General features: G+C 42.7%; 1 protein-coding gene and 1 long non-coding RNA gene across 10 annotated transcripts; both read left to right on the top strand.

Moving 5' to 3' along the window:
- The first annotated feature begins 36,793 nt into the window (after window positions 1-36,793).
- Window positions 36,794-109,926, top strand: LOC147883836 (uncharacterized). Of its 8 annotated transcripts, none has more exons than XM_087398352.1 (23): window positions 36,794-37,052; window positions 37,707-37,863; window positions 38,091-38,181; window positions 47,441-47,537; window positions 50,565-50,673; window positions 50,839-50,877; window positions 51,020-51,103; window positions 51,210-51,271; window positions 51,430-51,532; window positions 51,648-51,815; window positions 52,851-52,919; window positions 53,240-53,296; window positions 53,443-53,730; window positions 62,740-62,829; window positions 63,732-63,776; window positions 63,914-63,985; window positions 90,756-90,866; window positions 91,046-91,141; window positions 108,315-108,425; window positions 108,529-108,608; window positions 108,702-108,959; window positions 109,039-109,136; window positions 109,251-109,926. In XM_087398352.1, exons 2-23 carry the CDS (start codon window positions 37,729-37,731, stop codon window positions 109,541-109,543), a joined length of 2,556 nt encoding a protein of 851 aa, XP_087254478.1. In that variant the 5' UTR covers window positions 36,794-37,052; window positions 37,707-37,728; the 3' UTR covers window positions 109,544-109,926. The 8 variants fall into 8 exon arrangements, with proteins under 8 accessions (XP_087254478.1, XP_087254477.1, XP_087254476.1 ...); XM_087398351.1 differs by having other exon boundaries at window positions 36,796-37,052; window positions 37,727-37,863; window positions 90,756-90,881; XM_087398350.1 differs by having other exon boundaries at window positions 36,796-37,052; window positions 37,722-37,863; window positions 90,756-90,881.
- A 2,059-nt stretch (window positions 109,927-111,985) lies between these two features.
- LOC147883835 (uncharacterized) lies at window positions 111,986-113,619 on the top strand. 2 transcript variants are annotated; one of them, XR_015543684.1, is made up of 2 exons: window positions 111,986-112,625; window positions 113,133-113,619. It is a non-coding gene; the product is annotated as an uncharacterized LOC147883835 (long non-coding RNA). The 2 variants fall into 2 exon arrangements; XR_015543685.1 differs by lacking the exon at window positions 111,986-112,625 and adding an exon at window positions 112,634-112,785.
- The last annotated feature ends 30,560 nt before the right edge of the window (window positions 113,620-144,179 follow it).

Below are 144,179 nucleotides of genomic sequence, written 5' to 3'. Positions count from 1 at the left end.
GGACAAACTTCTGATTTCAGTAACAGCAAAATCAATTGAGAGCAGCAAATTGAGGATCGAATCATGAATATTACGCCCCGGGCCGGGACAAAAGCCATATTGCTGATGATGTAGGTGTTTTCCCAGTAGGAACTTGATATGTAATGCCAGGGCCTTCGCTAAATTCTTGTAAGGGGGATTTAACATCGTCAGAGGCCTCCAGTCTCACTGGGATTGAGGCGATTCACAGATTTTCGTATTAACTTTATCAGCCCCTGATTCACCGAAGGCGGAAGACTCCTTGTGGCAATCGAATAATTGAGAAGCTGTACCATATCATGCCCACAGAGTTGCCAGTAATGTTGGAAGAAGTCTATTGGTACCCCATCTAAGATCAGGCACCTTCTCCCTCGCGATGGACTTGACTACGAGCTTCAAAAGAGAAAGGTCATTGCAACACCTAGGCTTCATGAATGGAAATAACCTCCTCCATTGGTTCAAGAAACTGTTCTACTTTCGTTTCATAATCGGTCCCATGCACTGGTTTGTTGCCCAATACACCAGACAAGTGCTTCACAAAGACATCAGCAATCTCAGTCGAAGAAGAAACCACCCGCCCCTGGTCTTCCAAAATCATTGTAGTCTGCTCCTTCAACTTATTCTCCCTCACCGAGCGAAAGAATTGCTCAGAATGTCTGTCACCTATAACCACCCAATGGAAATAACACCTAACACCTTTGCAAGATCCATGGCTCTTATGTGAAGCTCGAGAGAGCTGAGTAAAGGCGGGAGAAACAAATCCTCCAGTGACTCTTGAAGCGCAAGCAATAGCGATGCTTGAAGGGAGGAGTGAGCATAATGCTGCCTACGAGCTTGGCGACGGCCAAAGTATTTGGTTGCTTGCACCACCCATGCAATGCATGCCTCCCACTACTCTACTGGGTGTAAACTCGATTCTTTACCGGACTGCCAAGGTTTGCTTAAGGATAGATTTAGGGGGCTCGGGTTTGTCGCTTGTACGCATGGAGACACGGGCCCGCCAGCCCCCGCACGCAAGACGCCCTTTGGCCGTTGCCCAAATCCCGGGTCGTGCCCGAAAGCTGAAGACAACCTTTCCGGCGTGGAGCAGCTTTCTGTCCATGCACGGCCATGCAGCGTCCATGCATATTCATGGGTCCAACGCCCATGCCTCCTGTCACGTGGTCCAATGCAGAACTGGCACCACTGCTACCGCATTAAACACCACGCCGCACCCCTCGCTCCGCTTAAAACTTCTCTGCTACTCAACGTCCGTCCTCCACTCGAAATCCGCCCTCACGCTCCCTTCCGCAGTACCAGAACCGTCATCGCGTACCGTCAAAGTTGGAGCCTAGCACCTAAGTTGCGTGTGGACAACGACGTCTTGGCGCCGTCTCGTCAGCCTCGAAGTCTCCAGGCCCTCTCGTGCGTCCAGGTTGGCTTCTCCTCCATGCGAAGACCCGTTTTCGCTGTCAGGACCATATTAGTAGCTTCGTTCTTTTGTTTTTGCTGTGTGTGTGTGCACTGTGTGTGGGGGGGGGGGGGGGGGGCGAGAGAGCCGGGTAGACGTTCATTAGCGATCTGTGTACAGTAAGGACTACAAAACAACAAAGGGACTTGTGAGTTGCTTGCGTTCTGCCTTCATGAGTACTCCCCTCGCCCATTTCCCGTTTTCGCTGTCAGGACCATATTAGTAGCTTCGTTCTTTTGTTTTTGCTGTGTGTGTGTGCACTGTGTGTGGGGGGGGGGGGGGGGGGGGCGAGAGAGCCGGGTAGACGTTCATTAGCGATCTGTGTACAGTAAGGACTACAAAACAACAAAGGGACTTGTGAGTTGCTTGCGTTCTGCCTTCATGAGTACTCCCCTCGCCCATTTCCATCGCCCCTCTTCCATAGCTCTTAATTACAGCTCCATCCTTCCATTTCCCAGCTCCTAGATGCTCACTTCCCGTGTACATTGCGCCCTTCAATCCTTCGTCCTTGCTGCTTGGAACTGTAGACGAGTGATAATGTTAGGCCGAGAGCGAGATTACGAAAGGCCAAGAGCGGGATTACGTCTGGAGATGTGAGAGCTCCGGCTTGAACCAATAGAGCCCACCTGTGCATGCACGAGATTACACCTGGCCGAGAGCCGTCGGGATTACGTCTGGGGATTATGACAACCTGTCTGCGCAGGGGGATTACGTCCACCCGAGAGCGAGATTACGACCAGAGATTACGTCCATAGTACCTTGAGTTTTCTTTTCATTGTGCATCCAGGGGTTTGACCCTGAACAAAATTATTACTAAGTCACTTTTGTAAATTCTCATAAAATAGGAAATTTTGCAAAAAGGATACAAGAAAAACTTTCTACCTCAAACCCTTTACAAGTGACGTGAAACGTACAAGAAAGGGATATTTATAAACCCTTTAGGCTTCTAAGAACTTTGTAATCTGCTTTATACTTTCCTTTTTGAAGCTATTTACTCTTCTTGGTCAAATATATAGCAATGGTCTTGTGAATCCCATGAAGCATCTAATCATCTAGACATGCACTCTCCACACTCTACGTAAGCCCCATCTCTAGTTGGATTCCTTTACAATAACTACTTTGCATTCCTTCTTTTCACATGATTCCCATATTCTACTTCTAATGCAAAGGTTTGCATCCCCAATCTTGTGGATTATAGGTGGCCGATATGACCACTATTCGCACAGTACTATCGATGGCTACTCATAAAAAGTGGCCAGTTTATCAAATTCATGTTAAATCAGCATTCTTGAATGGTGACCTCAAGGAGGAGGTGTACATGGCTCAGCCACCAGGGTTTGAGGCCCCCTATTCTGAGAACAAGGTATGCAAACTGAAGAAGGCTCTATACGGGCTGAAACAGGGCCCAAGAGCATGGTACCAACGGATAGACAAATTCTTTCATAAATTAAACTTCAAAAGATGTGCCTCAAATGCTAACTTGTATGTGTACAGGAAAGGTGGAAAATCTGCTATTATTGTTCTATATGTGGATGATCTCCTTATTACAGGTGACTATGAAGACATGATCCAACAGACTAGAAAGACATTGAGAGGAAAAGAGAGGAAAGGAGAGAAGGAACGAGAGGAGGAAAAGAGAGAAGAAAAGAGAGGAAAAAAGAGGAAGAAGAGGATGAAAGAGAGGAAAAGAGAGGAAAAAGAGAGGGGAAAAGAGGGAAGGAAAGAGAGGAGGAAAGAGAGGAAAAAGAGAGAGAGAGAGAAGGAAAGAGAGGAAAAGAGAGAAGGAAAAGAGAGGGGAAAAGAGAGAAAGCATATGATTATGCTGGTGGGATAAAATTTAACATGCCACATATGATTTTGGTCAGGCTTAGTGGATTTATTAAACAAGATAATCAAGAAACAATGGAGATGAGGAATTTGTAGAATGGGCCTATCCTTTAGTTACCTCATACCTTTAGTTACTTCATAACCATTGACTTGACTATCTCCTTCCCGTTTAACACATTGGCAGTGGTGGATTTTTCATTTACTAATTCTTGGATGCACTTTTAAACTCTAAAGATGTAGGACATGAGGTTAGTAATGCCGATTTTTGAAGTACATTCTATTTTTGCTATGGAAACCAATCATGTTTATCAAAGTTGGTAACCATTTCAGTGCTTAGAGGTCCTTTTTGAATAATCATGGACGATGTCATAAAGATATGAACAAAGAGAAAGACACTTACATGGGAGTTACTTTGAAATTTTCTTCATCATAAATCTTCATGGATGGGTCAGTGCATGCGTGCGTGCGTGTGTGTGTGTGTGTGTGCGTGCGTGCAACAGGAAGCTCTAATTTGCTAGGGAATCAGATGTTGTTGTGTAAGGATTATGTTTGCATTGAATTTTATAATTTCAGTTGTACTACCAAAGATTTACATTTGCTTGAGGGAGAGTATATTATTGGAGAAGTAGTTGGTATTATTGTGGGAAAAGCCAGGCTTCAAAGTTTGGTCCATGCTCAAATGTTATCCTCTACATCATCAATGGGCATGAGATAGTACTTTTGGTCTCTATATACAGAAGTTTGTTTTTTTGCAGAGTATACTACTAGATTTTTGTCATGGCTTCCCGAGCTGTAGCCACGAGTCTCAAAAATTCAGACAAGGAAAAATCAAAGGGAAAGCGAGGGGCTAAGAAGGCCATCGCCATTAAGGACAACCAACCACTTTCTGCGCTACTTGCCAAATCAAAACGCGCACAAAAAAATCCCGAGAAGGTACTTTCAGTACTTGTGTGTGGCCTGAAAACGTTTCAATTTTATGTGTGTGAACTAATTTGGTCCTTCTGGTGCTTGAACAGATTCTTCTTAAAACAAAGGAGTTCAAGGTACGGCATGATGACATATTGGCCAAGAATTGGTACACCTACCTCGTTCCAAAATGTGTAGAGAACCTCAAGGAGGTTTGTGGTAGGTGTGCCTTCAATAGGCACAGGGAACAGAAGCATGGCTTGCAAGCCATGCCGCCTCTTCCGAGGGGACCAATCCCTAAGGGTGGCCAACCTAAGGAGCATGTGGTTGATCCACGTCACTAGGATCACTCTATCAAATGCTTGCTCGACACGAGCAAGCATTATGACAATGTTCGTAACATAGCGTGAGCTAGGACTAGGGCAGGCACAAGAGAGGCATGGGAAGGTCTACCTGAGAAGAGAGGACTAGACAAAGATACTTGGATAGAGGCAAGAGTCATGGATAAGATGTTGAAATGGGAGGGTGGTAGGGAGGATAGAATTAGGGGTCAAGCAAAGCATGTGGAGGAGAAGAAGGACAAGATATTTCATTTTTTCAAACCAGGCGACATCTCCATATATGATGAGGACACATCCAAGGAGGAGTGAATGGTTTGTTTTGTGATTGTGTGTCTTTTGGAAAAACTACTTGTTCAGTGGATTTCACATATACATCCACTTTTGGTAGTTACAAAACTAATATTTTCTGATCTTTTCACAACAAGACAAAGCACCCATAGACGCGCACACAGACACGTTTACTGAACTAAATAAAAAACTTACGGGTGCGTCTATTTATGCATCTATTTTTACGTCTGGAGACCCGCGTCTACCAGCACGTCTATATATCAGACACACGCGTGTATAGACGCGCACGTAGACGCTTAAATAGATGCGCTTATAAATGTGTTTATAGACGCAAAAATAAACGCTTGTCGAATAGACAGACGCGTATATAGACGCGTTTATAGACGCACTGATAGACGCGCTTTAATTTTTTTTTTTAATTTTACAGAATGCTGTGTATGTTGTGTATGCTATATAGTTACAAGAATCCCATATCCACATTGTGTAATTCAATTCTTACAGCCAACCGTATTTTAATTACAATTCCAAATAAAACATTACAACTCCAAAACGCAATATAATTGAAAGCTCAAAAAGTGCTTGTATATACATATAGCACGAAGCTAAGCCACGTCATGTGGCTTCAAGTACAAAAAATAAGGAAGCTAAGCCACGTCATGTGGCTTCAAGTATAAAAAATAAGAGGAGTGTATATACAAGAGGCACGAAGCCAAGCCAGTGGCTTTAAGTACAAAAAAGAGTAGCTAGCACTACTTCTACGACTAATCTATGTTCTCCAGGTTCTCGCTCCCTTCCACGCTCTCTTCTGCGCTCCTTTCTGTGCCTCCTTCCTCGTCTTCCTCGTCGTCTTGTGCACGGGCCTGTAAACAAGGGACAACATATATATCAATGTATGAAAAATCAAATCTTTACTTATAATTTTGGCATTAATTAATTACTTTCAAATACCTCGGGGGCCGCTCTAGTAGCCCGGGTATATTACTCCTCAGTAATTAACCCGTCATCATAGAAGTGCCTCCATGTATCTCCTCTGCGATGGTGGCGGTGGTAGGCTGTCTCCACAGGTGTAGGGTATCTGCCCACGATCTCAAGCTGCAAGACGACACACTTTGCGGAGGGATTAGTATAAAGAAAAAACCTCCTAATAAACTATATAAGTAATATAATTTGAGATCGATACTTACAAATTGGGCCTCCCATGATTCAACACCCCCTGCTCCAAAATGCGCGCTTCCATATTCCTCCATCTGGATCCTTCGTGCCTCCACGTGCTGCAGACTGGGGTCCTCCCTCGCTGACTTCATTGCTTTCTTCTAGTCACGCTTGTGAACGCGGGCCCCTTGGTGGTTGACCTCTCTCAAGCCTGGCAAGCTCCGCTAGTGCCGGCCTCTTAAGCGAAGATCTTTTATTGCCAAGTATCGTAACAATCTTTGACTTGGCCCATTTATCTGTGAACTGGCGATTGGGGGGGTTAGGATACCTAGAGCGAACAGCAGCGAGGGTCTCATCAGCCAACCTCTTTGGCTGGTCTTTGAAGTGGATAAAGCAATCTCTGTAATTGTTAGCAATTACAGAGCGCATGAAGGCCATGATGTCCTTCCCCCGCGCATCCATCAAGATGCCTCCTGTCTGAGTGATGTCATAGAATATTGTACCATCACCCTAAGGCACGTCTAAATCATCTGAATCATCGTCCCCACCACCCCCCCCCCAAAGCACTATGCCATGCATCCCCCACCACCGCTCTCCCTGCTACTACGCCTGCTACTGTGTCGTGTTGAGCTCGTACGCTGGGCCACTCGTAGCTGGAGACTGCACGGGACTACGCTGACCACTCGTAGCTGAGAACCGAGTCTCGACGGCACAGGAGTACGTCGACGGCTCTGCGAGACAGAAGGACCTCCTGACGGCATGGGGGAAGGGACATAAGACGGGATGGTAGATGGGGCATAAGACAGCATGGGGGAAGGGACATAAGACGGCATGGGGGAAGGGGCATAAGAAGGGGCATAAGACGGCTGTGCTGACTCCGCTAAGGTGATCTCAGGCGGTGTGGGGTGGTTTGGAGTCTGTAGTGCCGACTCCTGGGGAGTGTTTAAAGTACCCGTCATATACCCGTATAACTCCGCAGGACTAGGAGGGTGCCCTAAAAGGTTATATAAGTCCTTCCAAATAGAATTCCGGGGATCAGGTGAGCTGGAAGCGCTTCCTGGCCACATGTTGAACTGAAAAAAAGGAAAAAAATCTATTACTGATGAGCTGAGAAGAGAGGGGAAGGGAAGAGAGGCTTACTGTCGGAGCGCGTCTATAGGCGCGTCTGATTAGCGCATCTATTTTCGCATCTAACAGTGCGTCTATAGACGCGTTTATCTGTGTCTGCAAATAGGCTAGACGCGCTTGTAGACGCGCTCTGAGACGCGCCTATAGACGCGCTCCAACAGACGAAATTTCTAAAAAGTAGAAAAGGACATTGCGCCCGACACACAAACATGACACTGATACCCAGATCATGCGTTTCTTAGATACGAGAAAGTACAAACCTAAAGAGAGCAAACTTTCAAAAAAGATCAACTGCATAAAGACTTACCTTGGATAGAGGTATGGAAGGTTCTTCTTCTTTTTGAAAGTTGCTTCTCCTCCTTGTTCGTCCTCCTCTCCTTTAAGCTTGGAAGTAAGTGTGGGTGCCTTCCTCTTAAGTGTAAGCTTGGAAGTAAGTATGGGAGCCTTCCTCTTAAGCGTCAAAACTGTGGATCTGCTAATAAGGAAGGAAGCAAGCCGCGCAAAGTATAAGTAATGTGAAGAAAAGCAAAGCGAGCGCGCTAAAAGCAGGTTTAAAAGTCACGTCTATAATCGCGTCTAATAGCGCGTCTATAGGCGCGTCTAAATACACAGAGTAGACGCGCTTTTAGACACGACTGTAGACGCGCTTTTAGATGCGCCTTTAGATGCACCACAGAGTTTAAAATTAAACATTTAAAGAAGAGCAAATTTAGTGGGTTGTTTGTTTGTAGGATGTCTTTATCTTCAACAAGTAGCTCCAGTGAGGATGAATCCCTCCGTATCCACCATCGCAAAATGTGGTTGGAGCAAAAAATCAAATGTCTGTATGATCGATGTCGAGGAAACATGTATCGTGCACACAGGATTACACTCAATCATATCTCAAAGTATGAAGAATGGGATGTGACCGTAAACAGGGTAAGGGTTTGTAAGTTAAGGTTGATTGAGATACCTATGGGTGTTCATATGTTTGAGTTATGATCCCGTTTTAATTTAATACAGGATGCAGTGCCACACCCGCATATGTTGCCCTATGCTCGCCGTGAGGAGGCGAAGCATCGGCGATATGAGGTGGGATCTTCAGGAGGAACCGTTATGGATGCATGGAGTGATGGTGATAGTAGCCCTCCGCCATTACCTCATGAAGCCGTGGAGGAGGAGGTGTTTGATGATATGGTGCGAGATTTATATGTCCATCAAGGGAGGGATGATAGCATGGAGCAGGATGATCTTTTTACTGCAGCATCGACTCCACTGTTTGAGGGGTGCACATTCTCTGTTCTACGTGCCTCCCTTGAGTTACTAAACTTGCAAACCATCTATGGATGGAGCAATGCAAGTTTGAATGCATTACTCAAGTAAGCTTTAAAGTCTATTTTGCAAACTTGGTGAATTATGCTAGTGGGTCAATTACTCGAATGCTTTTCCTCATTTATGGTCTTCACGTGCAGGCTATTGTGTAAAATGCTTCTAAGGGAAAATAAACTACCGACCTCAAGAGATATGGCAAGGCAACATGTGACCTCTCTTGGAGGATTAGATTACAAGCGCATCCATGCATGTGTCAACGATTGCGTTTTGTTTCGTGGACTACATAAGGATGCAAGAGAGTGTCCTACTTGTGGAGAGGCAAGATATAGAGCAGATCTCAAAATCTTGGATGTGCCTCGTAAGGTTCTGTGACATTTTCTCATAATCCCTCGCATCCAACATATGTTCAAGTGCAAATCTATTGCAGAGCTCATGTCATGGCATTCCTCCCATCGATCAACCGATGGCAAGTGGAGAACTCCCGCGGACTCTCCTGCATGGAAGCATATTGAAGACACATGGCCAAGCTTCAAGGAAGAACCTAGGAGCTTGAGACTTGGATTGGGTATGGACGGTGTGAACCCATTTGGTCTCAAAAGCACGTCTTACAGTGTATGGCTAGTGATATTGGTGAATTACAATCTTCCACCCTCTATGGCTATTAAGAAAGGACACGTTATGCTGTCCCTTCTAATTCCAGGGAAACATAAAGTCAAAAACCCTGATGTTTAATTGGAGCCTTTGATTGACGAGCTAGAGATACTTTGGAGAGGTATCGAGGTGCATGATGTGAGCAGGCCTCTCTCGTCACGAGACTTCAACTGCAAAGCAGTCTTGATGTGGATGATGCATGACTTCCCAGGCTATGGCGAGTGTTTAGGTAAGCATTGCACTTCTATTTATGAATAGGCAAAGGATGTGGCACCCTAAACCCACCTTCAACTCTTAATTGCGTCTATTGTTCAGGTCTCACTACATCGGGTTACCATGCATGTCCTGTTTGTGATCCTTCACTAGTTGCCTCACGGGCAGACGCATTGAATAAGGTCATCTATGAGAATCACCATCGATTTCTCCCACCTGATCATCCTAGATATGTTGCCCCTTGGAATGAAGTCCTCCCACAATCACTCACCACGGGAGATTGGATGAGAATTTGGGACGGTTCCACGACTCCTCCACCACTTGGCATGAGCCGGTAAGGTTTGTAACTATTGGCTGGAAGTAAAGATTGGCTATATTGGCTGGAAGTAAAGATTGCCCGCTAATACTTTATTTTGTTTAGATACTCCATCTTTTATCGTTTACCATATTGGTCCCACCTCAAGTTCAATCACATGCTTGATCCCATGCATATCTTCAAGAATGTGGCATCTACCATTTGGGAGCATTTGAATGGGACACGAGATTCCGCAGGCATAAGGGAGGATCTACGTACCACAGGGAGGATGCGTGAAGCTTGGTCTCAAGAGAGACCAAATGGGCGTGTTTTTTTACCTCGTGCACCGTGGATGTTATCAAAGCTAGAGATGGCGACGGTGAAGCGCGCTATTATTACAATTCGTACTCCCACTGGATGCATGAGGTGTTTGAAGGAAGCCTTTACAAAGAGCAAGAAAAGAGGTGTAGAGCAATTATATGGCTTGAAATCTCATGATTGGCACAAGATGCTCCAAGTAAGTATTTTATGTGCATAATATCTTTTTCCTTTCAAATTTGTGAGTGAATAGTTATAAGCAATTAATCAACCACCTCCTCGTGTGTTCAGTTCATACTACCTACTAGTATTTCACGTAGTGCATCGAAGGACGTGAAAGATTGTATTTACAAGATGGGCGAGCTTGTGAGGTACTTTACATGATACAAAATATGATGCGTATCAATGCTCCATGCAAGTTTGAATGCATATTGCTAATATGCTGTACTTTTTCATTTCTAGGTATGTGAGCTCGAAGGAAATAGATCCCACCACGCTTGAGAATGCTCGACTTATGTCAGTGGAGGTGGTTTGTTTATTGGAGGAGACATTTCCACGTTCTATTCTCACAAGCCAACTACATCTTATAGTGCATTTGGTGGATGAGATTGCTATATGCGGTACTATACATGCACGATGGTTGTTCTTCCTCGAGCGCTTCATAAAGACCTTGAAGGGCTTCGTGAGATAAAATGCAAGACCCGAAGGTAGCATGGCCGAGGGTTGGTTGGTACAAGAGTCACTTGTATATATTTCTGAGTTTCTTGTTGATGTGGATAGCTCTCTCCCACGACTATGGAGAGATGATGAAGACCTAAGGATGACCTCTATTGTGCCTCAAGGAAAAGGACGCAACAAAGTAATAGACACGGAGTTGCATAATAGTATCAACCTCTTTTGCGTGCTTAATAGTGATGTGATGAAAAGATGGGTGACAAGATACGAGGATGCAAAGGCAAGAAGACAAGAAGAAAGCGCCCTCTTTCGTACACACCACGGATCTCGTGTGCCATACCCTTAGTATCTAAGAGCACTTCCAAAGGATATTCATGTAGATTGGCTACTTGATGAAATGGAGAAAGCAGAGAAAGACGAGGGGATACATATCACAATGGAAGAATGGGAGTATGCTAGGGGATGCATGAGCAAGGTCAGTATATAGAATCTTATGCATAAGTTAGGAGCTTTCAATAATTTAGATTGCTTATTTAATTGATTTTTTCTTAGTGTAGTGCACTATGTTCAATGCTATATGGTGTGAGGGCAAGCATTTTCGAACACAACGGATTGATGATAAGAGAAACACACAAGACTGCGGCGTCATTGTTAGCTTTGAGGGAGCCAATGGAGCCATGGATGATTATTGTGGCATAATCCAAGATATTATTATGCTTGACTTTCGACGCTTCTTTGTGTATGTTTTGGATGTAAACTGGTTTAAGGACGTGGTGGAAAGAGGCCCTAATGCAATAATCAAACGCCATGCAAGTGGCTTTGTAACTATTGACTCCACAAAGTTTTGGCAAAGTAGGAAGGACACACTAGTACTACCGCAACAATGTGAACAGGTACTGTGCACACATATAAAAATACTCTCTTTTAAATATTTGATGCAAGAAAAATAACATGATTGTACTTGTGTTTGAATTAGGTTGTCTATCAACCAATGGTGGATAATAATAGATGGTGGCATGTCATACCTATTATGCCACGTTCCAAAGTGATGTATAGTACATTTACTAATATGGAGCGTATGGAGGATGATCATGGCCATGGACGTGATGATGACCGTGATACGAGAGAGGAGGATGATCATGAGATAGGAGATACAGATATTGAGGCCATTACCCGTGAGGACGAGCCTACCATTCGAGATGCTGATTTCAATGAGCACATGAGTGGCACAAGTAGTAGTGGGTTGAATGTATTTGTAGATCTAAACACTTGTTTGGATTTTGAAGTAGATAGTTTGGCAAGGGTTGATCTCATTGAGGATGAGATTGAACCGTAGCCCCATAATTGATATTGGCAAAACTATTTTACATATTGTCTCATTCTCCTCATCTCACTTAATTCTTGTATATGTGGTCTTGCAAAAAATTATGTGCTTTGGTAATCATGGGCAATGTTTGGAAAGCAATGATGTACACCAAAATCTCACTTTCTGTATTCTCTAGTTTGCGTCTATCTACGCATCTAAATGCGTGTCTGATTCTCAGTGTACACGCGCAAATAGACGCGCTAATACACGCGCAAATAGACGCGCTGATAAACGCGATGTTAGACGGGCCCGTATTTTCTCAGTTTAGACGCGCAAGTAGACGTGTTAATACACGCGCAAATAGACGAGTTGTTAGATGCGCTTTTAGACGCGCCCGTAATTCCTCTACTAAAGCAACGCCTATAGATGCGCCCGCTATTTTGCACGTCTACCAAGCGCGTCTATAGTTGCTTTGTGTTGTTGTGTTTGTATTCCCTTTACTTTCATTGGGCAAGTGTATCATTCCCTATTTGCTTATAATATGGTTGTGTATACGATTATGGCTTATGATTTTGAGGACATGGTTTCAATCATGTTGAATTTATCCATGGTAAGAGTCCATCTCTGAATAAGTAATCGTTGTAATGTCTTATATGCACATCTTCTATCTTTTTCTCTCATCTTCATATCGATGGAACGGCTAGATCCTCGGATATCTTCACTCAACCCATCCCCCATCTCCCCTGTTCCCATCATACGCCATGTGGACACGCTTACTGACCACATGGCTGAGAAACTGAACCATGATAAAGAGTGGACATAGGAGTGCGTGCACGTGGATGGGATCGAGACCGAGCACGGTTGGACTAGCGTGCTTTGAATTTGGCTTGGGTTTATCCTAAGGACCTGCAAAAGCTTTGGCAAGACAAGTACACGTGTGATTTTCCCAAAGAAGAGTATGTCAAAGATATCATGCAGTGCGTGGACGTTTTCTTCAGTCATGGCTACATCACCTGTGCAGAGTGCCTATGCTTGCAAGAAGACACTAAAGAGGAGGTGCCGAGTGACCCGCCTAGTGATGACGATGACAACAGCGGGAGTACAAGCGATAGCAACGCTGAGCATCTAAAAACATGCCCATGCCTTTTTGGGATTAATAAAATACATTTACCTAATGGCCTCGGCCCAGTTTTAGCAAATGGTTTCCTCCACTACTCTTGAATGCTACATTGGTGAAATGCTTAATTGAAGGTTGGAGTTTATACACTTGTTTCAATATTGAGCATAATGTTAATGATTATTTTTATACTTATGAAACCATAGCGGTGTTTCTCAGTGGTTTATATGCATTTTTGTAATGGTGAGGACCTTAGCCCAAACTTAACGCCGATATGAACATAAAAAAACATCTGCGGGTTTGGTGACACCCCCTAACATTAACCCTCTAATACTGTGTCATACTGGAATGTTAGCAAAATGTTTTATGATTTGAGAGCAATTGTCCTTCTTCGCTCTATGTCACGAACCTAGTTGATAACATTATCGATCGACAAAATCCTTGTATGCATACGTTCAATTATTAGGATGGCTTCTCGAGGGACATAATCTTTACACATAATTATTATCTTGTTTGGTAGATGGCTTCTCATACACCGTGTGTCCCAACCACTATGGTAGTTGCACCCGAGGAATCCCAACTGAAAGGCAACTGACGTATTGCAGACATCCTTGAGGATGATAAAAAATCCAGCGTCCTCTCTGAACACGGGGCTCAACCCCGCCAAGGTGTACCTATCCATGATTATGTTGGTCATGACCATCTTGTCGTGCAAAACCCACTGGATGGCCCCTTTGTCGTGACAGCCTTCAGTGGTTCCCGTTGTTGGACCCACATGGACAAGGAATTTTGAGACGGGCACATGTGCCTTTTGCGAGGGTCCAAGACTTCATCGTGGGAGAAAGCAATAGGGAAGGCTTCCCCACGATGTTCAAAAGGTTATCTCATCACAAGAGGGCTCTTGGTAGCATGACAATGCCGAATGAATGAAGTTGGATGGAGGAGACAAAGTAATTCTTTCTACAACCAACCTCTCCTAGTGCAAGTGTTCATTGCATTATGCAATCCATCGAGCGAAGGAAATTCTAGACGATCATGTGACCTTCCTTGAAGGTGACCATCTTACTGCCACAGTGCGAAGCATGTCCAGAGTAGGGGCAATATATACCGTGTACAATGCCGATTGCGAGTGGGCTTGTTGTGACTGTGATCTTGCAAAGGCAACTTTTGCAAAAACCAAGCAAAGGTTTTGATCAGCTTGGGCATCCCCTTAGAGATGGTGGTACATGGGGCTATCCGCTTGCATGGTGGCCAGTTCATGGAGTTCTGTACGAAAGGTTTTTTGGGTGTAACAAGAGCACATGAAGTTGGTGGTGGGGGCAAGGTTGTTGGAGAAGAAGACATTGATTTCTCCACATTGCAAGAACATTCAAGCATTTCAAAGGTAGAGAGACTTTGTCGGTGTGTGTGTCCCTACTGGGAAACATTGCAGGTACATATGAGAGGGTTTTGTGGGTGTTCTTTGGATTTCCTGCATTTGAAGAACTGAAGCTTGAATTTGGTTTGTTATAGGGGGGTATGAGTTCTTATTGTCTCGAGCAGTAGCCATGGTGTCCCATGCCGTAATTGATTTACAGGTGCTCAAGGATAGGATGGCCGACCAAACACTACACCCCTCCACCATGCTACAGGCTATAGATGATGGTTTTGGAAACTCAATACAAAGGGCTAAGCCTTTTATAGAGAAACATCACCAACGTCAAACTAGCTCTACGATGGCCTCACGTATAATAGCTCCTCCAACACTGGTGCCTATAGGCAAGCTGAGACATGACAAGAAAACCATGCAACAGTTCTTGAATGACAAGTCAATGGGCACCCAATTGTAACGATACTATGATGTCGAAATTTGATTGTTGTCCTCGTGACTTTTTCTCATTAATTAAATTAATGCCTATACATTACGCTCTTGTGCTAAATTTGGTTTTTCGGAGATTCCTATATGGTTATGATGTTCATGTGATATTATATGGTTGTGCATAAATGGTTGGATGCTTATGCTCTTATGTTTCGATCTTATGCTCGCATGGTTAGATGAACACATGCAATGAAACAGACGTCCTGTTTAAGCACTTATGGTGATATGCTCTTATGCTTGTGCTCTAATGGTTATATGCGTATGCTCCTATGCTCATGCTTGTCCAGGCATGCTCATATGCTACCATACTTATACGGTTATTTATGCTCTTTTGCTTATGGGCATCTCGTGACCTTATATGGATATGCTTATACAGTTATTTGGTTACGCTCTTATATGATTATATGCATATGCTCGTACATTTTAATGCATTGGTTTTGCTCTTTTGCTTATGATATTGCAGAAATTGCCATATGTGCGGAAATTGTTATTTGCTTATGCTCCTACACTTATTACTGAATGGTTATGCTCTTTTGCTTATGGGTGTATCGTGATATGGTTATGTGTGTGGAAATGGTTATATGCTTATGCTCCTATGCTTATACGGTCTAAATGCTCTTATGGTTATTTGGTTATGATCTTGCATGGTGCTATGGTTATGCGCAAATGGTTATATGCTTATGCTCTTATGCTTATATGATCATATGCTTGTATGATTATGCTCTTTTGCTTAGGGGCGCATCATGTAGGAATATGGATATGCTTATACGGCTATATTGGTTATGCTCTTGTATGGTTATATGGATATGCTTGTACATTTAGTGGGTTTTGATCTTTTGCTTATGATCTTGCGAAAATGGCCATATGTGATTTGGTTATGCTCCTACGCTTATTACTGTAATGGTTTTTCTCTTTTGCTTATGGGCATGTTGTGATATGGTTATAATTGTGGAAATGGTTATATACTTATGCTCCTATGCTTATGCTTGTATAGTTATGCTCCTATGCTTGTACCGTTATGCTCTTTTGCTTATGGGCACGTTGTGTATGAATATGGATATGCTTATATGGTTATTTGGTTATGCTCTTGTATGGAGCTTGTATGGTTATATGGATATGCTTGTACGTTTAGTGGGTTTTGCTCTTTTGCTTATGATCTTGCGAAAATGGCCATATGTGGGGAAATTGTAATCTGGTTAAGCTCCTACACCTATTACTAAATGGTTTTTCTCTTTTGTATGATCTTGCATGGTGCTATGGTTATGCACAAATGTTTATATGCCCCTGCTCTTATGCTCATGCTCTTATGCTTATATGGTCATATGCTTGTACGGTTATGCTCTTTTGCACATGATCTTGCGAAGATGGCCATATGTGCAGAAATTGTTGTATGCTTATGCTCCTATGCTTACGCTTGTATGGTTATCAACTTTTGCTTATGTGCTTGTCGTGATATGCTTGTATGCTATTTTGCTTATGTGCTTGTCGTCATATGGTTATATGCTTATATGCTTATGCCAATATATTCAAGATTATAAGGTCATATGTTACCTATATTAAATGCTCTTGTGGTTATTTGGTTATGATATTGCATGGTGTTATGGTTATGCGCAAATGGTTATATGCTTATGCTCTTATGCTTACATGGTCATATGCTTATGCTATGACATGTTCTTATGCATGTATGCTTATATGGTTATATGGTTATGCTCTGATGCTTATGCTCTTATGATGCAGTTACATGTTTATGGTCATATGACCGACGATGATTGTGTTCAGATGCAGGCTGATGCTTAAGTTCATAACAATCGTTTCATGTACAAGGTCCATTGATCCATTCGCGTAGTCAATGTTCAACAAATCAACATACGAACATTCAATCTTAACATTCAATGAAACTCTGAGGATATGTTTGTTATGATAATAAGCTTACATGATCTTATGCTTATATGCTTGCATGGTTATATGGTTATGCTCTTTTGATGCGGTCATATGTTTGTGGTCATATGACCGACTTTGGTTTTGCTCCAATGCCGGGCTGATGCTTAAGTCCATAACAATTATGTCTGTTGTCCATGATCCATCCACGTTGTCGATGTTCATCAAATCAGCATACGAACATTCATTCCTAACATTCAAAATTTTTTTGAGGATATGTTTGTTATGTTATTATGCTTCTATGGTTATATGGTTATGCTCTTATGCTTGTGCTCTTATATGTTTATGGTCGTATAATATTGTTTCATGTACAACAACCATTGATGCATCCCATAGTCGATGTTCAGCAAATCAACATACAAACATTCATTCTTAACATTCAATAAAATTTTGAGGAATGCAAAGACCATGGGGACAGCACTCGTTTACATCGTACCCCAAAAGATCATTTGCTACAAGTGATAATCTACTCTTACGCTATGATGCTTAAGCACTCATAAGCTTAAGCCCATTCACATACACAACAACCACAACCATAAGATGGAAGGGCTTAAGATTACGCTTGGAGATCTCAGAACATATGAATTAGCAAGATGTAAGGACGTAAACGGCATTTGGAAAAATGTATGGGAAACCAAAAACGAGGAAATGGACCCAAAACAATAAACATAACCATTTCATGTTCATCAATGCAAAACTTCATTGTTAGAAAGCTACCAAGATATTGCATAACAATGAGCATAAGGTCAACTTCCAAGTGTAGTAGCCATAGATATAGTCCTCCATATCAACTTAGAGTACTTCAAATTCCAATATGGCTTCTCAACTCATTGGGCATGCATGAAAATTTATCAATGAATCAAAATGAATTGTGTGTTTGAAGAACCAACAACTTCATTTCCAAAACAATGGTCACTTCTTAGAGCTAACAATTATCTGTGAAGCATGGCCATGTCCTTACATAAGTGGCCGCAAACGAGCATAGATCCCCTCCTCTCGTGGGAAATGGGATTGAGGCTCCACGTCTGGCAACTCTCCCACCACGCGCAAACCCACGTGCTCCTCCTGGGCAGATGTCTACATACCAATCACATCAATGGGTACTTCCACATCATCTTTAGCATGATCAACTATACATTTGTCACCCATGCTCTCATCATCACCAAGCAAATCACCATTGTCTTCGTCATCATCATCATCTAGATGAGGGGTCATCTTTCAAAGAGAGAAGGAGATATTGGTGCATCATAACTCTCACATGCAGTTCGAGACGTGGCTGAATAGATCCTAAAATGGATTGCAAGATAAAAGTTATCATATATAACAACACCAATGGAAGGTGGAAATGCACAAAAATGTAGAAACTCCATAGCAGACGTACAAGCGGCCATACCGAGTGCCTCATGCTTTCAGCCATCTTCATGGCTGTTGCTGACTTGAGGTCAATGGCCACGGAGCCCTAAGATCAAACATAGCATTAGTCAAAAGTTAATGCAAAGGCATCAGATGTGGCATTTGAAAATTTTAAAGTCACGAACTTGCGGTGTGTCGAGGAAAGGCCTCTTGCCCTTCAAGTCAAATGGAGTGGGGCAAGTTAGGTCCACATGCATGGATCTATGTCCCTTGCACTCCAGGGGGGTCTCCAAGTCAAAGTGGACAGGGGGCCAACCTAGTGCCACAACATGACATAAGAACAAGATATAAGACCATTAACGTATAGGCCATGTTGACATAAACCTAAACCCAAGTTCCAATTAGGGAGGAGTGGTTCGCACATACCATGACCCGCAATAGCATGTGGATGAGAAGATGGGGTAGGGGTGCAGTGCTCCTGCTTTACCTCCGCCTTCATCACGGCAAGTAGTGGTGGAGTCCGGGGTGGAGGTGGAGGTGGAGGTGGAGGTGGAGGTGGAGTTGGGGTTGGAGGTGGAGGAGGAGGTGGAGGTAGTGGTGTTGGAGGAGCTACAGGACCCCTTCTAACTTGAGGGGCCTAGAGATAGGGAGTTGGGGGGAGGCCATGGTCACGCACGCGATGGTCGTCTCATCAATTCTTTGCTTGCTGCCAAAGACCCTGGGGATCTCGGGAGCTTTGTGACAATCTGGTCTAAGATAGATCCAAATCGTACTAGTAGATACGAGCTTGCGCTCCTCAAACTACACAAACATATCATCAGGAATAGATAAGATTGACTATTTGGAAACTTATAATAAATTGCGTCCAACCATTATTGGAAAATAATTATTAAAAAAAAGGTCTTAGCAAATTCTAATTTCAAAAGGAAGTGATTACTCACATCCTCCCCTTGCCGATAGACTCTATAATTTGGTTGTTCTGCCATGTTGCACTTTCCTAGAGAGAAAACGACAAATGGTAAGCGTTCGACATAAACCCATATACAAACAAATATTTTTCTTGGACGATACATAAGAATATCATTGCCAACATCATGTGGGCATTCATACAGTAGACCGTATTAAAGGACGCCAGCAAAAAAATTAGAAGGCCTTGAATGGTTCACAATGCCTATGCATAGTAAATAGCAAGGATGCATAGCTCAATCCATAGATTAATAAGCTTGCTAAACAAACACATGTATTCAATAAATCTTCCAAAAGGGGGTCCCAAATCGATGCGCTATGTCTACAAATGCAACTACATTCTCCTTTAAAGGCTCAGTGTGTGCTTCTTACTTTTTAAAATCCTTTACTATATGATATCAATATCATGGTGCAACCTACTAATAGGTCCTCTTTTATGAGGGACTCAAGCTTTCTTTCTTTGTCTACTTTTTCCACCCACACATCGAAGTTCAATAGGTCCCCCAACTGAAAAGAATCTTAAAATGTATTAATTAATAAAAAGAAAGGGGAGGGAGGGGAGGTTTTGTCATAGATGGCAAACAATCAGGGCATCTCTTAATTTGATGAGGGAAGGGGTCTTCTCCCCTCTTATTTATGAGGGTGAAAACCTTACATAACCAACATTTCACAGCATCTCATGCAACTTAGTGAAAGGCTCTATAGTGGGTAAAGGATGTCTTGACCTTAAAGGCCCCCTTTCCATGAAATTTGGAAATTATCCCTTTGATCTTAGCTTACTTGGGCTATCTCCAACCTTTTGCCTAAGAATTCAATTGAATTAAAAATAAAATGCCATTTCGAATAGGTTCATCCTTAGACCGGAATAAGTAGATCTTATGGAATAAAGTTATCATATGGAATAATTTATTGGGACTAAGGGGGGATTAAGAGCCTTTAGAATAAGTAGATGGAAATCTCCTCTCGATAAACTAATGGAAGTAAGTATACATCAACAAACTTGGGTGAGAGCCATTAAGGGGTATGACCCTAATGGAATACCTGCTAGAGCATACATGATCATTTGTTATATAAGACCAATCCTAGCTTAAGCCGACAAAAATAATAGTAAGATTTGGTCTTTTATTCGATGTGGACTTCCCCAATTCTCACTTATTAACATTCACATTGCTAATGAATTTTCTAGTCATATACATTTATAGTTTAAGCAAAAATATATTTGAGGTCTTCTTTTTTGTAAAGACCTCATACGATTACCAAATGGAATAAAATAGAGGAGGGGAGGGGCATGGTATAAATGAGAGTCAATAAAGAGGAAATCCCTTAATTTATGGCTGAAGCATTGGACAAATACATGTGAATCAATTAGGTTGGGAGGGGTGTCAAAATTCGCCAAGAAATTGCTTTTATAAATATATGGAGCAATGAACGTAATCCCCCTCCCTCGTAATACCCATCTCTATTCGTTCGTAATCTCTTGCTAGGAATAGCCTACCGGCATACCAGGCCAATCCTATTAGTCATCTCATAATCCCCATATCGGGCAGAGCCATAGATGTAAACGGCTTTAGGGTCCACGCACACAAATGCCCATCAGTGTTGCTAGGCTGTAATTCTGACATGAACAAAAAAGACCATGTTCCCCCAGCGGTACATCATGTTTTCACAGTGAGAGAAGTTGAAACAGGAATCCATGGTGCAAAAGGGAAGGTATTGGGCGAGTGCCAATTTTTTTGTGCATGCTAGAGGGCCTAACACCGGGATGGAACCATACATCAAAAGGCAAAACTAACCTGGAGCTTGGAGGCATAGCAATCCCGACTCCCACATGTGCAAGTACACCGATTTCGAGTCAACGGAGCGTGGGGCATATGAAGAAGATGGATGTTTGCAAAGAAGACGGACTCTAGAGCGTGGAGTGTGGAGCATGAGAGGGGAGGATGGCTTCTTTTTTGAAATCAGAGCGAGGTAGGCGGCTTGTTAATGTGGTGGTAGGCCAACTCATCTAGCTACCACGTCGTGAGAGGCTCGCTTGAGCCATGCATGCCGCATGCATGTCCATGGATGTTGCATCCCCTGTGCATGGCTGAAAAGTATGCCGATGGAAGGGGGGAGGGTGGGATTATGAACTAGTCAAAGGGCATCTTGCACGTGAGGGCTAGCGGGCCTGTGTCTCCACGTGTACAAGCGACAAACCCGAGCCCCCAAAATCTATCCTTAGGCCCAAGGTTTAGCTATCGAGTTATCAACCTTCAGTAAACCCCCATGTGACTAACGTTCATCTTAAAAGGAACCAGGACCTAGTCAGTGCAAGGCTAAAGAGGGGTCTCAAAGGTAACCAAGAGAGGTAGATCGTTAGACTCTGTACAAGCATCAAAAACCTATCCATGAGCTTGAGGTAACTAGGAGAGGTAGATGATCAAACAATGTACAAGCATCAAAGACTTGTCCATGAGCTTGAGGAGAGATCCACCATGCATAATCCGATATGTATATGCGGTTAAGGCAAGATACTCTCCACGACGAGTTTGAGTGTTTGTTATGCCATGTGAAGTGCCGCATTCTACTCAATGATTGCATGTCACAACTATCAACCAGGCCGCAAACATACACCATGCTCCCAGTTCTAGAGCTGGAATATCATCGGAAACATGTGATTTGTCTTGATGAAGCAGTACCATATTCCAATCCCCCATAAAGATGGCCTTCTTCCTCAAAATTTTTTGTTGTAGAGTTTCCCATAACAAAATGCATTCCTTAGAGACATTAGGAGCATGTACTGATACAATGTAGATTTTACATTGTTGCATCAAGCTCTCAACCGATATATAAAACCCCTTGTCAGAGCAAGTATGAAGCACTGGTTGCAAGCTATATTTAATAAAGAGTGTAGAGCTGCCCTTTCCTCAAAATGGACAACTCAAGAATGAAACATAATTACAGAGTTGAATGTCTTGCAAGTCATTGTTACCCTTTTGAGTTCTTGTAAGGCACATACAGGTGGATGAACTCTATGAATAAACTACATCACTTTCATCTTCTTTTACTATGACCACAAACCTCGCACATTCTAGCTAGACATGACAAAATATTCATTATGAAAATTCTACTCCTCCTCCATGATATTAAGAAGCGATGTTGTCTCTGTGCCAACATGGACTTAGGTAGTACAGAATGTGTGTGTAGAGTAGCGTGGCAAAGCTCCGCTTGTACTTGCATAAGGCTAAGAATAATCTCTCTTAGCAATCCTCAACATGCAAGTTCTACTTGCAATTCCTACATGCGAGTTCTACATGCAACTCCTACATGCAACTCCTACTTGCGACTCCTACATGCAACTCCTACTTGCGATTTGTACATGCAACTCCTACATGCAAGTCCTACATGCAATTCCTACATGCATGTTCTACTTGCAACTTCTACATGCAATTCCTACATGCATGCTCTACTTGCAACTCCTACTTGCAAGTCCTACATGTAAGTCCTACATGTTTGAGATTGTCATTGAAGATGTGTCACCCAACGCTCTAGGCACAATTGGTTTTATAGCTCCTGTCCCCACATTCACCCTGACTACGGTGTCGTGATTCCTCCGCGATTCTGGATTGTTAGTCTATCAATTCCCCATTTATGGACTGATGCTTCCCGTAACCAAGGACGTCCCAGTAAGATTTGATAGGATTTTTTGGGAAGATCCAAGATTGTGAATTGAAGGGAAAAGCAGACTCTTGCGACCTTTGTAGACATGCCATTCACTATTCCCAAGGGTTTAGCCCATGAATCATCGGCAAGGCGTATATTGAAATTAGCCTTTGCATTGGTGGGAGATCCCATTCATCGTAGAGCTCCTTTGATAAGACATTTACACCTGCTTCACCATCCACTATGGCTTGGACTTCACTATATGCCTTGTGGATCAAAGACATAATAAGTTTGCATATGTCATCTCTCTCACCCATCTGCACAAGGATATCTTCGATGTCATTCATAGGTGGAGGGGGATTTGCGAGTTCAATCCATCCTTTGAAACTCTCCCAGAGATTGGGACAATTCCATAGGAGGATTCCGATGGGATTTGACACAGGGCAACTCAAGATGCTAGAGACTATGGCTCCTTCAAGTTGACGTGGCGGTACATTATGTTGTGGAGTCTATTGTTGGAATAGAGGCTCGAGTACAATATCAATACTTTGTGGGGCCAAGTCATGGATTGGGTCTTGAGCTTGTTTCTCAGCCTCAAATTGAGCTTGTTTCTCAGCCTTAAATTGAGCTTATTCCTTTTGTACCCATTGTTGAAGTGCCTGAAAACGAGCTTCTCCACTTTTGCATTTGGGTATGGAGCTTCTTTTATTTGAGGCTCGGAAGCTGATGTGGATGAGCTTGTTGCTCTTGGCGGAGGTGGAGGCACTTGTGCTTTCTTTTTAAGAAGTTGCTTTGGTTGGATTGGAATGTTAGGGTCCTTGATGGCCTCTTTATGCTAGCGTGTAATTACATTCATAGGTTGTGATATTATGCTTGTCAGCCCCAGACTTTGATGGTCCACCCCTTGATGCTCGATATGTATTGGGACATACTTGATTTGCATAGACTAGTAGTAGTCCCTCTGTGCCTTCTACATAGTACACTAGGTACTCTGCTTCATACTCAAATGATGAGTCTACTTCCTCGGCTTGTAATTGATGTATTGGAACTACTTGAGGAGCTGGATTTGGCGCTCTTGGATATGGTTGTGGATTCGTATTCCTGAGTAATTGTGGGACTTGTGTCCGAACAGGAACAAGATTTAGCCTTGGAGTTGGGCGCGCTTGTGCAAGTGCCCATTGCATGTACATTGGCATGGGTGCCACTTGGTATTGTTGAGGTTGAGGCGGGTTGTTGCGCTAGAGTGTGACCAAGCCTTTGAGCGTTTAAAGTGGCACCTAATCACAACACCCATCCTTGTATCTCCCAATTGGGATATTGATTTTCATGTTCATACTGATGGATCCTAGTATGCAATTGGGAGTGTGCTTTGTCAACCTGGTGAACATAAGAAAGACTACCCATTCTACTTCGCCAGTCGATAACTCAATGATGCAGAGATCAACTATACCACCACAGAAAGAGAAGCCCTAGCAATGGTGTATAGTGTTAAGAAATTTCGGCACTATCTACTGGTGGCAGATGATTTTGTCTTCTACACTGACCATCAAGCATTGCTTTATCTTGTGAACCGTCCGTGTACAACAGGAAGAATAATTAGATAGCTCCTCTTGCTTCAAGAATTCAACTTCAAAATAGTGGTCCACAAAGGTGTCCAACACTACATTGCCGATCACATGTCTCATGTCAAGTCAGGAGAAGAAGCCACTGGAGTAGAAGATGACTTACCAGATGCCACACTATTTTAAATAGATTCTATTCCAGAGTGGTGTGGAGATATAATTGGGTACTTAATGGCAGGAAGACCACCCCCTAAAATGAAAGTAGTAGATGCTAGAAAACTAATTCTAAAGGCTGCACCCTATCAATTCATTGCAGGACAACTATACAAGATATGCAAGGACTAGGTATTAAGAAGATGTGTAATGCCTCATGAGATCATGCCAATCCTGAGTGAAGTCCATGAAGGCATTGCAGGATGACACTTCCAAGGGGAAGCCACAGCAAGAAAAGTCCTCCTCATAGGCTACTAGTGGCCAATACTGTGGGCAGATGCCTATGAATATGTAAAAGGCTATGATGTATGACAATGGACTACTAAACCACAACACAAAGACTTCAATCCTCTAACAATAGTTGTTGCACAAAAACCATTTGAAAAATGGGGGATTGACTATGTGGGTCCCATCCATCCAGTAGCAAAGGGAACACATGCACGCTACATCATTGTGGCCACTGATTACTTTACAAAATGGGCTGAAGCTAAAGCAGTTAGAAAGGCAGATGCCAGAAGCACAGCAAGATTCTTATACGAGAATGTGATCACCTGATTCGGATGCCCCATTGAAATTGTGTCGGATAGAGGTACACATTTTGTCAATGAGGTAATCCAAGAACTCTTGTCTGGCTTTATGGTAATCCATAGAAAAGCACTACCCCCAAGGGAATGAACTAGCTAAATCCACCAACAAAATATTATGCATTATCCTCACTAAGGTAGTAGAACCACAACATTCTGATTGGGCAGAGAAACTGATGGGCATACAGAACCACACTCAAGGTCAGTACAAGGAACACCTTTTCAATTGGTGTACGGCCTTGAAGCTATGGTCCACTAGAATTTGTAATACCAAGCCTACGCATAGCAGTATAGGAACGCATGGGAGATCATGAATCCTTGAAAGAAAGACTCTATCAGTTGGAGAAGCATACAGAGACAAGACTAGTCGTCGCCTAACATGCCATGACAATAGAAAAATGTAGAAGAAAGGCATGGTTTGACATAAATCTTCAAGCTAAAGACATCAAGGAAGGTGACTTGGTCTTGTTATACAATGACACAAAGGGAAACTGAAGTATCTAGGTCAAGGACCCTACCGAGTAAGAAAGATGAATCCCATCAGAGCTGTGCTGCTAGAAACATTGGATGGAGTCTAATTTAACACAACAATAAATGGGAGTCGACTGAAGTGCTACTACTTCAACATGCAAGCCATCCCCGACAAAAATGAAGATTTGGGAAACCAAGTCTTCCTTAGTTAGGATTAGATTGTATCACAAATACTCACTTGCATATGTACATCTTCGTACATATAGGTAGCATCAATCGATTTTAACCTAGGGCTTAGAATTGATGCATGAGTTCTAGCTGCCCTATGAAATCCCAGCAAAAAAAAAAAGCATATAGTTACTCCCTACCTAGCTACTAGGTCACGTGCACTCACACGCTTTTGCTTAGACACATAGATGATTGCATGAATAATTGTGCCACACACTTTCATTCCACACTCTCAAAGCATGTATAAAAATAAGATCTCTCACAAACACATACAAAGGTCATACCTGCATGCCAACTAATCTAATGATCAATGGTACACCACATGCACATGGATGCAGGTGCAGAAAAAATGTCGCCACTAAAGAGGATGCATAGAAAGAGCCCACGGCCTCAACCTTTAGACCCCCTCCACAGTTCGCAACCATCTACATCCTCTCAACCATGGCAACCACAGGCATTTGTGGTCCAAAGTGATAGCTCCGAGGAGGAGTTAATGCATGACCAAGAAGAACAAATGCCACCCCAGTCACCACCGGCCTACACAACCATTGACGGCCCAGTCACTAGAACTTGTTTGGCCATCTACATCGACTTATGCTCTTTCCAAAGAAGCAACACTTACTTAGAGCAAAGGGGTCTAGGTAGTTTGCATGAGAGCCTAAAATTCTTGGAGGACAGTCCTACAATGACCACATACATCAGGGACTTTCTCCATTCTTACCACTCCAGCAATGCACAAGTTGGCAAGTACGGTACCATCATTGTACATCAGAGCCCACTCAGCATTATCCTCGACAGTCTAGTCATTCAAAGGGCTTTCTCACTCCTTGCATGGCCTGCCGATGCAAAATTTTTTGAAGTACAGCCTCTCCTTGCCAAGGGCACATTGATCCATAGGGACGGCATATTACTTTGCACTATCCTTAACCATCGCCTCAAGGAAGCAGCACAATTCCTATCCATAATTCTGGGGGTTAAGTGTGGCAAGAATCAATCCCTTCCACTCCACACATTTGTTTTACTAAGTAGGAAACTAAAGCAAGACTAGATCCAGCACTTAATCATCTTCTTCACAAAAAAAATAGATGGTTCATCAGGCCAAAAATGTAAAATTCCACACTTATTAGCTATAATCATCAAAAAAGAGCTACACGAATGAGAAATGACTCTGCCCCACCAGTTCTACATGCAACTCATGCAACATGCGAGTTCTACATGCAACTCCTACATGCAACTTCTATATGCAAGTTCTACATGTAGAGAGAGAATGTCTTACAATTCCTACATGGAGAGAGAGAAGCTCTCCAACTTGTATAAATACCCCATAATGAAATGAAGCCCACATTCTTTGGGGCATTGTGTCGAGTTCTACTTTGGTATTCCAAGCAATTGTCTCAAGTGTCCATGCTTCCTTGCACTCCACGTCCAAAAGCATGTCCTAACCTTGCAATTCCTCCTCCCCTCTCCTCCAACCTTGCAACCCATCCTCTCCCTCTCCTCCTCCCTTCTCCTCCTCCTCCTTCCTACTCCTCCTCCTCCTCCCTTCTCCTCCCTTATCCTCCTCCTCCTTCTCCCTCCTCCTCCTCTCTCCTCTCTCTTCTTTCCCCCATGCTCTTACACCTTCTTCCTCTCCCACTCCTATATTGCTCCCCCTAAACCCTTAGTTCCTCAACCCTTAACCTCCATGATCTATGAGGGAGACGAGTTCTCCACCATGTACTCTACCCTGAACCTTGGATCCTCCTTCTAACCCTTGAACCTCCTAAACTCTGGAACCTCCTTCTAAACCCTCAAACCTCCTCTAAACCCTGAACCTCCCTCTAACCCTTGAACTCCTCCTAAACCCTGCAACCTCCAATGAATGCAAAAGCCTTCATTACCTCAACCATGATGATACACGTTCCTTTTACACATGCATGCACTATGTTTGCTTACCACACTTAAGCCTACGTCTCTCACCGAAATACGACTCGAGGTCCAAACCTACACGTATACTGCAAATGACAACCCCGATATATCTGTAGGTGACAAAAAGCCTCAAAACCCTGCATACTGAGAAAACCCTGATCTTCCTACAGAAGCCGTGGGAAAGAGCCAACAAGTGGCATGAAGATATTATTAAATCCCTCCTTCTTGCACGTTGCTCCTTTAATTGCTCTGAATGCCTATTTTTCTTGAGGGGATTCAGCCTCCATTTGTTTAGGGGAATTTTTGGAAGTGGAAGCGATATTGGCAGCAAGTTTTTTATCAACATTCTGATTCTCATGCCATGCAACAATAGTTTGTTGACCTATATTCTCACCTACCACCTTCTAGATCTTTCAGCTATCTTCTCGTTGTATAGCAAAATCATTGCCTCTTATCCTTTTGATGAACAGCTTGATCAATATGTGAAGCTTGTCCTTCCTTTGCTCCTTTGTGCAATGGTTGAGCCAGAGACTTCTCCATCTGTATTTGATGATCACCTTTGAGTTCATTGTGCTTATTTAAGCTCATCAAATCCACTGCTAGGAGTTCATCCAATTAGAAGGATGACTCTTCCAAGCGGTCACATCACAATCCATGGTTTAGAGCTCATCCAATTCAAAGGATGACTCTTCTAAGAAATCAGCTCACAATCACAACAATAAGTTGGATACCATCAATAGGTGAAACTATAGATCAATGTAGATTATTTCGTAGATAATGTACCCATTGTCACAACTACTTGGTCATCTTGTGAGAAGGGATTTTGTGTGTTTGCATTAAAGGAACCTAACCCATTGATGAGTAGGTATAGCCAAATGTAAATGTGGGTGGTGGTACATAGCATGCATTATTAGAGGGAGTTGTACAAAAGGAAGTAGATAAAAGAGAGGCATGTTCCTATGTTTGATTAGTGGGTTTGTTGAGTTAGGCAAGTGAGCTAGTTGTACTAACTTTGTGTAGGATTATGGAACCTCATTAAGGCAGTTGTGATAGAGCAAATTTGGTTTTGCAAAAATAATCGGATCTTCCATCACTAGTGATTCCCCTCGGATCTTAGTATACTCTTACAAGCTAGATTCCTTAGTATTTTTTAAAATGTATTTTGCAAGTCAAGAGGTTCTTAAGATAGTAGCTACTATGCTCAAGTCTGGCACTTATCAGTAGGGCAATTGTAATTTCAGCTCCCACCTATTTGTTCTTAGGGCAGTTCCAAGCAGCATGGTCTTTGCCCAATGGCCCTTTCATAATCCTCTTTCTTCATGAGAGTATATTTTTGTGTTTGAGGTTTCTTACGTGGTGCATGAGAAGCCTCCTTCTTGAAGTTCCCCTTCCTTTTCAAATTGGAGAATTTTTTAAACAGTTTGTTTCAAAGTTCCAACTTTGGATTTCCCCATCGTTTCATCGTATATTTGGACATATTTAATTGCTTCTTCAAAGGTCTTGGGAGAATTTCTTCTCAGCTCAACCTTGTAGGTGTCTTTAGACGCCTCACAAAACCCCTTATCTTTTGAAATTCATCAATTCCTTTCCTCTTAAAGATTTTCTCCCTATAGCTCCCTATGTACTAAACTAAAGTGTTCTTACCCATAGTACAAGCATCCTAAGCCTCCCAAGCTCTTTCTAACTCATTTTCAAGTAAAAACTCTTTTTAAAAGGATTGTTCAAATTCAACCTTGTACATAGGGATCTTATCATTTTCGATGAGGCTCATCCACCATTTATAGGCCTTATTTCCGAGGAAAAGACTCGCTTTTATGACTTGATTTTTAGGAGGGGTATTCCTGAGTCGATGGAAGTCTTGCCATTTTTGCAAGAATGTATTTATTGCATCCTTGTTGCATTCTTTATTTTCCCCATTGAAAAATGGTGGTTTCAAGTCCTTAAGAATGTTAGAGGTTTCTTTAAGGCAAGAGGTTGTACTCTCAACTTGACTAGGAGGAGTCGATGATTGCTCCATAGGAGTTACCGATTGTTGAGAATTGGATAGTTTAGATATGGCTTTAGTTTGGGCCTTCATGTATCATTAATTGTCCCTAACTTCTTTTCTATGTTTTGTGTTCGAGTTTCAAGTTTAATGAATTCTGAATACAAAATTCTGTAATCACCATAATCAACATCCTCCATTTCTATACTATCCTCTTGAATTTTGTTATGCGCTTCCTCACGTGTTTCCTCTCCAACTATCATTTTTCTTTTTCTATCCCTTTCATCTCTCTCCCTAATCACCTTCTCTCTTTTTGGACTCATCATTTTAAAAATGAGAATTATCCAGATATTATAAAACAAAAAGATCTATAGAGAGACTTGTATTTTTTTAAGGCTTTGGATCCATATTGACTCACTCTTTTGCTTGAAAATATTGCTTTCTATTCCTCCTTTTTCTTTGGTCTAAAGAAAGTTCTAATCTCCTCGATCCTGACCTTTGATCCTATTAGCAAGGCTAAAGATTATAATGGGTGAAAGCTGCAACCCTTGGAAAGAGGAATAAAGAGAAGACTTTGAAAAGTGAGGGGCTTTGGAGAGGGGTATTAAATCCTTGATGATGTGGCTTTTCTCAAAGGAATAAACGTTATGGTAATGTGGCTGGACTTGATTTTTTTCTTTTGGTTTTCTATAGGTCAACAAACATCGAGGTTGCCTCTTTGTGTGCAGATGGCTTTGTCGACCTTTCTTCTTGATGATCCACTTTGTCTCAGGTTACAAGAGTGACTTAGGGATTGTTTCTAGGCTCTAGCAAAACAGAGAATGGATAGCAATTGATCATCAAATCCTCCCTTTACATTTCTCTATGGCTTCTCATGGAACGTGCGCTCTCACCAAACAAAGCTCGCATGATGATAACGATTCTCAACAAAATTAAAATGAGAACGATTGGATTAATAAAGCTTGTCTTCATAACCTTCCAATTTCCAATCATCCTAGGCTCTGATCTATTAACTTCATTTAATCAACTAATGAGTGCATACATTAGCTTTTGACATGCTGGGGAATTGAGAGAGCATGCACACAACCACAAAAGATTTTTATGCTTGTACAAAACTTTTGGACCAATTCTTTTGGGTTGCTCCAGAAACAAGGCGTGCAAATGGAATGATCATCAAAGAAGCTTCTTTGAAGGCAATGTTTCCAGCGTGGATGCCTCTTCCGCTGCTGTTGTCCAATACTCCAAAGACCTATGGCTAATACATGCTATCAAAGGTGACACTAGTGTAGTCAATCCTTTCAGCTAGCAGAAATCATGCTTTGGACAGCTTCATGAGCGAGCCTTTTCCCTATTTCTATTATTGTTGATGGAGAAAAAGATAACAATAATTTTCCTAAGCTATGTTGTTCCACAAAGGATCAACCGAGAAGAGCTCTCAACAGCAGCTTCTGTTCGTGATCAACAAGTTCTCAAGCTTCCCTTCAACCTGCTTCCCACCTGCTCTGATACCAATATTCTAGATTTCTCAATACAAAGAGGGCTCTTGTATAAGTTTCCACCTAGCCACAGATTCCCACCTTCAAGAGCTCGTGTGTCTCATCTCCTTCTTCACGTGAGATCCTTGTGTGTACACCTCCTTCCACTTTAAGCTCCTATTTTGGAATCCTCCCTCCTAGCCTAGTGCTTGACATGTGGCCTCATCATTTGATGCCATATGCCCCACAAGAGACCTTACCATAAGAGCCCTCTCTTGGGCTTCATTTACACCTCCTCAATATTTCCTAGATGTAGGTGTGGCCCTAGACCCCAACCTTCTAGGCCCACAACTAACCAAGCATGTCAAGCCCTTTGGTTTCCCGCCTTGCCATAATCAAGTATAGCTTCCATGATTATAGATGACGTAACAATGGATCCGCAACATGAGGCATATGGTGACATGCGGTTAATCAGTGAATGATATGCAATATGCCCAAAATGCCACCAACAACTTCTCATGTGGCGGACATTCACTAGCAGTGTTGACCCGTTTGAATATTTTGTTAGTGGATTCCGCCAGTCCATTGCTCTATCAGTAGTAGAGGTAGATGACTTCTTATGGGTCACCATATAGAACAACATCGTGTGCTTAATCACTTTATTAACAAATTGTTTGCCTTGATGACTGACCAATTCAATAGGATATCCAAATCCATAGAACACATCCTTGTATAAACACTTGGTTATTGAATTTGCGGTATTGTCTTACAATGCCAAGCCTCTACCCACTTTGTACAATAATATGTTTTGCCGCACGAACATAGCTATTCCCAGTCTGTGCTGTTGCTAGCTTGAACGGCCCCATGAAGTCCTAGCCCCATTTCTGGAAAGGTTCCAAGGGCAAGATCAACTACATAGGCATTTGATCTCGCTCTAACGGGACCAAATATTTGGCACACGTCACATCTTTGCACGAACTTCTTGGCATGTTTTTGTAGCAAATAGCACCACAACTAGCTTGGAGCACTTTTTTCATCGTGATGGCACCCACAAAGTGTCTGCCTCTGACTCTGCAATGCTTCAGTTTTAGTATTGTGTCTTGCTCATGCAGAATAACACAGCAGAGCAGCACATCCACTAGATTTTGTTGATAGAGCTAGGCCACAACCTTTGTGAAGCACCACATCCACTAGATTGTGTCAATAGAGCTGGCCCACAACCACTTCAAACCCACAGCTTCACAATGCTAATCTCTTGGGCTGGTTGTGATTGAGATAATTTAGCATGGTAACTGTAGTCGAAAGGAAAATCATTTCATCACATTCAAAAGCACCTCCTGATTAGTTTTCGCCGCATCCACCACCACAGCCATTGTAGAATCCTAAAAGTCATCTTTTATGCTTGTTGGGGACTCTCTCAACTCTAGGCGCAACAGGTAGTTCTCCACCACATGTTGTGATCCTAGTCGATGCATCACCTCCAACTAAATCTCTTGCAGCAAGAGCATCCATCGTGCTAGCCGCCTGTGAGATTCCGTTGTTTCAATAGATATAGTTTCCACATGAAAGACAAATGGATGGCCCAAAAGATAATGCTGATTTTTTTTCTCAGAATGGATCATGCCTAACCCTTCCCACTCAATCAACTGAATAGTTCTTATTCGCTGGAAACAATCATCGACTAGCATAATAAATAGGACGATACCATCCAGCTTCATCTTTTGCATCAGCATACTGCCAATTTCTCTGATAATAACATCGGTGCTTTGCACAACTGGATCTTCAATTGGTGGTATTCCTTGTCATCTGCATGATTCAATCAGTCATATTTGCCTCTTGAGGCACAAAACCCATGGACACATTTGGCATGTCCTAGGGGGGCTCTTTATTCATGTGTGCAATGTCTTCCCATAATCATATCACTACCTAGAGTAGTCAGGTCTTTAACCACCATTATCCAAACCTCACCATGCTGAGTCCCTTCCTCTCTTCATGCTCTCTTCCCCCTCCTCTTCCTCTCCTTCTTTGCCTCACCAATGTCACATGTTTGCATGCTATTGCTTTACCATATCATGGACTAGTTTGAGATTTGTATTGTATGAGTTAGCGAGGAGCACCGTAATTATAGGCAAGAGGATTCTAGGCTATTGTGTTCCTATTATTGGTTGTGTGGTTATTTAGGCTAATTGGTTTCATATTATTGGGTGTGTGGTTACTTAAGCTAATTGTTATGGGTTTGGGCGGTTGGAAATGCTTGCTATTTGGGTTTAGTATGTTAGTTCACTTTGGCATATTTTCCAAATCATGTTGCATAAAGCTTTAAAATGTTGTAATTTCATGAATTTTTTGTCCATTAAATTAGAGTATCAACCCAACTCATTTTATTGTATTTTGAAGTTTGGATCCTAATGTGCTAACTTTTAAATAGTCTATTTTTAAACGCTTAAATAACTTGAGGCAATATGGACTATTACTTATGTGGCTATTTTGTTTGATGGTCCCCAAGCCCTATACATTTAAATAATACTCCCACTCTAGAATCTCTTCAGGTTGTCTTACAAAGTTGATACCATAATATAATCAAGACATTTTGGTTATGGACAAAGTGAGCCAAGTGTATGCAACATCCATGGATTGAATCCCTATGCAACAATTGGCTTCTTTTACTACACAATATGATCCCATGTTGCAAACAAGTGTCAACATTTATTTACAAGGCTGTCCTGATATAAGAATACAAAATTGAGGTAGCAAAATTTTAATATCCATTCGGAGATATTGGAAAGAGGGCAGCAATTTGGATCAAATGTTTTTTAAAAAATGTATGAAAAGGGCTCCACTCCCATTAAATGTATGACAAGGGCTCCACTCCTATTTAATGCATGACAAGGGGCTCCACTCTCTATTTAGTGTAACTTCTTCCGTCCTTGTATTCATCATCTCCTCTTGTCTCTTTTCTCCCTTCTTTCCACGTCTCCTCTCCCTTCAACTTTGCCTCTTTTTCCATGCAACCCCCTCCTCCCTAACAAAGATCATAGGCATCACCATGGAGGGTTATTAATGCACAAGGAGACAAGCTTAGGATTAAAGGTGGAAGCAGGTCATGCATGGCCAAACTCAAAGCAAAAATTTCAACTTTATTGCCAAAGGAGCTTAAGAAGAGCACTCCAAAAAAAAGACAGATATTTTGTTATGAGCAACATGGATAAGATTTGTATCGAGGTGCGTGGGAAGAGACAAAGGTAAAAATTGGAAGCTTTTATGTTTCCTCGTGTACATAGCTCAGCATACCCCTGTACGAGTATCCATCGTCCAAGGGAAGGTCCAAAAGAAGGGCCATAGTACTTACGATTCCCTTAGTACAAGTAGGGGGAGGGTCCTCACAACTCTTATTATAGTAGCTACACAAAATGCTGAAGTGATGGAAATGTGGATATGGCACGCACATAGGTCACCACCATTGTTGTGCTCATCCTTAATGAATTGTGCCTTATAAGAATAAGTAAACTGAAACGTCTCTTGAAAGCATAAGGAGAGCATCCCACCCCTTGTGAGAGTGGCCTTAGGGACACTCATGGGTTCTTACTAGGACAACCAAGGGTACCCATGCTGTCTCTTGTGAAAAGTCTAGCATCATTTTGAAGTTTGAGGTCCACCACCCCACACACACACATATTTAAAAAATTCTTTTGCATATTTCTTATCAACACCCACTTATTAAAGTGAGTCTCCATTCCTTGGCTCCTTAAAAAACTTCAAGGTGTTGGGCTACCTCCCTCCCTTGAAAACTCAAGTCTCCTTCAATCCTCCCTCTTTGACGTCTATGTTTTCTTAAATAACCTTGAAGATACATGTGTGGTTTCGTCCATTGAGGACCCTTACCTCCTTTAAGGTCATCAACATCCTAGTGTTTCTCCCTCCCCATAGTTTGCACAAATAACTTAGAGCATTGGGAAAGATTGTGGAGATTTGAAGAAGTACAAGGATTAGGTTTTGCTCTCTCCCCTTTAAGAATTTGCAACTCATTGAGGAACTTTGAAGATTAGAATAAAAGGGCCCTTGAGGAGCTTTTACAAGGTATTAGTTGGAAGCTTGCTTTTTTTGGAAGATGGTATGGAGGGATCTTCCTCAACATGCACTAGGGAGATGGCCTCAATCCTTAGGGCCATGTTAGCATTAAAGGATGGTTGCCATAGAGTTGACAATGTGTGATTGAGGAGTGAGAATTTGAGACAAGCCATGACATAGTTGATTTTGGTGCTTCTCCTTGCATTAAGACTTAGGCCTCCTAACAACTTTGAAGATGCTTCCTACGAAAGAGAAAGGACTTTTGTGTCCTTGACGATCATTCTAGGTTAGAGCATTTGGTGGTGAAATTGGTTTGGGTTCATGGTTAGTTTTGGTCCCTCTTTGCCCCCACGAGCTAAGAGTGATGGAGAAATTTGGGGCACTGCTTGGGAAACCCAACTTTGCAAGTGGCTTGGCCATAATGATGCTTTGGAGGAGGTGTTTTGATCCTGTTATGGTCTCGTGTGGACATGCTCTAACGAGTGCTCACAAAAAGTTGGCATTTAATATATAACGGAGCTTCAAGTTTTCAAATTTACATGCGAGATTTATCTTCTAAAAAGTTCTAAGAAAAACCTTTGTCTCACATGGACACCACACACACATTTTGACCACTGTTCTAGGACACTAGGCCCCACGCCTCTAGGATTTGAACCCATGACCCGAGCGTTGGAAGCCTAATGCCCAAACCACTAAGCCAAAGCTTTTGACCCCAGCTGTGGACCTTGTGCCCACCAATCTAGGACAGTGTGCCCCTCGATAGGACCACGTGTGGGTGAGTACGGGGTGGGTGCATCCCCCCCCCCCCAAAAAAAAAACCACATGTAGTAGTTTTGGCAAACTTCAGTAAAAAAGTGCAATTAGATGTGTGGCGGATGCAAACGGACTACACATGCAGGGAAGGGTTGGGAATCCAAAAGAACCGGAGAATCCTGCTTCGCTTGCCTATTGGATTTCAATCCGAACATACATCCGTAAGTGTGAGAGGGACTAGCAAACTGGAGGGTGCCATGTGTTCTGATGGCATGGGGCAAGAAACCTTCTTACACAAGTGCCCAACGTATGTGTGTGTGTGGAAACGTCAAGGCCCGTGGTCGCTCAGAAAACAATATCCACCGTTGGATTTTAGCGTCTTCCTTCTTGGAAGTCACCATTCGCACACTTGAATGTCCTTGAATGTAGCTGGCAGCTGGAAGGTGAGTCCCGCGTCACTGTCAACCTCAAAATATGGCCCGGAATCCCAAAAAGCTGAGTTGTTGATTGGAAGATTACCCTGCCATCGCTGTCTTCAAGCTCTCGCGGGGCCCTCGACGTCCATGAATTCGCCATCTTCTTTTTCAGGCACAGGGAGCCATCTTCTTTTCTTCTTTTTCATGAATGGACTCCCTTGGTCCATTCACAAAGGACTTGAAGGTTTATCTTCCCACAAGGTAAGAGTAGAAGTTGACGTAAGGAGTATATAAGGTTTCGTGTCCACTCGTGCGAGGCTTCAATCAATGCACGACCTCCAAAGCACAAATCTCGTGTGGCCGAGTTCTCTGTCGTGTTTGCCTTGTAAATCGTCCCTGTCCGAATCCATGGCTTTCTTTACTACTCTTCCACCTCGCATTTCACCATTGCTATGCGACAACTCTGCCACTTCCCCACCTTCCTCCTTCTGCCCACTTCGCGGGACATGCTGCCTCCCCCAAGAATTATCCCTGCATCCTCCTCTCCTTCTAGCACCCGATCCGCCCGTATGACTCCTATCTCCATCTTCAGCTCGACTTGTTTCAGAGACTGACGGCTCTATCGCATCCAAGCTCAGTAAGATTCGATACACCCGATTTACTCGCACAGCTACTTTGATCAGAGAGGAGAAATAGAAAATTAATAAAGATTGAGAGAGAGAGAGAGAGAGAGAGAGAGAGAGATCGCCGAAGCTTTGTAAATAATCTGATTAAACTGCTGGCATGATCTAGTGGTGCGCCCTTTAATAGTGATCCAAATGCTGGTCCATCTGCTTCTTGCTTCTGGCTCTATTGGCAATGGGTTGCGAATATTCAGTTTTCCAGCAATGATTTGGGTGTACATGTTTGCTTGTTTTGGTGACTCTTACCGGCAATTTTTCCTCTCGTTGCCGTAAAATTTTTGCTCTCATTGTTTGTGGGCATCTGACCCCAGTTCCCCACGGACCTGACACCCTTTTGATGTGCAAGTGTTTGATCACCGTGGATCATTTCCCCAGGGACGGACTTACTTGTTTGAGCGTCTTGGATTGGTTTACTTGTTTTTTTTCCTGCAAGTAATAGACCCAATGCTCTCACTACGCAAGGAGTGGATCCTATGACCCAAAACAAGTGTAATTCGTATCCCAGATTCAGACATCTATGGGAATGAAGTTGTCGAAGTTGAGAAACTGTTTAGTGTGTGTGCGATAATATGGAGTGTTTTCAAGACGAATGTACATTATGAATGAAGGTGCTTGTAATGTAGGGCAGGGATGGCAGAGGTGGAACATGCTCCAACTGATAATGCTACTCTGTTGCGCCGCATAGTGCAGCTTGAACATGGTGCTCTCTTTCTCCTCTTGCCCCTGCTGTGTGGGCTGATTTATCTACTTTTATGTTCCTTTTTGGTGAGTATTTGGTTTTCCATAACTGTGAATTGGCTTTTGGAAGCATGTGGGAAAATTTAAACATTTTGAATAAACTTTTCTGGCACCATGCTATACTCATATGGAGACGTCTCCATCCTTTGGAATCCTCTTTAGTAGATCTTCAGAAAAAACAGAACTTGGTACAGGGGAAATTTATGGTAATGTAACAGTCAATTAATTTGCCACGTGGCTGCCATGTTGGCCAGCAAACCTACATTGGGGATCGTAATGCGCACAACCATCAAAGCCAAGGTTTTTTTTTGCGCCGTACGAAGCTCAAATCTGATTGGCCTCCAGGTGAATTTCATACTACTGTAAAAACTTATCGTAATGTGGTTGCCAGGTGGTGGAAGCTTGAAGATACAAGCTTTTTGTAATTTGTGGGGAAGGCTGGCGTTCTATCTGTACGTTATGTTTGAACGGCACAACCTCTTGCAAGTTGGCAGTCAAAAAGTTGAGATGATGGCTAGGAAGCTCAAGTTCCATATAAGATGCTTATGTACAAACATTGTGCAAGATATGGCAAAATTGTTCAGTAGATGTTTGTCTTTGAGAAGACCCACACAGCTCCTTAGGATTGGTGTCTTTTGTACTCTACGATCTTGTTCATGTTATTCTATCTTGTACAACTTTTGAATATGCACATCTCCAAATCTCTCTCTCTCTCTCTCTCTCTCTCTCTCTCTCTCTCTCTCTCATTCTCTCTAGTTCCATACAAAAGTTGGGTCCATGGTTCTATACAACACTTTGTGCCAGAATGCACATTTTATCCAACAGATCTTTGTACTTTGAGAAAGCCCTTAGATTTGGTGTCCAGGTCTCTTTAAAGTAGAAGGTAGGAGTATGTAAGTAGATGAGCATCTGTCTCTTTGTAATTTCAAGATGCCAGTTCTCATCAGAGAGCAGGACCTTTTGGAGGAAAGTTGTGAAGCTATTTTGGGTCCCGTAAACCCTATTTGGTCCCCTTGGTATAAAATGTTAACTCTGTGTGTGTGTGTGTGTCTCTCTCTCTCTCTCTCTCTCTCTCTCTCTCTCTCTCTCTCTCTCTTCGTGTCTGTCTGTCTGTCTGTTTTTCTACTCCAACCTCCCCAAAAATCTTGGTTGACTGCCTCTGCAGGACTTCTGGATAGTTTTCAATATATTGTGGCCAGGTCATGATGCCACTAGTGTTTCTGTCATGCAAGTCTTTGCTACAATTTATTCTGGTAAGGAGAGAAAAAGGCTGAAATGCAAGCTATGGGTGATTTAGTTTTTTGGCAGTCCAAACGTTGGCTTCCCCTCAAGTACGAATTAAGGACTGATATGCTGGAAATCTTTTTCAAAAATTTCAAGTTTGGGATTTATCGTCAAGGACATTCAGTTGGGGTTATCATGTCACAAATTTATACCCACCAAGTCTCTTTTGGTAAAGATGATTGTGTTTTTGTTGCCTGGTATACATTGGCTGTTGGAAAGACTTGTATGATACTGAAATCACTGCTCCACTTGTGAGCCCTCAATTGATGAGGACATTGGGAGAGGACACATGCAACCTGTATGGGATAAATAGGAGCGCCACGAGGGCATGTGAAGAAGATGCCTAATGATGATATTAGAAACGTTGCATCTACTTTTAGACCAATGCATCATGTTTATTATGATTCCCCTATTAGAAACGTTGCTTCTACTTCTAGACCGATGCATCATGTTTCTTTTGATTCTTGTTAGTTTCTCAAACCAGAGAATTCTTGCTTATAGAGATTTAAGAGAAGGTTACAATTCTGGTGTTAAGGTTTTTTTAAAACTTTTAGATATTTTATAAAACTTCTCTTGTCAGGATCTTCATTTAAGAAATCAACATTGCTTTCAGCTGAAGGTATTGTTAGAAAAGATTTTACAGTCTCAATTCTTGGTCTTAAAAGCACTTCCATTTATAAAAGAGAGCTTGTGATCACTATATTTACATTTTCTAATGTTGATAAGATAGGTTTGAGTTCTAAATTGGAGTCACCTAAAGTTATAAGTACTCTTTGCTGTGGGTTAGAGAAGTTTGGAAGCATCCAGTGAGTACTTGGAAATACGTGAAAACATTAGGACAAAAGGCCTTTAATTATGCAGACATTGGCAGAAATCTTACAATGCATGGAAAGCTAGCCTTTCTTATTAGTTCTTGTTGTTGCATGAATACAAAGTTTAGTCCTTTCGTTGACAATTCTTTAGGCATGTCGTCACTGTTTATACATTTGTCCTTCTTACTACTGTTCTAAGGGAGGTTTTCTTGAAAGACATAAAATTTCAACTTTGAAATTAATGGTTTTGAATCTAGTTGCCTCTAAACTAAGAGCAGTTACCTTTTAGGAACCATGAAGCTTTGGTAGGTCAAACAGTTGTAGAGCAATTGAAAGGACGTGATGTCTCTTTCTCAGGGGCGGTCTCTAAGAGCATGATAACCAACCGAAAGAATTGCATGGATGGCAAATCCCAATTGTCATCTCAGTCCATTGGAGTTGCAATGCACTTGATGACATCTACCCCCAAAGGGATTTTTGAGCAATACGATAAGAATATGTCTCAGAAGGTGTGACTTTTCTACAATAGAAAGCCACCACTACAACAAAGTCAGCACAACTTGAGAAAATTCTCAGGGAGGGTGCGAAAGCCAAGGTAGAGGAGGCAGAATCGAGGGCCTTTCAAGCACGAGAGCAAGTTGAGGCTGTTGCACAAATGGTCGACATGGAAAGGCATAAAAGAGAAGAAGTAGAGAAGCATATCAAGGAGCTTTGAGATAGGCTTGAAGAAGTTAGAAGTGATGGGGACATCACAGACAAGGATCTAGTGATGATGCAAAAGGAGCTTCAAGATGAGAGTGCAAAAAAGGAGGCTCTTTACAAATGGTTCTGCAACATGCAGAATGCATTGAACATTTAAAGAGACCAGATGATGGAATTTGCACCTTTAATAGTGGTAGCTCTCTCTCTTCAGAGGATAAGATATCCTTGCATAAATTCCAGCAAAAGTTTGTTATTTCTTATGTAGACAAATGCCCAAATATTTTTTTCTTCTCTTGTAAAAAGTTCTGTTTGCATGAAGAGAATGTGGACTACTTTTTGATTTGCTTTTTCCTTTAGTGCTAGCCTGAAATCCTATAGTCTTCACAAGCAATTGTAGCTTGAATGAAGAGAATGTGGACTACCTTTTGATTAGCTTTCTCCTCTAGTGTTAGCCTTTGTCACGGCTGGGTCTTCCCTTCACCTTCGGACTGCCGACAGAAACTTAGGATGAAGACCTTTGTATAAATGGATGCTCAAGTATGTGTGGGTGTGTGGATTTGTATGGGTGAGAGCATATGTCTATACTATGGTCTACACCACTGTTGGTCGCTGATGATGTCAGTGGGGATGTCATAGTAGCTAGTCCTTGCTATGTGCGATGGAGTTTATGGTTTTCAGTGTTATGAGTGACTATCATGAGATTGAAATTGCACACTGTGTTTAATTTAGGCATGTTCTTGGATTCATCTAGATATATGCTTTTGCCATATTAGCGGACATGCAAATTTCACCTCGTGAAGTTTTCGTCCATGTTGCGGCCTGCTGATATTGCGAGAAATTCTTTCTATCTTAATTGGTGCGTTGCCCTATGGGCTAGATGGTCTAAGCATTCTTTTGTATAATGCTTGTTTGGTAGATACTAAAATGAAATCATATAGTCTTCACAAGTAGTTATAGTTTGAATGAAGAGAATGTGGACTACTTTTTGATTAGCTTTCTCTTTTAGTGCTAGCCTTTGTGTAACATGCAACGGTTAATGATCGTGTAATCGCAGCGAATGTTTAAACCATTTTGCAAGGTGTATGCGTATGCACCACACAGAGGAAGAGAGAGAGAGTTTTAGAGTTAAAGAAATGAAGATGACACTAGATTGGGTCCTTGTATCTACCGAGGACCCCCTTCCCCGAATTGTGAAGAATTTTCTTTATACTTGGAGAACTGTGAAAGACAAATGACACTCATTCCAAGGGCAGGATGACGCTTTGACACTGAGAGCTGACCCACAAATTCCTGAGAAACAACCAATCTCGAGCAAGGCCTGATGCTGCTTGCACGGTAAACATAGACAACTGTGCAAGGCTATCGAAGAGGCTTGTGCTGTCCCTGGGCATGCAACGGAGCTGCGTGAGTGAGAGAGATGAAGGGAGGATGGAAAACAGAGAGATATGGAGCTTGAGAAAACTGTGAAAGCTGAGAGATGTGGAGCTAGAGAGAGCTAAGAAAGAGCTGAAACTGGAAAATGAAAGCTGCTGAAACAGAACCCCAAACCTCTACTCCGAGCCCGGGCTATGGTGCTCTTGGAATCACCAAGGGGCTGCTGAGTATGCTGCTGTCCTGCAGGAAATTCTGGGGGGGCTAGAGGCTGCTCTAGGGCTGCAGAATGAGGCTGATTTGAGGAGGGACTGAATGAGGAATGAGGCTGCAAGGTCCCCTTTAAATAGGGGGTTGTAAGGCTTGGTTGGCTGGCCTCAACCAGCATAAAACAGCCGACCAACCAGTCGGCTGGTTGGCTGGCTGGTTGGTTTTGTGCTCCTATCTTGGCTGCTCCTGTCCTCTTCTCTTGGTCCGGCCCTTCGGGGCACTTCCGGTGGGCTCCTACCCTAGGCTGAGACTTAGACCTAGCTAAACCCTAAGATGGAGACACTAACCTATTGAGTTATGCAGTTGGGCACTAGTGAACAAGGACTGATCTCAAGGTTGGGAGTTGAACTATGTAGCTCGTGCCTGACTGTTCTTGGACTAGGGCTCACAATGGGATCACGGCATATGACAAAATCACCTAGATTAGGGATCTACTAGCAATTGTCGATGTAGTTAGTTGTCACCTTGCACCCAAGTGCAAGGGTACGTGTGACACTCCCTCCTTTACTTAGCGGTAATTGCATGGCCTTCAAGTAGTCCGTTAATATATGTGGAACTCTTGGAAGAAACTTTCATCTAGCCAAACCGCTTCATGGATGTCGAAACTTCGTGTAGAATTTGCGGATGCGTCGTTGCGACCTATGTTTTCATTTGTGAACGAGAATCACGATAACTTTGTATCATCAATCACTTTGGGTTGTTGCTCATTTGTGATATCACGGAGTGCTGGGCCACCTATTTTAACCTTAGCTTAATAATCCTCAGACAAACCCAATCACTCTCTTTATAGTTGACATAGCTGGGCCACCTATTTTAACCTTTGCTTAATAATCCTCAGACAAACCCAATCACTCTCTTTATAGTTGACATATCAACGAGACTTGTTGGCTTGGCACGTGTACGCGGCTTGTGCTTTGGCAATGGCAGTCTTTAACTGACTCTGTAATCTTTGCCTTGGATTTTGTAGTTTTATTGGCTTTGAGAGATAGGGTATTAACTTGGTAAGAAGTGAAGAAAACCCTCTGTCAAAAGTTGCTTCATGTAGTGTTTTGTCACGTCAAATGCCAAATAATTAAATACCTCTGATTGCCCGCTAGTTTGGATGAAATGCATTGGACATCTAGAGCTTGGTGCCACAGTTTTCGAATAGAGCCCTCTAGAGATGCGGTGTGAATTTGGAATCCGTGTTTGTGGCAATCAATTGGATACCAATACCTGATAAATAAGCGGGGTACGTCTTCTGCATTGGTTGTCTACTTGCACGGAATAAGTATACAAAATTTGCTACAATGTTAGACATTGAGTGTTTCGCGTACGTGCAAATGTTGGAAGGGTCTCACAAAATCCATCGTGATGTCTTGAAAAGGACCTTCTGGGATCGGCAAGGGCTGAAGAAACCCTGCTGTCTTTTGATGGGACACTTTCACTTTTTGGCAGATTAGACATTGCTGCACATAACTTTGCACATCCTTTTGCATTTTTGGCCAGTAAAAATAGCGCTCTAGTTTCTCCAATGTGCTATTGATGTAACTATGGCCACCTGTGAGGGCATCATGTCATGAAGCAAAGCTTGCCGCTTGTCTTTGAGTGCACAAAGTCTATGCTTGTAGAATAGCTACCCATCTTGGGTTGAATAGTGGCCGAGAGTGAGCATTGTGGCAAATTGATATTGAGTGTCAAATTATTAGTGAAAGATTTGATAACCTTGCACTTGGAGATTTGGTACATGATGGGATGCCAAGGTCTGACAATGCTCTACTAAATGCACTAAACTCAAGAGAAGCATTGGATTCTCACTATGTTTCTAATGACGAGCAACAACTTCATCTTGGAGCAGTGGGTGGAACATTCAAAGACCTTGGACTTGGAAGTTCCCATGAAGAAAATACTTATAAGAAACTACCCAAACACCTATTGTTGCAGCTAGATAATTGTGGTTCTGAAAACAAGAATAGGTACTTGTTTGCATACCTATCATTACTTGTTGCTCGAGGGATTTTCAAGTCAATTCAATTGGGATTCTTGATGGTTGGGCATACACATGAGGATATTGATGCAATGTTTAGAAGGTTTTCAAAGAGGTTAAGAACTAGCACTAATGATGTAGCCCAAATACTGAATTTCCAGCAATACGAATTCACTTTTCTTTGCGTTGAGATATAGTTGGTTATCACGTAATAATTGTAGGGCACATCGCACATCCTTAATATGCTGCTCGGTTGTCGCGAAAAAGATAAGGATAGTTGGAGCTCGTTGCGCAATTTTATCGGGTAAAGTGAATGATTAGAGGCATCGCCTCTCGGTCTAGCTTTTGTTGCCTCTTTGCTTGGGCGAGCTCTACGCTTCGCAGTGCCTCCTCATTTTTGCATTTCTCACGCATCATCAAGAGCAGTTTTTCAAAATCTGTGGGTCCTCTTTCTTCCAGCAGCTTTTTTGCTTCTTTTTCCTCCAAACGTTGTTTTGTTTGGTCAAGCTGTCTTTTGCTTTCTTCCAGCTGGGATGAATGTTCTTCGAGTTGTTGCAGCAGGACCTGATTTTGCTCTATAAAGTTCGCCATCACTTCTTGAGCATTTGGCGGAAGCGTATCTTGTTGGTAGTCTTTAAAGTCTTTGCGGTTGAAATCTTTTCCTGACCCTTCCATGGCACTTGATTGTGTGTCCTTTCCGGATCTCAACACAACCATACACTCGCGGTAGTCAAGCTGGATACAGACCGAAGCTCTAATACCAATGTAACATGCAACGGTTATCTGATCGTGTAATTCACAGCAAGACCTTCTTTAAACCTTTAGCGAGGAATGAGCGTTGTTTACCATAGAGAGAGAAAGGAGATGAGGGTAGAGAGAGAGTAGAGTCGACAACCGATTGGGTCCCTGTACCCACTGGGGCCCTCTCCCCCAATCAGGGGAGAATTTGCTTTATACTTGGAGAACTGAGAAATACAAAGAACACTCTTGAAGAGAGCACGGAACACGCTTTTGAAGAGCTCACTGTGCACACGTATAGCAGACCCAAAAACATGAGAGGCAACGCCGACCAATACCGAGACCTTGATGCTGTCCACACTGACGATGTAGGACGCTTCTGCAAGGTAAGGAAGAGGCTTGTGCTGTCTACCGGAATCCAGGGTTACTGCGTGAGTGAGAGAGTGAAAACTAGAAGTGATAGATCCTATGAGAGAACTGAGAGATGACTGAAATATAGAGCCGAGAGTGAGCTGTGTACACTGTAAAAGAGAGCTGAGAAAGCTGAGGAAACAGTGTCCAAACCTCTCTCCGTTTTCTGGTCCAAACTTCCGACTGTTGTGCTGCTGGGTCACCTTCAGATCAGGCTGAACTGATGGCCAAGGGACTGAGGCTAGAGCAGGGCTAGATCTGAGGATCTCAGGGGCTGCACAGGAGGCTGAAGTGGAGTTGTAGGAGGACTGAAGGCAGGAGCAAACTGAATGAGAAAACAGGGCAGCCAAGGGGCCCTTTTATAGGGCTGGACTGAGCCAACCCAGTCTGTAAACAGACCGACTCAATCTGTTTTACAGACTTAGTCTGTTTTACAGACTGGCTGGCCTACAACCAGCCTATAAAAAGCCCTCCCTGGCTCATTTGCCAGGGGAGTTTTTGGGCAGCCTTTGCAGGCTGCCTTCCCTGCTTACCTGTCCAGCCTTGGGGACCCTAAAGGGACTCCTAACCTAGGCTAAGACCTAAACTATAAAGATGGAAACACTTAACCTACTGTTCTCCAGTGGGTACTAGTGAACAAGAACTGACTACTGACTTGACCTAAGGCTGAGAGACTGACCTATGTAGCTTGTGCCTGACTGTCCCTGGACAAGGGCTCACAAAGGGGTCACAGCATACGACAAAATCTCCTATGTGGGAACTATAATGCACTCGTTGATGTAGCTAGTGTGTCACCTTGCACCCAGTGGAGATCATGTCATCGGTATAACAGCAGGGGTGCATGTGACACAAAGACATATGATAGTTATTCTATACCTCAAAGGGAAATGATTTGAAGCATCAAACTTTGACAAGTCTTTTGGGTTCATTTGCAACCCAAGTTTGTGCAGCTTGGAAGTTTCATAGAAACCCTAAAAAACCTTCTAAGACCTCTCTAACTGATGTCTCAACGTGGTTGAACTTTGGAGAAACCTATTGAGAGGCTGATGCTCTACTATATTTAAGTTAGATTTTGAATGAATGATTCAGGGGAGTTATTTTTATAACTCCTCTCGGAGTGTAGAAGTGAAGTGTACTAATCTTGGTGGAAATATTTGATTTTACTACACTCTACCATGATAGATTTGGAAGTTTTGAAGTCTTGCATTGGAAAGCTTGTTTCACAAGTTTTCAATTATAGATATGTAAACGATGACACAAAGTTTTAAGAATTAAAAATTCAGCTGTGCGTTTTGAATTTTGTTGGATGAAATCTCATAAGCAAGACCTTCACTTGGAAAAGAAAGGTGGACAAAAGTTGTACTTACTGAAGATGTCCTATATTGGTTAAAATTTCTTCTTGATAAACACTAGGAGGCTCTTTATTCCAACAAAGCATTGGTATTCTGATGGACACTAATTGTGCTGTTTTCTTAGCAAACTCCTACCTTGTTACTCATCAATTTGAGTTTATGCAATGATTTATCCCTTTGAGATTGGTCAATTGTTCTTCATAAAGTTAGCCAGATTAGAAGATTCATTGGAGCCTAAGCTTGTTCCTGGAATTATCTAAGTAATACTTATCGTAGAATGCTGCTGCTTTCCTAAGAATGGACAATGTTAAGTATATAGCCTAGCTGAGAATCGGTTGCATTTTTAAGTGTGGCAGGATGTAATGCTAACAATGACTTCTTAGCCTCTCTACTTTGTACGCTCTGCCTACAGCTTTATTGTGCATTGGCTTTTCAAGTTGAAGCTGTCTTGATGGAGTGTGCACATCTATGGTTGTGCAGAGTCAGAAATTGAGGAACTTGTGTTTTAGAGAACTAGGCAGAGGATTTGGTTGATTGTATGTCTCATGTGGCTGTTGTTTTATGTTTTGCCAAACTACCAAAATGTTTCTGATGAGACAATTCTTGCACACTTGTCACAAGGTCATTAGAAGATCTGGATTAGATTATAGTATCTACAGAAACTATCGAGTGCTTAAGTTACATTTTATTTGTTGCAGAACGAGATGAGCTTCGGCGTCGTGTGGAACAACTTTCTTCATCACAGACAAATGCTTTTGGCAGGCTGGACATTGCTGCTCGCGTACAAGGTCGAAGGTGCACACATGCTTGCCTCATTATTATATGTTTTGAAGGCATGCCACGTCTGATGCCAGAGTGATACTACATTAGCTTGGATTACATTTACATAAAGCATACCCCATTACGAGTCATGCTTCCTTTGGGTTTTCAAGAAGCAGGATCCCCACTTATACACATAGGTTGATCTCATGCATGACCTGCGCTAAGATTCAATACCCTACGCATAACATCACAATAACAAGACTAAAGAAGAGGAAGTGAGACTGTGTTCCTGTGGAGATGATGAGGTGGATTCACCTAGATGTATGTTTTCATTGCATCAGTGGACATGCAATATTCAAGTTTCCATCAAAGTTGCATCTGCTGATGTTGCAATGTTGGCCTTGCAGCTTTCTTTCCTAAACTTAGAAATGTGTGTTTTGGAGAGCCTAAACTAATGCTCTATGGGAAGTGTAAGAGAATCGTTGGCGACTTTTTTAGCCTTCTTTTTTCATCCTTGCCTTTGTCACAGCTGAGCCGGCCCTTCACTTCTGGGGTTCTGACAGGGTATGAAGAAACTTTTGCATAAATGGATGCTCAGGTGTGTGTAGGTTTGGATATGTGTATATGTGTAAGAGCATATCTTATATACTGTGGTCTACACCCATCTTGGGGGGCTGATGATGGTAGTGGGTTTGTATAGGGATAAACCCTGCTATGCATGTCGGAGTTTATGCTTTATCCCCTGTGGTTGACTGTCATGAGGTTGAAATTGCACTATTAGTTTGTTTTAAAGTTGGGTATCTTCCTGGATTCGTCTAGGTGTATGCTTTTTCAGTGGAGAGGCTTCATAATTAGAACGAGAATAAGATGAATCTGTGTTACCTTCAGCTCCAATGAGCTGCCTTCACTGCTACAATGCTGCTGCCACTACAAGGTCGAGGCTGATAAAATAATTGTTGCTGGGATTGACTATGTGTTTCTGCACTGGATCTGGAGGTCTTTATAGAATGACAGTTGGAGTCAAATAGGCAGAGCTAATGAGGAGCTGATGGAGTAATAGCAGGGAGCTCAAGAGAGAGAGGGATACTGAGGAAGAAAATCTGTAAAATCTACTACCATGAAGCATGGCCAACTGGTTACTGTCCATCTTGTGACCAACTGCCGTGCAAGGATCCTTCACAGTGATGAGCTAGTCATGCGCCAACTGCCACTTCATCATCATGATGGGTGAGAATTGATATTGGAGCATGATGATCCTCCCTGCATTATTGATCTCATATAATCCTATAAAATATCTAAAGCTGTATGCACCGTACTTGTGAGCTGGAGATGAGGAACTACTGAATCTGCAGTTAGTTCTATAATCGTGGAGGTGCAATTGCATCCTTGAGTTCAATTCCATACCTTATCTGGATCCGCCACTACTATAACCTTTACCATCGAATCCCTGATATTTGCAGGCATGCCTCCTTTCCTTCCATTACATCCTGAGTTTCCATCATCAGAAGATCACTCCGAATCTTCACTTTCCATATTGGATAATTTGTTGCAACTTTTCAGCCTCACCAAAGTTTGGTATAACTGATCTGGACGCCATGGCAGGGTGTTGATGCCTTGGAAGGCCTTGGAAGACTTGCTTTTGTCTGAATAGACTGCAAACACTTGTCACAAATTTGTTGGACTGATCCTCCAATAGATCTTCTAAGGCTTTGATGCCAAGTGTCACTTTCTTGGTTCTTATATTGGATGTGACCAACTTGGCTCTGAAACCATGTAAGAGATTAGCAGTGGTACATATTGGAAAATAATAGATAACCAGCCCACAAGAATGCTTACCGATATGGATTCTACTCCGTGTATGTGAACAAGCATCCACCCTCTGTCATCCTTCACCAGAGCTTAGATGCTTCCCTGGAAGGCTCCTTGTATGGAGAAGCCAGGAGCACGTTAGCATAGTTGAAGAAGTTATTCAGATGCTTGGGAGAACAGCCTCCCATCACCTTGATGGAGGGGACTGCATGTTGGGAGTTGGGACATATCTTTGCTGTCCATGGTGAAGATGATGAGGCACACTGCCTCATGCACTTCACCCAATATGGTGATGTGGCACACAGGCCACATGACAGGCATTATCTAATGTTTGAGTGAACGCTGCAATGGCTGGAATAAGACGCTGGACATTGTGCTTTCTGATCTCCACGTATGGGGGCTTATATGTGGGGAGTTGACCCCTATTCTTCAATATGACTGACCCTGCTCGGAGGGCTGACCTTTCCTCTAGATTTGGGCATGTATCTACATCAGGCCGTCCGGTATTTTGGCTGGCAGACCCATGATTGGGTACCAAACCTAGGCGTATGGTGTGCCTATATAAACAGCCCACTCCTTCCAGCCCCTTTTGGGCTATGGACAGTTCCACGATGGGCTTCAGCCATGACAGCCCCTTGTGGACTGTCATAGCCTTAACATGGGCAATCCCAAACAGGATGCTCATGCACAGCCCCTTCATGGGCATGCGCCCTTGCCTTTGTTTGGGTATACATTTGCTCACCTGGAAGCCATGCTTGCTGCCTAGTGGTAGATCATTTGCATCCATGAATCCCAAGGCGTCAACCCCCATTGTCATCCTCACATTGGGCGCATATGTGGGGCATTGACCCATAATTTTTTGACAAAATATGCGTAGAAGCCGAAGGGTGCTTGACGATGATAAGAAGTTCCACAGACTTACTTCCAGTGTTTGCTCTTAAGCTTGAATGGCCATGCAGATAATGGCCCACTATCCGAAATGGCAACTCTACAACACAGGGAGGACACCCACAACTTAGGATAGAGAGGGAGCCCGGGGGGGCGGGGGGGGGGGGGCGAGCTTTCAAAGCATCAAACATGGAGCTTAAAATGAAGTACACATAACAGATCCCTTACCAAAGAAATTTCGTTCAGAAATTAGCAGAGATGGAAGTTTTCTAGGAATGAGCTAAGAATTCTGGCTTGATAAATTCATGCTTGGAGATGCAAGTACAGACTCTTTAACACGTTTCATTCTAAATCTTGTAACAGGGCTACCACGGTGGAGAAAGAATTAGAAGATTGCCAACAGAAGTTGACTGTTTGCAGAAAGGAGAATACCAAATTGCAAGAGGAGTTGTCAGAAGTTTATATTATCAAGGTAAATTATTTTTGGGAATAGGCTATGTCACAGGCTTGTGTTTGTGTTTGATCCCGTTTAGATATTTGAGTGGATATCAATATTGTTATTATGCTATTGAAGCAAGGTCTAGTAATGTTGATATACAGGTTTTAATGTCCTTTGATGATGCTTCTTGGCTTACAGAGTAAATTTGCAGAATTGCTGAAGGTAGAAGTTGAAAAGGTACATGCTAATTTGTATAGAGTCATAGTAATCGATTTTTTGTTAAGCGTGGGGTTCTTGTGTATACCCAAATGGTTAACTTTAGTTCTTTGTTTATTCTGATTGTATGCAATAATGAAACCTGCACTTTTATTGTATGCAGAGTACTGGTCTAGAAAAGGAGGTGAGGTTTTTCCAGAGCCGAACAGCTGCTGCCCTTTCTGATAGGGATCGCTCATTACAAGAGGTAGGCTGTAAGTTTTCACGCATTGTAGAAGGGGTCGCACACTTTTAGACTTTTGGAGCAGTGGACTTTACATATGTGTTATTTTCTTTGGTTGTATGCAATATAGGTGGAAAAGTACCAGAGCAAAGAAGATGGCCTGATGGAGAAAATGAATGAATTGCAAGACAGGTAATCTTAAATGTTTGGTAGATTGGGTTTCAGCGTATATAACCTGAAATGTTTTACCCCCTTTTTCTCTCTCTTGCAAAGCAAAAGATTTGATAGTCTAATCAATATTATTGTTTTGTCTCTTAAATCGTGAATAGCAATTCTTGTTGATGTGACAGGCTGGAGCAGATCACGTCAGAGTATTTAGACGAGAAAATATATTGTGCAGAATTTCAGAAAGACTTGGGCACGACAAAGGCTGACAGTGAAGTGTATCAAAAGGTTTGATTATGGTTTTGTTCATAGTGAGCACTAAAGGAACTTCTTTTTATTAGGTCATTTGAATTGCATCTCTTGCCTTTCGCAAACTTACAAGATAGCATTTTTCACCCTACAGGTGGTGGAAAGGTTTTGGAAATTACGAGAACAGGCTACTGGAAACTTTGATGCTGTACAAATTCAGAATAAAGCTGCTATCTTGTTGCAGGATTCAGAGGATTTCTGGAGTTATGGAGAGATGAATAAAGAAATACGTGATCAAATAAAGCAGGCCAAAGACAACTTGGTATAGATATGAGACATTCAGTACATTCTGATTACTGTGCCCTGTTCTTCGTGTCGAATAGTTATATGGTTGACTAGGGATTGAAATAGTACAATAAGGCACTGCTTATTTCAAAATGCTCGTGTAAGCTGATCAGGACAATTAGACTTGGCTCCTGGGTCGCTAGAGATTATAAAAGAAGAGTTTTTAGAAGAATACGAAGATTTTTAGAACATGAAGCTCACTGCTATTACCAAGGGCTGTCAATCAAGCAAATGTGAGGAAGCAATGCTCACCATGGCAAAAATGTGCATATTTGCCAAGGCTTTGTAAATCTGAGAGTTTTCTTATAGCACAGAAGCTGAGATACATTCAGTATGGGTAAGTATTTACATGATGATTGCAATGTTGTTTGGCAAGTTCTTTTGTCTTCCGACCAGCATGAAGTAGGGAGCTGATGATTGCACGGAAATGCAAATTTTCAGAATATGAATTCCTTGTTTTCTTGGTTGGATCTTCAGCCAACTGTCTGTTTTCATATTTGATCAGACCAGTCATCTTATGTGAACATTCTCTAAAATTTCAGGACGTTCTCATGCATCCAACCTGCACTATTAACAAACTCTGATGGGAGAGTGAGGAGCTAGAAGGTCAAAAGTGTAAATGAACTAAAAAATATTCAGATTCTGAATGTTTGTGAAGTTTGCTCGTTTAACTTCACTACAATATGTTTTTCTTCATGTAAGAACCAAGCTCAAAGAAACCTCAAAGAAACCTGGAGCTGCTTGTTCATCCCTCATTACTCAAGTGACTTCTGTCAGTGGCCTTTCGAGACAAGCTTGATTTAAGTGGATTTGATTTAATGTTACATGTAGATTTGCCAAGTGTTTTCATCTCAAAGATTGCGGGGAAGTGCTTCCATGTTTATGTTGTTTATAAGGAGTCTGTATTGGGTCGCCACACTGTTTATAAGCAGCTCAGTGACAAGGACTCTTGAGTATCTAAAAGAATCCTTATCATTACACGTCTTATGTTTTTATTGGAAATTGTTTGTAGGATATGGTGCAAAAGGATTTTCAGACTTCCAATGCATCTGTGGCAAGTCTTCAGGCACAAATTGAAGAGGTATCTACATGAAACATTACCTGTATCTTTGTACACGGCTAAATCTTTCAAAAGAATATTCGCAATTCATAAATTGGAAAGTAACTCGTGTTTTCTTAAACAACCCTCACGCTCCAATCCCTGCCCTTTTTTTTCTCGCCCCCACTTACCCCTCTCTTGTTCCCCCCCCCCCCCCCCCCCCTCTCTCTCTCGTGTTGTTATTTTGTTTCTTCTGTTCATTTTTCAAAAAGTTCAACGTGTAAAGGTCGGATATTTCCTAGTTTTCTGAAAGTACATCATATTGTGGAAACGAACTCCTATTATTTGCTCTTTATGTGTAGGAAATCTATTTACGAAGGCATGCAGAGGATGCAGTTGGTCGTTGCAAAGACCAATTGGTATTGATGCTCTTTACACTTTCTAATGTGTTAGGCAGTAATAGGGAAAGGTGGTCAAATAAAAACTCAAAATAAAAAATTCAGATGTCTCAGTAATGTGCGTCACCCTAATTACGATGATACTTCTTGGCTTTTGTTCCTCTCAGTCTTCTTTGGCAGAGCTTGTTGGCAATGAACTTCAACAAATCAGGTCAGCCAAAGTGAGTTTGAAGGAAGATATTGCTTCCTTCCTCCAAGAGGAAGGAAAGTGGCTCTTATCAATAGCTGAATCTTGGCGACAGATGTTTGACAAGAATGGGAATTCTAATATGCCATCTAAGCCCATTAGAAGTATTGGTACTGAGAGGATTCCTGGAACATCCCCACAAGAGCTTGGAGAAACCAGTGAAGGTTTAGAGTATATTGAATCTTGTTGCCGTGAACCAAAAAATGAGGTATGAAGGATACCCATGGTTATGGTCATGTTGTGACATTCTCATGGTCATGTTGACATTACAAAGTGTTTTATTGAATAACAACTTTAACTCCTTTTTGAAGTATGGCTAATCGACATTCTTCAAGGGTTTGTTTTTTTTTCCATCAATCATCGCTGAATACTGTAGAATTGCTATCCCATGGATGATGGTATACGCTCTAATAATAAGTACTCTTATGATTTTCTTTAATGGAACCGTCTTAGGAGATAGAAGTATCATGCCTTTGTCTTTATGATCGTGAATATATTTATACTCATTCGGAGCATTTTTGCGATATCCTTTTATGCTTGCCTTGTTGATAAGTTGATATCATTGCTTCATTATCTTTAATGTACCACATATTATTACTTTGTTGAACATGTTCATGTTACCAATTTGTTTGCTTCATAAGTCAATTCATTGTTTGAGTATTAATCTAACCCTATTCAAGGAGACATCTTTAATCCGCTAAGCACAAGAAGATGCCCTCCCTTGCACTCTTGGGGTTGCTTGGCAAGCATTGCCTAATTGTGGCTTCGGGATGCAAAGTTAAGACATCAAGAGAAAACTAACATTGGATTTTATTCTACATGGGCAAATTTGTATGAAGATAGGTGGCCGAGCATGTACAAGAGTGGTACAAGTGTTGTAGAAACAGAATGGAACTCGGGATGAAAACCCAACACACTTTTATTATCAATAGAGCTTACTAAAAAAAAAAGCTTCAGACTGAGAACACATACGCTTCTCTCTCTTGCCTTGGCTCAAGGCACTACATTCACTGAGAGACAGCAAGAATCAACTCTTTCTAGCTTGAATTGATCCTAACAAGAGAAAACTAGAATGTGCGGACAGGTATGGAAGCACTCAAACTCTCAAGATCAAGACTAGAACTAGAATACGGGAGCGAGCCCATTCTAACTCAAAATCCACACCTAAATACATGGACTTTGATTCAAGCGATTGAGCTGTATCGCCTTTCTAAATAGAGCGTGGGGATCCACTGGACCGCTACCTTGGCTAGTAAGTATTGGAAGAGGCCAAGGGTAAGATGGATGACGAGGATGGCTGGAGTGAGCACCTCAACAAGCACATTGGGTGCGGTGATTGCAACACCAAGAAACTTCAAGGTGAGCTTAGGTCAATGGCGGCACTGCTGGTGGAAATGCATGCGGTTATGATGAATCATGTGAAGTTGACAATGGACGTTGTGGTGACATCTCAAGGGATCGAAAGATTGTAGTAAGTTCAAGCCACAGCTTCCAGATAAGTACATTGGGTAGTGCGACTTGGTAGTGGTCGATAAGTGGGTTCGTGACATGGGCGATTTCCCACGTGCTGGCGGATCAACACATGATGGTGGAACCAAGCAGTTGGCAAGGTGACACATATACTTGGGTTGTATCTGAGGAGGCACGAGAGAACCTTTGTGACTCAAGGAGTTGAAGGAAAAGATGGCAGCTTACTTTGAAGGAAAAGATGGCAGCTTACTTCGTCTTGGCCAATGAAAAGTTCAGAATCTGAAATGAGTGGCGTGAATTGCAACATATTGATGGGAAGCTGTTAGAGTACATACATACATACATGATTCTCATGCTGCAACTGCCTGAAATGTTTACAGCTCCATACAGCTCGTTTTTGGCACGTGTGGATCTTGAGGACTTTGCAAGCGCCTCCATCGTCAACAATCTTCCACTTTCTCAGTCTGGATGACTGTTCTAGAGCTGACCTACACCTTTTTCAAGGAGATTTCAGCCGGGCGCCTGTTCGTGGCAGCTCTTTTCCACATCCCGAGGCAGTTCATCGTTAGAGCAGCTCATTGCTCTTGGTGCCTGCCCTTATTTTGCCTTGCAAGCTTTCCTCCTGCTCCTCCGGTCCTGCCCACTTCGTGCTGCTCTAGCTTGCGCCATCATGCCGTAAACTTGCCGTACTTGCAGCGCCGCCGTCAGCCGTTCAATCCCCTGTGCTCCGTCCGTACAGCTACCGCTTGACGTCCGTACACCTGTTCCGTACAGTGCCGTACAACAGTATGGTTTAGCTACAGGTTGTCCATACAGGTTCTTTCTATTGCAGGTTCATTTCGAGACTCGTGCATTTCGGGATTTGTTCTAGCTACACAGGTGCATCTTGAAGCCATTGTTTGGCTGTGCTTCTTTGGGTTTATTGCAGGCAGATTGCAGGATATTCTCAGATTTGTAGGTTATTTTAGTCACATTTGCTCAAATAGCAGTGACATTTACCTGCTTTGATCTGAATAGGTGGTTTTTAGTGAAATTGACAAGACATTGCAAAACATTTGGTCACATTTGCAAAGTTACAGCTTAAATTGGGGCTTTTCAACATTTGCCCTCTTTTTGACCATTTTGCCCTTTCAGATTGTGGGGCTTTTGCCTTAGCTTCTATTTGTAGTGATCTTCCTTTGATTCAGCTCTCATTTGCTCACATTTGCAGTTGAAAGCCTTGAGGCTATTTTTGCATCACTTGGTCAGTGCACTTTTACTTGTGCTATTTACAATGGTTGGCAACAACAATGATTTGTTTGGCGTTCTCCGTGAAGATGATAAGTTGGATGGCACCAACTATCCTATGTGGTCCTACCTTATGAAGCATATTCTAGTTGCAAGAAACTTTTGGAATATTGTTTCAAGTATTGATTTGAGGCCAGCCAATGCTCAAGTGGCTGCCGCTACTGCTGGCACTCCTCTAGGGGGGAATCTACCTGACTCTTCTTCCTCTTGTACTCCTGTCACTACTACTCCTACTCAGGATCAGATCAGATGGGACTCCAGAGATGCAAATGCACACTCATGTATTGCCTTATCATGCAAGAGAATCATTATTCCACACATCCGGTCATGTAGGACAGCAAAGGATGCTTGGGATAAGCTAGCTTCTCTTTATCAGGTTCGCAATGAGGCACGGGTTGCATATTTGAGAAGACAATCGCAGGAACTCCGCATGCAGGAAAGTGACTAAATGGATACATATTTAACAAAGGTCAAGGATCTCATGGAGCAACTTGCAAATATTGATGAAGTGGTGCCTAATTCTCAGCTTGTTAGCACTACATTGAATGGACTGCCAGACACATATCAAGGGTTTGCTACAACCTTTAGACTTGTAGCCAATGGAAATCCTGATCACTACTCATTTGATTAGTTAGTCACTTTGCTTTTGCAGGAAGAGCAAAGTCGTGCTAATAGGCAAGCTACTATTTGTGATCATGCATTTGCTTCACAGCAAAAAGGAAAAGGCAAGGCTTCCAAGCCTATGGGCAAGCCTAAATATGTGCCTAACGGTGGCAATTCCTCCAATGTATCTCAAAATACAGCAGATAAGTCCAAGAAGAAACGATGCAACTATTGTTGCAAGCCAAGGCATGAAATTTCAGAATGCAGGAAGCACATTGCTTCGGAGAAGAAGAAAGCAGGATTGACAGTAAATGCCTCACATGCAATTGAATCCCATGAGCCAGTAGATGCCTCACATGCACATGCTCTCCAAAATGATTGGGCATGGGCTGTCCATTGCTCTTTTGATCCCTCCAAAGTTGATGCATTCTTTTCTGCTAATGATGCTCAGTCTCGGTATTTTGATATTGGTGCTTCCAAGCACGTAACCTCTTGTAGATAGTTGTTTCATTCCTTGGCTAATGCACCTTGAGGTGGGACTATCACATGTGCTAATAATGCTTCCTATGCTGTAAAAGGCATTGGAGATGTGCAGCTCACATCCATCTCAAGCCATCCTGTCACTTTGACAAATGTTCTTTTTTGTGCCTGGAATTGAAGTCAACTTGATATCAATTTCAGCAATTGCCACTTTAGGTTTTAGAGTGATATTTGATGGATATAGATGCCTAGTATATGATCTTCGTGATGACAATGACATAGCTTTCACCGGCACTTTGCAAAAGGGGCTTTATCACCTTGATTATCACTTAGCTGCACTTTCTATTGAAGCATTTGCTATTTCAGATTCATGGCTTGCTGAAACTCATTTTTGGCATGAGAGAATAGGTCATCTCAATTATAGAGCTCTTGCCAAGTTACATTCACAAGGCATGGTAAATGATGTACCTCAAATTCACACAGTTTCCAAACATGTGTGTGAGGGTTGTCTTTTGGGTAAGATGCATCGGTTTTCTTTTCAAAAAGATTGTCCAAAATTCTCACAAAGGAAATTGCAGCTAGTGCACAGTGATGTCTGTGGCCCAATGAGGAGAAATGCCATTGGTGGGTACAAATATTTCATGACTCTAATTGATGACTTCACAAGATATTGATGGGTATAGGCAAGTTCCCAGATGGCTTCTCGACACATTGAGGGACAGCAAACAAGATCAACCTCTTGTTGCCCGGACAAGATCAGGGAATAGACAGATGTATGGTCACTTTCTTGATTTTGCACTCCTTGTTACAGCTTGCAATGAAGAGCCTTTATGCCATAAAGATGCTTTTGACAGCAAAGAGTGGATGGATGCAATGAGAGCTGAGCTAAACTCTATTGCCAATAATGACACATGGGAATTAGTAGATCTACCTCTTGGCAAGCATGCCATTGGTACTCGATGAGTCTACAAATTAAAAATGAAATTTGATGGTAGCATAGATCGACATAAAGCCCATCTTGTTGCAAAAGGGTATGCCCAACAACAAGGCATTGACTTTGAGGAGACCTTTGCTCCCACTTCCAGGATTATTACTATTAGATGTGTCATTGCCATTGCAGCCGATCACCATTGGCAAGTGCACCAGCTTGACATCAAGACTGCCTTTCTTCATGGGCTTTGAGGTTGTTGGATCTGAAAACAAGGTATGCCGGCTGCGAAAAGCCTTTTATGGTTTGAAGTAGGCTCCGAGGGTATGGTATGCTAAAATTCATGCACACTTACTGTCCCTTGGTTTTCAGAATAGCCCTACAGAGCCCACTCTTTATGTCCGTGGGAGTGGATCTGATTTTTAGTGCTGATTTTACATGTGGATGACATGCTGATCACTGGCTGTGATACTCAGCACATTGCAGCTTTCCAGGCTGATTTGCAGCAAGCTTTTGAACTGTCAGACATGGGACAGCTGCACGATTATTTGGGCATTCAGTTTGCTCATGTTGAGGGGGGTATTATGATGTCACAGTCCAAGTATGTTGGACAGCAACTTGATCGTTTTCAGTTTGAGGATTGCAAGCCAATCTCTACTCCAGTGGACCCTGGCTTCAAATTTTCAGCTCATGATGGGAGCCCACCATCTCTTTACCAGCAGGATGTTGGATGTCTCATTTACTTGTGCCACACTAGACTGGACTTGCAGTATGCAGTATCCCAGCTCAGCTGGTTCATGCACATGCCCAGTTCACAGCATTGGCAGGCAGTGAAGAGAGTCTTCAGATATCTCAAAGGCACTCAGGATTTTAGCCCTCTTCTATGGTAATCAGGGTTATCTTACCATGCATGCTTACATGGATAGTGAGTGGGCAGGTTGTTCCGACACTAGAGTGTCACATACCGGCAACTGGCTTTTGCTTGGCAGTTCATGTATCTCTTGGCTCAGCAAGAAGCAACCAAACATCCAGCTGTGACGCTGAGTACAGGGCAGCCTTCACCGCTACAGTAGAGTGTGTCTGGCTTCGACAGTTACTTGTAGATCTTGGTATCCACCAGACATCCTCCACTATGGTCTACACTGACAGCCAGAGTGCTTTGGCTATTGTGCGTAATCCAGTGTTTCATGCGCGTACCAAGAACATTGAGGTTCACTATCATTACGTTTGAGAGCGGTTGTCAGCAGGAGACATTGAGTTGTCTTACCTTCCCACAGAGGACAACATAGCAGATCTGTTTACAAAGGCACTTTCTCGTCCCAAGTTTGAAGTCTTTCGAGAGGCTTTACACTTGGTTCACTTTGTTACATGATCTGGCTACCTTGTACATTCATAGGTGGCTATATCCCTTGGGATGAACATGTGCCACCATAACGTGAAAATACTAGGTCATCTGAGACGTTTCCAGAATACTTCAGCCCATACCATGGAGGGGGGCTTGTAGGCCATCATCGTATTGATGCCCTCTGGGCCATGGTATGTGCCATATAGCTTTAGTTATTGGCACTTAGGTCACCTAGTACTTTTAGTGTCTTATGACACCTAGTACTAGTGGTACCAGTAGGACACTGTCCTAGGGTTTCCCTTTATTTTTGTACTTTGTGCTTTCATTTCATTGTTGTTGATGTGATGGCTTTTAGCGTTCTGCTCCACGTTTGTACCTCCTTTCGCTTCCTTGAGCCTACACACGGGACATAGATGATGATAGGGCGACACCCGACAACAAGTTCAGTGGCAAGAACCCTCACACGGAGGTGTGAAAGGAGCGAGGCTGCTCAGTGATAATGGGTACGAAGTTCGGGTCAAAGTCGACATGCAATGGGAATGGGGTGCAAATTTTGTTCCACGGACGCCAAAGAGGGGCTGTTACGAGTGTTGTAAAGACCACCATGCTCGTGATTGTCCCAAGAAAGCCAAATCAAGCAAGCCATTAAGGATGATGGTAATAAATGCTAACAAGAGTTTGGTGCATGGGTCCGATGTGGAAGAGGACTTGGAAAACAACAAGCTGATGTGCGCATCTAAAACACATGTACTTTCACGGATCAATATGATACGATGCGTGGTTATGATCGTGGTTCCTAACAGGAGAAGATGCAAGTACTCGAGGTTTCAAAGGTGGAGTCTTACAATTTAGAGAGCTCGATCTGTGCGAAGCCCAGTATTGTCGCAATGTTTGGTGACTTACAGATGAGCGAGTCAGTCTCCTTTGACGAAGGGTCATGAGACCGCTCAGCAAGGAAACATGGGCGAAAAGGTTCACTGTTCCGAAAGATGACTCTCGGATCATCTCATCCCATGGGATCAGCTATGTTGTTGACTCAAGTACACACAATAGAACAACCAGTCATTTGTTACTGATGGTAATGGAATATCTATACATCAAGGTGTGAACTAGCTTAGAGAGTCGTCTAGGTTAGCGAGTGTTGTAGTTGAGTAACTTGGGGGCGACATTTGATAGTGACGGTCCTGGCGCCTTGTAATATACAATTTGGTCGTGAATTTTGTATTAAGTCGTCGTATGGCAAATTGAGGTGATAATCGGTAGAGGCGGCCCACATCCTTTTGTTAATATGAGTTTGGTTTTAGTTGTTGCTCCGTTGAAGTGAACTTCCAACTCTTTTGGGATGGTAGAGAGTGGGATGGTAGAGAGTATTAGAAATTGAAAAATCAATGTTTATATTGAACACAGAAGGCAATGTTACCTTTGAGGGTCATTAGTGTTTAGGAGACTTTGTGACCAAGGGAGTCTGACTATATGTAAGGGAGGTAGTGTCGTCCCTTAACATCGAGATCGATTCGTAAGCTTTGCCGTTTTGCAATACATTCAATCTTCCTATTTCAACTCTTTTGTCTTGTGATCTTGTAATGACACTCATACACAGGCTGGCGTGGCTGAGTGCACGATAAAGTGAGGGGAGTGGGAGAACGGCCGGGCGGGTGCCTGGCGTGCAAGACACGGTGTAGGGGACATTTTGGGCTCGATAACCCGATGGACGAGGCGTGTAGGCCGGCGAACGATTTTTGCGGATACTCTTTCATGCGGACTCAGATTTGGGTGAAACCTACGCGGATGTGAAGGGCGTGACGAGCTGTTTGATATTTCGACTATCTCATGGAAGTGACAAAAGGACAAGGTCTAGTGGAAAGTTGTGATATTCGGTCCTCTATGAGACTTTTGTTGTGCTGGAGTATAAAACAGATGTCCCTCGCAACCATCCAACAGAAAGCTTGGAGATGCAATATGAGGCATGGTGTTCAAAACATCGGGCTTCTTATTAAGAACTTGAGGTGAAGCATAGAGCTTCCTCCTCCCTCATACCAAAATTGTTGCTTCTAAGGTTATGTCTAATGTGCTTTGATGTGAACTTTTTGGACATTTAATGCACAAGTGATGATCCTTTCTAGATCTTATTGAGCCTCCTTAGGAATATGATTGACCTTTTATGCCAATTTCTGGCTCTATGATGTATCTTCATGGTGAGACATATTTTGCTAGATGTTATAGCTGGGCCTTTGCCCAGCATTCAGAGTTAGCCAGTCTACATCCGTGCAAGTCTGTGTCGGAACTGGAGAAACATCAGTGATGCTCCCTCTTAGCCCATGTAGTTTTTTGAAAGGAGTTTTTCTAAGGCATCCAGGGTTTCCATGATGATTAGCACCTAGGAAGCAGATCAGGTCTAGTTGGTCTCATAGTTTTTTCCATACATTACCATATGGCAAACACATATGCATACGGAAGTATGATTGCAGTATGGTTCATCCCCCTGGGGATGAATCATACATGACCCTAATTCTACAGGGTAAAAAAACAGGGAAATATACATTGTATGCAGCCTGACAGGTCGGGACTCTTAATTTCCAAATTCCAATGCTCAAGTGTGCTGTGAGGACTCTGAAAAACATACGAAACTGATTAAAAACGTGTTCATAGAGGTTTGGGAACCCGGTTCTTTCCTGCAAAAAAGGTCACGTATGATTGGCCGTACCATACGTGTACTTGGTTCAGTCAACCATACGTGTACGGATCCTTGTATTGCTAGGTCCTCGTATATATTGTGGGATTTTGAACGTGATCAACACCCGACCTGTTTGATCTTCAATTTAAGCAATGCACACCTTTCTCATTCAATCTTAAGTCTTTACAGCATGACCCTACTGTTGATGGGGAAGCCTCCAACAACATAGGAGAGGAAGATATGACAAAGGTTGCACTGTCTTTGCTTAACTCATCCCCTGCTGTTATTGTTGGAGAAAACTTATGTCAATAGGAAAGAATGCCATGTGGAAGCTATAAGTTTGTCATGGGTGAAGAAAGAAATTCAGGATTGCATTGAAATAATTTCAGTAAGAGACCTTGTTACTAAAAAGATCGAACCTATTTTACAGAATGAAGGTCTTGTGAGCAGAACTCCAGAAGAGGACAGGCAGGTGCTGCTGTTGGATCAAGAAGCATTGGCAGAAGCATCACAGGAAAAGGTAAATTTGTATTATGTATTTGGTGTATTGTGTTATACCTAAAAGTTAGTTTTTTGGTGTTAATGAATGTCATCATTTTTTTCATACGACTTAGTTGGATCTCTTCATCATCCTTTTGCTGCAAACTTATTTTTTGGGGGGTCCTTTCTTCTAGCTCATTCCTTTTGCATAGCGTAAAGGTCTGGACTTTTCTATCCCACCATTGGGCATCTACCAGAACATGTACCCAACAAAAGCACAAGTTCTAGAAATAGTGTGATTTAGTGTGCCTACTGTTTCATTGCTGTCATTTTCTTTCTTGGATTCCATCTCCACTAATTCTCAATGTTTAAGTTTTAGATATATGTAAAATCTTTTAAAGGATTCCTTCGCTAGCAGCCATCCTTTTTTCCTTCTGCAGTCAATGCAATTGCAGGCCGTCAAGGTTACCTTGTGTGGTGTATGATTTTCATAATATAATAACGGATGTGTGTAGCTTGTTTGTCTATGTAAAATCTTTTAAAGGATTCCTTCGCTAGCAGCCATCCTTTTTTCCTTCTGCAGTCAATGCAATTGCAGGCTGTCAAGGTTACCTTGTGTGGTGTATGGTTTTCATAATATAATAACGGCTGTGTGTAGCTTGTGAATTGCATCCCATGCCTAGTTGCAGCATACCAAACACGGGCAAGGTTTCTGTTTCTATACAGTAAGGACTATCCTATAGCTGCCTATAGCTATCTTTCCAGTTGGGTCATGGCTGCAGGGCACTATCTTTTTTCTGCAATTCCTCTCTTTGGGCTTTTCGAGCTGAAAATGAAACTTTTATTGTTTCCTCATGGAATGAGATGTCCTGTACAAATGAAAGAATATTGAACATCTAATGATTGATGAATGCCAATGAAAACCTGGAGCATGTTGTTCAGGAAGCTGGAGCGGGAGTGTTGAATACCATAAGAGAGGAGAATCTTGTAAGGGTTGCTGGACTCTGATCTCTGAACATGTCCTACATGTATTATTGTCTTAAAAATCCTGTATTAGCAAGCATGGATGTGATGCTGAAGTTTTAGCATGAGGAGTGGTTTGAATTGCAAAATGCGTTTGGCAGAAGGAAGAGTCTGTCAATGGAACTTTGGAAAAAGACTGTCAAGAAGAGTTGGGCCGAACTCTCCAGAACAAGGTGAATTTCTCCTCAGCTATTGAAGTCATATCTCTGTATTATAATTCAATTTGATGTATATAATGATAAAGGACTTTTCTATTGAGGAAAATTGCTCTTTTCTGTGTCTGATTTGTTTACCTTATCCTTTTGCAGTGCTACTCCTTGTTTATTCAAATGCATACTCTTTGAAAGTCATGTTCTCATCCCTAGCTTTGGATTTTAATTACGTATGCCATTGTGTTTGTAACTCAATAGTCTGAGTTAACTCTGGAATTTGCCTGCTTTAGAGTTGAAGGCTGATCAGTCTTGGAATTGACTGTTTGAAAAGCTGCCATCTATTGCTGGCAGCATATTACTGATCTATGAATGTTTACATGCTCCTGGGGGAAAGGCATGTTCAACCTTTCAAAATTAAAGCTTGTGCACTATCTTGCTTCTTGATAAATCAAGAATCACTGTGAGTAGCGTCTTGATGCTTGCCACAGCCTCTTGACTGTGCTTTTTGCAATGTCTTCTGCAGATTTTTATTAGTCGCTGTCTCTTGTTGCTAGAGGGTTTTCTCCAGCTGTATAAAAGCTTTAAAACTGGAAGTTGCTGACACTGCGTTGGTGCACTTGACCTCTAATTCTGAAATGAACAACACTAATATGATTAGTAGGAATCACGATTTATCCTTAATGTTTGCTCCATAGTTTAAGGGCGATTTAACCAAACTTACATCTAATTTTGGACCTAAAAAATTGTTGACCTGTTAACTTAAAGTTTTGGTCACTCCTATGTCAGTAGTCAATCCCTAAAGTCCAGGCTCAAATCTTGATTATTATGTTAAAAATGTGTGCCAATCTGGTAAATTCTTTGACTTTCACGCAAATTGTCTCATGTCCTCTATTCACATTTGTTCGGGGTAACCTTGTGCCATTTTACACAGAGACATGCCTCCTCTTCTGTAAGGAAGTCAATAGAAGAAAAAGGCAGGTTAATTATTCTAAAGCATTCAGCTTAACTCATGTCACATCCATTTACAAACTTAATTCACTTGATTTTTTGACCTCATTATCTCTTCTAAATGCTAAAGAGATTTATGCTCATATATCACAATCAAAGCTAGATAGTGATCTATTTTATGAGCATTTAAGAAACTACATATTTTTCCAAAAGCAATTGGTCCACCATACTAAAGTCCATTATGTGGGTTTCCTAACAGAAATCTAGTAGATAACCAACTTGTTAGTGTTCACACTATAGTGTATGAATACAATGCTATAGTAATTGCTTTCTTATAAAATATGAAAATCAAATGTGACCATTCATCATTCCCTTAAGAAATTTTATTAATCTAAAAGATTTCTTATCTCTAGCAAAAGATATGAGTACCATTGTCTACACTAGCATGATGTATAAGAACTTTCTATAGGCGTCACTTTCTGCATCTATTTAGGAAGCTGAAGCACTTGATACATTCTTTTCCTTGCATGCATTTCATTTGTAATTTTATGTCGATTCTAAGGCCAAGTACTTATACGATATCTCCAACAACATCCCCTTCAAAAAGTGAGGAAAAATCATTTTTCACAACTTCCAATGCCCACAAGCTTTGTTTTAGACAATGTCTACCTCCTTCTACAAGCTAGCCATATGCCCCCTAGCCAGCAATTCGGACTTCTTTCCCAGTGTCATTTTCCTCTTCGTTTTTGATAGGCCAAAAAGAGTTAGAGAGTGGGTGTTTTTTTCCAACTTTGTTGTGATTGCTTATAGTATTTTATTATCCAGCAGTGATATATTTAGATGACATTGTATTACAACAAATCTCACATGCATAAACAAACATTGGGGTAAGCCTTGGTTCATTGCAGCGGCTTGTAAGACTTCTCTAATTGATGTCTCAAACTGGTTGAGTTATTGTTTCAAGGCCATATTACCAACTGTCGATGAACTTTGGAGAAACTTATTGAGAGAGGCTGATGTTCCAGCAGATTTAAGTTGGATTTTAAATGATTCGGTGGGAGTCATACCAATCATAAAGTTTTAAACTCCTTTTACAATGCAGAAGAGACATGCGCCCCAATTTTGCTCGAAACATTTGAATTTACTACACTATACTATGATAGATTTGGAAGATTTGAAGTGACGAATAGGAAAGCTTATTTCACAAGTTTTCAGTTACAGATGTAAAAACAAAGTTTCAAGAGTTGAAAATCAGACTTGCAGTTCGATTTTTGTTGGATGATATCCAAAAAGCAAGACCTTGATTTGAAAAAGAAAAGGTGCACAAAAGTTGTAGATGCTGAAGATGTCCTTTGTTTGTTAAACTTTCTTCTAGATCATTTCTTGGAGACTCATTTTTTTTTCAACAAACCATTGGTATTATGATGGGCGCTAACTGTGCTGTTCTGTGCTGTTTCTTAGCAACCTTCTACCTTTTCACGTATGAATTTGAATTTATGCAATGATTGATCTCGTGAGACTTGTCACACTTTTTTTTTTTGTGGGAAGAAATATTTTATTGCTGTAAAATAATTACATTCATAGTTACTTCAAAAACGAAGTAACTACTACTCAACTAAAGATCTCAGTATAAGCTGTATACACATCCTGATCAATCAAACGAGTCTGAACACAATCGTAGAATGATTGTTGCAGAGATCGTTTGAAAAAAAGAAAGGATGAAAATAGTGGATCACCAAAGACTCTGTGATTTCTGTCCATCCATAAAGTCCATAGGCTCCTAGCACACCCATACAAAAAATAAATCAAAACCCTGTCTCGGTGGATGAAAACCAAACAACCAGAAAAATCTGCCAAAAGTAACAGTAGGAAATCTCGCTCGAAGCCTCTGTCGGATGAGAGCGATGAAATCACAAGTATGTGGACAGAACAAAAGAATATGAAGCACAGATTGAGTAGAGTGCTGGCATCTGTGACAAACAGCCGGAGCAATATGTCTGTGTGCGAGTAACTGGCCGGATGGAAAAATGCCAAGGAGAACTCGCCAAAGGAAAAGCTGTTGCCGAAGAGGGACTTTGTAATGCCAAAGGAGACGCACTGTGATATGTGAGAGCTTCAAGGGACGGGTGTATGAGGAAGAAGAGCGTAAAATCCAATCCTCAAGCCGATTCTGAAGTTCCAAACGAGGTACCGGCAAGTACGGTTGAAGCATTGCTGAAATCCTATGCCATAAAGGACGATAATGAGCTCCCAAGCCGTATTTGCTAGCATCCATAGAAAAGGATAAAATTGTGCCATCATCCTGAAGTACATCCGGGACAGATGAAATGCCTTTGAAGGAGAGAAAATAAGAATGTCGGGGTTCTTGTATGGCCAAAGGAGGGTGGAATACTTCAGACCAAAAAATATTCTCAACCCTCAAAGAGTTTCCCGAGAGAGAATCCCTGCCATGCCATTCCAAGTGGGATAAGATATGTTTTCAATCAAGAATCAGACGAGAGACAGAAGGGAATCCTTTGATTTTGCCTTGGATAGAGCCAAATAAGAAATCCCACTGAGTAGGCTGCTAAGGCCCAAAGGCAGAGGTATGAATATGTAATAAGAGAGAGTGGATCATGAAAGCCCAAGGCTGATCTCCTTGCATAAACTGTATCATCATTTTCCCTCTGTGAGCAAGTAAATGCATTTTAATATTGAGAATGTTCAGACCCCCGTGCTCTTTGGAGAACAGAGACGATGCATCGAGAGTAATCTGAGACTTTTCTTGCCATTTTTTGAACACCAGAAAATTTCCATGATAGCTGACATAAAGGAAACCAGATCTGCCTTAGTGAACATAGTGAGGCAGATAAAATTGTATGTATGCTATCAAAATGGATTGTGTAATTCGCAAACGAACATGTAATGGCCAAGTGCCAAGCTTGCAATATTCAAGTTTTGCCCGTAACTTTGTTAGCACCCAATCAGTTTGTTGGGAACGGGTGAGTCCCCAACCTAGAGGATAACCGAGATGCCGAATGAATTGAGAAGCGGGGACAATTTCCCCAGGCCACAGAAGGCTGTGCCATTTCTGTGCATGCAACGGCAACAATTTTGATTTCTGAAAATTTACCCGAAGACCAGCAGCCAATCCATATGTAGAAAGAGTCTGCATAATCATGGACAGATCAGCCCGAGTATTTTTTGGAGTAAAGAATGAATCATCAGCATATGCCTGAGCAATCATGCTATGACTGCCAAGAATCTCCAAACCGTGCAACTGGTCAGTGTCCAAGAGGTGGTCTAGATATTGAAGTAGTGGATGAGTGGCTATGGCAAAAAGTAAAGCACTTAGGGGACATCCTTGCCTGACAGAACAACCAAGAGTCCAGGATGGAGAAATATCCCCTGAATGCTAGAGGACAGACAATAAGATGCTTCAGTAACCATTGCCTTGAAATCAGCATGTTGCAAATAGCTATTGTTTATGATTAGATGTCTCCTTTGTGCCAATCTATCATCTGGCATATCATGAAAGGATAGCCGCAACCATAGAGGTGCATGGTCTGAATGCACAAAGGCATAGTCAATCCACATTTTGCATGTAAAATCCCCATTTTGTTGTGGAGCTACACTATACCATCGATCGAGACGTGCCTGATAAGAGGAAAAGGCATTATGTTGAAATGTGTAGCCCGGTGACAAAAGCTGCAATTCCTTCCAAAGGTCGACCAAATCCAGATGCAATAGTAATTGAGACCATGCATGCCTTTCAGGAGTTAACATATGGTCATGTCTGGAGGTGTTGTCACCCTGTTGTGGAGCATTATTGAAATCCCCACATATGTAGGCATGATATCTCCATGGATATTGTTGCATGGCATCCCAAATTGCAGTTCTTTCTCTAGAGGACTGAGGTGCATAAACAGAAGCAAATTCAAACACCTCTCCTCGAATAATGCATTGGAGAACAAGCCATCTGCCTTTGTTGTCATTTAAAGCAATAACTGGTTGAAGCTCATGTTTGATCAGAAGGACTACCCTTGAGAAAGAGTGCTCCCCAGCATAGAAAATATCATAACCACAGTAGTGTCGTGTCTTTCCTGCATAGACATGTTGGTTGTGTTCTTGTAATGCCACTATGTCAGGCTGAAATCTATTGATGTACAGCCACATAGATTTCCATTTCCTACTGTCACACATCCCTGGACATTGAGTGTAAAACATTTGATATGAGCAGTCATATTTACAGATATTTATAGTAATATAACAACTATGTACAGCCCATGTAATCCCAATTCCTGTATTTATCTCTGGGTATTTCCACTAGAACATGCACCATTCCAAGTGCGAGGGGGTGGAATTCTTCAAGCAAAAATAACTTTTCTTGGACTTTGCCATCCATCAGTTGGAGGTTTCTGTCCTTTGGTCAAGGGTTGAATAGCAGGAGGTGAATGTGAAAAGATATTCCCATTGGAAACCATTGGAGCTTTGCCTTTATCCTGACTTCTAGAAAGCTGTCTATTGCCTTTGTTTTTATTTGCAACTGGAGTAGGAGCATCCTTGGTAGGCATTTGAACCGGCAAAGTGGTATGAGGCATGTTATGCTGATTCATTGGACACTGTGAAGCCATGTGTCCAAATTTTTTGCACTCAAAACAAGCCCCTGCAAATAAACCCCATTTGAGTTTATAAAAAGCACTTCCCATGTTGACATTATTCAGCGTGACTAAATAAGAGTTGGGTGTGGGATTATCAGTATCCCAGAGAATGCAAAATCTGTTCGAGTTGCCATTTGGCCGTGGTGGGCAGACCACTTTACCTAAAGATGCTGCAATTTTAGGCAAGAGTGAGGCCATACATTGTGGGAAATCGACAACTTCAACCCAAACCGGGCATCTGTGTCAGATTAAAGCCTGAAAATCCCTTGTGGGAGACCATGGCAATACATGCACCATTTGCTGCCCAAAAAAGAGAGGCGAATGTTCCAAGAGCATTTGTCTATGTATCTCATCCACCATGATAACCTCAAAAAAACCCTTGGCTGCATAGTGTACTTTACGAACAAACGAGCCAGCCAGTGTGCGTGTCAACCAGTTGCCTATCTCTGCTGCAGGTGGCATCCGGCCTGGAAAAAATAATATGACTGCATTCTTAGCATATTCTCTGATTGGATCCACAATTTCATCTACCTCAACCATGAGGCCAACTGAAGGAACCGAGTCTTTCCACTCTTTCCTCGTGTCTGCAAATCCTTCATGCATGACATCATATACTAGTTGAGCCTCAAGAGTATCATGCATCGGGTCATGTTGACCCTCAACCTGCTTTTGCTTGAGACTTGTCACACACACACACTTTTTTTTGGTAAATCCATGATCATATTATCAGCAAAATTTACATGAGGGTCTCAAAAAAGCAGAGAGCCTCAACAGGAAATCAAAAGCAAAGAAAAACTATTTCCAGGCATGACTGAGGAAGATCTCCTTGATAGCAAGCATCATAGATAGATTGCCGTAGGGAGAGTCTGAAATATTCATAAGATTGCAAGAACGGATTCCCAAAATATCGCATGTTGTGATCCTGCCAGATGGTCCAAAAAGCCCAATATCTGACCCAGTTCAAAAATAAGGAGTAATGGACCAGGGTTGCAGGAAGTCTGCCAAAAAGCCAAAAATGTTTCCCAAAAGGTGAGTTAGGGAAACGAAGGCGAAGCGACATGGAAATTTTGCATAAGAAGGTCTTAGTGCTGGAACACATCCAAAACAAATGAGACACCGTTTCAGAAGGGGCCATGCATCGAAGACAGGAAGCAGATGCAATCGCTTGTCACACACACACACACACACACACACACACACTCATTTGGATGCACTCCAATCTTTTTGTGATACACATGATTTGAAGGTCAAATTGGGTAAAACCAAGGTTATGATCTTCAACACATCTGGGCGCCAAGCAGTTTACCTTCGACAGGGCTTCGGTAGATATTGTTGCATTCTACACATACCTGGGTGTGCCCTTTCCAAGTTTGATTTTCACGATGCAACCAGCAATGCAGGACCGTTTGAGTAGGAGACATGCTGCACTAGCCAGACTCAAGCACCAATGCTTCCATCATATTTTCAGGATTCCAGAACCAAGTCTCTTCTTTTTGACTCATTCGCCCGTCTGGTAGGGATGCATGGTTATTTTATTCCTTTTTGCTATGTAAGTTTTTGTTGTTTAGTTGGGACTTCAAAGCTTACTAAGCATCGAGCTTACTAAAGAAATTCTGAAATCTTTTGAAACCTAGATGGCAGCTTATGCTTGTATACTAGTGAGAACTTTAGTGTAGCTTTGCTTACTTAGTTATTTTTATTTTCTATTTTCTATTTTTGTTTTTAAAATTTTATTTTATTGTTATTTTCATTTTTTTATTTTTCTCATTTACTCATAATTTTGTCTAAAATCGACCGAGTCCTAAATGTGTAGAGTCTTTGATGACCTGCTTCACCTGTTGACAGGCAAGCAGAATGGATGGAGCCTCAAAGCTATACTAAAACGGTGGCAATCTGTCCATATGTAGCCCCAAGCTTGCTAACCATCTCCGTGTCCGAGCATACAGCTCTTCTAATCCCTCTCCACCTCCAAAGCCATAGATGAAGTTAGAGCTAGCCATGATAGTTTGTGTTGTCCAACTGTCGTCGTATCAAAATCTCTGACTCTATGGAGATAAGTGACCACCTGAAAGATTGCATCAAGCCGTAGAGGGATGGCCCTAAACACTACAAGTACGATCTGATACAGGACCGATGGCTTACTGCGGATCATCCAAGCGAGAAGTAGAACTTGGAGTCTCTCTATGTGAGACCAATTTGCTCCAAATAAGTGTCTCCCAAAAGGGTCTACATAATAAGAAATGAGAGAGAGAGAGTTTATTAATCTCTTCGAAAGACCAAAGGGTCTATGATACTGAAAAGAAACCAGATAGAATGAAACCTAAGGGTGGGGCCACTAAAATGGGTACTCCTACCCAAGGCTGATGTCTGTGACGAGAAATAAAAGTAGTACATCGCACTATTGCTGCAAGGGAAACCCAAAAAAGGAGGGCAAACACCAAGGAGAATCCTCTCGTCGTCTATCAATCGGTCAACTGTCCCTAAGTGGCTAGACCTATGTATGTTGTTGTCTGTGGGACCAACACGACTGGATGACTTAGGAGAGACAAGAGGAGCTCATTTGACAGTGGCTCCGGATATGGTGAGGGTTGGTGTCTAGAAAGAAAATGAGTGATAGAATGATGTTACCGCTTGGTCACCTGTCTGGGTTCATTTCTTCTCCTCTGTAGTCTTCGTGATGTGGCCCGCTAACTAACAAGTGCTATCGTCACTCCAGTAGTTTGTCTCCGTGTCCACTCAGATTCGGATCTTGTGTTGTGTGTGTGTACGACAATCATTTTATGATTGTCTACATTCATGGGATCTAGTGTATCCAGTATAATGACATCTTCTGATGTTTATATCTGGTTGTCTCTCTCTTTGGGTTCTTTGTAATATGACAAATGGATTTCAAGTGTGTATGTATACACGTACATACATACTTACACGTGTGTGTATGTGCGCGCGCGGACATATTGCTCTTGCTATTTTGTCACCGATGTCTAGCTCCTACGGAATCATTGATCCATCTCTTTTGACATTGCCCTATCACTTGTGATTCTCTGTTTCTATTACGGCAATGTCTTCGAGCCAGATTCCCTGTTGCTTCCTTTGGCAAGCTCTTTTGGATATTTGGCATTTATCCACCGAGACCTGAGTTTCATCTTTTCTTTAATTGGGTTCTATATTGAGGCCTCTAGACTCCGTGGAAGGACATAAATCATAGAGTCTTTCGAGATTTCCACTTTTTCCAAGTGGCACTATTTCCGGATGTCACTCAAGCAATCTTTTTATGATTGTCTCAGTTCTCGTCAAATAGATTCCTTTGTCTACTTGTCTTATATGGAAATCTTCTAATGTTTATAATGGCATGTTCCCTCTTTGCGAATTGCTGCTTGTAATATAAACAAATTGGATTCTACAACAAAAAAAAAGTGAGTAGGGGGGTGCGTGTATTTTCGAGCCTTTTTGTAAGGGTCTCTGTTAGATGCTCATTTCCATGGAGACCTTCCGTTGGCCAAGTTAGAAGTCTTTTATTACTACTTCTAGTTTTTTGAGGAGTAGCTGATCCACTTTGGCCAGCTACAAATGTACATTTTTCTGAATGAAATATCTCTTTTACAAAACAAAAAGTGTGTGTGTGTGTGCGTGTATGTAGATCATATTGTAAACTACATGGATATTTTGGATGACTACTATGTTTGTTTATGGGTAAGGAGAGAGAGAGAGAGAGAGAGAGAGAGAGAGAGAGAGCTATTGTTAGTCATATGGTACTATAGCAGCAACTATGGAGATTGGAAAATGATAAGTATCGAGGTAGCTTATAGTTTGTTCTACTTGTGGGTGTTATAAAGTTAAATGGAAGGATACAAGAGACTTCACTAAACATTGGAAGGGTAGAATCATAGATTTTGAAATGTGTCCTAGCAGCAGCAAGAAAATTAAATTTGTATGTGTGTATTTATACACACACTCTTTTTTTTAAGTGTGAAAGAGAGATTCCATACAAGAAAATGTATATTCATAGCTTTCCAAAGTGGAACAGCTACTACTGAAAACTAGAAGCAGTAATAAAAGATTTCCAACTGGGTACACACACACACACACACACACTTTTTTTTTTGGTGAAACTAAGAACATTGTATTATGAAACATCCATTTTACAACAGGGAAGTGCTCGAGAAAAGAGCCAATGCCCTATCCATCAGAAACAGTAAAAGAAAAGCTGAATGCAAGAAACATCCAAATCTTCCTCATGCAAGGCATCATATAAGGATTGCCGCAATGAGGCCCGGAAGAACTCATAAGGGTGCTGAAGGGATGAATTCAGAAATGCATGATTTCGCTGTAGCCAAAGGGTCCACAAGGCCCAATATCTGATCCAATGAAAGAAAAGAGAATACCGTGACAAAGAAACTGATAATCTGCCAAACATCCAGAAAAACCTCGAGAACCTGTGTGCTGGAAATCTGAGAGATAAAAAATAGGAGATCTTGTCCAGAAGGTCTCTGGAATATGAACAAAACCACAATAAGTGCTGAATACTCTTAGGAGTATGATGACATTTTGGACAAAGAGGAGAGGCAATCCTTCTTTGAGCAGAGGACTATTCTTTGGCATGAAGAAAGAATCATCTGCATAAGCCTGTGCAATGAAAGGCCGTGAGCCGGGAATCTGAAGCCCCACTAGCTAACCAATATCAACCAGATGATCCATACAAAGAAGCAAAGGATGTGAAGCAATAGCATAGAGCAAAGCACTGAGAGGGCATTCCTGTCGAACTGATCGTCCCAGAGTCCAAGACTCAGACAAATGATTCCCTATAAAGCATTGAGCAATGGAATCTGAGTAAAGCCAATATATGACATTAACTAGCTTTGGCCCAAAACCAAGTTTAGACATGATTTGAGAGACATCATCCCACTGTACGGTATCAAATGCCTTTGCCACATCCACCTGCATGATCAAAACATCTTGAGCTGAATATTTAGCATATTCCATTGCGATGAGAGTATTGGAGATATTATCATGTATATTCCTTCTTGGAACAAAACCATATTGCCTGGGATGAAGTCCATCATGAAGAATATCCTTTATCCGATGAACCAACGGTTTAGCAATAAGTTTATATATAACAGGCATCAAAGTGATGGGCCTCCAGTCGTCCATAGTCTCACATAGGAGTTTTTTGGGCACAAGCTTGACCAGACCATGCTTCCAAGCTGAAGGAAGATGTTGATGCTGCCAGGCTACATTAATGAGCTTCAAGATTGGACCCTTCAATTCAGCCCAGAAGGCTACAAAAAATTCAACCGTCAAACCATCCCAGCCAGGGGATTTATGTTTACCCAAATGTTTGAGGGCTTCATCCAATTCAATATTTGAAAAAGACATTTCCAGCAATGAAGCTTTTGGCAAAGAAACAATAGGAGAAACAAGATCAAGAAATTTGCTCCGAGCCAATTCAACCTGAGGAGTAGAAGAAGATGGCTGAGAAAAAAGAAGCTGAAATTGATCCAGACATTGTTTTTCTAGCTGAGATAAAGTCTGGGTCCAAATACCATCGGATTTTCTGACTCTCATGATAGATTGACTTTGTCTATATGCATGTAAATTCCAAAAGAAAGATTTTGAGGAACAGCCCTTATCTAGCATAGGCTTAACTCTAGCCCTTGTCTGCCATTTGGAAAGCTTGCGTTTATCATTAGCATCAATTATGGAAGAAGCACAAGACAATGAACTCTGCTCAGAAGCAGAAAGGGACCTTTGATGGCTAATTTGTACCAAGGACTGCTTGTATGATTTTGCCCACTGGATATGATGCCTGGTTTCTGCCATGTACCATCTTCCATATTCCTTGATGACATTTTAAATACGATGTACAAAAGAGTTCCAAGCAAAGTCAAGATCCTCCTGAGCATGAGATAACAATGGCCTGCAAGCCAATCGAATCATTTGTTGGAATTTGTCATGAGAAAGATATAATTGATTGATCTATAAGTGTCTGACTGCAGAGAGCTGCATGTCATCCAGAGGCATGCCAAATGAAAAGTTCAGCCAAAGTGGAGTGTGATCAGATAGTTGTTGAGAATAGTCAGTCCACATTTGACATGTATAATCATCATATTGCTGAGCATGAATAAGATACAATCTATCAAGCCTGGCCCAATATTCTGTAAAAGCATTATGATGATATGTAAATCCCAAAACTGAAGGGTGAGTTGCTGTCCATGAATCTGCGGTACGAAGTGATGAAATCATATGTTCCCATCGCTGAATTTCAGAGGGCAGCATATGCGATTTATGTGTGGTATTGTCCTGCCAGTGAGGAGAATTATTGAAATCACCACAAAGTATAGCATTTGTGGACCAAGGATATTGCTTTATGGAGTCCCACATTCAAGCTCTAGAAGCTGAAGTTTGAGAGGCATACAAGGAACCAATTTCAAAAATCTCTCCATTGATCATACATTGGATAATCATCCATCGGCCACATAGATCATTATATGCTACATAGGGCTGCAAATCATGTCTGGCTAGAATGCACAGCCCAGAGAATTGATCGGAGCCTGCATAAAATATATCATATCCTGAAAAGAACCCATGCTGGCCAGCAAAAGAATGCTGATTATGCTCTTGCAGACACAACATCTGGATGAGTTTATTTATATAGTGCCAAAGGAGCCTCCATTTATTCGGGTTGTAGAGGCCGTGTATATTGTAAGAAACACATTTAAGAGAAGCACGCATGAAAATATGTACAAGAAATGAGTAGTCCTAAAAAAGAAAGGGAGGCATCAGGCCTCTGCCATTGCCTCAGGGTCTTGCTGACCCTCAAAATCCAATTCCCTGACTAGATTATCTTCTTCACCAAGCGGAATACCCTTCTTGACTGCATTAACCCATGCCTTTGAGATGGGGCTGTCCGAAGAGGTAGATGGTTGACCAGGAGAAGGAGCAGAAGCATCCCAATTACGAGATTGGAGAGGTCTTTGTTTGAGAGGCACTATCTTTTTTGCAGTCTGCCAACCCTCCTGAGAAGATGAGTTATTTTCCACTAGCTTGCTCTTTCCTTTATCCTTGTTTTGAGCTGAAATGACTTGGCTCCCTGTATGAACTGAAGGCTTTGCTCCTTTGGCTTCTGTCTTTTCCACATAAGTCTTCTGACCTCCTTTATTAGATGGCTGAGGAATGGCAGTTGGAGGAGGCGGATGAAGGATAGAGGGACACTCAGAAGCTAGGTGCCCAAACTTGTGACAAGAGAAACAAGCTCCAGTAAAAATTTCCCATTTCAAAGTGAAATATTTCTTTCCCAAATTAACACCCTCAATCGCAACTGCAATAGAAGGAGGGGTTGGTCTATCAGTATCCCATAAGATGCAAAAGCGATTTTTATTACGAATGTCAAAGATGGCACTCCAATGAATACTTTCTTTCCTCATTGAGTTTGTCCCCGAGCGATTATCACACAGACACACACACACACACTTTTTTTTTGTGAAACCAGTAGCTATATTATCAACATGAAATCAATGTACATGGCATTAGACTCCAAAAGGAGCCTAATGGAAGAACTCAAAAACAGTTAGAAAACACTTCAAGACTAGTAGCATCCAAGTCCTTCGCAGCATAACTATCATATAAAGATTGCTTGAGGGACATTCTGAAGAAGGCATATGCCTGAGGAAACTGTTGTCCCATCCTAGAATGCAATCTCTGTGTCCAAATGGTCCATAGTAGCCAGAAACGAGCCCAGTGAAAGAAAAGGAGGAAAGGAGACATCTGAGATGAGAAGCTTCCAAACATCCAAAAGAGTTTCCCGAATCTGATAGAGGGAAATCGAAGCCGCAGCAAATGAGAGACATGAGTGATCAATACTCGAGAGTGCGGGCAGGACCATAACAAGTGGGGAACTGTCTCGCGGGGATGAGAGTTACGGGGGCATGAAGAGGAAGCAATACGATGTGCTGCCAATTTCACCCCAACGGAAAAAGCTCCCACTTTACATCTCCAAAGGAAAAGCCTCTGTTTTAATGGCAATTTGGCTTTCCAAATTTTCTTGAGTTGTGATTGCCACCAAGATAAAGGCCTATCCAAATTCCAAAGAGTGTTGGCATGCTTATCAATCCATGGCGGTGGAAGAAGAAATCTGTAGACCATCGAGGAAGTCAGATTATGCATTGAAAGTGAACAGGTAGCAGGAGATGAGGAAATCAGATTCCAGTCTAGTAATCTGTCCTGTACAAACAGTGGAGGAATAGGAACAAATGGCTGCAACATAATTGTAAGTGTTCTCCAAATGGGTCTATGATGCAGACCCAAGGGGAATGTCCTGCAAGCTTGTGGAAATGAAAGCACATAACCATGTTGGTCCACAACGTCTCCGATAATTCTTATGCCCAATTTCATAATATTATATGCTTTAATAGGTGCCTGTAAAGCAAGAGGCGATTCAAACACCTTGCTCCAATGGATGCTTTCCAAGCGAAGAGAATTACCATGATGGGAAGAAGCACCTGACCATTTAGCATAAGAAAGAATTCTCTTCCAATCATGAATAAAAGCAGTAGAAACAGGACAACCAGGAATTTTCCCCTGAAATATGGTCATGACTGCTTCCCAGTGATTTGTAATCCAATGCCCATATGCATGGGACGTCATGTTTCCACACATAGCTGCTAGCATAATAGCCCATGGCTGTTTTTGCTGGAAAAAATCAGCAATCATAGTGCTCTTTCTTGCTAACATATGAAACTGAAGATTGAGTATATTCAGTCCCCCATGAGTCTTGGAAGTAATCGCAAAGCCTTTTTGTGAGATTTGCTTTTCCAAAATATCTCCATAGCCTGGGACATATAGGAAGCCAAGTGCTTGATAGACCATGGAAGAAGAGGCAAGTAAAATTGCACATATGCCATAACGATGGACTGCACTATCCGAAGTCGAACATGTAGAGGCCAAGTGGACAAATGCCAGTATTCCAGCTTCTTGTTAATCTTTTGAAGCACCCATTTAAGCTGTTGTTGAGGGGTAATATTCCAGCCAATGGGATACCCTAAATGCCTCACAATGGTATGGGATGAAATAATGTGGCTTGGCCAGAGAAGTGCATGCCAATCAGCTTCTCTCAATGCTAGAAGATTTGACTTCTGAAAGTTAATATGCAGTCCAGCAGCTATGCCAAAATCATTCAGAGTCTGCATCAAATGAGAGAGGTCACTTTGAGAATTCCTGGGCATGAAATATGAATCATCAGCATATGCCTGTGCAAGAAATGGCTGTGCTCCTGGAATTTGCAATCCATGAAGCTGCCCTGTGTCTGCAAGATGGTCCATATGCAACAATAACGGATGAGTAGCAATCGCATACAGTAGCGAACTAAGAGGGCAACCTTGTCTCACTGAGCGGGTCATAGTCCAAGTTCTTGACAACCCATCACCAAGCAAACACTGCGCAGTGGCATGGGAATAGAGCCAGTAAATAATATGGACCAGCCGAGGGCCAAATCCCAATTTATGCATGGTCTGAGAAATAAAATCCCAATGGACAGTATCAAATGCTTTTGCAATGTCAAAATGAGAACATCTTGTTTGGAATATTTGGCATACTCAATTGCAAGCAAAGCATTGGAAATATTGTCAGTAATCTGCCTTCTGGGAACAAACCCATACTGCCTGGGATGAAGTCCTGCTTGCAAGATAAATCCATCCCAACCAGGAGAGCTGCCTTTACGTAAATGACTCAAAGCATCATCCAGTTCATGAAGCATAAAGGGCTGCTCCAATGCATGAGCCTGTTCCCGAGATAGTATAGGCTGAACATGCATAAGAAATTGAGACCTGGCTGCATTCACTTGCATCGAATGATCAGGCTGAGGAGAAAAGAGATGCTGGAAATGACGAGAGCATTGTGATTCCAATTCTGATTTGGAAGTGGTCCAGGTGCCATCATCTTGCGTGATCCTGCAAATATCCTCCTTTCGCCTATCTGCATGCAGGGTTTTAAAGAAAGCTTTGGAGGAGCAGCCTTTATTCCAAAGGGGTTTCATGCGAGCTCGGATTTGCCATTTCTTTAATTTGCGAAGATCATTTTGATGGATGATATGAACAGCATAAGCACAAGAATCCTGCTCAGAGGAGGTGAGCTGCCTATAAGAGCTGATTACATCCATTTGTTGCTTGTGAGATTGGGCCCATTTCAGCTTAAGCCTGAAGTTTCCCATGTAACTCCGTCCATAATCTTGAATAACAGCCTGCAAACGATGAGCAAGACTAATCCAAGCAAAATCCATGTCCTCCTGAGCATGTAAGAGGAGGGGGCGGACAGCCACTCTCACCATGTTCTGAAATTGTTGATGAAGCAAATAAGCACTATTAACATGGAGTAGGCGACGACCCAAAAAAGGCATATCATCTGTCAAATGTGCTATAGATAATGTCAAGCATACTGGGAAGCGATCAGATAGCAAGAGGGAATGATCAACCCGTAGTGCACATGTAAAACTAGCATACTACTGAGCATGCAACAAATACCATCTGTCAAGTCGAGCCCAGTAATGAGTAAGGGCATTGCGACAGTATGTATAACCCATATCTCTATCCCTTGTTGAGAGCCATAAATTGGTGTTATCTTGGATGGCAGGCGAGTTATTAAAGTCTCCACACAAAAAGGCGTTGGACAGCCATGGATATTGTTTGAGGGAGGCCCACATTCGAGCTCTTGTCACAGAAGTTTGAGAGGCATAAACAGATGCTAAAGATCAGCATTACAGGTGCATCTGATCACCATCCATCGACCCTAGGGGTCATTGTAAGTAACCATGGGCTGCATATCATGTTTCACCAGCATGCAGACCCCCGAAAAGTGCATTGTACCAGCATAAAAGATATCATAACCAGCAAAGTGACCTTGCTGGCCAGCCAAGAAGTGTTGGTTGTGTTCCTGTAAAGAAATTACATCGGGGTGCATTCTATGTACATAGTGCCAAAAAAGTCTGCACTTATTGACATTGCAAAGACCTTGAACATTGTATGTAATGCAAGTGATTGAAGTAGACATAGAAGGTATGTACAGCCGAACCAAAAAGCATAGTAAAGATATAAGCTGTCAGGCCTCAGCCATGACATCAACATCCACCTGGCCTCCCGGATCATTAGCTCTATAATCTTCGTCATTGTCACATACAAGGATGCCCCTCTTTAGTACATCAACCCACAGTTGAGAAGTGAGGCTATCAGCAGGGGTAGAGGCCTGACCAGGGGTGGAAGTAGAGGCATCCCAATGGCGAGATTGTAACGGTCGTGGCTTGAGCGCAAATACCTTTTTGGGTTGCTGCCAGGCACCCTGGGGAGAGGCATGAGATTCTGAAATTTTGCCCTTTCCTTTATCCTTTTGCTTGGCTGAAATCTGAACCACATTTTCTTTGGGAGGGACAGAGTTAGATGCCACATCACCCAATTTGCTAGGCATAGCCTTAGGCCCCAGACCATAAGTTGGAGGGGAAGTATTTTCTGGAGCAATAGCTATAGGTGGGAGTTGATGCAGGACTGCAGGACACTGTGAGGCTAGGTGGCCAAATTTATGACATGTGAAGCATGCACCTGCAAATACTCCCCATTTCAAGTCGAAATATTTTTCACCTAAGGGAACATCCTCCACCTCTACCGCAATGGAAGGAGGGGTTGGGTGATCTGTATCCCAAAGAACACAAAATCGATTTCGATTACCTGAAGGACGGGGTGGGCATACAACTTGCCCCAAAGTAGCTGCAAGACTTGGTAACTCAGCCCTCATATAATCCGGAAAATCCACTACCTCAACCCATACAGGGCAGTGATGTCGAATGAGACCATGATAATCCTTATTTGGCGACCATGGCATGACATGCACCATTTGTCTGCCATAGAATAGAGGTGACATCTCCAATATTTGCTGACGATATGAGGCATCCAAAAAGTGCACTTCATAAAAACCTCGAGAAGCAAAGTATACTCCTTCAACAAAGCAACCTCCCAACAAAGCCTGAACCCACTGAGCCACATCATTTGCTGAAGGTAACTTCCCTGGAATAAAAATGATAACTGCTTGCTGAGAGAACTTTCGGAGAGGAGCGACCAAAGAGGGCAGCTTCAGCTTATACTTTAGGGCCGGGGGAGGTTTGGCCCACTCCTTCCGGCTGTGGTGAAATTCATCTTTGAGCATGTCAAAAACATAGTGAGCATCTACAGAGGCTGCAGTAGAGAAATCAACTTGCTGTCTTTTGGAGTCCCGGGACGAGTCCTTCCGGAAATAACTTTTGAACTGGTCTTCCATGGAGGTAAACAAGGCAAGATTGATGAAATAGCAGGAAAAAGTAGAACTGTGCAGCAGGGTTTGTAGAGGCAAAGAGTACGGAAATAGTACAGGGCAATCAGTACAGGTTGTATGGACCGTACGGAATGTACGAGATGTACGGAGGGGGGTGTACGGAAAAAGCTGAGCTGTACGGGGTGCTGATAGGGCGCGCAGAAGGTGTACGGAGGAAGAAGACTGGGCAGGGATGCTAACGGGGCACGGGGAAAGCAGGCTGTACGGAAAAGGACGGAAATGTACCGATATCCGAAAAGGATTTCAGAGAAGGTACGGTAAGGCGATGAAAACAGCAGCTGAATGACTCGGGGCTATGCAGGGAAGTGTCGGGCCAGACCGTACGGCCGTACGATGAGCGTACGATAACCGTACAGGTGTACGGACAGGCGAGGAGTCTGTAAGGGAACCTGTCGAGGCTTGTCTCTCTCCCCTCAGCTCTCACACACACACACATGCGCGCGCGCGCACACACACACACACATACTTTTTTTTTTTGGGTGAAACCAAGATACTTATATTATGAAACATTCATTTACATCTGGGCAGTGCTCAAAAGAGAGCTAAAGCCCTATCCATCAGAAGCAGTAAAAGAAAAGTTGAATACAAGAAACATCCAAATCTTCCTCATGTAAGGCATCGTAAATAGACTGCCGTAATGAGGCTCTGAAGAACTCATAAGGATGTTGAAGGGGAGAATTCAGAAATGCTTGATTGCGCTGCAGCCAGAGGGTCCATAAGGCACAATATCTGATCCAGTGGAAGAAGAGAGAATACTGTGACAAAGAAGCTGATAGTTTGCCATACATCCAGAAAAACTTGTAGAACCTGTGTGCTGGAAATCTGAGAGATAAGAAATAGGAGATTCTGTCTAGAAGGTCTCTGGAATATGAACAAAACCACAATAAATGCGGAATACTCTCAGATGTAAGGTGACATCTTGGACAAAGAGGTGAAGCTATCCGTCTTTGAGCCAATTTCACTCCCACTGGAAGAATACCAACAATACATCTCCATAGAAAGAGTCGTTGCTTCAATGGCATTTTCAACTTCCATATCAATTGCAATTTTCCTTTCCACCAAGCTAATGATTTGTTCAGATGCCATAGAGAATTAGCATGATGGGCAATCCAGGGAGGAGGTAATATCAATCAATAAGCCTGTATAGAAGTCAATAACTGCAAAGGCCTAGAGGATATGCTTGGACTTGAAGACTGAAGGTGCCAATCTTGAAGCCTGTCTCTGACATTCAATGTCGGAATCGGAACCAAAGGGAGTAGGAGATCAGCAATAGCTTTCCAAATAGGTCTATGATGCATCCCCAGATTGTATTGTCGACATGCTACTGGAAAAGTGAGAATATTTCCTCGCATATCTACCACGTCATCAATGAACCGGATACCCAATTTCATAAGATTGTAAGCTCTGATGGGTTGTTGAACAGCAAGGGGAGAGGAAAACACAGCACTCCAATGAATACTTTCCAATCTGAGTGAAGAAGCTATAGAAGCAGGATGAGGAGACCATTTGATGTGAGAGAGTACTTGCTTCCAGTCCTGAATCAAGGAATTAGAAAATGGACAACCAGGGATTTTACCTTGAAATTTTCCAAGTACTACTTCCGATGGATCAACTAGCCAATGTCCATAAGCATTTGTGCTCATCTGACCACACAAAATTGCCAGCATGATAGACCAAGGCTGCTCTTGTTGAAAAAATGTCTTGAGCATAGTGATCTTTCTTGCCAACACATGATATTTGATGTTTATTATATTCAAACCACCATGCATTCTTGGTGAGCAAAGCAAGTCCATTTTGAGCAACCGTAAAGCTTTTTTATGAAGCTTAGTTTTCCAAAAAATCTCCATGGCTTGAGACATAAAAGATGTGAGATCTCGAGATGACCAATGTGATAGAGGAAGGTAGAACTGGACATAAGCTAGAACAATAGACTGGACAATTCGAAGCCGTACATGCAGAGGCCATGTGGAGATCTTCCAATATTCTAATTTGTCCTGAATTTTGTTTGACACCCATGACATCTGTTGCTTATTGCTGATTTTCCAGCCAATAGGATAGCCCAAATGTCTTACTATGTTTTCCGGATGAATGATCTGGCCTGGCCACAGGATAGCATGCCAGTCACAATGCTTGAGAGGCAAGAGTTTTGATTTCTGAAAATTAATTTTAAGACCAGTTGCCAACCCAAAATCTGAAAGGGTATCCATCAAGAGGCGAATCTCCAATGGACTGTTCTTTGGCATGAAGAATGAATCATCTGCATAGGCCTGTGCAATGAAGGGTCATGAACCAGAAATCTGAAGCCCCTCTAGCTGTCCAGTATCAACCATGTGATCCATATAAAGAAGCAAAGGATGTGAAGGGTGAGTTGCTGTCCATAAATCTGCAAATTGAAGTGATGATGTCATATGTTCCCATTGCTGGATTTCAGAGGGCAGCATATGGGATTTATGAGTGGTATTGTCCTTCGAGTGAGGAGAATTGTTGAAATCACCACATAGTAGAGCATTAGAGGACCAAGGATATTGCTTTATGGAGTTCCACATTTGAGCTCTGGAAGCTGAATTTTGAGAGGCATACAAAGATCCTATTTCAAAAATCTCTCCATTGATCATACATTGGATAATCATTTATCGTCCACCAAGATCATTATATGCTATCCAGGGTTGCAGATCATGTCTGGCTAAAATGGACAGCCCATAGAATTGTTCAGATCCTGAATAAAATATATCATATCCAGAAAAAAACCCATGCTGGCCAGCCAAAAAATGCTGATTATGCTCTTGCAGACACACAACATCCGGATGAGTTGTATTTATATAATGCCAAAGAAGCCTCCATTTATTCTGGTTGCAGAGGCCCTGTATATTATAGGAAAAACATTTAAGAGAAGCACGCATGAAAATATATACAAGAGATGATCGGTCCTCCAAAAGAACGGGAGGCCTCAAGCCTCTGCCATTGCTACAGGGTCTTGCTGACCCTCAGCATCCAATTCCCTGATAATATCATCTTCTTCACAAAGGGGAAGACCCTTCTTGACTGCATTAACCCATGCCTTTGAGATGGGGTTTCTTGAAGAGGTAGAAGATTTTCCTGGAGAAGGAGCAGAGGCATCCCAATTACGCGATTGGAGAGGTCTTTGTTTGAGAGGCACCGTCTTCTTTGCACTCTGCCATCCCTCATGAGAAGATGAGTTATTTTCCCCTAACTTGCTTTTTCCTTTATCCTTATTTTGAGCTGAATTGGCCTGGCTCCTTGTATGAACTGAAGGCTTTGCTCCTTTAGCTTCAATCTTTTTCACATATGACTTCTGACCTCCTTTATTAGATGGCAGAGGAATAGCTGCTAGAGGAGGTGGATGAAGGATAGAGGGACACTCCGAAGCAAGATGCCCAAACTTGTGACAAGAAAAACAAGCTCCAGCAAAAATGCCCCATTTTAAAGTGAAATATTTCTTTCTCAAATTAACACCCTCAATCTCAACTGCAATAGAGGAGGGGGTCGGTCTATCAGTATCCCATAAGATGCAAAAACGATTTTGATTACCTGTGGGACGAGGGGGACAGATCACTTGTCCCAATGTCATAGCTAAACCTGGAAGCTCTGTTCTCATATAATCTGGAAAATCAACCACTTCAACCCATACAGGGCAATGATGCTTGATGAGGCTCTGATAGTCCTTATTAGGGGACCAGGGCATGATATGCACCATCTGGCGACCAAAAAATAAAGGAGACATTTCCAGCATCTTTTGTTTTGTCAAAGCATCCAAAAGATGAACTTGATAAAATCCTCGGGAGGCAAAATAGACTCCTTCTACATAGCATCCACCTAGGAGAGAATTCACCCATTGTCCCACATCATTAGCAGAGGGAATTTTGCCTGGGAAAAAGATGATAACTGCAGTTTGAGAGAGCTTCTTCAAAGGATGCACAAGAGATGGCAACTTCATTTTGTAAGTGAGTTCCGGAGCAGGTTGAATCCATTCCCTTCTACTTTGTTGAAAATCATCATTCAGCATATCAAACACATAGGAAGCATCTTCAGAAGAAGGAGCTATGGGGGAAGAGGTTTCCCTTGATTGTCTTTTGGGTTCAGGAGAGAGGGCTCTCTTGACATAGTACTTGTTTGCTTCTGCTATGGAGGCTAAGGGATTCAACAGATATCAAATAGAGAGAATCGGACAGGGCACAAAGAAGGGCTAGCGGGCTGTACGGACGCTGGACTGAAGCACTGTACGGACGCACGAAGAAACTGACAGAACTGTACGGACAGATTGAGAGGTTGCAGGAAAGGAACTGACAAACTGTACGGGACTGCTGACAGGCTGTACGGGACAACAGATAGTCTGTACGGAAAATTGAACGACTGTACGGGAACTAGTACGGGGACAGTACGGCCGGGAAGATTTGACGACTGTACAGGAACAGTACGGACGGACTGTACGAACTTTGGGAAGGAAGACTGCAGGTAAGAACTGTCGTGCAGGGTTGAACGGAGCCGCGATGGTAAGTAGCCTGACGCAAAAGCCGTACGGGAACTGTACGACGGCCGTACGGAGGTACAGACAAAAAGGCAGGTGCCAAACGATCTCGGACGACGCTGATCAGCGCGCACTCAGACTCTTCTCTCTCACATACACACACTTGAGATACACACACACACACACTTTTTTTTTTTATAGTAAATCCAGTGCTATATATTTATAATATCAAAACTTTACAAGAGGGAAAGTCTCCAAAATGGAGAGTATTCCACAGATCAGAAGCATAAAAAGAAAAGCTCAATGCAAGATGCATGTATATCACCCTCATGGCAGGCATCATATAAAGATTGCCACAATGAGGCTCTAAAGGATTCATATGACTTTTGAAACTGACGGCCCAAATATGCCAAATTATGTTCTTCCCAAATTGTCCAAAGAGCCCAATATCTCACCCATGAGAAAAAGAGTGAGTATTGAGATAAAGACGTCTTAAATCTGCCAAATAACCAAAAAAGTTTCCCAAATATGTGACTCGGGAAACGGAGGCGAAGATGATCTGAAATTTTCCCCAGGAGGTTCCGAGTAGACTGACATTGCCAAAGTAGATGAAGGACAGTCTCTGAAGGAGCATGACACCGTAGGCAAGTGGGTGAAGCAATGTGACGTTTAGCAAGTGTGATTCCCACTGACAATGTGCCAGTCAAACATCTCCAAAGAAAGAGTCTTTGTTTCAAAGGCATTTTACACCTCCATATTAGTCGGAGATTCTTCCGCCACCATGAAAGAGGCCGCCTGATATGCCACAGAGTATTAGCATAGTGATGAATCCAAGGGGCAGGCTGAAGAAGCTTGTAGACTTTGATGGAGATCAAAACAGACAGAGGAATGGGACGAGAGCATGTAGCAGTGGGGTACAATTTCCAATCCATAAGCCTGTCTATGTCAGCCACAGGGGGAATAGGAAGGAAAGGATGCAAGAGATCAGCAATTCTCTTCCATATCAACCTGTGGTGCATTCCCAATGCATAAATGGCAGAGGCGTGAGGAAAAGATAAAATATGGCCATTATCATCTACCACGTCATTGATGTATCTGATTCCCAATTTCATGAGATTATATGCCCTAACCGGTTCCTGTAAAGCAAGTGGAGTGTCAAAGATGGCACTCCAATGAATACTTCCTTTTCGCATTGAGTTTGTCCCCGAAAGATTATCAGGAGTCCATTTGACTTTAGAAAGCACTTGTTTCCAGTCCAGTATCAGAGCAGTAGAGAAAGGGCATCTAGGAATCTTCCCTACAAATCTCCCAATGACTTCCTCCCAATGATCAGTAGTCCAATGGCCATAAGCATTTGTCCTCATGTTGACACACATGGATGCTATCATACAAGTCCATGGCTGTTTTTGACAGAAAAAGGTATTGAGCATAGTCGCCTTCCTTGCAAGTACATGATATCTGATATTTAGAACATTAAGTCCTCCATGCATCTTAGGGGAGCACACCATTTCCATCTTCAGTAGTCTCAATGCTTTCACAGCAGTTTTTGTCTTCCATAACAGCTCCATCGCTTGAGACATAAAAGCTGAGATATCTCTAGAGGACCAATGTAGTAAAGGCAAGAAGAACTGAACATAAGACATTACAATAGACTGGACTATTCTGAGCCTAACATGAAGTGGCCAAGTAGAAATTTTCCAATAGTCCAATTTATTTTGAAGTCGTTGGAAGATCCATTTTAGCTGCTGCTTCCTGGTGATATGCCATCCTATAGGATATCCCAAATGCCTGACAATCTCTTTGGAATGCACTATCTGACCAGGCCAGAGAATAGAATGCCAGTCACATTGTTTCAGTGGAAGCAATTTGGATTTGTCAAAATTGATATGCAATCCCGCTGCTAATCCATACAATGATAATGTGGCCATAAGCATGCGGACTTCTCGAGGAGAGTTCTGTGGCATAAAAAAGGAATCATCAGCATATGCTTGCGCCAAGAAGGATGCAGCCCCAGGGATTTTAAGACTAGTCATCTGTCCTGTGCTTGTAAGGTGATCAAGATACATCAGGAGGGGATGAGTCGCAATGGCATAGAAAAGAGCACTAAGGGGGCAGCCCTGTCTGACTGATCTACCCAATGTCCATGACCGGGATAGATGGCTTCCGATAATGCATTGAGAAGTAGAGCCAGAATAAAGCCAATAAATTGCATTTGCTATCTTGGGACCAAATCCCAGCTTTGTCATGGTTTGAGAGATAAAATCCCATTGTACAGTATCAAATGCCTTAGAGATATCTACCTGCAATATGAGCACATCTTGATTCGAGTACTTAGCATATTCAATTGCAGTCAATGCATTGGAGATATTGTCATGAATTTGTCTTCGCGGCACAAATCCATACTGATGAGGATGAAGGCCCGCATTCAGAGTGCCTTGAAGCCTATATACAATCATTTTGGCAATGAGTTTGTAAACTACAGGCATCAAAGTAATAGGCCTCCAATCTGACATATGATCACAAAGATTTTTTTTTGGCACAAGTTTGATGATGCCATGCTTTGAGAAATGCGGCAATTGATTTTGTTGCCAGGAAACATTGATCATTTGTAAGAGAACATCTTTCAAATCATCCCAAAAAGAAATATAAAATTCCACCGTAAGACCGTCCCAGCCAGGGGACTTGTATTTGCCGAGATGGGACAAAGCATTTTCAAGTTCCGTGTCAGTAAAAGGTCTGTCAAGTAATAGAGCATCATCCATTTTCACTATCCCAGAGACATATTGAAGAATTTCAGTCCTTGCATCAGTCATTTGATTTGATGGGGATCCAGGAGTAGAGAACAGTGTCTGGAAGTAATTCTGGCATTCATCTTGGAGATCAGAGAAAGAGTGCGTCCAAGATCCATCTAGTTTCCCGACCCTTAGACATGAGTTTTTCTTTCGAGTGGCATGCAGGCCCTTGAAGAAGGCTTTTGATGAGCAGCCCTTATCCATGAGGGGTTTCATTCTTGCTCTAATCTGCCATTTGTGCAATTTCCGCTGATCATTGTCAGTCAGTTTAATCCGGGCTTGTGAGAGGGAATCATTTTCTGATTCAGAAAGAGGCCTTAAATGTGAAAATTCAGTCAGCTGTTGTACTGTCCTTTTTGCCCATTTGACCTCATTCCTCCATGTAGCCATGTGCCATTTTCCATAATCCCTAATAACATTCTGTATACGAGAGACAAAGCTGTCCCAGGCATAATTCATGTCCTCCTGAGCATGCAAAAGCAAAGGATGAATTGCAACTCTGATCATTTGCTGGAAATATTGATGTCGAAAATAAGCCTGATTAACATGCAGTAATCTGCTGGAGAGAGTCGGCAAATCATCCAGTGGCATACCAAATTGCAGATTTAACCATAATGGGGCATGATCTGACAATCCCAATGAGAAATCAATGAGGAGATGAAGGCTGAAATCTGCATATTGTTGTGGAAAGAACAGATACCATCTGTCAAGCCTTGCCCAGTATGTGGTAAATGCATTATGATGGAAAGTATATCCGGGCTCTGACCCTTGTAAAAGAAGCCATAAATCTTCAGCCTGCACGGAGAGAAGCATGCTATCCCATTTCTGTCTTTCCGATGAAAGCATATGAGATCGTGAAGTGGTATTATCTCTCAGCAGAGGAGAATTGTTAAAATCTCCACAGATAAATGCATTAGATCTCCATGGATATTTGCTTAAAGATTCCCATAGAGAGGCCCTCATGGCAGAAGTCTGGGAGGCATAGACTGATGCAAGCTCAATAATGTCTCCATTGACATTACATTGTATGACTATCCATCGGCCATTGCTATCATTGAATGCTAACTGAGGGTCCAGCTCATGTCTGGCCATTATGCATACCCCTGAGTAGGTTGTGGTACCGGCATAATATATATCATAGCCACCAAAGTGATCATGATGACCAGCCTTAGAGTGTTGATTATGCTCACACACACACACACACACACACACACACACACACACATATATATATATATATATATATAGAGAGAGAGAGAGAGAGAGAGAGAGAGAGAGAGAGAGTATTTTACATTTGACTGCTTCTAGTTTCTAGGTTTGTCATATTAGTTAAGCTTCAATTAACAGGCTGGTCTGGTATGATGTAGTTTTGTCTTCCCTAATATGTAATGATTTGATCTTGATTAAGCTTAAAATTCCCATGCAATGCATCAATAAGAACCTAAAGCCAAAGGTTGTTGAAAGTCCTTCTTGAAAGCATAGTAATTATAAACATAAGGATCTTTTTCAATCTGCCAGAGGAATTACATTTCTTGCAAATGAACCTAAAAGCTAACTATGTTCGGGGAAAAAATTTGCAGGTTGAGCTTGCCAAAAGTCTTGAAGCCCAGGAGGTTGTTGAGCCTGCCAAAAGTACTGGAGCTCAAGAGGTTGTTGAGCCTGCCAATAGTGTTGGAGCTCAGAAGGTTGTGGTAGGAGCAAATCTGGTGAAGGTTTCACTTTGAATCATCAAGTTTTGCACTAAACAGGCCTTAGCTATCTTAAATCTATGAAATTCTAGATGAGTTTACTGAATTTATTTTTTGTACAGGATGATTATATATTGCTGTGGAAAAAGAAGGTGGCTAAGTTAAAGGAATGTATTTTGCAGGATGAAGAGGCTGTTAGCAAGATTTTAGTCCCAGGCAGTCACATAAAGGTATTCGATGACAGTAGAGAAGCTTTGGCCCAAGCTCTACAGGAAAAGGTTTGTCCTCTATTTGTATTTTAATTTTGATAGGCAGACTTACTATTGAAATGAAGGGCATACTCCAAAGGTTTTTTCCCATGACAATCAGCCAAGTAAATTTGGCATTCTGGCTTATCGGTCCCTGCAGCCTAAGGTGACAAACTATTTTGTCCACTGTGACAGGTCATGCTAAGCAAAACCAATCAATTTGATCAAGTTGGGCAAATAATTGAATTTTGCCATCCTGCATAGTTAAACGATCTAGTTTGCCTCCGATAGGAAAAACAATTGTACTTGCAAAACTTGTCTAATATGTTCAATAAAAGATCATCAACAGATCTGCAACAACTCATCATGTTGGCTGTGGACACAAGGTTATTTGTATGAATGCTAATGCGCTTTGAAGAAGTGTGGCAGAATAATTATGCCACAAGACCATCATGAGACACAATAGAGCAATACTTCCTATCATTACCTTGCAGCATGTTAGAAACATGGTGTGAGTGAGAGAGAGAGAGAAGCTAGGGAGTGAAGAAGTGGTACTCAAATGTATAAACCATGAAGGCTTTCATTCATTCATCATCACTAAATGAGACAAGTGAAGTAAAGCCTTATAGGGTACACACTCACACACATGCACCAAGTGCATATGGGATAAGTCCTATAGTGACACGTGGCACTCACACATGAATCACACAATCACTAGTACTAGATCTCCTAGTACTACACACCAACACATCACATCAACACACTCTTTGGCTATGATATCTCTAACACCTCCCTTTAGAGCAAAGAGTGTGAGACCCAACATGTAAAGAGTAGACCGATCCTCCCTCCAACCGCAATACTGAAAAGAGCAAGTCCAACTATCCAACACCTCCCGTGTGATAGTGACTTCTTAGTCAGCTTGCGACCGGCAAGGGAAAAACCATTACTCGTTCCCCCCCCCCCCCACCTCTGAACTGGGTGGTCAATACCATCAAACCAAAGTAAAAATGAACCTTATTTGGCTCAGAAAGGCCGTGAACCTCAGAGAGAGGCCGTGAACCTCTGCTGTAGCTGCATGTATCTCCTCAGGGGGCTCTTCAAGTTCAGCCTATTCTTCAGCAAAAGGAGATTGGCATGGCGCTTCTCTTGTTCCTGTTCCTTCTTCTTGGAGCAATGAGCTTCAATGTGTCCTTTCCTCTTGAGAAACCTGCAAATTTTGTTTGTATGGCCGCACGGACCTGTACGGGCAGGTGCGTGATGCTGCCGGGAATCCGTACAACTTGTCAGAAGTTGATTTCGAGAAATTTTGAATTGTTTTTGGAGGTTTTTTGCTCAGATCTGGACTCTTTTCAGTCATTTGGGCCTTCCTTTTGGTGCTCCAACCTGCTCTAGCACCATTTGGCTGGGATTCTCTCCCTCTTGACTCAGATCTTCCTGATTTGCAGGCTATTTTGTCACATTTGCTTTATTTCATCAAAATTTGGGGCTTTTGGTCATTTTCCCCAAATTTGACAGTTTTGCCCTTCCATAAATTGGAGGTTTTGTAAATTTTGTTGAAATTGGCAGTGACATTGGGTTGGTACAACCAATTTTGGACATTTGGTAGACATTGACATGCACGAACATCGACATTGGCTTGGAATTGCAGCACATTGAATCACATTTGCAACTTGTAGCACAATTTGGGGATTTTTCCAATTTGCCCTCTTTTTGGCATATTTGCCCTTTCAGATTTTGGGGCTTTTGCCAGATTTGTTGTCCATTGCAGTGACATTTGCTTTATTCACCTCAATTTGGGTATATTATGCATTTGCCCCTTGATTTGGGCTTGTTGTCTTGTTAGATTTGAGGCACGCAGCCTCCATCTGGGACATTTATAGCTCAATCGATCATTGGATACATTTGCAGACATTTGCCCCTCGTTTTGGTCTGATATTTTGGTAGGACACTATCTTTGGCAGGGGGGTCCTTTGACCGGACATATATTGTTTTGCAGGTCATATTTTTGGGGACAGCATGTGCATTTAGCTCATTGTTTGAGCAATCAATTTTTGGTTGATCATTGCCTGACATTTGCTGTCATTTTTGGACAGTCAGCTCTTTTTGCAGTGAAAGCATTGAGGCTACTCTTGAGCGCACATTTTTCCTTCAGGGATTTATTTTTGCCATGGGAAGCAACAATTGGATGGGTATGTTCTCAGCTGAGGACAAGCTCGATGGACCCAATTATCCCATGTGGTCATACATGTTGAAACATTTGCTGGTTGCCAAAAATTTTTGGGGTATTGTCTTAGGATTGGATCTTCGACCTTCCTTTGTGGCATCCACTTCTGCTACAACTGGTGCAGCTGCTACGGCCACTTCTAGATCTATTGCCACTGCTGGTGCATCTGTTACAGCCACCTCTGGATCTACTACTACTACAGCCACACCTCCTACACCTGAACAAGCCAATTGGGATGGTAGAGATGCCCAAGCACATTCTATCATTGCTTTTTCAGTCAAGAGACATATCATTCCTCACATTCAGTCTTTAAAAAAATCATCAGCTGTGTGGGACATCTTGGCTCACCTTTACCAGTCTATCATTGCTTTTTCAGTCAAGAGACATATCATCCCTCACATTGGGTCTTGCAAAACATCAAAGGCTATGTGGGACATCTTGGCTCAGCTTTACCAGGTTCGCAATGAGGCACGTGTTGCTTTCTTACGCAGGCAATTGGAGGATGTCAAAATGGAAGAGGTGGATAGCATGGATGCATACATCACAAAAATCAAGGATTTTCAAGAGCAGCTCATTAACGTGGATGAAATTATTTCAGATGCTCAGGTAGTGTCCACGACACTCAATGGACTTCCTGAGTCCTACCAGGGGTTTGCTACTACATTGAGATTGGTTGCCATGGGCAATCCCAACACTTATACTTTCGACCAGCTTGTAGCTTGTTTTCCTTCTCCTGCAGGAAGAGCAGAGTCGCACAAATTGTGTGCCTCTCAAGTTGCAACTCAGGCTTTTGTCGCTAATCACAAAAATAAGGGAAAGGACGGGCAAAATTACAGCAAACCCAAGCCTTCTGGAGGCTCATCTACTGCTGGACACTCATCTAATTCTTCCCTGTTTGATGCAAAGAAGAAAAACAGCAAACGTTGTAATTATTACTGGAAGCTAGGACATGACATTTCTGAATGTTGCAAGCGCATCGATTCTGAAAAGAAAAAGCAACAAAAGGGACTTGCTGTCACAACTACTGCTGCTGCCCCAGATCATGGTCATGAGGTAGCAAACATTGCTCACTAGGTAGAGGAGGAGTTTGTACCCTCTATGCTCGGGGAGTAGATCTTTCAGACGTCCGTGGATAGAGTTTTCCCTTCAGCAGGCGTGGGTGTGCTATCCCCAGTTGACTTCCCTCCTCTTGATAGGAGGAACTTTTTGCAGGAGAGGGCTTTCTTTGCTACCAGGTCGGGTAGGATCTTTCATCCGGCCTCTTCCTCTCGCAGATGAGGATTGTCAGTTGGAACGTTCGGGGCCTCGGGGGTGTACCTCACCGTTGCCGTAGGCACCTGATTCGTAACTAACTTCATCCAGGTGTTACTTGGGGACCCATTGATATTCTTATGATCTAGGAACACAAATTGGATGTCAGGGATTGTGCCAAGTCGTGTTAGCTTCTCTCAGGGTCACCTGCCTTGGGCACTAGGGGAGGTACTTGCATCTCTGTTTCTTCTTCTATACTCCCCTTGGTGATGTCATTGTCACTTCCAGAGCTCAGTGGATCATACTTTTGATTGGTGAGCATAAGGTTGGTCTTTTAAACCTTATGCACCCAATTCTAGAGGGGATCGTGTCCTTCTTTGGAAGGAACTGCTCTCTTGGTCACATATTACAGAGGCTTGGATTATAGGGGGCGATTTCAACATGATTGAAATGCCCTCAGACAAAAGGGGTGGTAGGAAAGGTGGTATTCACTCCCTAGAGAGAGTAGCTTGGGATGCCTTCCTTTTTCAGTACAGTGGGACGGAGGCTTGGCACGATGATGCTTTTCACACTCAGTCATATTCTCTCCTGTCTTCTTGGTCGAACAGGAGATTGCAGATGCCTATCCATGCATGGATTGACATATTTTATGTGGATGATTGGGCTCTTGACAGAGGTGGTATTGTTAGCATTGCAGTTGGGGTGTCCACTTCGGATCATTTTCCAGTGATTTTGATGGTTTTAGATCCTCATGTGAGGGGCCGCTCTGCCAGCGTTAGGATTCTAGATGCCTTTTATGCAAAGAAGGGCCTTACAGAGACAGTGTTGAGGACTTGGGGTATCTCATATGCAGGATGGGCAGCTTTCTCCGTTAGACTTAGCTGCAACCCTCTATGGTATTAGCGACTTTTATCTTTCAGTTGCTTGTATCAGGAGGGGTGAGATCCTTAGGTGTGAGATAGGTATCCATCAGCAGTTGGCTGCCCTCCAGAGGGAGGAGCAGAAGAGGCCTACAGATGCTTGGATTCAGGAGCGCCTTGCTGTAGCAAGGGCCCATCAGCAGTCACTTCTAGATCAGAGAGCAGAGTATGCCTTTCATGCCAGAGAGTCGTTTTGGACTCAGACGGGAGGTAGGGTCAACAAGCAGTTCTTCTCTACTCTTGGCCCCAAACATAGTAGGGAGAGCGTCTCACAGCTTGTTGACTCAGGCGGAGTTCTTCAGACACATCCGGATGCCGTCTTGTAGGTTGCCACCGATTTCTATGCCTCCCTTCTTTCAGCGGATCCTAATACTCAGGCCACAGATGATGCTAGAGTGGTTATTTGGCGACACTTACCTGGGTTGATGATTGGGGATATGATTGTCTCAATTGATGCACCCTTCACCAACGTAGAGTTCAGGACTGTTCTCTCTGCACTTCACAAGGGCAAGTGTCCTGGTTCATATGGACTTGCCTCCTTATGCTTTATTACTTTTTGGGATCAGATTGGGGATCACATTACTTCAGCCCTGCAGGGTGTTTGGGACTCGGGTGAGATGCTAGACTCACTTACGGAGGGCCTTATTCATTTGATTTCGAAAGGGGTTACAGGAATTTAGTGTCTCAGTGGAGACCGATTAGCTTGCTGGGTACTTTGTATAAAATCTTAGCTAAAGCTATCAGCCTTCGTCTGCAGCCCTTTCTTCCAGATTTTAATCTATGATACGCAGATGGGCTTTGTGCATGGCAGGAGCATCTTTGACAACATCTTCTCATTTTGAGAGGCTTCTGATTGGGTCATGCATAATGGTCACGTGCTGGCCATTCTACTCTTGGACTTTAAGAAAGCTTATGACAGGGTAGACTGGGGCTTTCTGGAGGGCACACTTACTCGCTTTGGTTTCTCAGATGCATGGATCAGAGGGGTGTCAGCCCTCTACAGATTAGCCCACAGCCAGGTTCTTATTGGTGGAGTCAGGGGGAATAGGTTTGAGATTACCAGATCAGTCCACTAGGGATGTCCTTTAGCCCCCTTTTTGTTTTTATTTGTGGCTGAAGCTATGAGCTATTACATTAGAGCTCAAGCTGATATTGTAGGACTCAGGCTTCCTTTGAGGCAGGAGGATGAGCTCTTAGACATTGAGTTAGTAGATGATACGGCTGTTTTTTTGGATGCCACTCCACAGACACTGACTTCAATTAAGACGGCGTTGGATTTGTTTTGCATTGCGGCATGTGCACACATTAATTAGAACAAATCCAATGGCTTTTGGATCAGTGATGAGGACACTCCAGACTGGGGGAATGACATAGGTTTAGAGAGGTGTTTCCTTCAGATATTTGGGATGCCAAGTTGGGGTGGGCATCTCTCCGGCACAGCAGTTTGCTCCCGTGTTAGAGAGTATTAGAAGGAAACTCATTTTTTGGAGTTCTGCCAGGCTTGACCTTGCATCTAGAGTTGTGGTTGTGAACCAGGTATTATTGGCCATTGCCTGGCTTGTTTCTCTTGTTGGTGCAGGTCTAGAGATTGTATCGCTCAGCTCATGAGACCTATCAGGAAGTTCCTATGGAGTGGTTTAGACGGCACCTCAGATGTTGTAGCCAAGGTGGCTTGGGAGACCCTCATTCTACCCACAAGAAGGAGGTCTCAATATCATTGACCCGAACTTGTAGTGTATGGCCTTGCTTTGCAAGTTGGTAGTACGTGGATTGATGCCTGGACAGGAGCCCTGAATAGTTTTCAGATTTTCACAGTTGTGCTTTGGCGTAGGCTTTGGAAATCTCTCAGGAATAGAAAGATCACTCTTTTCTTTTGGCTTTCTATTCATGGAGGGATTGCAGTGAACCTTGGAGATCCAAGTTCGGGGCTAACCCTACTTGTCCTCGTTGCCACATTGCAGTTGAGTCAGTACAACATTGCCTTTGGGAGTGCAGACATGCGAGGATGATCTGGAAAGGTGTTGCTAGGATTTTCAGTATCTTTCATACAACACCTTTTTATATGACCTGGGGTTCAGTAGCTTGGTTATCTCTTATTGGCCCTCTCGAGGGACATGATCTAGATCCAGCTCTCATTGTACGGCGATACTCAGTGGAGTCGTGTTCCCTTCAAGATGTTCCCCTCACTCCTTTCAAAGCTGCTCATGCCTCAGTAGACACGTCTTGGGAGATTCTGGCTAGCATTGCAGCTTGGCATATTTGGAGAGCCAGGTGTACAGAGGCGATGGAGGGTATCTAGGTTCACCCTTCCCAGTGTCCAGTATTTGGACCGACACAGTACACACTTTGATGGCCATATGGGCAAGCATGCATGGATCCTCCATAGCAGCCATTGCCAAGAGAGTTACTTGTTTCAGAGTTTGGAGAGGATCTCCTTTCTTCTTTGAGTCTCCCTCAGGGTTGAGGGCATTTTCAGCCTCCGCCTTTTTTTGCCGAAAAAATAGTGCTAATTATATTACTTCGAGAACAAGAAACAAAAGGTCAGCTTGTAGCTGACGGGCTGCGTTCACAAATCGGACACAGCCCTAAAAGGTAACACAATAAATCACACTCTCACGTCGGGATAAGGCGAGTGTGAATGAACAGCCATCGGGGTGGTGAGAAGCACCACCGAAGGCCCTGCGAGGTCTGCTCGAAGAAGAGGCCCTGAGTGTTCCAAGCCCGAAGGAAGCGTCTCCGCTTCTCTTGACCGGACCGGGAATCTCCCTGAATCTGGTCCCACTGGCCTCTGAGGGTATGAATAATCTCGCACCAAATATCAGTCATGACCTGGGCAGTCGATAAGGAGGTGCCACCGAGGATCTGCGCACAATGCGAGGTCCAAATGTGCCACCCTGCTATGCTGCTGATAATCTCCCAGACTGGCTGCCTCTCCTGAACTCCTGTATCCGCCTCTGCTAGGTGCTGCGGGATACCCTCGAGCAGCCCCCATGTACCCTGCGTGATAAGGAAAGTGGGGTCCTGCTGGCATGCCTCGAATAAGTGATGTAGACCAGGTGCGGTGCTGCACCAACAGAACGCGCCCCACGTGATCAAGCCTAGCTCTGGTGCTGCGCGAGTGAGAATCCCGAAAGTCCACCTCCACACTTCCTGGGCGCAAGTGCAGCTCCACAGGCAGTGCTTTGGTGACTCCTCAACCACATGGCAGATCTGACAGCGTCCGTCCTGGCCTATCTGTCTCAACCAGCTCCCCACCGGAAGACCTTTGTGGGCGAGAAGCCACAGGAAGTAGGAAATCTTCCGCGGCAGCCAGCTCTCCCACAAGGCCTTCCAGAAGGCCTGCAAAAAGAATCTGGAAATACCCTGTGCATACCAGCTGGGCCGCTGGGTGGGGGGCGACTCTGCATCCTCCCAAGAACTCGCCTGCCCAACGTCGTGCTGTAGGCGAAGGAGGTCGGCCCCTGTCCTGTCACAACCTCTGGCCAGCTCCACTCTCCTGGGTCCCACTCAAGCTCTGATAAGGCCTGCCCCTCCCAGAGCCAGAGTCGCCAAAGCTGCAGCTGATCTTGCTCAATGCTAGGGTCGGTACGCCAGACCTTCCCCAAAAGGCCTACGATCCGAACCCTCTGCCATGGGAGTAGGGGGTCGATGAGTGCATCCTCTCTCCTGAGTCGTCCATCCCCCATAACCGCGAAGAAAGAAATAGAGGAGTCGACCATACGTCCTGCGACCACCATTGGGATGCCACGGGGGGTGAACTCTCCCAGCCAATGGTCGTCACCAGGCATGAGGATCTGAGGCTCCGGTGGAACCAACCAATCAGCTGGGATCGCGCCGTCGATCTCCGTGCGTCTTGCCTGGGCTCCACGAACACCTCCAGCGGCATCTACGAGATCAGCCGTCTCCAAATATCTGTACGTGTCCCTCCAAACTCGAAGGGACCGGGCTGGCCCCCTCATCCAACCATCCCACCTGATGTGTGATCTCTCCCCCAACTGAAGGCCCTCGGCATCTCTGACCTGATCGTTCCAGATAAGCGGCTGGCGATCAATCTCCTCCTGACAGCGGGGAGGGGACTGAATGAGACTGAGGCGGAGCCGCCTCCAAACCGTGAGGAGGCTACGAACGAGTGGGGAACGGGGCTGAGTAAGTGGGGCGGAAGTGAAGATCCACGTGAGGGACGGGAGCCACTCTCCACCTCGTCGCGGGACACAAGAACCGACCCCCTGCTGAAGTAGCATCTTCCACGTCTGCCCTCCTGGGGTCAAACCGCGGATAACTAACTTGCCTAGCAAGGCCTGACTCTGCAGCTCTGGATCGATGACTCCTAGGCCTCCCTCAGCCTGCGGAAGAATAACTGTCTGCCAAGCAACCCTGGCTCTGGTATCTCTGAGGCCATCCTCCCCGGACCAAAGGAAGTTCCGAACCAGCCTCCTAAGCTGTGCCACACTGGATCTCGAGAAACACCAACAGGAAGCCACATACCAAGCCGTGGCAAGGAGGACTTGGTTGACTACCAAGGCACGACCTGCAAGGGAAAGCTTAGCAGTGCTCCAGAAAGCCAGCTTCCGTCGGATGGAATCTAGCACTGGGAGAAACTGCTGAGCTGGCGTGATGTCCAGGCCGACCTGAAAACCCAAGTATCTAGCTGTCTGTCCCCGCGGGATCCACCTAAAACCCAAAAGCCTCCCCCACTGAGAACGCGCTCCGGGGTCTGTGAGGAAACCAACAGATTTGTTCCAGTTGATTTTCGCACCAGCAGCCGAACAGAAGACCTCCAGGGCCAACCTCACCCTCTCCAGCATCAGCTCATCGTCCTGGACATACAGGGCTGTGTCATCCGCGTACTCCGAGTCCAAGAGCTCCGTGTCCTCCCGGAGGGGGAGGCGAACACCCCTGATCCCTGTAGACCTCGCCCGGAGATAGTAAGTCATAGCCTCGGCGAAGAAGAGAAACAGGTAAGGGGCAAGGGGGCAGCCCTAACGCACTGATCTCTCCAAGCTAAAACGCTCTCCCATCCTGCCTCCAATGATGACTCTGCTAGAGGCTGTCCTGTACAAAGCTGAAATGCCCTGAATCCAACCTGCTGGGAAACCTAGCCGCTCCAGAGTCCCCTCCAGAAAGGACCAGTCCACCCGATCGTAGGCCTTCTCAAAGTCGAGAAGTAGGATGGCAAGGTGTGATCCGCTGTGCTGAGCCCACTCTGTCGCCTCTGAAAAGGTGAAGACATTGTCCAGGATACTGCGATCCTGAACAAAGTTTGTTTGAGTGTCGTGAATGATGTCTGGAAGTAGAGGCCGAACTCTGGCGCTGATCATCTTGGCTAGGATTTTGTAGGCAGTGGTAAGGAGAGTGATCGGGTGCCACTGACGGATCTCCTGTCTATCTCCTCCCTTCGGGATGAGGCAAATCAATCCCGAGGAGAGGCTCTCTGGCATATAGCCGCTGCTGAAAATCCTCTGAAAAGCTGCTAAGAGGGGCTGATGGATCTGGTCCCAGAAGGAGGTGAAGAATGCCCGGGATAGCCCATCCTCACCTGGGCATTTCTGTCCATCGATGGCCATCAAGGCCTCCAGCATCTCATCCGTGGTAAACGGTGTCAGCAGCGTCGCCTGCATGCTAGGCTGGACCAAGGAAGGAGTGTGTCTCCACACCTCCTCGCGGGCACGACGAGTGCGAGGAGCAAGTGGCTCCTACTGAAAAAGGGTCCTGTAGAAGTCGGTGGCCAATCCCAAGACCTCTCCCGGATCCGTGACAATGTGTCCCGACGCTGTCCTGAGACTCCGAAGCTGATCACTTGCAGCTCTCTGGCCATGTGTCCTGAAGAACTCCCTGCACATCCGGTCACCCTTCCGAGCCCAGAAGGAGAGAGAGGCGTGATAGGAAAACTCTGAGCGACGCTGGAGTGTCTCCTCAAGAAGGGCTCTGGCTCGAAGGGCCTGGATCCGAAGCTCCTCTGAGCCCGGGGATGCCTGCTGGAGCCGCTGAATGGAGGCGAGGTCTCTCCGAAGGGCTCTCTCTCTACCCCACCACTCCTGTCGAACCTGTAGGGCTGCGAGCTGGCAGATCTGGCTGGACTCCTGCAACGCCTGCGCCACCGAATCAACCAAGTCCTCGCACTCGCCCCAGTCTCTGTCCCAAAGATCGCAAATACTGCTGCGCACGTCCTCCCTCGAGAAAATCGAATCGGGAATCCGGCATGAGCGGGGGGGAAGGGTCTGAGCTGCCGAATCTAATGATAAGAGCACCGGCGCATGGTCGGAGAGTGTCGTCCCTGGAACTATACCGGCCTGACCGCCTCTGCTGATGGCCCAATCACTAACATAGAATCTATCCAGCCTCTCCTGGAGTCTGCCTCCTTCCCTGCGGAAACCCCACGAGAAGTCCAAGCTCCCGTGCCAACGCCGGAAGGACGGGTCTCGCCAACAATCCCTTCCTCCTGTCGCAAAGATAAAAGAGTCCCAAGCGGACTGCTCTGCCTGAGCCATACCTGTAAACTCTGGTCCTCTGCCCTGCTGGTCCTCCAAGGTCTCCAAATTGTTGAAGTCACCTCGAACAATTCAGGAATCCATGTCTGGGAGAATCCCTGTAAGTGTCCTCCAGAAGGTGGCTCTACAACGGAGATCTGTGGGGGCATAAATGTTGAGGATTCCAACTCTGGAGCCCTCTAATTCCAGGCCTACCCAAAGGGCACGACGTGGAATCAACGTGCCATGATCGAAAACTCCCTGGGCTAGCTGCTCTCCCACGGAAGTACAAACACCACCACTCCGCCCCAGTGAGCCGATCGAGGGCTCCCAATAAGTCTGAAAGCGACCAGTGAGGATCTTCCCACATCTACGGGAGTGAGCCGCCAAAAGCTTGTGTTCCTGTAGCAGAAGTACATCCACACGTCCTATCACTGCTGGCTGAAGTTCCTGTCTCAAAATGAGCTTCCTGGGACCACGGGTGCCAGAAGAGTGAAACCCGTTCACATTCCAGGATACGAGGTGTAGGCTCATGGTGAGGACTGGGAGGCAGCGAACAACTGTCTGCTCGCGGTCGAGGTCGAAGAAGAAGCTGACATTTCGGAGGAGAGGCGCTGGCGCTTATGGGAAGGTTTGGAGGGGGAGGCGGGGTCGTCTTGCCCGTCCTTCAACACCTTCAGCAAAGGCGAGAGGCCTTTGGTACCATGAACGAAGGCTTTCTCGAGCCAGCTCGAGATCTCTGAGGTGGACATCCCGTAGAAGGGACGGAGTTTTTGAGGCGTCCAGGCTCTGACATCTTGGGGGAGGGGCCAAGACAGGGGGGCCTGAGGATCACAATCAGTCTGAATCGTTTGGCGGCGCAACGCCACCGCAGGCGCACGTCACCCTCGGACCACTGAGTCTCGAGAAGCTGCCCACCGGACGGGCCTATCCAGGAACAAATCTGAGCATGCGTTTGCTCCCTGAGAGCCTCCCAAACCGAGTCGTCTGTCCAGGTCTCGGTGCCGTCACTGAGGAACGTGAAAGCAAAGCTAGGGCCATCCCTAGGGGCCAAGGCGGCTATCTTCCCATCCGCCCCTTTGCGGAGCAGGAAGATACTGATGTCGAGGCAAGCAGGGAAGGTCCCGAGGTCGGCCACATCCAAGTAGTCCCAGGGGCCAGATCTGTAAAAGTCGCGGGGGAGCTCTCTCTCCTGAGGCTGAGGCCCATCAGAGTCTGCCACTGAGGGGCTAGCGGACGGAGAAGCCTGCACCGGTGGTGGTGGAGACTCCGGGTGTCCTATCAGCGGAGGGGGAGGGGGAGGGGGAGGAGGCTGGGGAATAGGCATCTCAGACTCCTCAGGGGCGGCTGGTGGAGGAGGAGGAGGAGGGGGAGCGGGAACTGCCCTCGGCTGGGGAACCGACGGAGCAGCTAGCTCTGCGGGAGAACTGAAAGAGGCAGGGGGGGGGGAGGGATGGGGCTGCAACTGGAACTGGGGCTGAAAAGGAGGGGAAGAAGACTGAGGAGGACGCGGGGGCTGAAGCTGCGGGTCGGGAGGCAAGGGGTGCCGTTGGGGGACGGGCTGGGGTTGGAGGGGGGGAGGCTGGGGAGAGGGAGAGAGGGGGACCTGAGGCTGTGGAGGGCGGGCTACCGTCGAGGAAGATGCTCTCCCAAGTCCCTGGGGCGGCTGCCTAGCGGGTCTCTGGGGTGCAGCTACAGGCGGTGTAACCTCTGCCTCCTTGCCTTTATCAGAAATCTTCTTGTTCTTTTCCTTTTTTCTTCTAACCTCAGTCCAGCCGCCAGCTAGCTCTGGTCCGGGCTCCGGCTGCCTCTGCTCCTCCTGGCGTGGCTGTCCGGAGTGGGGAGGAGGGGGCGGAGTGGGGGGAGGCGGGGAGGGCCGAGAAGAGCTGGCGAAACGTGGGCAGGCAGCCGCCAGGTGTCCAAAGCCGTGACACCTCAGACACTGTCCTGGCTGTCCGGTGACTACCATGCTCTGGGTGATGCTGTCGGCAGCTGTCACGATCTCGATCACTGCCGGGAGAGTCGCAGGATCCGCCACAGCCACACGGACTCGGGGGCTCCTGCCGTAGTCACCGCATCGGCAAAGGTATCGTGCATAACCCAGCCGAAGTGGGAACCAAGGTCCCTAACAATCGGCCGCAGCTCAGCAGCAAGATCAGGAAAAACCAGCGTCACTGGATGGCGAGGTATACGGAATCGGGCATCAAAATCTGCTGCGCTGAATCCACGGTACCACGGGACTATCATGATAATCTTCCCGTCCACTGACGTGGGGGAGCCAGCAATCAGGTTGCTCGCAGCTTTCGCACTGGAGAGTTTGAGCCAGAAGATGCCCCTTCCCATAAGGGCCACCTCCACAATATGGCCGTCCTCTAACATGAGAGTGGACTGGAGCCAGTCCCTGATGGCTGATCTGGAGGGGGAATGTCCAATGACTCTGCCGTAGACTGATGTAAGAGCAAAGTCATTGGCCACCTCCTGAACCCGAGATGACTGCTGCTCAGTCAGGATGACGCGGTAGGCATCTGGAGAGGGAGGGACCGTCTGGGCCTCCGGTTCCGGGCAGGGAGCCGCCATACCGCCAAGACAAACTGCGAGGCTTCCGATGAGGAAGAGGCTGTCACCCAAAAACGGGGGGGTAGAAGCGGGAGGGTGGAGCCTGGGTGTGGCGGGAACGGAGGTGGCGCACGAGGTGGCGGACGGGGGGGTGGGGAGGAATGGAGAGGCGGAGGGGGCGGGGTGGGGCGAGTGAACGGGGGGGGCGGGGGTGAGGGCGGGAGGGGAAGGCGGAGGCGGGAGGGGGCGGGGCGGGAGGCGAGGGGTGAGCGGAGTGGAGCGAGGGGGTGGCGGGCTGGGGTGGGGCGGTAGCGGGGCGGGATGGGGCGGTAGCGGGCTAGGGCGGTAGGGCGGTAGCGGGGCGGGGGGTAGCGGGCTAGGGCGGTAGGGCGTAGCGGGGCGGACGTAGCGGGGCGGGGTGTAGCGGGCTGGGGCGGAGGGGGGTAGAGGGGCGGGGGTGAGCGGAGGGGGAAGCGGGGCGGGGTAGCGGGGCGGGATAGCGGGGGTAGCGGGGCGGGATAGCGGGGGTGAACGGAGGGGGTAGCGGGGCGGGATAGCGGGATAGCGGGGCGGGGGTGAGCGGAGGGGGTAGCGGGGTCGGAGGTGAGCGGAAGGTAGAGGTACGGCGGGGGAGGAAGGGAAGCTCGCAGGAGCAGGAGCAGCTCTTTTCAGCCTCCGCCTTGGTTTTTTATTAGCTCCTTTTGAGCTGTTTTTTTCCTCATGCATAGCATGATATACTCCGCATTTGAGCCTGCTCTCGCGGTTTTCATTCATACTTTCATTCATACTTAATGAAGTAATTTTCTTGGGAAAAGAAAAAAAAGGCAAATTTGGTGGCTGAATCTGTAATTTCAGATTCCCACTTATGGCATGCGAGGTTGGGTCACCTCAATCACAAAAGCTTGGTTAAAATGCATTCACAAAACATGGTGGTTGCTCTCTCACCCATGCATGCACCGGTTAAACATGTTTGTGAGGGATGCTTGTTGGGCGAAATGCACCGATTCTCATTTCCAAAGGATGGGATAGTTGGTGCATCAAGGAAGCTTCACCTTGTGCATAGTGATGTGCGCGGGCTGATGAGGACATCATCTCTTGGGGGCTACCTTTACTTTTCTACCTTTGTGGATGACTACACCAGATTTGCTTAGATATATGGCATGAAGGCGAAATCTGATATGTTCCCATGCTTCAGACATTGGCTTGCCATGGCTGAAAATGAATTAGGGAACAAGCTCCTTACTCTACGAGTTGACAGGGGGGGAGAGTACATGTCTTGTGAATTCTCTAGTCTTTTGGCAGCTTGGGGTATTATTCATCAATGTACAATGCCTTATACTCCGCAGCAGAACGGGCTGGTAGAGAGGAAAAATCGGTTAGGGATGGAAATGGGCAGCTGCATGCTCAAAGGAAAGTCTTTGCCAAATAAGATTTGGTTGGATGCTGTCATGTGCTCCAACTATGTGCTCAATCGGGCACCCACAAAGGCATTGAAGACTATCACACCTACGAGGCATGGCATGGTCGCAAACCTGAAATTTCTCATATGCGGGTGTTCGGGTCATTGGCTTATGCTCATGTGCCATCTCAGCTGAGGCACAAGCTTGAGGACAAAGCTGTAAAAGGCATATTCATTGGTTATAGCGCAGAGAGCAAGGGATACAGGTTGTATCAGCCTAGTATGGGCAAGGTCATTGTCAGTAGGGATGTTGTATTCGCTGAAAATGTGCCTTTACCTTGGCTGGAATGCAAAAAATGGCCTATTGTTGATTTCTCAGATGTCTTTGATACATTGTTGCCTCTCTTTCAGTTGCCTACAGATCTAGAGCAGCCAGTGCAGAGTGTTGTGCCATACAATTCTACTAGTGCACATCCTCCTCCAATAGTTCCTGCTCAGTCTGATATGCCTTTAGTTGATGATCATGCTATTGAGCAGGCAGCTGCACAGGAGAGTGCTGTCATTAAACAGCAAAAATCAGTCCCGAGATGGCTTTTGGACACACTCAGGGATAGCAAACAAGCTGAGCCTTTGCCAGCCTGCCCTAGAGGTGCCCATAAACATATGCATGGCAACTATTTGGCTGTAGCTTTGGTTGCTATTGCTTGCAATGACGAACCTTTATGTCACAAGGATGCCTTTGACAGCAAGGAATGGATGGATGCCATGAGGCTGAGCTTGAATCCATTCATGCAAACAACACTTGGGAGTTGTGTGACTTGCCAGCTGGCAAGCGTGCCATTAGCACAAAGTGGGTCTACAAGGTCATATGGCTGACTTGGGGCCCAGATAGGCCACCCTTTGTATTTTCCTCTTATCCATTTGAGCAGTACTACGTTTTGCTCCAGCTTCTTGTTTGCTTCCTGCACTCCACTCCCATTCCATTGCTTCCTGCACCCAACAAAGCATAGTCCCAAATGTGGCGTTTGGAAACATTTGCAAACGTTTGGAAGATTTTCCAAAGGTAATGGCACCATGAAACACTCATGAGATTGGAAGAAAATATTTCAATTTATGATGGCGTCAAGAGTGAGTCCAGGGTCCAAGTTCTATTTCCACTAGAATCATGTTTATAATTTAACAACTTACAGCATTGAATTTTTCATGATTAATAATTTGATAAACTGAAAAGCAACAATGAACATAAAAATTATCCTACATCATACATGATACTATCGTAGGCGCCCTTACACATGATAAAGTCCAAAGCTTGAAAGCACCATAGTCTATTAAAACATAAAGGCTCAAGTATCAACTTTAAAAGCACGAGTCATGACAAGTTACATAATATGGATGCTGTATAGACGGCTAGGTTGTAGAATGATGGTGACTTGGCTCTCGACTCGTGTAACAATTTGACATGCAATAAGGGCAGAATTGTATTTATGCTCCTTTTGCACAAATGACATGGAGGCAAAGAAACGCCTTTTAAAGCCAAATGTTTGGAAACGTTTCAAACTATAAGTAGCAATTTCATTGACGTTTGGAAGCTTTTCAAACTATAAGTAGAACATTTCATTGCAACTATGGCCCATAGTCCACATCTATAGTTATCATATGGGCCCTAGTTCCGTCTAGACCTCTATCGAGATATATCACTCTCGTTAGGATCACTCAACCTAACCTCTAGACTCCACCTAGATCCCACGCGTGAATGAGGGGTTGAATCCACATTAGGTCTCATCTGAAATGCCTCATCTATCCTCCCGAGACACATAGCGAGTTACTAGCTAATCAGATTAGCTAGGGATGTAACAAGGGTACTCCAAGATTTGCAGGTGTAGTAAGATAGCTGCATGAGTAGGGAGAACCAACTGAGTTGCAGGTGCAGGGGAGTATCCAGGTTAAAGGGAGGGTGAAAATATATAAGAAACCATGGTGGTTGCTGCTTTTTTTGTCACTTGACAACCTACTACATGCAGCATGGTAAAATTCTGCGCGGTTCACCAAGACATTTTGGGGAGTTTTCAACCCTTGTAGTCCCATTGTACTTTAGAAAAAGCAAATTTGGAGAACTTTTGGCATTTACTTGCATAAACGAGTTTTGAATTTCACAAAGCATAACAGAGAATTTCTCACAAATTCCAGCATCCTTAATTGGGGCTGGACATTGAAAGGAGGATTATAAGTTGCCGAGAAAGTAAGTTTCGAGGCAAATAACTGCAAAAATCCAGGCAATCGAGTATGCTGCTGCTCTCAAATTGTACGTCTAGATTTTATCATCCACATGTTGTATTTTGTTGGGTCAAAATGCCTTACGTTGATTTTATGCATCACTTTGGATCAGGTAGCTGCCCTATTGCTACTTTCTCAACAAGAGGAGAGACATATTCTGGAAGAAAACACCACTTCTGCTCTGGAATCTCAAATTGCAGATTTAAAACAGCAGCTCTTACAGGTAATATATATTTTCTATACTACATGTGTTCTGGCCAGCTTTTGTATTTTCAGAGTTCTTCCACTAGCACTGTACTCATCAATATACAAAAGTAGTGCTTCAGGTGACAAGTGAAAAGGTCAATGCTCTTATGGAGCTCGCTTGGCTACATCAAGAGTGCTTAAAGCTACAGGAGCAAGAAAAGTATTGCTCTTTGTCTTATGCACCTGTGTTTAATTTTAGCTTGTTCCGAAGCTTCTTTTGTCCTATCAATTCACCTAATACATTCAATCACAGGAACTTTAAACACACACTTCTACAAAGACGAACCTTTTCAAGCAATGGATTGATCCCTGTTGGGAACTATGGTGTTAACTCAGACGATGAGAAGAATGTGCTCTCACATGAACCGGATAGTCCAAGAAAAGCATCATTGCAAGGTTACCTAAAGCATTTGTGGCTGAGAGGACCTGAACTGAGCTCTAGGTCCAAGTCTTTGAGCCACATTTTGTCTCTGAGTAGAGGCAAAGACAACGACACTAATGGCATTGCCAGGTGTGTATATCTCAAGGCTGAATCTCTTTTTTGATGTTTTTTTGGCATTCATGTCATGCAAATTCCCCTTTTTTTGAAGGCTACGAGTGGAGAATGCCTCTCTCCGGGAAAGCATTGCAAGTATCCGTCATCTCTGCAAGTCAGCGAATCGACTACGACTCACAATAGCCCGAGTAGGTATCCCAAAATCTATAAATGTATGTTGTAAATTGCTTGTGCAAATCTTGGGAATAATCATGATTTTACTTTAGTTTGCATTTTATTATCATGTGCTCATGTTCTTGCAGGTAGCAGCTGATACACAAACAGAGAGCTCCATTCAGGCTGCAGTAGAAACTGTGGATGGTGTGATCTCCGAAGCACTGCACTTGAAGGTTGCTCTTCACAATTCTCTGCCGGTGAATGATTTAGGATGGAATAGCATCGGTTCACCCTTGGCAGGAGCAAGGGAGTTTGGTCAGGAGGGTTCAGATGAGGAGGCAAATGATGATCTTGACATTGTCACCTTTTTTGGGTTGGAGATTGTTCGATTGGTGCTTTTAGCGTCACAGCTACAGAAAAGATTCTTAGGTCAAGATATGTGAATAATTTTGCGGCAGTGGATTCATTCTTGAATGATTCATATTATTTCTGGCTTGTAACATGTATGAATCTGTAAATTGTTTCCTTTTGCAGCCTAATTTATGGCAGAGAAGCAAGGCCAAGTACTTTGATGAGCCTTTTTGGGGTCAGGATATGACTTTCATTTATTGTAAATAGGAGGCTGTAAATCTTTGTTATTCAGATTCACACTCAAGAGTGTCAGATACCAATGTAAAAGATAAAGAGAAATTTTGTATCCAACATTAATGGTTTTGCATTTATCAGTGTGGATTTTAAAGAAGCCAACAGCTTCCAAGAAAGAAAATAATTGTTTTTACCATGGAAAACATTGTTGCACTTCAATGAAGCTCCTACTGTTCTATTTGCTGGGTACTAGTATTATATGAACTTGAGTGTTGAGCACAAACGTAGCTTTTAAGTCTTTGTTCCGCCATCATACGAATGCCAGTGATCTTGCTGCACATGTGCCCTCACGTCTTTTCAGTGATAATTTCTCTCCCCTGGATGCTTCTCTCTCACACATACTAGCACCTATACAGGCCTTCTACTTTCCTCTGACATCTGCTGTTGTGAATGCTGTTTTTTTCTCCAGCAGGCGTCTTTAAACCAACGTGCATATGTACTAAGGCAATTTCTATACATCAATTTGATCTGTAATATTTAATGACAGCCAAGAATGAAAAAATCCAAGCTTACAGATTTAGCAGACTCCAAATGAGCCAAAAGTCTCAATATATTTAAAGATATTACAAGGAAAACGAATCAAGAGCTCATCTAACAAATCCTAAGATCTCAACAGATCTTAAAACCTGATAGTCGTGTGTCGCAAGTGGCTGATGTGGCATATGCACATTGGAACATTAAATGAAACTTCTTGAAAGTGAAACTAGTGTTCATATCCTGCATTGACGTGAAAATTATGGGCAAATGCAGGCCCTTAACATTCTGTTTGCTGCTGTGTTTCTTGATTATTGATGCTCCTGCTCGATGATCTTGTCCCCTTTCTCTTACCTTACTCTCGTGGCAACTATAGAAAATGGGGTGGGGAATAGACCTTTATCCAATTTGTGCCTTCTAGTAGTAACTTGGAGAAAGAAAATTTGGGGAATGAATCGATGCCCATAAAGTTCTATAAAGGGTCCTTGAACTTAGGTCAAGATTCACGAGATCACCAGGGTTATGACCCACCCTCTTTGAATGCCTTACTGCTAATGCTCGAAGAGTCTTACAAAGGAGGTTCCTAATGGTTGTTCGGTATTTTTGGCATAGGCATATAAAAAACGTATTCAAATATTTAGTGGTTGGACTACTTCAGATGCAGGTGTGGGAAGAGTCTGTGGTTGGACTACTTGAGGTGCGGAGTGGTTTTTCTACCGTTGTTCGAGCGGATATATCCACGTAATTGAGGTATATGCCAACCAAGGTGGTCCAGCATGGAGGGCAAGGAGGAGCCGAATTCTAGGCTTCTTCATTCCTCCGTGGTAAGCTCGGAGCTGTGGTTCAATATTCAGTCCTTGGCTTGGACTTTACTAGCGACTTGTTGTGGCCAATCACAATCGCATCCATAGGCTTCTATGGCTACATATTATCAGTTGGACTCGAGGCATCATCTTCTGCTCAGTGATGGCAAGGCTGAAACTTGGCTTTCGCTAGTGTCGGCCAAACTGGGTGGTTATCTCGAAGACTAGCATTCCTCCAAGACAATGCTCAGAACTTGGCACGGAGCTCAACAAGCATTCAATGGAGGAGATTAATACAATCATGTAATCACCATTTGCAAAGAAATTGCAAAGCTAATTGGGACTAGGAGTGGAAATGATTGGTAAGCATGAGAGCCATCAGTTGTGCGATTGGTAGAGTATTGAATCCAAGCTGTTTTTGGCTTGCTGTGAGGTAGGTCTAAGTGAAGACTATTCCCAAGAAGTGAAAAATTGTTATTTTTCGATTTTCAGGAAATCATGAGTTATTTTATGATCCACTTACAAATTCTCCATATTTTTTAGCCCCTCTCTCTCTCTCTCTCTCTCTCTCCATCATCTCTCCAACCTCTTTTTTGAGCTACAAATCCAATTCGTCTTCTTTTCAGGTATTTAAGATTTTGGGCAGGCCTTATGAATGATTTATTATCATTCACCTTGTCCCTCCCTGCAAGGGTCTTAGGGATGGGTGGATTTTTTGGTGCTTGGGTTAGGAAAACGGCTTTTTGTGTGTAGGCGGTCAATTTTGATCGGGTTAGCGGGACCGTAGGATTAGTGGTGTGGTGACGCTAGGTTAGGGTTCCTATATTTAGGGTAGTGGGGGGTGCTGTATTTAGGGTAGTTCGTTTTTGTTGCCTTCATTGACCTCTGCGAATGCCCTGCTCTTGACCGTTGCTTCCCTTCTTCCCTCGCTTCTCTTGCCTTTGTGGGTCTCTCTTGCCTTTGCATGCTTCATCCCCTGCACCGGAACCAAGCCTCAGCGGAGCATAATGCTTCTGCTTTTAGCTACTTGTAGAGGTACTAGCGTAGAGCAAGGTGCTGCTGCTGCTACCACCCAGCACACCCTTTCGATTTTTGGGTATTTGTGTTTGCTTGCCTATATGTCGGGGTGGATGCGCGGCCTTCAACTTCATAGCTTCCAGTCCTACCACCAGCTTGTTTGCTTATGTGAATCCCCGAAACAATCGCGCCACCATCGCCACCATCTTGTTTATTTATTTGAATCCCTGAAATCTCTCGAGGTGCAACACGCTATTGTTGGATGTCGATGTAGTAGGGAATATGAAAAGGGCCTTCCAGAAGACGATGGTGTCATGTGTTGTCTCAGTTGTTGCATGTTGGTGTAGTGGAGATTACGAAAAGGGCCTTCGAGAAGATGTGTTGCTGGTTCGTGTCTTGGTCTGTGCATGTGCTATTTCCGATCACATGTCGGGGTCTTCGAGAGGATGTTGTGTCACTGGTTTGTGTCTTGGTCTGTGTATGTGCTATTTTTGATCGCATGTCGGTGTACAAAGGAAGAAAAAAAGGAGTTTCGAGAGAGTTTGCTGTCAACCATTCGGTTCTTGGCTCAGGATGTGCTATTTTGGTATTTTCTTCATGGTTGCTCACTTATAAAAAGTAGCACGCATGCATTGGAATCATATCTTTGTCGTGCATTTGTAGTCAGAGCGTGTGTAGTTGGAAAAAGAGGTCTTCGACAGATATGGGGAGCATTTGCGAGATGGATACGACAGAATATGTCGGAGGTGATTCTTTTGTTTACATAGGCTATATTGTTTGTATCATTCTCTTCGGCCATGCCTCCCACAGTCCCATTCCTCGCCCCTTCCACCATCACTACTGGCTCATCATTTGTGGCAGCATCTACACCCCCTGCCTCTCTTCCTTCTTGCATCTCGATGTTAGTCCGTTTTGTCTATCGCACTGGGTCTCCTCGCCCGTTTCGGGGTCCCTTGCCACAGCCTCTTGCACATGCAACATGTACAAGCTTCAATGATTGCACAAATGTGACCATACTTTTGTCCGATCCGCATCTTGGAAAGCGATCTATAGATAGCATGTCTCAAACCTGTAGCCGGCTTTCTTTTCGCAGGTGTGCAAAAAACCATCCTGCATGAATACACACAACATACAGTTGGCAGATCTGCCAACAACAGCTTTTGTTTTACGCTGGAGTAGGTTTAAAGAGAATTCACGAGAAGAAGATATCCCACCAACAGAATTGTTTCTCAAATCAAGACCGAGAATGTCATTCCTCGCAACCAAAACTTCCATAGTGACTAGCTAAAAGAGAAGTGTTGAGCTGGTGCAGTCTCTCTTTCTCTCTGGCTGTCTTTGTTTTGGTGTCTCTCATACTTGCACAAAGTGCCTGGATAGGGTTGCCCAATGTTTTGATTATCCCGGAGAGACTGCTAGTTCGCCAGAGGGTGAGTTCGGTCTTTTTGGAAGGTTGGACAAGTATCTACCTGTGGTGTACTAAATTTGAGACAAGCACAGAGACGAGAGGAAGTGTATGGATAAAAATGAGGGTCTCTACTTCCGCGAAAACATCAATCTCAACCAGTTATTTGGGTTTTCTAGACTGTTGTATCAGTTGGAGTCTTAGCTAGGCTTCGACTGACGTGTAAGTATTGTTGTTCAGTTTCTTTCTGTCGTAATTCTGGAAGTGCCAGAGAGTCTGCTATGCGTGAGGCCTTCGTGGGAGGTTCTTTGTACTTTTTACAGTAGAGGAGTGACTCGCTGTTCTGATTTCTCAAATTATGTCGTTGAATCTTGAATGTCATGTGGATTATGTGTAGTTGTTTGTCATTATTGTTTGTTTACTGTGGTTAGTGATGCATGATTGCTTGCAATGTTATCGTCTCATCTTCCAAAGTTGTTGGAAGATGTTCTCTGGAAGGCCTGACATTTCAAGCTATTTTGACTTTAGTGCAAGAGTCCTACTGTCAAACTGATTGGAACGCCGTTGTTTTAGCTTATAAGTACATTATGTATTTTGGGAATTTCCATTTTGTTAATATATATTTTTTGATCTTTATAATTATCTTAAGTATCTATGGTTTTAATTCCAAATCTGCGATCATGTTAATGTTGAATTATAGGTTATTTGTAATGCTCAATAAATTATTTGTGTAATGGCATTAATTGTTTTTTTTGAATCAAAATAATAAGAGTTCGAACTTCAGTCCTTAATAAATTAATCGTAATTCATTTTTTCATTTTAGTGATTAAGAATGCACTTCCAAGCAAATCCAAGAATTCTACTATTTGCTGGCCTCTGTTCCCTTTTACACTTTTTTTTGTATTTGTTGCATTCATTAGATGATGATAAATGTCATGGTTTTGGGCCTTTGTGCAATCACCATTGTGTGACCTTTTCACTGACTAAGAATGCACTTGCAAGAAAATCGAAGCATTCTACCATTTGCTGGCCTCAAAATCTAAAGGCTTTGATGTGAACTCCTTTTAGATAAATATTGGATATCAACAGGCTATGGTGGCTGAAGGGGCTGTCAGGGAAGGGCTAATGGTTGCTGAGATTGCTAGCTGATGTGCTGCAGCAGATGAGGCTAGAAAAATGAAGCTTAGGTCTCCTTTATAATCTGGAAGGCTCCTGTATTAACCATATCACATAAGCTGGTCTGTAACTTCCATTCATAGACTGCTATGTACTTGCCATTTCTAGAAGCTGAATCAATTTTACAGACAGGATTTGAGCTTAGTTGATATGCTCCTGTAACTCTGCCAATTTTTTTGCTACCTGCACGGTCTTGCTAAGACTGACTTGGCCTGTTTTGTATCGCATACTGCTTTGTCTGGGTATGCTCATGTGTGCCTATGCCCGTGACATGAGTTTGTAGCTGTGAGCAGGAAAGAAATGCCAGTCCATTTCGATGAATTTCTCAGATTTTGTACCTCTTCTAAGCTCTTTTGCAAAGCTGCATTTTCCTTAGAGGATAGCCTCTAGTACCATGGTATTCCATATTGGAGGTTCGTTCATCTTAACAACCATTTCACATATCTGGTTTGTAACTTCCATTCATAGACTGCTATGTGATTGCCATTTCCAGAAGTTGAATCAATTTTACAGATGGGATTTGAGCCAAGTTGATAGACTACTGCGACTCTGCTAGTTCTTTCCTACCTGTACGGTCTTGCTATGGCTGACCTGGCCTATTCTATATTGGATACTGCTTTGTCCAGGTATGCTCATCTTTGCCTATGCCTGTGACATGAGTTTGGAGGTGTGAGCGGGAAAGAAATGCCAGTCCATTTGGATGAATTTCTGAGGTTTGTGCCCTTTTCACCTATAGTTCTGGCCTTATTTTGGTGTGCTTCCAATTTGGCCCCACTTTAGCTTCCATTTGCTTGGAGGATTCCATACTCTTATTTTGGGCATTTTGTACCTCTTCTAGGCTCTTTTGCAAAATTGCATTTTCCTTAGAACATAGCCTCTAGTACCATGGTATTCGATGCTGGAGGTTTGTTCATCTTGCTTTTGTTTGAATCCATCATTTTGTCTTCTTTAATCAGTATGAAGCCTCTGTATTTTTCCTGCTTTCCCTACTCACACACTGTTCTATATTTGCTGCAGTCATTAGATGACCTTACATTTCATGGTTAGGACCTTGAGTGCACTGTTGCCATTGTCTGACCTTGAGTGTTTAACATCTTGATTGCAATGCTGAAACTTGATATGTTGAAGCTTGGGAGCCTCTCTCTTGATATCAAATCCCTTACCGACGTCCTCAAGACACCTTTTTGGAAAGGATGTGGATTTGTCAATGCATGACTCTCATGGCTTCCAGGCCTTACAGCCAGCCTTACGTTGGCTTGCTGCCAAAAGCATTGTGAACTAGTCATTGCCTGTGGCCTTTTAATCTCATTTCATGAATATCCTGCGTCCCAAATAAGCTTGGTTGAGCTGTTGGAATCAAGAATAGAACGAGATCAAACCTCTGTGCTCAGACAAGCATGCTTGCCATTTATGAGCATCCTAGCTGTGCTAGGAAAAGATCGAATGTCAATTGAAGGTAGTAAAATGACGTAAAGATGATTGATTCAAAGTATTATCTTGCACAATATTTCAAGATCGTTTGCTTTTCTTTTGTCTTTACTGTTATTCTTACGCAATATTTTAACATGCCTTTGCAGTGAAACCATTAGATTGAGGCGGTGGGGTGACTAGTGTTAGTTGCGAACCATTACAATAGATGCTGTTAGATTTGCACTGAAACTATGTGCTTCTATGTTACTGCTGCTACGTGTTTCAACTAGCTTTTTTTGGTGGCATTGGTAGCGAGCAGCCGTTGGTGTACATGTTTGTATCCTCGTTTTTTACTTGAAGCAGTTGCTCGACATGGCATACATAATTTATCATCAGGTTTTTTAATTGGCAATCCATGCGAGTCAGTAAGTCATAATTCGTGATAGTAAATTGTAGCTCGAACGTTTTGTATTTCAGGTCCATCTAGTCCCAATGTTGCACATGGATTCACACCTATTTTCATTCATGGAAATGTTGAATTAATTGCACGTAGCTGCTCTGTACTTGTCCTACATGGTAAATCATACTTAGCAGTCATAAAATTCTTTTAACAAATGAAGTACGTTTAGAATCATTTCTTCACTTACATTGTATTAGATATTTAATGAGTGACTCATTATATCATCGATAGCGAAAGCACTCACATAATAATAGTTGCATATTGTCAAGCAGTTACGTTACTTCAAGCCTTATGACTGTGGTGAGAAACTACTCGAGTGACTCTACATCACCTTAAGAACTTAGGAGTTGAACGCAAAGTGTCGAAAGCAAATTGTAGGTTCTAGCAGTTGCTTGTGCAAATGCCTCCAAAAATATAATCTTCTGATGGATCTTGCAACTTGAAATTCATCCAAGTTAGAAAGAAGGAATTGAAGAATAAGGTTGTGGAGTGTAAGAAAACCAAAAAGAAGACTATGGTGAAGCCTTGGTACTAGGAAACTGCAAGGGCATTAGGTTTTTCAGAGTTTATGAGTACACACATGCTCTTGTATAATTAACGCTTTCAAGTAAGTACTTTTTATTAACTGTTATATTTTATACATATACTATCACATACATCACGAAAACTAATGGAAGGGAGACAAACTTTCTGATGATGGAGTGTTAATATAATAAGGTTCAAATCTTCTTCTTAGTATTTAATAGTTTTACTTTTCTAGTATGATGTGTGCCAAGCATCTTAAATTTGAGAGCTTAAAAAAATATTTTTTACATTTTCAACTTTAATCATTAAAATCTAATGTTGTGAGAAGTATCTTTAAATCTAAATTTAGAAATTGCATCTTGAAGCAACAGTTTTGTAGTGTGCTTTAAAAGCTAAATTTTAAATAACTAGCACATGGTGAAACATTTGCAATGATGATTTTTTAAAAACAGAGACGACCAACTGCTACATACAAAGTGAATCCACTGCCCTCGATGATACTGATCCAAAATCGTCGAGTTGTGCTATGGTAACCATTGACAAATCTTCTGTGAAGCGCTATTGCCAGAATGTCGATGAGAAAGATGATAAAAGGATTAAATTAGAGGTCCCAAATACGAGAGATCTCCAAATATCTTATCCATAGAATATTTAGAGCAAGAAAGTGCGGAGAGTGAGTACTCTCCAATTGATAGGCCCCTATCAATCGATGAAATTGACTTATCCGTAAAAAATGGAATATTTGAAGGTAGAGTTCTTAACAAGTACGGCACATGGCCCTTACAGAATGTCGGCTACTCGAACAGTTTGAAGCTAGATCTAACTGATAGAGAGGGGAGTGGTTGTATCACTCTCGCAATAGGCGAGGTGTATTACACGGATTTTATCAAGACCCTCAATGTTGGTGATTGTATCAGAATAACCAACTTCTCTGTATGCAATAGAAATACTCATAATGATGGGGGATCTGCTGATTTCACCTTAGTTTTCGATCCTTCTACTAGGATCGAATGATGTGAGCCCTTTATGGTTGATCCAATGTTTGTTCCGACAACAAGTATTTGCAAGTACAAGGAGGAATGTAAGGAGCTTATAAACAAAGGGCAAGTGAATTACCTTCCCCTGGTAATAGTCGCAGTGATGGTTATCAATCTTGGGAGCTCAATCCACTAGATGGATGAACTAATTATTGGTGATGGCGAGGACGCAGAGGACTTGATAATGGTATTAATTTATTAAAATTGGTTCCATTCCAACCAGGCCACATAAAGTTAATCATGACCTCTCTTTTGTTCTCATACAACTATTTTTGTTTTTCCTTTTTTTTAAAACAGCTTACTTTTTGGAGCTATAGGCGTTCTGATTGCAGAAAGATTCAAAGCCGCCGATTTTTGTCATTTCATACTAAGGAATGTTGAGGTGAAGAAGAACAGTCAACCTATCACTCTCAATATGTTGGATTTAACCATTTTGGTCCCTGCTCAAAATACCTTGATCTCTGTGAGGTTGGCACGAGTTTTCCAGTGACATATTCAACAAATCAGCTATGGTAACCAAGTAGGTTTTACTACTTTGCAATCTTTGCAATGTTTTGTGAATCCAACTTATCCTATTGATAATTCACTTTGGCACCATTTAGTGTGAAGGTAAGTGGTGTCCTCAGTATTGTCGGAATCAAATCAACACTGTACGAGCCCGTATTAACTTTCTATAAAGAAGAAAAAAATTCAAAGGACAATATTATGGCTCGTTGTTTGACCTGCAACTAAGTTACAATTCTAGAAAATTCCCAAAGTGAAGGGTAATATTACAAGTCTGGATGGTGGTACTGTAGACATTATCTTGAAGGACATGTGGGTAGACAAGCTGTTGAATTTACCCCGTTCTTTTGTGGAAATGCTCGAGGACGACACACAGTATCTGAAGTCCGAACTCTTTGACATGAAGATCAAAGGCAGATTTCTAATTAACATGCATGGTGCGATCATAGGTTTTATTCCTTTACAAAATGTTGCTACTTAGCCAATCCCACCACTATACTTCTACTACAATATAATGCGGTTGTGAATGGTTTCCCAGTTTCTCATTCTACTTTCCTCTTGTACAACAAACTATCACACGTTCAACATGTTCTTATCCATTATACAACACAATTCCATTATCTTTATTTCTTTTAAAGAAGGATGGAGTCGTAGTACTTCATAGTAGAGTGCTTTGCTTTCAAGAGAAGGACATGGCATGTTCTTTTGTAAATATGGATTGTTTTTATTTTTAAAAAAAATGTACATAGAAACAAATTGTATATTCTTCCTGTTTTAAAAGTCATAGGAAATATATAAAGTTTATCCTTAAATGGCTTGTCAGTGTTTTATCCTATTTGATGTTTAAAATATAATGATTCATTCCTGTGATATAAATGATGCACTTATAGAAACTTCATACTTGTAACTTTTATGTGCTCTAAGAAGTTAGACGTTTCAATAAGTGCTCATTAATTAGTGATAATGTTATTAATTAGTACAAGCATGCGAGCTTCATTCTCACATAAATTTAAAATGCTTTATTTCATTACACAATGGTTCATAGATATAGCACTAATGAAACTAACCATGCAAACTTAATACTTATGTGTCTTCCTTGTTTCTTACTTACAAAATACATCGATATGTTAAAGGAAATTTGTGAAAATGGCTTGAAACTAACCATATAGAATTAATAATTATGCGTCTTCATTGTTTTTAACTTGTAAAATACCTCGATACGTTAAAACAAATTAAAATTATAGCCATGTGGAATTATTGCACATATTGTTACACTCTAGAGTTTAAGTACGTTGTTATACTATGATGACAAAAAAAAAAAAGATCATGCACATGTTTTCTAATTAAAGTTTACTCATACCCTACAACACTTTAGTTACTTAATACTGAAACAAAAGACATTTTTTGTGTACTTGTATCAAATTGACAAACATGTTACTAACAATATAATTCGTATACATTATTGTAGAACTCATAATTTAGAACAACAGATGCGTTTCATAACAAAACACGTGCAGGAAAAATAACAGCATATAAAAACATTTGCAACATGTACTTATATAATTGCATTAATTTTCCTCTCTGCTTCTAATGTGTACTATTATATGCTTTGTCTGCAGTATTTTGTTTATACTCCAAGACAACTTTGCTACACATTTCAAGTAGAAAATACTCACTTGTAGCCCACATTCTTTATTTGTATCAATTGCAACCAACTATGACCTCCATTGATTCCATGATTGCTATCATATAGTTCTTAGTCTATAGAAATTGATATAATTTGTGTTAGCAAGCACTTATTTAAAATACTCATATTTAAAATTTTAATATTTTTAATGTGGTTGTCCAACAACAACCATATGTATACATGTTGTAATTATACATACATTAACCTAGATTAATTACAACAAAGAACTATGTTTTAAACCCCCTCAGGTTATAATATGCCTTCTATACCCCTCCAATAAAAAATCATCCTCCATTCACTAACATGATAAATTACTTGTTTTTGAAGTGACTGATCTACGATTGTTATGCTCTCCTTGGACAAAGGAAAAACTTGCAAAACATGTCAATCCTTCTATTTTCTAGGTTGTACATATGGTGTGTCTTGCAAAACATGTCAATCCTTTTATTACTCACGATTTATTCCAAATTGAAATCAATGCTTGAAGAATATAATTTTTGTATTTTGTTTACAATAGCTCACCTAGGTTCATGAAGCCCAAATGGCTTTCATGGATCTAATGAAAAGGAATGTGTTGAGGAAATGGGGATAGTGATGGTGAGGTAGACCTTTGAACCCAGCAAAGAATTCAAAGAGAATGCGATAGAGTAAATCCTGGATCCTTGAGAGACTTAAATTTGGATAGATTGATGGGTACATCTTTGGAAAAACAAGCACACACTTTCCATATATTTGGGTCAGTAGACCTTTCGAGAAGAGAAATCACAAAAAGCCTATCTAAAATATCAATATTGTAGATTTTGGCACCCCAGGCAATGATGTCCAAATTGACATCATATAGTAGTACATACTTTTTGGCAATGAGTTATCAATATAGCTTCTTTTCAATTATGGATTTCATTTGGAGTCATGCCTAGTGTATCATCAACTATGTGATGTGACTAGCTCCATGCTAGAGAAAGTCTAGTGCTATGTTCTAAAGGCTTACCCCATGTATCGTTGAAAGTGTCTACTCATGAGAACACCATATGATAGCTTCCAGATGGGGCTTATGTTAAACATGTTAGCTTATGAACCAAGTAGAAGGCTTATGTATGTGTGTTGGAACTAATGCTAGAAAATAGTCGACAATATGTGATTGTTACATGGGTGGCATGTTTGTGCAAATGTGCAAATCATTAATCCGAGGAAGATCTCTTTGCCTAGTGTGACAATGTGTGATGAATTGCCAAATGCCAAGATACTGGGTGGTATGTATGAATGTAACATCGATGATAGGCTGAGGGGACATCAATGATGGGAACCAATCTAGTAATATTGGTAATGGATTACTTGGATTGGTGGAATCGACTAGTCTACAACTAGACCACATGTCAATTATGCAAAATTCAGCCAAATTAAGTTTACTTTGTTCACTTTATGTGTTGGGTCGCTGCAATGGATTTGGATGTGGTTTTGATGATGATAATTGGATTATTTTGACTTGTGAAAAAGTTGGAGTCCAAATCCAATGTGCTTACATAGAGAAATATGTTGATCGTTTTTGCTTATCACACGACTACAGAATTCCTTTAGGAGCAAAATTTATGGTCATTTGAACTTTGATCCATGGTTTATCCAAGGACGAAATAATGATGGAGATGTGGACGTGCATGTTCATATGCTACTTACAAAAGTGTGCATGTGTGGCATTGTGTGGTGGCACATGATGATGATGTGTGGCATGGCACTATTGATGTGGCCTGTATGAGATGGTGGTGGGATATTGGGAGGATGTGGTTGGCCATGTGTCTTACTGATGTGGCACTATGGGTTGTTTTACTACCACATGTCAATTTTTTTACCAAGCTTATGCTATCTAAAAATCCAACCTACCACGTAGGCCTAGGTTTAGGGAACTTTGAAGTGCTGAGGAAATCAGTTTGAGCAAGATGATGCAACTATGGCTAGGTTCACACCACCTGCCCACCATCTTCCAAAAGGTGGTATGAAGGGTTGTTGTCCTAGTTTGGCTCAATAAGAGGGAAGGGGGCCTAGACATTGGCACAAAAGAGTTGTGTCCAACCCATGAAGGTCACCCACTCCATGGCCAACTCCTCCAACCAGTACATGATTGGACCATTCCATCTGCTGCAACTACTACACCAATCAGAGGTTGGTGGCATAAATTAACAGCCTAATGACCATCAAGTGGTGTGAACCAACACACTCGATGGGCCATCCTCCAATTCTAGTTCCTCCTCCATGAGCGGGCGAGTGCTCTAAACCTGTCTTGCATGGTTTGTGCTTGTGGTCTATTTGTTGTTGATGCCATGCCAATCTTCTTATGGTCTATTTGTCATTGATGCCATGCCAATTTGCTTTGTAAGTCATGTGCACTTGGCTGTCATTGCTCTCTATGTTGAAGCTATGATTGATTGTAGCTATTTAGTCCACCATCACAGTTTGTTTGAGTCTGCTGCTATGTCTTGTGAGTCTTGCCTAGCTATTTTTTCATTCTCATGAATACCATATATAGGTGCATGTTGCACCCATAAAATCCCATGTTCATGCTGGCTTCCTCTATTTTGAAATTTTGTAACGAAAAAGTAGTCCATTACATTTCCAAGTAATTTTTTCTCTTTCATTATTAAATTTAGGATTTTTTGGAGTTTGTGCGTATAATATCTTGTTAATATCATCGGATTTTCTCTTATCAATTCTCTTAATGTGATGATTGAGTCTTTGTGTTTTGGATGTGTTTTGTTATTGTTTGAGTACTTTTGTTGTAGACATTTTGTCAAAGGTTCCCATAGTCTCTCTACACATGATAGTGTCATTAAAAAGGTTGGGTGGCCCAATTGTCTCATCATTGCAAATGCATATTTTCTGAGTTTCTCTTTATAGTCTTGAGAAGTGTGCAGGTTCTCGAAGTCTTTGTATCCAATTCTAGATTTTAGAATAGCTTCAATAGTGGTGTCATTCATAACATCCTTTGCATATATTGTTTTATTTTGTAGAGCCCCTTTATGCAAACAAACCCAAATCGATTGCATCACCTAGTTGATCAAAACTTTGATTTATTTGAAGAACACATTTAGTATATTTTGTGAGAAATGAAGGGATGTGTATGTTGATTCCCATTTTGCTAATGGCTTCTGTGATTGCTCCATGAATGTGTGCAGTGTCTTCCAAATAGACTCTACTCTTCAATAAAAGTGATGTTTTCCAGGAATTCTGCAAGCTCAAATTTTTTGCAAAAACTTTTTGTCCTTTCTTACCAAAACTCTTATGTAATTTTTATAAAATTTAGAGGTGTTTTACCTACTTACTCAAGCTCTTTCTTAACTCTATAAAATCCTCTCTCTTTTCCTTTGTCCTCTCCCTTTCATTATTTCACTATGCAAATGGGGTTTTTGTCTTGTCTTCCGCACACATGTCCTTCCCCCTACAACTATGGATGGTTGGACATAGTACACTTAAATCATTAAGGCCTTTTTTGGTTTCTTGACTCCTTTCATTAAACTTGTTTTACCTATATTTTACATTAATTATGTTACTAATCCTCTTCTTGTCTTTTCAAAAGTGTTCATGGGAGGCTACACTCCAGTCCAAGTCTCTCAATAGGCCACTCCCGACTCCTTCTCGCGCCTCGTAATTGGTACGCTCATGTTTCTAGAACCTGAGTTCTTTTCATTCATTAGAACTCATGATCTCAAAGACCTTTTAAAAAAATTGCCACTACTCATTAAAACTCTCTCCCTTAATGGGCTGGATCAAAATTCTTAAATTCTCTCATAGCTAAAGTGATGGCGTCCTCACCAGACTTGAAAGAGTCCCTCAAACCTTGCTCCTATTAATCTCAATGATACTAGTACCTTGAACGAGTATCATACTATCATCATAGGCCTCACCAACGACATCCTTATTCTGAACGGTGCCTTTCCCCTACCCATCCTTGTTTGCTCCATTCATGTTCACAACTTTAGTAACCCTGATATCTTATCCCCTGAAAACATAGCTTCCTTCAAAACCCTCTCCCAGTCTCTCTCCCAGTCTCCTTCAAAACCCTCTGCCAATCTCCCTGAAGACATAGCTTCCTTTAGCCTAAGCCTCTTGACAGCAGAGAATTCAAGAATTTTGCTTCATGTGTGCCCCTTCTTTCTCCCAGACACATCAAAAGTTCCTTACGTTGATCATAAGATTTGGTGTCTTGATAACCTCATCTCTCTAGCACCATTTTTCATTCAGTCCCTTGCCTTCAACTATAACCTATCATCAAAAGAGATTGATCAATGCAAGGAAGACACCTATCAAGGGCATCAACATCTTAACTCAAACTACTTCTTTAACACCCAAATTTTCCTAAACTCTATTGACCAATCTAAATGTGGCCTCACCAAAGAAGTGTTCTTCCACTCAAAAGGTGCTAATTGTAATGATGATAGCTCTTCAAATAAAGACGACAATTATTATGTCAAGAATTGTCGGAATGTCTTTAGGCCATATATAAAGTGTACCTGCCTCATTATAAAGATGAACATGTCCTGCAAGTCCTTTATCCTCAAGCTCGATCATGTTGTCTGATCACTCCCTCCAATCCTCTCGAGGTACATACCACCAAAATACTCAATAACGGGTTATTTCATTTTCAGTCAATTCTAAAGGAGAAAAGTTTAAAGTAATTTCATGTTCTTAAACTAAATTTCCCCCTAAATCTCTTTTTAGAGATACACTTCTTTTACACTTTAACATTGATTCTTACATTCTCGACACTTTCAACTCTTCTTCCTTTAGTTGGAAGTACATTCTACACCTTAGATCCTTACTTTACAAACCTAAAGTCACCTTCTTAGCTAAATCCTTTAACTCCACCTGTCATTGTAAGAGATTTAAACCTTTTCTCAAACCGTTCAATGATCAGTTGCACATCTGCACCTCTAACCCCAACTTCTTTCATCATTCCTTTCTCAGTTCGCACATCCTTTTCGGCCTCAATCACATTCCCATTACCCCCTTAGATCCTCATGCTGCACTTCAATCACTTACTCTCTCCTACCAGCATGTTTGTCTTACTCTCAACTTGGATCACACCACTTACAAATCAAATCTTTCCCACCTTTTTTGGAAAATATTTTCTTTCATTTCCCCAACCTTAAAACCCAACAATCCATCCTGGAAAGCAAAACTCTTCTTAATGAAGTAAATTCAATTTCAAACCATGTGGTTATCCCATTTTTCTTTGCAAATATTTATTACAAAAGCTCACCTTGGTCAGAATAAACTCACTCGAGTTTTTCCCCCAAACCTCATCCCCATCTGTTACCCTTAAACTCATTTCAAACATGCTTGATTCCATTAGGCTTCTCATAGCTCTAGCAACCTTCCTTACCTCATGTGCACTTATAAGGCACACAAACATGGTTTTTCTTGGCTTACCAATGTGCAAACTGTATCTTCTCTTCTCTCACTGACCTTATTGCTTCAAGACTTAAAGAGCTTAAAAATGTTATCTCCATTCATGGAGATAAACTCCATACCACTTATAAAAATTTCCTTAATGTTAACACCAATATGATTTGGGGAATTGATTCAAACTTACAGTTCCTAAGCTACCCCAAGAGATCCACTCCCTTTACTCTAGTGACATTGCAAACTGTTATGAAGCCATTCCCCACCATGGCACCTTTAGTCTCATGAATTCTTTGTCTTTCTTTTGTAATCTTGCTACTAAACTAGGTTTCAAGGGATTCTTCCAAAAAAATGGTTGTTTCTACCTCACTAAGTCAACAATAGCTAAAACACTCTACAACTTCTATACCTTTCTCAACTACAACGGCCTCCTACTTGACTCTTGTATCATTCAGGTCAGCCCACATTGCTGGACCCAAAGCTATCCCTATGGGTTTCTCCTGCTCTCCTCTTTGGTGTCACCTTTATCTTACTTTGTTCGTATTCAAATTCATAAAAAAACTAGCATGACTTGGTCATTCCCACTTCCTCTCCCTCTTCCTTCAAACCTTCAAATATGTTAATGACATCCTCTTTATCCAATAATCCTATCATCACAAACTTTCTTGACCCTTCCAGACCACTCCATGAAGATGACCGCTTTACCATTTATCCATTGCACATTATCTCCCTTAAATGTAGTCTTTCCTCTTCCTTTGTTGTCGACACTAATCAAAATCTCATCAGCATCTCTACCACTTTCGTAAGCACACACGTCTCTCTTTCTCCCCCCTTCCGTGGAGAATTCTTTATCACTTTGTTTGGAAGAAAAAACTTCTCAAATTTCCCACTGTTTCCCCCATCGGTTTTATTACAGTAATTGACATCTCTCCTCCTCCTACAAAGTCTCCCTAACCTTTATCCGTCCCATCCTTTATTCTTGTTCAGACAGTTTTGAAGCTTTTTTTCACTTATGTGTTCTTGTTGACATTTGCAATAAAAATGGCTTCCAACCTCACAAAATTAGAAAAATCATTTGATTACATCTCTTCCAATGCCTTCCCTCAACTGAAACTAGATTTATTTACGCTGCTTTCCCTTTTTGGTAGATAATAGGTTATCACAGTGGGTGATGACCTACTGTCTCACCTAGTGTGATGTACCCTACTAGGGTAAAGGTGGGTACACACACGCGCATGCACACGCACACACGCACAGGTACATGCACCCACACACACACGCACCCACATGCATGCGCACCCACACGTGCACCCACATGCACATGTGCGTGCACCCACACGTGCACCCACATGCACACGCAAATGCACACGCACACGCACATGCACACGCACTCACACATGCACATGCACACGCACACACACACGAACATGCACATACACACGCACACACACGCATGTGCAAGTGCACCCGCATGCACACGTGCACGCTCATGTGTGCACGCACACGCACACGCACACGCACACGCACATGCACACGCACACGCACACGCACACGCACATGCACACGTGCACATGCACATGTGCACATGCACGCACATGCACATGCACACGCACACGCACACGTGCACGTGCACGCGCGCACACACACACACACACACACACTCACTTTCTACTCCTTCCTCCTTTTCCCATCCCCCCCGCCCCTCGGCCCCCCCCTTTACCCCCCGTTTTTTTCTTTCCCCCAACTTTAAATTCTTACTCCCCTTCCTTGATTTTTCCATATTTCCTTAAAATTTACATTGTTTCCTATTTTTTTAAATTTTTACTCTGTTCTTAAAATCCTTAATTCCCTTTATTAAAATTTCCTCCCCCCCCCCCCCCCACTTTTTAATTCCAAAATTCCTCTTTATACCTTAAATTCCTTTATTAAATTTTCATTTTTTCCCCTTTTTTTATTTTTTCAAAATATACTCTTTATTAATTTAAAATTTTCCTATATAAATTTCCCCTAATTTCTCATCTTCTATTTTCTTATTTTCTCTTTATAAATTTTCTTTTTATTAGTTTTAATAAATCCTATTTTGCATCAATTTAGTACCTTTTCTAGCCTTTTTTCACTAAACTATATATTTTAACCCCACCCCCCTGTTGAGATATCGAGCTCCACTCGAGATATGCCAGGGTGACCGTTGTGTACTTATGTCACCGACTTGTTAGCTGGAGATGCGATTGGTACACCGCCCAAGAATAATAGCTGGATGACAGCTATCCTTATCTACTATAGTTTGTGGCTCAGTTAGTATGCCACCTTAGTTAGTTGAGTTTGGTTTGAGACCCACATATAGGGTTCTTCTATTCCTTTGTACTAGAGTTCTTTTGGCTTTCACAACTAAGAAGAGGAAAACTGTTTTCAGCCTCCACCTTTGTGTGTATTCCCCCATTTGTGATTGTGAGAAAGCCGCAAGTGAGACTCCTTCCCTCTCTCCCACTATCTTCACATGGTATCAGAGCCTTGTTCGTGGTAAGGAGCTCAAGAAAGCAAGCCAAGTTCGTGGTGTCCTGGTAAGAGGACCAGTGTTGCTTTCCTATTGAGTTTGGGAGCAAATCTCTGCAGGTAGCACAGCCAGAAGTGCAGGAGTGCACTGTTTCAGATTGAGACGCCCTTCGCGGTGTGGCAAGAACTTCCGCCTTCAAAACGGGCCCCGAAACGGCCTCAAATTAGAAAAAGGCACTGTTTTTGCCTGTGCGACCACTGCGCGGCTAGTTGGTGGAAAGGTGCCGCAGAAATTGCATCGTATGCCTGTGTGCAGAGATATTGGGAGTTACAGATTCATGCCTGTTGCCTGTTGATGCAAAATCGTCACTAGGAAGTGACTGTGTGGTGAAATACCACTTTCGTCAGTTTTGCAGATCTGCCCGTGTGAGGCAAAAAGCTGTGTTTTTTGCAGTGACAGAATATTTTGCAGTGTTCTGTAATGGCATCTGATTCTCTTTCACAGATTGTCACTGAAAAGCTTGACAAGAACAACTTCTAGGCATGGAAGTTTAGAATGACGAATTTCTTGATGGGAAAAGGCAATTGGGAATTCATTACAGGAAATGAAGAAGAACCTGTTCTTCCTAATGTTCCCAGTCAACAGGAAATGCAGGCATTCAAAGGATGGCATGAGAGAGCCAGGAAAGTTATGTACTGGCTGTCTATCAGTATTTCGGACTCCATGATTGTGCATATTCAGGATGCAAATACGCTAAAGGAGGCATGGGATACTTTGGCAAAAATGTATAGCACAAATATGCAAGCCAGGAAAATGCAACTCAAATAGGAGTTGCACAATGTGCAGAGAGAAAATTTGAGCATAAATGACTACCACATGAAAGTGAAGAAAATTGCAGATGCACTTGCTTCCATTGGGTCGCCAGTGGATGATGATGATTTGGTTTCTGTGACCTTAAATGGTCTAGGAAAGGATTATGCACAGTTCCGGACATCCATTGCCATCCGTGAAAACTTTCCTGATTTTGAGGAGTTGATTGCTCTTCTAATTTCTGAAGAGCAGAGAAATGGGGGTGCATCTTCTTCAGCAAGAACTTCAAAAGAAACTGTCTTCTACTCAAATGCTGGCAGAGGTAGAGGCAGAGTAGAGGAGGCCGATCTGCAGGCCGTGGTAGAAATCAGAATATGCAGCAAACGCAAGAAAACCAGTCCTATGCAGGAGGATGTGGTAACTCTAGAGGCAGGGGGAGCCAAAGAGGCCGTGGTGGATGGCAGAGAAGCCAAAATGCAAACAGCAATGTTGAATGCTACTATTGTGGCAAAATGGGTCATATGGCTAAAGACTGCTACAAAAAGCAGAATGACATTATGAGTGGAAAATTGCAGCAAGGCAATTATGCATCCTCTAGTAGACAGGGCGATGACAGAAATGAGCATTTGTTTATGGTGCAGCATATGACATTCTGTAACAAGTGCAGAAGAAAGCAATGATGTGTGGTATGTTGACTCGGGTGCATCAAACCACATGACAGGTCACGCTGAATGGATGCAGGATGCAAGAAAAATGGAAAAACCAGGATTTGTGGAGACTGGTGATGATACTGCACATCCTATTGTGCAGATTGGCAAAATTCCTTTGTCTATGCAGGATGGGAAAAAGAAATACTTGTCTGATGTATTTCATGTCCCGAACATCACCAAGAACCTGGTTTCTGTTGGTCAAATGGTTGAGTAGGGCTTGCAGGTTAGATTTAATCCTCATGGATGCTTTGTTGAGGATATGAAAAATAACGGTCGCTTGATAGCAAAAGGAAAGAAGAAGGGCAGGATGTTTACGTTGGATGCAGACATGCCTGAATTGACTGCAGCAATGTTTGCACATGGGACCGGTGTAGTTGTAGATATTGATATCTGGCACAAACGCATTGGTCATGTTAATATACAGCGACTAAAATCAATGCAAGCCCAAAATATTGTTGCAGGATTGCCAAAATTCAAGGTTGCAGAAATGCACAAGGTTTGTGAAGCCTGTCAATTTGGGAAACAGGCAAGGAAACCTTTTCCTAGGCATGTTCAAGAGAGTAAAAAGCCATTGGAATTAATCCACTCTGATGTGTGGACTACAAAAGCTGCATCTATTGGAGGCTGTCACTATTTTGTCACATTTATTGATGACTTCAGCAGAAAACTATGGGTGTATTTTATGAAAAAGAAAAGTGAAGTGTTTGGGCACTTCAAAGCTTTCAAAGCTATGGTTGAAAAAGAAACAGGCCTGCAAATAAAATGCCTAAGGTCAGATGGAGGGGGAGAGTACCTCTCAAATGAGTTTGCAAGGTTCTTGCAGGAGCATGGTATAAAGCAGCAATATTCATGCAGTCATACCCCACAGCAAAATGGAATTGCAGAAAGAAAAAACAGGCATATTGGAGAGGTATCTCGGGCTATGCTAAATGAAAAAGATCTACCAGATTATTATTAGGCTGAAGCAGTTGCTACAGCAGTCTATATAATGAACAGGACTCCCACTGCAGTAATACATGGCATGACGCCAGAGGAGATGTATACTGGTAGGAAACTAGATATTTCTCATTTGAAGATTTTTGGTTGCATTGCCTATGTCCATGTGCCAGATGAGTTGAGGTCCAAGTTGGATCCAAAAGCTGAGAAGTGCGTCTTTACTGGTTATTCTCTGTAGCAGAAAGGGTATAGATGCTATAACCCTTCTACACGTAAGTTCACAGTGAGCAGAGATGTTGTTTTTGATGAGATGAGCAGCTGGTATAAACCAGTAAATGTGATGATTGATGTAGATGCACAAAATGGTATTGCTGCACAGAATTCACAGCAGCAATCACAAAATATCAGTGGACCTACAGTGTCCTCTAGCAGTGGTTCACATACTTCACCATGGACAGGTAGATTGAGATCAGGAGAATCTCCTCAAAGCAATGCAGATAGTGGTATGCAGGTATCACGAAAAGGAAAAGAGAAGGTAGATCAGCCCATGTTTGATGTGAATGCAGGTCACTCTTATGTGGATGGTGAATCCAGTGGCTCAGAATAGAGCATTGATGATGAGTTGGGTATTCCTTCTGTTGTTACACCTGGAGTAAGGAAGATCAGGGATGTTTTGAGAGCAGCTGGAAGTGAGCCTATTTTGCGCAGGTCTACCAGGGTTAGGTATCCTGTGGATAGGCTGAAATATGATGGATTTATAGCCATTCACTATGCCTATATGGTCAAAGTGATACAGGAACCAGAACCCACTTCTTTTGAGCAAGCCATGGGAAATGAAAAATGGGAGAAAGCCATGGATGAAGAAATGGATGCCTTGGATGCTAATGCTACATGGGAATTGGTGCCTTTGCCTAAAGGCAAGAATGCAATTGGTTGTAAGTGGGTTTATAAGATCAAGCACAATGCAGATGGTTCTGTGAATAGATACAAGGCAAGATTAGTTGTCAAGGGGTATGCACAGACATATGGCATTGATTATGAAGAAACTTTCAGCCTGGTTGCAAGGATGGCAACCGTAAGAGCAGCCATTGCTATGGCTGCATCAAAGGGATGGTCTTTACATCAGATGGATGTAAAGAATGTCTTCTTGCATGGTGATTTGCAAGAAGAGGTCTTTATGGAGTAGCCAGCAGGTTATGTTCATGCTACTCATCCTGAGTTTGTTTGCAGGTTGAAGAAAGCCTTGTATGGCTTGAAGCAAGCACCTAGAGCATGGTCTGACAAGATAGGACAGTATCTTGTCACTATTGGCTTTCAGATTTCCAAGGCAGATTTCTCACTCTATGTGAGAAAAACAGAGAAAGGGATTATGCTGCTGGTCATTTATGTTGATGATTTGATCATCACAGGTGATAGTGATGAAGATATCCTTCATGTGAAAATGCTATTGAGGCAGAAGTTTGAGATGAAGGATTTGGGAGAGCTGCGTTATTTCTTGGGCATTGAGGTGATTAGATCACCAAGTGGGATACAGCTCTTGCAGAGGCAGTATGGATTGGACATGCTGTCCAAATATGGGATGACAGGCTGTAAGCCTATTTCAGTTCCTTTGGAGCAGAATGTGAAGCTAAGCACAGATGCAGGTGAGCTTCTGGAAGACCCTACTATGTACAGACGCATAGTAGGAAGTTTGATTTACATGACTATTACCAGGCCAGATTTGAGCTATGCTATTGGGTTGGTAAGTCAGTTTATGCAGGCTCCAAGGAAACCGCATTTGGATGCGGCTAGACGCATACTCAGGTATGTGAAGTCCACATTGCAGTATGGACTATTTTATGAGGCTGGGGTTCAGATACAGTTGCATGGATACACTGATGCTGATTGGGCTGGTAGCATTTCTGATAGACGATCTACCAGTGGATATGTGTTCTCTTTTGGGAGTGCTGCAGTCACTTGGAGCAGCAAGAAACAGCCTACAGTTGCCTTGTCGAGCACAGAGGCTGAGTACAGGGGTGCAGCAATGGCTGCATGTGAGGTAGCTTGGTTGCATAAGCTACTCTATGATATGCATCAGTCTACAGATGGGCCGGTTGTCATTTATTGTGACAACATGAGCAGTATACACTTGGCAAAGAACCCAGTCTTTCATGCCAGAACAAAGCACATTGAGGTGCATTATCACTATGTGCGGGAGAAGGTTTTACTAGGTCTTATTGATCTAGTTTATGTCAGCACAGAGGATCAGGTAGCTGACATATTCACGAAAGCATTGGGCGCAGAGAAGCTGCGCAAGTTCAGAGACCTGCTTGGTGTGCAGGATTTGGGATTGAGCTCGAGGGGGAGTGTTGAGATATCGAGCTCCACTCGAGATATGCCAGGGTGACCGTTGTGTACTTATGTCACCGACTTGTTAGCTGGAGATGCGGTTGGTACACCGCCCACGAATAATAGCTGGATGACAGCTATCCTTATCTACTATAGTTTGTGGCTCAGTTAGTATGCCACCTTAGTTAGTTGAGTTTGGTTTGAGACCCACATATAGGGTTCTTCTATTCCTTTGTACTAGAGTTCTTTTGGCTTTCACAACTAAGAAGAGGAAAACTGTTTTCAGCCTCCACCTTTGTGTGTATTCCCCCATTTGTGATTGTGAGAAAGCCGCAAGTGAGACTCCTTCCCTCTCTCCCACTATCTTCACACCCCCTCTCTCTGCCCCCCGCTAGATTTTTTGCCACCCCACTGCTGACGGGCTTTTTTGTGCGACAAATATCTTTTTGTAAAAAATGAAAAATGCAGTATAGGTCACATATAAAAGCACTCATGCATAGGTAAAAATAAAACTGATAGGCACATGTGCAGCTAGTACAGTAAGGGTAGAAGATGGTAGCTAGTAAGTAGCACTTAGGCGACCTCTTCTATTTTTCGGAAACAATGTTTTGTATTAACATTATATTTCATAAATAAATGTGCTTGTATGGAGAAATCTGGTTGCAAAAAGACAGGTATGCATGAAATCATGCAACCCTTCCTCGACTCCAACCTTTGCCTGCTTCGTTTACCTCTGTTACTGTAGATCTACTACTAAATCTCCTTAGAATGAGGAAACCCTAGAGGTGGTGGATGGATAGGTAACATGATTTTGCTTCCACTCGTGAAGTAGAATTGGCCCATACATGATGGTCTGCATCGTCATAGCCCAGCAAATTTCCATGCGCTCCTTACTATGTAATGTTTGGAGCAACTTTCTCCTCCATTCCTACATGCACTATATGGGATATAGAATCCCTAGCGTGCATGTGACATTGTTGGATGGGCAGCAAGCTAGCAAACCTGACTTAGGATCAAGCTCTAATCCAAGAGGTGTGAAATGCATAAGAGAACAATAGTCGGCTTTGGCTTCTATTCGCCATGCGCGCTCTATTATCTTAGATCTGCAGTTACAACCGTGGCCACGTATGAAGCCACGTGGTGCCACATCACAAAAAAGTATATTAACTTAATATTTTTTTAATTGAAAATATGAACTGGCTGCAGTTTAGTGGTAAGAATCCTACGTTATGGCCGTGAAGACCTGGGCTCGAACCCCATCAGCCACAGAATTATTCATTTTGTCTTCGGGCATACAATCCTGGCTCATTCTTCTATTTTTGAGCATATGCAGTCTCCTGCAGAACGCTCGTTGTGTAGAGTCTCTTGTACATTCGAAAGAGTTCCTCTGGACAACGCTCGTTGTGTAGAGTCTCTTGTACATTCGAAAGAGGCCTTGTCCAGAGGAACTGCGAAGAAAACTTCGGACCAGTGACCGGTGAGATTGAAGAAGTAGTGTTATTTTGCAGAAGATTTGGTAGGAAGAGGCAGAGCTTTGATGCTCTATTGGTTGTTGTAACAAGAAGCTGACGGGTGGATTCAAGCTGTGGTTCTGAAGACTTCTGCCTATAGGATTGGAGAGGGAGATCCAGTTTTAAGTGGTTATATGAGGAACTTACCACACCTCCGTGTTTTCAGCCTGCTTGCATTAACAGGTTGCCTTACTGCTACCCTAAATCGCAGCAGTTGATCCAGATGTTTTTAAACCACTAAGGTAATCATCATTGGATAAACACCTGCAAGGTTCTTCTTCTTAATTCTCCAATACATGAAGACGTTTGAATTATAAAAACGAGTGATTAGACATCGATCACTGAGTAGTCCCGTTAGGCAAGTTGCTCTACCATGGTATTGATTGGTGATAATTCTTACTTGGACTTTACAACTAGCAGGAGAGATTAGAGACATGAATGTCTGACTTTGAGATACTTCACGAAAAAGGTGGCAGACGCGTGTGGAACAGGTTCTAGCCTCTTCCCCGCCATTTTAGCAGGCTACGCAATTGTAAGATTTCTACACCCAAGTTGACGAACCAAAGGATGTGTATGAAATAGTTAACGGGAAAGAGCTGATGGGATATATACACGGTATGCATTCGGCTAATAGAATAAACGATATCATGTTCTAAATGAATACATAGCTGATCCAAGTTCGGTGATGACATATTCATGATCCCTAGTGTGAAGGGAGGTGTCATGTTGAAGCCTAGGCCCAAATGAATAGTTCCATACACAAATTGAGAGTTCATCCACAATGAATAATTGAGCTGGTAGCTCATTGCCAAACTTATAGCTGCTACATGGTAGATTGGGTGAAGTTTTTTGTGTTAGGACTCTATATGAGATTTGTCTTGATTTAAGACCATCGATGTTAGCTATGTGCATACCACTTTGGTCCAATTCTCAATAAATTTGCCTATACATTAGGGTTGTTTCTATGGGGAATACATTTATTGGCCTGATCCATGTGAGAGACTTTTTAATTGATTGGAATGTTTGCTCTAATGCATTAGGGGAAGATGCAAAGAGCTAGTCCTTGTGTCACCAGTGTATCTTCAGGATGGACTGGACAAGGCAATGAAGACCTACTCATCTTCATGAAAAATGGCAGATCAATTCTGCGGAGAGATCAAGTAGTGGCAAGGAAACTGTAACGATCTAGTGCAAATAAAAGAAATCCTCCATCCCGAGACAGCATACCACAACTGAAGAGGCATTACATCTTGGTATAGCTACCATCGGAAGTCCCTTTTAATTTGGTCCAATGTGGACTACTTTTGGATTAGCCTTCCCTTATGTTGGAGTCTGCCATTCAACTCTAGGGTGTTGATAGAAAGTGAATGCGAGGACACGTCTTCAAATGCTTGCTCTTGTGGATTTGGGAGTGTGCATGGTAGAGCATGTGTGTACTCAATGTCAATGGTCCACATCCACCCTTGGGCATTGGTGGCACTAGTAAATGTCAATGCAAATAGTCCCTCCTCTGCGTGGAGTTTACTACTTTTGAGCTAGGGGTAAACTATAGTGAGGCTAAAACTGAAATGTTTACTACTTTTGAGCTAGGGGTTAACTATAGTGAGGCTAAAACTAAAATGTTCATCTTCCTTTGAAGGGATTAGTTTAGGCATGTCCCTCACCAGATGTTTGAAGTCATTTCTCTCTCTTGTCCAAACCATTATATTGGCTTGTAACATCTGGCTTATTTTTAATTTATGAGATGTTGAAACTCATTATACTACAAAACCATGGAGTTTTTAATGTCCCAAATCAACCTTCAAATACCAAGGCAATATCACATAAACATGGCGTAAGCTCTTTTGGATAGGCTATGAATTTTTGGGTCTTTGTAGGATCACCTTTAATGTTGTAGCCTTGGTACATTTTAACCTTTTGCCTTCTCGTAGATATTCTCACTACATGCCTCGGCATCAAAGATTTAAGGAGATACTATCCTTTCTCTTAGAAGCTTTGATGCTTACTGAATGCTGCCCAAGAAGTGCATTGACGACCTACACATCACTCTTCATTTCTTTGGAATGACCAAGGGCAATACTGTTGTTTTTCTTGTAAAAGATGGAGCAAGGATGGCATTAGGTATTTTGACCTCTTCTCGACATGGGCACTCCATTGAAGCTCAAAGAGGAGAAAAAGTAGTTACTCATGGTTCCAAGTAGTCAGAATAGTCTCAAAGAAGTTGCTCATTTCTCCAAACAGTCACAGAAAGCAATAAAAAAGCAGTCTAAAGTAGTTTATGATGGCTCCAACTAGTCAAAGCAGTCTCAAAGCTGTTACTCATTGCTCCAGCTAGTCATAAAGCAGTCTCAAATAAGTCCGAGAGTAGTTTATGATGGCTCGAACTAGTTAAGGAGTAGTCTAAAAACACTCTTAAAGCAATTCATCATGGCTCTAATCAATTAAAAAGCAGTTTATCATGGCTCTAGCCATAAAGTATTCTCAAAGCAGGTTAATAATGGTTTCATCCACAAAGCATGAAGGACAAATCGATGTAATGGGATCTAGAGTCCTAAGGTCTAAGGTTGTGAGTGTGTGAACACATGGTGTGCCTGGATAGGTGTCAGTAGGTGTGATTGAACAAATCTAGGTGTGTGGTGTGTGATTGAGAGAATCATGGAACTGATCAAGAGATTTGTGGATCTAGATGCTCTACTGAGCTCACATGTGATGTGATTACTGGATGTAACTGGAGCCTATATATTGGGCCTGTCTCTCTTGAATAACCTTCTCTTTTGCTTCACTTGCTCAATCCTTCTTGCAACTCCAACATGTGGTATCAAAGCCTTGGTTCACTCTCCTTGAGACCTCCTTGAGTGCCATGTCATCATCTTCTTCCTCACACTCTCTTCTTCTCCAATTTCTCCTCTTTTGAGCAGAATTTCCAAGTGCTTGTTCTCCCAATGTAGGCAGCCATTGTCCAAACCATTTCAGCCATAGATTCCCCTCATATAGGCGCACTTCTACTCTAGAGGGTTTCTAGAAATTGTCTTTCTACAACCCGTGCTTACACTCGCCCTATCCCGCGCCATTTCTGATGATACAGCTTGCTGGAGCCACCATTTCAAAAACGGTATGAGATGCACTTAGGCGACCTTATGGGCTATCTGCTGGTGAATTTTGAGAGAAAATGGTCAAGGGAATGAGGAGAAACTAAGGAAAAACCAGTTGGGTTTTGAAAAAGACATGTTTTTGGAGGTGAAGAAGGTGATGTTGCCCCTGGAGGTGTGAAGCTTCTTTTGGTCTGAGACTTGCACTGAGTCTTCTACTTCCAAGTACCTTTTATTGCACAGCAAATGCCCTCTGCTTGATGCTTTTTGGAGTGAGGTAGAAACCCTCCAAAGTTCCTCTGTTTTCTGCAAGCATTTCTAGACTATTTTTGAAGGTTGATGCTACACTAAAATGCTAAGGTGATGCTTGAGGAGTTAAAGTACAGATCAGAGATTCAGAGATTGATTTTTCAGTTGTGAGAATGCTCTTTGAAGTTCACTTGAATGCATTTTTCATCTTTTATATTGAGGTTATGATACTTTGAAGTGGATTTCAAGTCATACTATCTTGTTGACTAGTTGACTAGTGTGGGTTGACTATGACAAGAGCTTTCATGAAGGAAGAATATATCATGACTTGCATGATGATTTCCAATGGATATGATTGGAACAAAGGTTTTAACTACAACCATTATGATTCTTATTTTAAAGATGCCTTAGTTATGGTTTCAGTATCTTTCATGATGTATGAAATGTACTTGCATTTGGTTGACTATACCTTGCTATACAATCATGACCACCTCTTGTAGAAGAGTAGACACTACCCTTGCATGACAAGTGGTAAGACCCTCTTCCGTCCATATGATTCACAAAATGTTTTTAAGGCTTGGACACTCAAAGAAGGTGAAGGACTACAAGGATCTTGTATTGCAAAGTATGGATAAGGTACATTAAAGAGTGTAGAGAAGGACAAAGAGCAAAGGAGTTACAAGATTAGCTACACCAAGAACCTCTCCAATGACAATGAACCTCACACTATGGTAGCTTGGAAGAGAAGAAGGAAAAGGACAAGATATGCCATCAAAGGGGGGTATTTCCCCACATCTTCAAATTAGAATGTTTTTGTGTGTGTGGTCAATAAGGGTTCTTTGCCTTGGGATGTTCCCCTCAAATGATTGTTAGTATTACGTGTTACCTTGTTGGATGTAAGGGTATTCCCATGCATAGTCATTGTCTATCTCCCAATTGTAAACCAACACACCAAAGTCAGAGTGAGATCATGTTGGGATGAGGATGCCCAAATGAGTCTACTACTGATGCAACTAGAGTGAGTACCAGGTTGTGGATCATGTGTGTTGCCACTAGACGTGGGCAAGCCATGAAATTTCCCATGGACTACTGCTAGGGTTGAGGTCATCAATTTGTGGGGGGGAATGAAGGACAAATTGATGTAATGGGATCTAGAGTCCTAAGGTCTAAGGTTGTGAGTGTGTGAACACATGGTGTGCTTGGATAGGTGTCAGTAGGTGTGATTGAGTGAATCTAGGTGTGTGGTGTGTGATTGAGAGAATCATGGAACTAATTGAGAGATTTGTGGATCTAGATGCTCTACTAAGCTCACATGTGATGTCATTACTGGATGTAACTAGAGCCTATATATTGGGCCTGTCTCTCTTGAATAAACTCTCTCTTTTGCTTCACTTGCTCAATCCTTCTTGCAACTCCAACAAAGCATTCTCAAAAGCTTTCAAAGTATTTTATCATGGCTCGACCACAACGCATTTTAAAAGCACTCTCACTCCAAAAGTAGATTGAGTTGGTGTTTTATTGCTTGGGGGAGTCTACGCGTTCCCAAACAGTCACAAAGTAGTGACCCGATTTACTTTGGTGGTTTTATTGCTTGGGGGAGTAGTCAAAAGGACCAAGATTTAGTAGCTTTATTGCATGTGATCGATCTTCTTTCATTATGGCCCCTAGTAGCAACAAAGCATTGTCGAAGCAGTAAAAAAGAACCTCAATCCAAAGCCATCCCAGAGAGACAATGTATGTCTAAAGAAGTGTTGTGTCTATTGGAAGTACCCAATAGCACTCCTATGGAAGCTACAAAGCAATGAGTGCACCAGACTTGAGGTTCCTCAAGAAGATGGATAGGGAGCTTCTGTAGATTTTCCTAGGCGGACAATGAATGTCTTCTGAAGCGTTGTGTCTATTGAAAGTACCCAATAACAGTCCCATGGAAGCTACAAAGCAGTGAATGCACTAGACTTGAGGTTCCTCAAGAAGTTGGACACATTGCTTCATATAGCCTTTTCGACCTATCCTCTACTAACAGACATTTTTCTTATTGGGGGGCACCCTTGTTTATTGAGTCCAAAATGCAAAGACAATATCATGAAACTACTTAACTATCATCAACTACTCCCGAGAGATTCCTTCATGGATTGGTCCTACAGACTTATTTTTCCTAAAAGAAAATAATAATAATAAAATAAAGTTTAATTAATTAGATTTTATTATATAATTTGTCATTTTTTAAAACTAAAATGAGTCATACAATAAAGGTCAAGTAAAATCTCCACACACTTGTGTAATGCTACTACATCATCGTAGTTGTCATCGATAGGAGGATAGCAACAACATTCCCTAATCTTCAATGAACAAATGAGATTTTGAGGGGTAAAATTTCCTTCTATGGACACCCAAAAGCCTTGAGCCTTTTGTAATGTTGAGTTCGTCCATCAGGATACATCACCATCGTCATTGTAGACCTTTTGAGAATATTTACACCATAGGTTCATCTCGTTGCTTGACATGGGTTAAGTTTTTGTAGATGTTGGATACAATTGCTCCTTGCATAATTGAGCTTAATCAATGGCATCGTGCAAATGCTTTACACTAGGATGATAAATGATTTGTTTGAGATATCCTTTCTAGCTATCGAGTCCATTCCACATGTCTATTTCTAAAAGAATGACACAACCTCATTTGCTATCTTTCATCTCTTGTCCACGTTGAGTACAACCTTATCTTGATTTGCCATAGCTTGCTTTATCCTTGATTTCTAGCGATACTTTCTTTTCTTTGCATCCTCGTATTCTTTGACATCATTTACGTTTTGCTCTTGATGGGCTAGGTGCGTGTGTGTCCCTGCATTGACATCCTTTGGTGCCAAAGACAAATACATTAGGTGCACTCGCAAAAAAGAAACATAAAAGATCACACCCTGGATCACTACATGCCACCTTTGTAGTGTCATTTTGAAAGATCAACCAAGAAAGCCAATGTATTACTTGTAGTGAAAGCACCTACCATTTTTCTCACAGAGAAACTAAAAGATAAATAGAGCTTGTAAAATAAGACAACAAAAAGAGAGAGAGAGAGAGAGAGAGAGAGAGAGAGAGAGAGAGAGAGAGAGAGAGAGAAACGATCTCAAAGTAGTCCCAAAGCAATGAATGTATTTCTTTGCCTCACAAGCATGTACCATTTGATTGACAGACAAAGAAGGATGAGAAACATAGAGCTTGTATAATAAGAGAGTGCAGAGAGAGAGAGAGAGAGAGAGAGAGAGAGAGAGAGAGAGGGAGGGAGGGAGGGAGGGAGGAAGGGAGGGAGGGAGGGAGCTTTGAGCATCTCATAGCATTTTGCTGATAGAGAAGCTAGAAGATAAACAGAGCTTGTAAATAAGACAACAAAGAGAGAGAGAGAGAGAGAGAGAGAGAGAGAGAGAGAGAGAGAGAGAGAGAGATCAAGTACCATTTAATTAACAGAGAAAGAAGTATGAGAAACATAGAGCTTGCAAGCAAATAGATAGATAGATAGATAGATAGAGAGAGAGAGAGAGAGAGAGAGAGAGAGAGAGAGAGAGAGAGAGAGAGAGAGAGAGAGAGAGAGAGAGAGAGAGAGAGAGAGAGAGAGAAGTAGAAGTAGAAGTAGAATTTTATTATCGTCCTCGGGGGGCCAAAAAATGACCCATTGGACCTGAGAGAGAGAGAGAGAGAGAGAGAGAGAGAGAGAGAGAGAGAGAGAGAGAGAGAGAGAAAGAGAGAGAGAGTGAGAGAGAGATCTTTGATCATGTAGGTGGAGTTCTCTCCCTTGTTCAAGGAAATACACCTAAAGATTAAGATTCAATAATGGGCATGTTTGAAAACTTAAAGCCTTGTTTTATGCACAAGCTCAAGATTGCTACATTGGAGGATGGCTTGAACCATGTAATATATCTTGCTTTTGGATTACATGGGTATGAATGGCATGGTGCTTTTGACTGGCCTACAATTATTGGAAATGCTCTTGCCTTTGCAAAATACTTTGGTGTCTATCAATGCTTGGGCTAGCCAACCATGTGCAATCATTGCCACACAACCTGATACTCCCTCTTCATCCATTTTAAAACCAGTACTCTCTCTTGAGCCCTTCTAGAAATGGGGCTTGGATTTCATGAGACCATTGAAATCGGCAACCCATACATCTGGGAACAAGTATATTCTAGGAGCCACCAAATATTACCCCAAATGGGTGGAGGCAAGAGCCATGAAGGACATGTCATTCAGTGGCTTTTGTAGCCAAGTTTGTTTATGAGTAGATAATGACCTGATTTGATTATTCGATCAAGATCATCAATGATCAAGGAAATCACTTTGTCAATGATGTCATGTTTAAGCTTGCAAAATGGCACATGATTATCCATAAGGTCTCCACTATCTACTACACTCAAACCAATGGCCAAGCAAAATCATCTAACAAGTTCATTCAGAAAGTCCTAAAAAAGATGGTAAATGAAAACTTGAGAGACTGGATCAAAGCTCTATTCCACCCTTTGGGCCTTTTGTATTGCTCATAAAGTCACCATTGGCATCACCCCCTTCAAGATGGTTTACAACATTGAAGAAGTCATGCCCATGGAGTTCGTGGTTCTAAGCCTTTGAATCATAGTATCTCAACAACTAAGCTCAAAAGAATCCCTTGCTAATCAGATGGAGCAAGTCCACAAGCTTGGTAAAGACCAGTTCATTGCATCCTGTCTTTTATGTGGTGTAGCACCACCATAAGAAACCGGTATCCAAATGCTTTCTAGCCTCTACTAATAGCACACAAATGCCAATGCCTACGCCCTTCTTCTCAACAAATGATTGAGAGGCTAGAACTAAAAAGCAAAATTAATGGAGCAGAATCATACAAGCCAATGAATTGAGTACTCAACTTAGCCTCAAACCCCAAGGTGAAAAATGGCATGAAAAATTTCCACCCATAAAGAAAATTCCATTCAATTCACCAACACCACAAAACAAGAAAGAAAGAAGGGGACAAGTGAGGCTAAAAGGACTAGACAAGAATCCCAAGTTTATGTCAGACTAGAAGAGACAATAGCATGCAACAATGTTTTAATCAATCGAATAGTGTTAAATTAGGAATGGGAAAAGTAAATGTGCTACTATTGCTTAAGTTGTGCATGACCAGAGCTTTAAAAAGACACAAGGTAGGGCCTTTAGGAATTGAATGGAAGGGTGATTGAAGCTCACAAATGATGCACGTGTTAGTGATTGCATGAAGAAAAATCTTCCACAAATTAAAGCATGTGTTGTGATCTCATGAAGAAAAATCTTTCACAAATTGAAGGTGATACCAAAGCTACCAATTCTAAGGGTAACCTAAAGGCCTGCACTTCTTTTGATTGTTAAGGTGCATTGAGTGCACAATGTGGTAGCTTGAAAACTTGAGGTGTGAGATGGATGTTTGGTGCTCATCCAAGTTTGACATTCTTTCTCTAAGTGCCTATGAATCAAATGCAGCCATATGGCCTAGAAAATTCAACATATATGACCATGTGTTTCATCATCTTGTAAGTTTTAACCTAGCATTGGCTTCAATGCATGCATGCAAAGCTCAAAACTTTTGATTCCCATTGCTTGTCGAAGAAGAAAGGAAACCCAATAAAAAAAACTTGCTATGCCTTGATTGTTAACCGATAGTAGCAGGTGGTGGCTTCGCATTTTAATATGCATGTGCATCAATTCTAAGCCATAAAATGGTGAATCAATTCAACAAAAGGCAAGCGAAGAAAGCATTGTCAATGCTTTCTTGCTTCAAATTTCAAATGTTAATTCCAATTTTACGATTTAATATTGCCACATGGCTTGATGAGAGGTCAAGTTGCCATGTGGCTTTATGAGAGTCCAATTTATGATTGTGAGTTGCCATTTGCTTTCACGAGAGTGTAACTTTTTGAATCTCCCACTAGTCTACCTATGTAAAAAGAGACGATGAATACTCATAGCTCGAGCACATGGTTTACACTTATGTAGGGCAATTGTTGAGATGAGAGAGAGAGAGAGAGAGAGAGAGAGAGAGAGAGAGAGAGAGAGAGAGAGAGAGAGAGAGAGAGAGAGAGAATATTTGAAAATACATTTTGAAGGGGAAAAAAGGGAGTTGTTTAACTTGAAAATATTATGAATATGAAGGAGAATTTGCAAAGGTAAAAGGGAGAATTTATGATTTCAAGCCTTTCTCGACTCGTGATGTTATAGATGCAAGGAGTTGGGCTTCAAAGAAGTAGCCCAAGAAAAAATAGGAACTTACGACGATGAGATGCTTATATACTAAGGGTGTTTATAGGGTATGGTCTCCACCCATGAGACTTGATCGTGGGTGTGCAATATTGCCCATCCATGAGCCTTTGTCATGCCCATGGGTAGGATAGTGTAACACCCATCCTAAGGGGCTTATGTCATGGAGG

This window comes from Dipteris shenzhenensis, chromosome 27, assembly GCF_047967505.1.
Source record: "Dipteris shenzhenensis isolate YYH24624 ecotype China chromosome 27, Dip_SZ_1.0, whole genome shotgun sequence".
NCBI lineage: Eukaryota > Viridiplantae > Streptophyta > Polypodiopsida > Gleicheniales > Dipteridaceae > Dipteris > Dipteris shenzhenensis.
The sequence above is the reverse complement of the archived record's forward strand: the minus strand, read 5'-3'. Positions and strand labels throughout refer to the sequence as shown.

What these genes read in the sequence shown, in the direction of transcription:
- LOC147883836 (XM_087398351.1), top strand. Translation starts at nt 37,729, where the DNA reads ATGGCAGAGGTGGAACATGCTCCAACTGATAATGCTACTCTGTTGCGC. An exon ending in TACTTTTATGTTCCTTTTTG is followed by an intron (nt 37,864 to 38,090) that starts GTGAGTATTTGG and finishes CATGTTGGCCAG; the next exon opens with CAAACCTACATTGGGGATCG. An exon ending in ACTCACAATAGCCCGAGTAG is followed by an intron (nt 109,137 to 109,250) that starts GTATCCCAAAAT and finishes TCTTGCAGGTAG; the next exon opens with CAGCTGATACACAAACAGAG.